The sequence below is a fragment of the Pan paniscus genome, chromosome 4 (genome assembly GCF_029289425.2).
Source record: "Pan paniscus chromosome 4, NHGRI_mPanPan1-v2.0_pri, whole genome shotgun sequence".
In the NCBI taxonomy this organism is placed as follows: Eukaryota; Metazoa; Chordata; class Mammalia; order Primates; family Hominidae; genus Pan; species Pan paniscus.
The window spans coordinates 120,798,891-120,943,069 of NC_073253.2; the positions used below are offsets into that span (position 1 = coordinate 120,798,891).

Here is a 144,179-nt window from a genome sequence, read left to right on the forward strand (position 1 = left end):
CAAGGCCACTAAGATTTTTTCTTATGCTTTCCCCCTCAAAATGTTACAGTTTTAAGTCTGTGATCCTTCCAGTTAATTTTCATTCATGATGTGATATATGGGTTGAGGTTTTATTTGCATACAGCTGTCCAATTATTCCAATAACACCTACTGAAAATACTAATTTATTTATTGAATTGCCTGGAACCTTTGTTGCAAGTCCATTGACCATATATGTGTGGGTCTATTTCTGGACTGTTTGTTTAGTCTGTTCCATTGATCTTTTTCTTTGTCTTTTCACTTTGTCTCACTGTCTTAATTGCTGTAGAGTTTCAGTAGGTTGGGTACTATTAGTTCACCCACTTTGATTTTTTCCATTTTTTGGTGGGGAGTGTTATTCTTTCTTTGCTTTTTCCATTCAAGCTTTATAATTAGCTTTTTGATTGATTTTCTCATGAAAAAGTGCGTTGGCATTTTAACTGGGATTACATCAAATCTATAGAACATTTTTGGAGAGAATTAGCTACTTAACAATATTGATTTTTCTAATCTATGAAAATTGTTCTGTAGTTCATAACAGCCAAATCTTACATATATTTTGTTAGATTTCTCACAAAGTATTTCATATTTTGATGCTACTGTAAAAGGCACTGTTTTATTTAATTTGTTTCTAATTTTTCATTGCTAGTATATTGAAAATAATTGATTTTTATATATTGACTTTGTCCCCAGTGATCTTTTGAAACTTGCCCACCAGTTCTAGGAGCTGTTTTATACATTCCTTAGGATTTTTAATGCAGACTGTCATGTTATTTGTGAATGGAGGCTGTTGTTGTATTTCTTCCTTTCCAATCCAGATACCTTTTATTTCTTTTTCTTACTTATTGCAGTAGCTAGTACCTGCATTGAACAGAAGTGAAAACATTGGCCTTTTTTGCCCTAGTACTAATCTTAAGGGGAAAGCATTCAGTATTTTGCCCTTAAGTATAATGTTAGCTGCATGTTTTTAAAATCAATGTATTTTTAGTTGAAGAAGTTTTCTTCAATTCATATTTGACTGAGAAAATATTTTTTAAATATCATTAACATATTTAATTTTGTCAAATGCTTTTTATGCCTCTGTTGAGATTATATAGTTTTTTTTTAGCCTGTTGATATAGTAAAATATATTGATTATTTTAAAACATTGAACCTACTTGGCAATGTATGGGATACATTCCACTCGGTCCTGATATATTATTTTTTCCTATGTTTCCAGGTTTGATTTGCCGGTTGTTTTGTTGAGAAATCAATTAAAAATAATTGTTCATATACAATGTCTGGTATTTAATAAAAATAACTATACTCATAGAAATAATTCAGCTTGAATGAAAACTAAGAAGAATTACAGACAATGAAAATGCACTCAAAAGGACTCTTAAAGCATTAACAGATACATAATTTTAAAATCTACACATAATATCTTCAAAATAAATGAAAGACAGGATTTGAAATTTTGGCAGAGAGCTGAAGGGTTGTGAATCTGTACCAGTTCTCTTAGCTCTTTACCCAATAGCTTGTTTGTGCTAGCCTGCTAACATTCCTCTAACACAGGCGAGGTGAGCCTGATTTATATGAAGATGAGGCTAGCCAAGACTATTCCAAGGCAATGCGGGAAAGAGACAACAGCAGAGCTTAAAACTTTGCCTCTCTGACAAATCCCCTCCTATCTCCTGACTTCTACTCCCACGTACTCTATAACATCCTGCCACTATACACATAATCAACACAAATAGATGTTAGTGTCCCTAAAAGACTCTGAAGATTTTAAGATTTGGTGTTATCTTTCAGTTTCTGTTTTATTTCCCTTCAGAATTGGTCTTGGCAGAGGCAAAACAAGATGAGAAGTGTACATTTTGTAGTTCCTGCATTTTCTGCACATATGGGCAGGAATACTTTTTGTGCTTTCACTAAAAGACAATGTGAGATATGGATGTTTTATTATCACAATGATTCCTCCTCTTTTCTCTTTATTATTATCTTTCATACTTGCAAATTGTTTGCTGAGAACTTTTTTTTTTTATTTTATGAAATTCAGGTTGAATATGCCTGATTGTAAAAACTCTGCTATTTGAATGTTTGTTCAAATTTTATTTTTACATCCTTAAAAATGGGGAAAAAAATCTAACATTTACTGATGAAGAAGTGTGCTGTGTTTATAAAATTCCAGGAAACTGAGATTGAGTACAGCACAGTAAACTAAAAACAGAAAAAATAGAATTGAAGAAGAAACAGTAAGAAAAAGAGCATGCATAATGATCAAATAATTCACTAAGTAATCTAGATAATCAATAATCTAATAACCAGATAATTAGTTGTGGTGTTAATAGCAGTTTTAATATCATGTATACTATCAGATATAGCATTTGTAATATACCATGTGTAATACACTACTTATGTATAGATGTTCCACTGCTACTATCAGACAAAAGGGAATTTAGGCTCTGTGACAGTCAGGAAGTTATGCCTTCCAGATTTTCCTTCAAAAGAACTTGCTGCCAGGGGAGGAGGTGAGATAATTGACTGCCAGCCTACAGCTGTTGCATCTTCAGATCCCTCATGGGATTCATGCCAAGGCCATTCATTCTGAACTGCACCCAGCTAATGCCTGAGCATGGTGAAGGTATTAGGGCAAGACTGTTTCTGCCCAGTATGAAACTCCTCTAATGGATGCCCTGGAGAACATCACATGAAGCCATTTCATCGATAACGTCATGCTGATCAGGTAGGATGAGCACAAAGTGGCTGGTGCGCTGGAGGCCAACTGCAGAAAATGATATTCTAGTTCTACTGCTGTGGCTCTGAATTTCTCAGATCTCTTTATAATTCTATTTCTACTTCATACTTTGAAATTCTATGGGTTTATTACTGATTATTTTCTAAGTAGATCATTTCTATCTGAGTAGCTTACAACCTTGAGCACCACAGTCCACCCCTTGGGCCATGCAGACCTACTTCTCCATGAGAGTTTGAAGAGCAGTAACTCTGTATTTACCTTGAGCCCCTTTTTCCTGAGAAGGAAACAAACTGCATATTGAAAGCCAAAGGATTTATAGAAAATTGTTAACAAACTAATAGGTCATTCTTACTTTAAATCCATTATTTCAGTGACTAAAATAAAAGGAATACAAACACTACCAGTATTAATAAGCATTAGATTCCGCTGTATATTTGCCTAAAAACCTTAAAGACACAGCAGCTTAAACAAGATAGAAGTTCATTACGTACAAATACACATACACTTTTCATGGCTGGCATGCCAGGCCAACTTTACAGTGTCTTCAGACAGCCAGGTTCTAATCTTTTTCCACCACCATCTTCAGTATATGGGCTTCCATTTTCAAGATCATATTATGGCTCAATATGGCTGGCGGAGCTCTAACAATCATATCCAATGTGCCACACACAGAAGGAAAAGAGAAGACTTAAAGTCCACACCTTCTCTTTTAAGAGACCTTCCTAGAGATCTCTTGTAGCCCTTCTGTTTATATCTCTTTGACTAGACCCAAAGCCATCATATCACGCTTCAATATTGTCCATGCATAACGTCATGAGAAGCATTTCACATAAGAGCACAACAGCCCTCCCGGAGCTAATGGCATGGTCACACCTAGGTAAGAGTGAGCAGAAAATATGCTGGAATATCATCAGAGATCTCCTATCAAGAAAGAAAGAAAAAATACAGATTGAGAGAGATATTATGAAGTAAGTAGATGTCTCTGCTGTACTAATCAAATTATTTTCTGAAACTAGTAAAACTTTGACACAAAGTTGATATTACTTAGTTGTTAACAAAATCAAAACTGAACAGGACATACAAGAAAAGAAAATGTAGATACATTATACTAATGAAAATGCATGCAACTAAAATATGAGGAAAACAAATCTATCTCATAGTAAATAACAATAAATAATATGGCTTTACCAGTGAAGGTTTGTCCTAAGAATTCAAGCACCAATAATAAAACTCACCTCATTAAGTGATTAAATGATATGAACCATGAGATAATTTTAATATATACAGAATTTTGGGGTTAAAATAAAAGTGATTAATCTTTAAAAATATTTGCAAACTGTGATTAGGAAGTGTTAAAGGATCTCTATTAAAAACCTATAACAGACATTATACTTAATGGTTAAACTTGAAAGCACCCCCATTAAAAGACAGACAAAATTAAATATACCAGTTGACACAATTCAACATTTTTACAAAAGCTCTAGCAAAGGTACAAATATGAAAAAGAGGATAAGAATTTAAAAGAGAAAATGTTTAATAATTTCTGTTTGATATGATTATATACATATGAAATAGAATCCTAAGTGAAGAAACTCAGAAATGGAAAACCAAACGCTGCATGTTCTCATTTATAAATGAGGACTAAGCTATGGGTATGCAAAGGCATGCAGAGTGGTGTAACAGACTTTAGAGACTCAGAAGGGGAAGGGGTGACAGATGAAAAATTAGTTATTGGGTACGACGTATACTATTTACACTAAAAGCCCAGACTTCTCCTCTATACCATTCATCTATGTAACCAAAAACCACTGTACCCCTAAAGCTATTGAAATGAAATAAGGAAAGGAAAGGAAAGGAAGAAAGAAAGAGAAAGAAAGAAGCTCTAAAGATGAGTTGTGAGAACTAAAGTGAAAATTTAGTAACTGTGCTGGGATCTAGGACCAACATTCAAAAATCAAGAGTACCTCCTTAGGAACCCATTAACACCCAATATAATAATTTATCAAAGAAAGCATACCATTGATAATAGCAACATATATTTTAAGATAAATATACATAAATATAACTAAAAATGCATAATACATGAATAAATTATAATATTTTATTTTAAAATCATAACTTTTTAAAAGCCTGAATTAATAAAATATAAGATGCTCATGATGGGAAGACTTAATGTTTAAGGACTACTTTTTCCCCAAACTATAAAATTAATGTACTTCAAGGAAATGCCCATGTATTTCTCCTTATCATTAACATGACAAGCTAATTTGAAAATTCAGATGGAGGAGTAAGGGCCAAGGCAATCTTGAAGAACAATAAGGAGAGATAATTTCCCCAGGAGACATTAAGACATATCAAAAAGTTATAGCAGTTATGACATTCCAGATGACAGTATAGACACATAGACAAATGGGTCAAAATAGAGGACTCAGAAATAGAATCATACTTAATTAGGAAATTATTATTTGAGAAAGATAGAAAAATTATTATATATTCACTAATTGATGATGGGACCATTGTCTATTCATGTTGAAAAATTAAATAAATTCCTACCTTGCACAAGAACAAAAATAAAGTTAGGTAAAGACCTAAATTTGAAAGGGAAAATTTTGAATTTTTTAGAAAGAAATAGAAGAGAATGTCTTTATGACCTTGGGATAGAGAACGCTTCCTTAGGTATGGTTCAAACACCCCTTACACAAAGAAAATTACTGATAAATTTTACTACATTGAACTATTCTTCAGTACGACACCAGAAGCAAAGTTAAAGGTAAGTTACATGCTGGAAGAAGGTATCTGAAAAATGTAGAAGCAACAAAAAGACAGTATCTAGAATACAAAGAATAAACATAAGATTAAAAATGGGTAAATGTTATAAAAAAGTAGTTCACAGAGCAGACAACTAGAATGATTCCTATATATATACTCATATGCATAGATAGATCTAACCTCATTTGGAATCAAATAAAACTGAAGCAATGATGTCATATCCATGATGTTAGCATATATTTTAAAAGTGTGAGAACACACCAATTGTTTGCAAGGATGGAGGAAATTTGAGTTTCCAGATGCTGCTTTTGGGAATTTAAATTGGTACAATTATTTGAAGAGTATTTTGATAGTATCTAACAAAGTTGAACAACAGATGAATGCTTCCAACCCAAGAATTCTACTTGTTGGTTTACATCCTAAAGGAGTTTCCTATTGACACTCCAGGGTGCAGGACCATGCCTTTGTTCAGTGCAGGATGTTCAGGTTTCTTGGCCCTTGGCCCCTGCCCCTCTATCCAGTAGCAACCTGTGTTGTGGGGTCCATTGTGTCCCTATCCCCTAATTCATATGGTGAAGTTGTAACCCCCAGTACCTCAGAATATGACTGTATTTGGAGAATAGGGTCTTAAAGAGGTATTAAGTTAAACTAAGATTATTAGGGTAAGGTCTGATCCAACATGACTGGTGTCCTTATAAGAGGAGGAGACAGGCACAGACATATTACAGAGGGAAGACCACGTGAAGACACAGAGAAGACAGCCTCTACAGCCACAGAGAGAGGCCTCGAAAGAAACCAATCCTGTAGACACCTTGATCTCGAACTTCTAGCCTCTAGAATTGGGAGAAAATAAATTTCTATTCTTTAATCTACCCCAGTTGTAGCACTTTGCTATGGCAGCCCTAGAAAACTAATACTTTGTCATCGAAAGAATGCTCCTTGCCTTTCCAAATGCTCCTGGGGTGGCACTGCCATGCTTGAGAAACTCTGCTATAAATGATTCCTATCACAGCACATGTACACTAAAAAAACATGATTTTTATTACAGCTGTTAAAATGAACAAACTCAATTGTATATGTTTCATAACTGAGAAATCATCCAAACATAAGATTGGATAAAAAAAAATAAGATGCAGTAGTATAATATATATAGCATGTTATCATTTATGTAAGGTGTAAGCATGAAGAAAAACTGTACGTGTTGTAAATCTATAAACATCTGGCAAAATATAAACACCTAGGTGGGGAGTACTTGTACCGACTCTGGATTTCTGGTTACCTCTGGGATGAGGGAGAAGAGAATGGGGTGAAGAGCAGGCTTAGGAGGACTCCAAAGGGGCCTAACTGCTTCTGCAGAATTTTATTGCTTTTAGAAAAATGTAAAGCAAATATGGCAACATTTTGACATTTGTTAAATCTTGATAGTAGGTAAGTGAGTCTGTGTTAAGTTACTCTCTTTAGTTTTCTGAATGTCTTAAATCTTTCAAAAAAAAACCAAGAAAGAGGTAATTCTATATTTTGTTATTATAAAACAATCCAGATTTAGAAACACAGCTTCCTTCCCATGGAGGAATTTACTTTTAAATTATAGGTAATAGCTGGGAAATTTTGGAAGTTATTTGGGGGATACGGTTTGTTGCATCTCCCCTCATTTACTCCTTCCCCTTTGTTTGAACTCCAGCTAATCCAGCAATTCATGTGCTTGCATTCTCTGCAGCTGTGCACTAATTCTAGACTAAACCCCTCAAATTAGCAATGGATAATAATACACTAATTAAAACTGGAACACAAAGCAGTTTTTCCAGAAGCTATGTGAAAAAACTCACTGATTATTATCTGTGTATACTATAACAATTTTAGAGGCTCATTACTGAAGCTTAGAAGGAAATACACTGAGATAAACATGTTCAGAGTTGCTTCTTGAGTAATATTGATTTTACTTCTCAGCTTTGGAATGTGCACAAATGTCACTATTTCTGTATCTCCTGCCTCTTCCTACCAAAAAAAAAAAAAAAAGCTCCAGAACAAATACCTCAAAACAACATAATAACCACAACAAAGTAAAATAGATAATACATTTAGAAAAAACTTAGTATTTGGAGTACAAAATGATCTCCTCAAGGCTATTTACTTATGGATTGTAAACCAATTTGACATTTGCCTGGTCCCAAGTAGATGAAATAATATGAGTTTCCTTCTTAAAATTAAGTAATTCTAAGTTGCATTAGTTCTTTAAATTATTGAGCAATAAAGATAACTGAAAGTATGTATTTCTCTGTCTTAAGACAGATGAATAACTCTGAAAGCCCTTAAATATTTAGAATTATGGAGTGCTTATATCCTTGCTAAACCAAAATAAAATGACATATGACTTAGCCATATAATATTATACTTAGCTATCTGATCATTATATTAGAACGGACTTAAAAATACTTAGAATTAACAAAGTTTATGCTTGTTATTATGTTATATAGAAGAGTTTCCAGGTTCACTGAACTGCACCTCAAGAAACATATTGATGCATTCTCTAACTACATTTAAATCACTGTGTGTACAAAACACTTCTTATTCTCTGAGCTTTAATAGCTATCTGTAAGATAAAAATGTTAATATGCCTTTTCCACTATTATTTTTTCTGTTCAAAACAGTTTAGGAGACTGGCTTCATTGATTATAAAATGATCTACAGGAGCCTCTGTTCTTGAAAGGAAGGGGAGAAGAGAGGAGAGAGAAGGAAGGGGAGAGAAGAGAGGAAGGGAGGAACTGGACAAGAGCTATTTGAAGGAGTCCAGGTAAAAGAAGACTGTAGCTGGTACCACATTGTTAGTAGTGGAGGTAAGAAAAGCGAACAGACTGAGGGATAGGATGGAGAAAGAACCAACAGGTCTGTGTGTTGCTGATATGTTTGTGTGGGTGTTGGGAAGTCATGAAGAAAGAAAATAGAGAAGCCTAGGATTCTTCTGAGACTTGCTTTGAACAAGTGGGTGGATATAAGTTATTTACCAATTTAGGAATGGTGAGTAAAGAGAAGTTTTGGTAATGTGTAAATAAAGAGCTGTGTTTTGACTTATTTGACACTCATTCGAGAGGTATTTTAAGCATTCATGTAGCAAAATCAACTAAGCAGTTGGATATTTGGATTTGGAGTTATAGGAACAGGTACGGCTAGAACTCTAGATTTGGGAGTCATCAGTACAAGATGATATTTAAAACCTGTGCTACTCATTAGGTCACCCACAGAAAACCTGTAGATAGTGAAAAGAAAGCTCAATATGTCAAAGAACTATAATGTGACCATGCAGTGCCTAGATGAGAGTGGCTAAATTGGAAAGGAGTAAGATTGAATGGATCATATAGTGTGGCTTGCCCATTTAGCCACAGAGTCAGTGTCTAAACATCCTGACTTATTGAAGAATTTAGAAAAGCATGACTTTTCCCTAAAATGATATTTATGGTCTCTCAATACAGAGGGGAACTTTTTCCTTGTGGACTTTCAATTTCCCTGAATTACATAACACCAGAGATCAGTGGTCCTAATTTTGAATCAATTTTGGCAATAATTTAGATGGATCTTGTACTATCCCTTTTCTGGCTTGCAGGAGACTTTGTGCCTTTTGAAGTAATATGGCTATTATTTCTCTCTTGTCAAGTGTGCAATAGGTATTGCCACACATTAGTGAACCACTGAACCTAACCCATTGTATCTTTCTGTCATGTCAGCATTAATGGCAAGTGTGAGCAAGACCCCTGGGGAGGACAGGCTTTGAGGACAATTTGGATTAATATGCTAAATTATCTAAAATAAATAGGGACTCCATGTGTAATTTTCATTTCCTAAGCCCTGCAACAATTATAGTTATTCCACTGAAATGTCTGTAGCAATGAGATCAGTGACAAAAATAGCGCTTGAAAAACAAGAGCAGAAATGGCAAACATGTTATTTATTTGCTTAAATCTATTATAATGGGACTGGCAGTGTTAGTCTCATTAACAGAGAGACCTTTCTTTCCACACGCCAGCTGGAATAATAAAGGCAGCGATGTGACATTTAAAATGCAATTGCTCTGCTATCTGTAGATGATTCTGTTTCTGATACTTACTGATCACAGAGGAAAGAGATCTGGGTAGAATGTAAACCGTTTTGTTCATCATCTGCATTCCCAACAAATATAGCATTAGGGTTAAATGCTATAATATGGCAACAAGGATATGCTGAAAAAGTATTTATGTCAGAATGCTTGAACATCTATTTGAAGCAATTCATGCAATTGTTCTTTTGCCATGTGACCATCCAAGAGTTGGTAGAAATACATCTGTTGTGTTTTTCTTGAATAGGCAAAAATAAATTATAATTAGGGGGATACTGCTTTGTGCACATAAATATACTGCATCTTTTGAAATTAGTTGTTCCAAACAAGTGAAAAGGATGCAGATTTCCCTCTTTGAATACTTAGTGAATGCAGGCTCATTTTGATGCCTTTGTTTTAATGATGAAGTGATGATCTTGAATTGAAACATACCTGTAGAGGTTAGGCATCATATGACAAAGTAAGTTTTGGGATAAATTTAAGAATCTGATTTATTCAAAATTCTTTGCATTAAGGATTTGTTTTAAACCTCAAATAGGCAAATACTACTCAGTGATTTTCAATCCCTTCTTAAGTGTTCCAACATGGATTCCAAAATGAGGGGTTTTAGGGGGGATTTTTGAGGCTTCCATTTTCTCGGTCAGATGAAAAAATTAGGAAACTCAGAGGCAAATAATGGCCTATATAATATATCACTTGGGTGGCCAAGCTTCTCCAGACCTCCAAGGTTGAGGCTAGAATTTTAATGGGTTCCCATCTTACGTGACCCAATTCATCTGTTTCCACTGGGTATCTTTATCCTTTACACACTAAAACCATGGAATGAACTGTAAATCATCAGATTATAAATTTTTATTCTGATGTTTTTAGGAACTACATTTATTCCACTTATCTGTGTATGTAATGAGGTCTTGCTAGTTTTTTACTTTAGAGGCAAACAGCTATGCAATTTTGACTCATATGCATAGTAACAAAGCAGGAATATAAGTCCAGTTTTCTATGTAAAAAGCTATACTCCAATATTATTAGGATTATGAGGAGTATATAGTTTTTTAATCCCTCTCTCTCCCCTCTTATATATATACATACACACACAAATACACACCACTTACACTCAGTATTGCTGAAATTAAAAGTTAGATAGAATGCCTCAAAAGTAAGATAAAAAAGAAAAGCAAATAGCATTATTAAGAAATGAGCAGAAAGAGACTACCTAAAAGAAGAGAGTGTCTCTCATTCTCCAAAGCCTTTCTCTCTCATCCTATCTCCATACTAACATTAAGAGATCATTAGGGGTCCATTTCATCCCCTTTGATGGATCAATTTCATTGGTCCAACAAACCACATACAGCTGACTCTGGATTGAAAAGCATCTGCTGGAGCCAAATTCCTGAGGCTTATTTTCCCAGAAACCGGTTGGAGAGGATGCTTCCTACCATAGAAAATCACAATAAACTATGCTCCCCTTGTGAATATTCACAACACATAGCTACTAAAAGCTCTAAAAAGCTCTGCTGTAAACCCTTTTAACTATTTCTAACATAGAGTTTCTTAAATATATCTCACCAGAGAGTCTTTAAAAAATCACTCCTTATGAACATCTACCAAGCTAAATGTTGGACTGGAATCATGATTCTCAAACTTTAAATTAGGATAAGAATCAACTGGGTACATGTTGGGTACTTGTTTGAATCTTAAAGTCCCGGGGTCTACTTTCGCAAAGTCAAAAAGCCTCATTTCCAGCAAGCATTCAGGTGGATTCTGATGAAAGATGTCCATAGACCACAATTTAAGACACACCATCCTGAAAACTAAACTGAGGTACTCTTAGTAAAAGTCAATGCTGAGGTAGGCTCTGACCATGTAACCACACTGGTCTTTACTGGGCAATATGGGAGCCATTCTTATTCTACTCAGAATTACACTCTGTGTTACAAAAGGAATTATCATTCCTGATGGCAAGAATGTACCTTCAAGGAATGGTGGCCTCCCTTAGGCTGGTTGGTCCCGGCCCCCCAGTTATGCTTTCAACAAACATTTGTCATTTACCTTCTACGTGTTTTACAGTTTACATATTCAATCAAATTGTACTCGAATGGCATTGTACATGATCAGTAATATGCAGGAGATGCACAATGCCAGAGAAAAGCAGAAATGGCATGCCACTTCTGGATATGGTGTGATAAAGGAAGTCTTTACAAAGGAGGTAAAATAGAAACCGTCTTGATTTTAGCAGACTGAGCTAAGAGGAAATGTCTTCAGGCCTAGGGACTATGTGAGCGTATAGTGTGTACTAGGGAAAATACGGGTCAGGGCTCATTTAGAGTAACAGTAGATGTGAGAGAAGCCTGGAAAAGCAGTTTGATGGCAGATTGTAGAGAGGCAATAATTTTCTCTGGAATATTTGCTAGACAGTGAGAATTTGGTAGAAGACGGGATTTTAGGTCTCTATTGAGATTAATGTGATTATTGAATTTAAATACAGAGATATATGAGAATTGTGCAGAGCATTCCTAAGATAAAGGGGATAGTTACTCTGTATGTTACCAAATGATACTGTTCTCAGTGATTTAAAAGAACAGGAGAAGGAAAAGTTAGACCACTAGTATTTTTCTACTCAGGTTTAAATTGAAAAACTATGGATTAGGTAACTCCTTGAGAACCTTTCCTGTCTCTTTGGCATATGAATAGCTATCTTTATGATGTGGTTCTTCTTGAGGATGTGAAATGTCTCTGATATAGCAGATTAAATGTCCTCCGAATATTTATTTATTAAAAACCTTGTGTGTATAAAGAGTGGGACTCAATACAGAACTAGCATTGCAACAAATGATCTATTAAAATTAAAGATTTTTAATTTTAGGCACAATGAAGTGTTATATTCTGTCTACTGTGTTTTAATTTCAGGAATTTTTTTTAATGCAGTGAATTATTCTACTGTTTGAGGATCTAAATATAAAATTCAGTGATATTCATGAAAATCTAATTCTAAGGCAGTGAATATAGTGGAAATGCAAAGTACAATAAAACTTGATAGAAAACTGAAACACAGCCATTCTTTTGAGAGAAGATATGGAATAACAGTGGACCATATTGAAAGTATAATCACTAACACCGCTTGGTGTACTAAAATCGACAGTTGATTAGAATGAATAATTAGGAAATACACTGACTTTTATTTTGCAAATAAGACTTGGAAATTATTAAATCATGGATTCATATTTTAGATACTAGAACATATATATTTTATGATAGATACAAAAAAGCACAGTTTACATCCTGGGAAATGAGCTAGTGATGTGTAATTAAAATAATACCTATCAATATAGCTCTAGCTAAGTGGCTGATAGTTTTTAGCTATTATGCAGTCTACTGCTGAGAAATTGATTAGGTAATTGCAGAATGGACCTAATTCAATTGCTGATTGAAATAATAAAATGAACTGTTTCCTGAGCTGGTCATACTGATGATCTTTTAACCAAATTAATTGGGTTATGCATTAATTACCAATTGTTTTACACTCCAACCCTCTACCTCCATCACATACACACAATAGATCTACTTGGTTTTCTAGATTCAATCTTGGTTCTTAGAAAATATACTTCATCTTGAAAGAAGATACGGCACATTTGGAAATATAGGTGGGCCTTGGAGCCCTGCATAGTAAACATGGATATGATTATAAAGCACTGAGCTTACCACCTGTTACAGATTAAGAACAATCATTATTAGCTATTGCTATTAATATTTTCCTTAAAGAAAAAGTTATGTGACAAAACAAAGCAATTTGGTTAAATATAAAAAATTGGATTTTAAGAGCCACCTATTCTAGGAAACCTGTTCGGCTTGTTCACATCTACTTTCCTTCCAATTCCTTTATACAACACAAATAAGAAAAACCAACATAGGTCAAGATCAAAGAATCCCGCTAACACACCCAATCAGTGCAAGTATATACTCAGCAAACATTTCCTCTCCCTGTGTATGCGATGGTTTGGCTGCTCACTCACAGTAAGACAGTAGAGGGTAATGGTATAAATATGGGCTCCGGAATCAGACTGTCTGAATTTGAACCCTGGCTTCTCCGTTTATCAGAAAATTACCTAATTCTTCTGGGCTTCAATTTCCGTTTTTGAAAAACAGAGATAAAATAGTACCTTACATGATGATTGTGAGGACTAAATTAAAATTAGCCTTGGACCTAATAATTACTCATAAAATGTTAACTTATTATGTTTATTATTATTATAATGCTTTTTCTTCAGAAAATGTATGTTTGGAATATGATGTTATGAATCCATAGTATTCATGAATTTTCTCTTCGACCAGATATAAACATTCCTTACTCTTCAAGTTAGATTTTTATCAAGGAAAAGTGAAGCTGAGGAATAAGCAAATTCTGAATGATTTTTGTTCCCGTAATTATTTAACATTGCTAATTCAAAGCCAAATTTTGAAACTGGAGCCTGAAATAAAGGTATTTTGAGAGGTCTTTATATGAAGTATGTATGAAAATCTCAGGAAAGGTAGAAACAAACAAAAGGTGTGAAATCAACATCAAATACCCACAACTTAGAAAAATTAAACTTTCCATGACTAAATTTTTAAAAACTGGCTTTTATTCATAGTTTAAATATTATTAAAAGAAATGCGTACTTTACAATAGATTTTTCTAATTTTCCTTTGACCAATGTGACATTTTGAGCAGTTACTTTGATATGTAGATATCTCTGCATATAAGGATGATGGGAATGTGTCACCTATAATAGGATTTGATTATTTCAAATAAAATTTCAACATGTATGCATTTATCCTTTAGATTACTTCAATGAAAATATGAGAAAGAAGTACGTAATTTTGTCCTAAAGAACCAGTAAAAAATCCACCTCAGCTTGCTTTAAAATCTCTCTTCAAGTTATTTTCTTATTTGACAACTAAATCAAACAACCAGTCGTCTTACTTTCTTTGATCTAAACAATTTTACAGAGGCTACCTTGCAAATGTCCCAAGAGATGAGCCTGCTCACAGTGAAAAATGTACTCAGCAGGAAATTCACTTAATGATAATGATTATTCTTCTATGTAATGGACATTTCATTGTCAGTAAAGTGTAATATTATTCTGTTGAAAGCTTTACATATGCAGCCAGCTCCAAAGACACACTAGTTTAACCTGCGTATCTCATTTTCCAGTTCTATCATTTGTCTTTTTGCATATTCAGTGAAAACCTTTCATGCTTGATACACAGATTGCTTTATGCTAACGTTGTTGCTTTTATGAAAAAATCTCCATAGTTTGTATGGATATATGGATTCATGAATACATTTCACATGATATCTGGTTGTAGAAGGTGGCATCTATTGTTTTGCCATGTGTGAGTGTATGGCTAGAGATTACTACTTTTAATTAAGCAGTGAATTACCACATTCTACTTTTTACAATTGCAAAGTTTTAACATGGGCAAGTTTTCCAGTCAGTAGTGGTTCGAGACACCACTACAGTATTTGGATGGCTGACTAAAAGGTCTCTCTTAGACACACACACAAAATCTCTATAGGTTTTACAGGATCTGCAATGCCACAAAACGTCTTTGTTTGTGTGTTTAGCATTAATGGCCTGCTTTCTCTTCAAAATATAAATACTCTGGAACACAAAATTGTGTCACCTCCACTTTCAGAAGTTGTTCCCCCAAAGCAAGCAAGCCCCAAGCTACATGACTGTCCGCTTCATCAGTCAGAGGCACTGAAATAAGGCGAAAGGCTAAAGGAGAATTAATACGTGAGAATCCCTGAGCCCCGAAAGCAAACCTAGAATTCTTCCCAATTAAAACGTTAAGCAGAGGACCCGATTAAGAAATGGATAATGTATTCCTATGTACAGTAGCCCCCCCTCCCCAGTCCATTTACTCCTGGTTTCATTTTCTGTGGTTTCAACTTCTGCAGTCAACCATAGTCCAAAATTCTTAAATGGAAAATTTCAGAAATAAATAATTCATAAGTTTTAAATTGTGCACCATTCTGGGTGGAGCTAAAATTTCACGCCATGCCGTGCCCCATCCCGCCCAGAACGTGAATCTTCCCTTGACCAGTGTATCTACATTTAGATGATCCCCACCCATTAGTCAGTTATCAGATTTAAAAAATATAATATGTATAGGGTTTGGTACCATATGCAGTTTCAGGAATCCACTGGGAGTCTTGGAATGTATGCCCTGCAGACAAGAGAGGGACTGTTGTATAAAGATAGACAAGGGAAATATAGGCAATTTATTAGTGTGTAAATATGCTACTCAAATCAGTATTTCTATTTCAGTAACATATAACCTCATGGGCATACACTTACGTACAAAGCACAAATATGAGAAATGTTCTTACTAAAGCACAGATTTCATTATAACTTAGATACACCTATATCCCATATTTATGTAATTGTATTTTAAGTCTCTTTAGTGTTTAGTGCACATATATAATGGGGTCATATATGTATATATGTGCATGAACATGTATTTTATATACACTACTGTTCAACACACTATTGATTCATTTTTTCATTTTTTTTATTTTACTTTAAGTTCTGGGATACATGTGCTGAACATGAAGGTTTGTTACATAGGTATACATGTGCCATGGTGGTTTGCTGCACCTATCAACCTGTCATCTAGGTTTTAAGCACCTCATGCATTAGGTATGCGTCCTAATACTCTCCCTCCCCTTTCCCTCCACCCCCAGACAGGCCCTGGTGTGTGATGTTCCCCTCCCTGTGTCCATAGTTCTCATTGTTCAACTCCCACTTATGAGTGAGAACATGTGGTGTTTGGTTTTCTGTTCCCGTGTTAGTTTACTGAGAATGATGGTTTCCAGCTTCATCCATGTCCCTCCAAAGGACACGAACTCATGCTTTTTTATGGCTGCATAGTATTCCATGGTGTAAAACACACACTGTTGATTCTGTGATCTCATTTTCAAGGGACTGATTTTTAGTTAATGCTTATAACTTCTTATAGATATCTTAGCATTATTCCCATTTTTCAAAGTAAAAAAATCATTGTAAAATAATTTAAAAACAAAGTAGTCACATTCAAGTTTTTTAAAAAAAATTTTCACATGTTAAAAAATGATAGCAAGCTGTATTAGTTTGTTTTCATGCTGCTAATAAGGGCATGCCCGAGACTGGGCAATTTACAAAATAAAGAGGTTTAATGGACTTACAGTTCCATGTGGCCGGGGAGGCCTCACAATCATGGAGGAAGGTGAAAGGCACATCTCACATGGCAGCAGACAAGAGAAGAGAGCTTGTGAAGGGAAACTCCCTTTTTAAAACCATCAGATCTCATGAGACATATTCACTATTATGAGAACAGCATGGTAAAGACCTGTATCCATGATTCAGTTACCTCCCACTGGGCTCCTCCCACAACACGTGGGAATTAAAGATGAGATTTGGGTTGGGACACAGCCAAACCATATCACAAGCTATCTTAGAAAATAGTCTCTATTAAAACCTTTTATGACAAGATCCAAATCTATAAAGCTCTTAAATGGAGGAATTGGTGGAAGATGAAAGAAATAAATGAATAAAATGCTATGGTTAATAACAAAGTTTGACCAAATAGAGTAACTGAAGGGAAACAGAAAACATAATTTTGAAAAGCCATTAAAGAAACTTAAACCTGCGCAATGGATAATATTTCCCACTAAAGATACTGAATAAGTCATTTGGCTGCAAGTAGGATTTGAGTGAGATAATGGAAATTGTGTGCGTGTGTGTGTGTGTGTGAGAGAGAGAGAGAGAGAGAGATACAAAGAGAGAGAGAGAGAGATTGGAAGAGAATACCTTAATAAACGTGATAACCTTTGGAAGAACTTTTAATATCTGTTATATCGCAGGATCTAAGAGGGTAGATTTCAAGTGTGGCTACTCCCAATTTTTATAGGCTACTATTTGGAAAATTGAGTAACACTGAAAGGTTTTACACGAGTGATATTGTATATTTCAGGACATGGGCTCTATTTTCTAAAATAGAGCTACCCAAATGCATTTCACCATGGAATCTCTTTAAAAACACAATACATTGATGAAATACTAAAGGAGATGATGAGATATGATCTACTTTTGGATTAAAGTTGCAAGTACAATAATGGTATCAGAGATAAATTTATTCTGTGAGTAATGCTCAAAAGCATTTCTATTTTGATAACATCAGATAATGTTACCAATATATGCTGAAATAAAATAATTCATATAACAGTGACCAGATCTTACCAAAAAGATTAGAAAGTAAATGCTTCCTAACTCACTAATGCCTAGATTGAATATCATGTATCGTATGCTCCCTTGTCTGATTGTCTGGCATTTGAGGGTTAAGTACAAAATTTTTAAAGGTATATTTTAGCACAATATATATAAATATCATTAGCAATTTTTTACATTTGTTCCAAAAGAGTATTGTTTTTTATGAAAAGATATATTAGGAAGAATTCAAATAATGCAGCAAAATATATACGGTTAAAAAAATAAGTCCTCAAACTATGCTATCCAGAAATGACTATTAACCCTGCATATACTTTATTCAGACATCTCTCCCAGCACATAAACCTGAAATATTAGATAGGAATATGTACATGATTATATAAAAATGGGATTATGCTATTTTTATAATTCTTACTAAGGTATAATTTATATACAATAAAATTCACCAACTTTGTACATTTTTATGTGCTTTGACAAATATTTAGGGTCATGGATCTCCTACTATAGTCATGATATTGATCACTTTTGTCACCCTAAAAAAGTTCCCTCGTGTCCCTTTGCTGTCAGTTCTATCCACTGTCCACTCTGTTCTGTTTTCTGCCACTATCGTTTTGCCTTTTATGGATATTCACAAAAAGCAAATCATAGAGCATGCTGGCTTTGTGTCTGGGTATTCTACTTAGTCGAATGCATTTAGTAATCATCCATCTTGTTGCACGAATTCCTAGTTCATTCCTTTTCACTGCTGAGCATTGTTTTGTTGTATGGATATCTCACACATCCGTACATTAATACAGCAGTTACGGAAAGTTTGCAGGTTTTTCAGTTGTTGCAGTTGTTTTCAGTTTTGGCTTTTTATAAGTAAAGCTGCATTTGAGAGGATTTTGAATGGATATATATACATATATACATACGAATAATTCTTTTAGGTAAATACAAAAAAAGTGGTATTTCTGGGATATAAGTTATAGATCTATTTAACTTATAGAACACTATCACATTGTTTTTCCAAGAGGTTGTAAAATCTGGCATTCTAACCAGCAATATATGGGAATTCTATTAGCACCACATCTTTAATAACATACTTAAATTTTCATTATTCTGGTGAACATATGGTAGTTTCTCACTATGGTTTTAATTTACATTTCTATAATGACTACTAATTTTGAGCCTCTTTCTATGTGCTTATTTGGCGTTTGTATAATTCTTCGGATGTGGCCATTTTGTTGTTGGGTTATATATTAGTTTTCTAGGGCTACCCTAAAAGTATCACACGTGGCTGGGCGCGGTGGCTCACGCCTGTAATCCCAGCACCTTGGGAGACCAGCCTGGGCAACAAAGTCAGAATCGGTCACTAAAAACAAAGTTATTAACTAGATGTAGGTTTTACAAATATTTTCATCTCGTTTGTGGCCTGCACGTTGATCTGCCTTAACATTATATTTTGAAGAGCATATGATTTTAATTTTGATGAAGTTTTATCAATTATCATTTCTGAATTTTGAGTCCTACCTAAGAAATATTAATATTTGCTAAAACAAGAACACAGAGGGTTTTTTTACATGGTCTTCCAGAGGTTTTATATTTTCAACTCTCACATTAATAAATGTGTAATACATTTGGATATGTATAGTGACTTTTCTGAACTAATTCTGTGAATTGGTTCAAAATTGTGTGCGTCATCATGGAAAATCCTCCAGGAGAGAGACCCTGTCCCCACAGGGCACATACATGTTGAGGGGTGTTTTGGGGAAATGCAGTGCGGAGGACATCTACATAACAATAAGAGTGGAGTTTCCTGTGTAAGTAACGTGGCCTCGTTAGGAGGGCACACATCCCTAGTTCAATGTTTGTTAGGTTATCATTCTTTTCTCTTAACTTAACTCAAACTGCTAAGAGACCCCTTTGCTTAGCTACTGAAAGAATATGGCAATTTACAGCAATTAACAGAACTGACCTAGTCTCTACTCTTTTTTGGTAATGTTCCACACATACAGTTCATTATTTCATTTTCACAGTAAAAGGAATAGAGTAAGCAAGGCCAAAATCTCGTGGAGTTAATTAGACTTCTGCTGTTTATTATTTGACAAATTTCCTCTTTTATCCTCACTTCCTTAATTTTGCCTCTTAGTTTCTTTTCACATGAAACATTTGTTTCAAATGAAATCATCTCAGTTAGAGAAGTGATAAGCAAGTGGGAAATGGAAGTCTATTTCAGTGGCTCCAGAGGCCAGCTCTCTGAGTTTGCAGTCACTTTGAGAGCACAACTTCATACAGGCAAATAGAACATTTCTGTTTAGGAGATCCCAACAAAGCAAGCAAAGTGTTGCAAGAAAGAATTTTCTAGCTCTGCATTCCCTGAAAGCTTCCAGTAAGTGGAAAAATTGTTTCTCAACAGATGGCATTCAAAAATTTTTCCTATGAAATCTGTGTGATCAAGGATTAGGGAAATGTTGCAAGGTTCTGTTTCTCTATATTTGGATCCTAAATACTGAATAATGGTTTTGTTTGTTTGTTGTGGCTCTACTTGTTTTAATTAGTCCATATTTTTGACTGAAGTATTTTAAAGCAAATTTCATTCATCATGTCATTTCTACCCTTTGTTCTTTAGCATGCATCTCTAAATTTAGGGACATTTTCTCATGTAACTGCAGTTTATGTTACATCTTTCAAGACAAATTAAGAAATGTTTCATATTAAAATTTCACTAATTGTCTTAAAATGTCTTCAACTGGTTTGTTCTAATTGAGATTCAAACAAGGTTCTTATGACTCTTGGATCTCCATAATCTATAATGGGATTTTCTCTTAATGTTTTTATATTAGGTTTTGAAGAAATCAGGTCAATACTTTTGTAGCTTTCTATTCTAGGCATTTAATATGCACTGGATATTAGTACTAAAGGCTTGATTGAATTCAGGTTTCACGTTGGACAAGAATATCATATTTCATTGGCAGTTCTCTGTTCTTCATAACATATAGTATTAGGAGGACAATATGTCTGGTTATCATATTCATAGGACATACTGACGATACAGCTATACAGACTATTTGTATACTTGTATTCTCCCCACTTTCTGCCTCTTGTTCTTATCACTTAATGATATATTCTGGAGAGCAATTACATAGAAACCATCCATATTTCCTTGTATGATTACATAGTATCCCACTGTAAGAACATAGCATGATTTACTTAAACAGTATCCTCTTAAAAGATGTTGAGGTTATTTCCTGTATTTTGCTACTGCAAATAATACTGCAATTAACAACCTAGTTCCTTAGCAGTTTTTCTGCTGTATTTTTGAGATATGGTCACATAAGTGAGTTTTGTATTAAAGAATAAACCCATATGCAAATTTGCTAGATTTTGCCAGATTTACAGAGGGGTGGTAATGTTTTGCATTTTGACCAGAAATTCATGAGAGTGTGTGTCACTCTGTAGTCTCACTAGCCAAGTATATTGTCAAATTCTTGGATATCTGCTAATCTAATATGTGAGAAATGGTATTCCAATAAAGTTTGAATTTATTTTTGCTTATTATATGTCAGGTTGAAAACATTGTCATATGTTTAATAGCCATTTTTATTTTGTCTCCTGTGAATTGCCTGATCAAAATGTTTGCACAATTTTTTACTGGTTTCTTGGCTTTCCTCTTCACAATCTCTAGGAGCTCATGGTGTATTAGAGACATTAACCCTTTGTGACATCTGTTGCAAATATTTTTATCTGCTTGGTATTTGCTTTTTACTTCACTGGTTTCCTTTGCCATAGAAAAACTATTTTTTAAAATAGATGTAGAATGTATTAATCTTTCCTTTTGCCTCTAAATTTTATATATTCTAGTGAGAAATATATTCACTCCAGATTATAAATATATGCACTCAAATGTTGCTGTAGTTTTTATGGTTTAACCTTTATTTTTTATATCTTGGTCCATTCGTAATTTAAGATGTAAGACATGAGGCACTCAGGCAGTTTCATCTCTTTCCAAACAGCTATGCAGTGTTCCACCATCACTCATTTAAAAGCCCATCTTCTTCCTGCTGACTGGAGATATAACTTTTTGTCATATGTGAAACTTTTATAAATAAGTCCTTCCTTCCTTCTCTCTCTCTCTCTTTCCCTTTCTCTCTTGCCTTTCTTCTTCCTTCCCTTCCTTCGTTTTTCTTTCTCTTTTTTCTTTTGCTTCTTTCTTTCTTTCTCCTTCCTTCCTTTCTTCCTCCTCTTCATCTTTTCTTTTCCTCCTCTCTTTCTTTTCTTTCTTTCTTTCTTCTCTCTCTGCTTCCTTCCTTCCAAAACTGAGTACCTCTTTTGATATTTAGGATGTTTTTATTGTTCTAGCATTTCCTTTATGCTATCACACTTATATAGTACCTTAGTTTGCTCTATTATTTCTAACTAAAGCTGACAAGTGTAAAGATTACCAAAGCATCAGCCATAGAGCATTTTTTTAAAGCTGTGACAATTTTTAAGCAATCAAAAGATTTTCCGAACAGAAGCCCGTATTGGAAATGTTTATTAATAGTTTTAGAAGGTAATCACTAAGGAGTTATAATTTTTACCTTTTGCTTTTATAATGAATTTTATGTTTATAAGTTGTAATTAATCACATTAAAATTATATTATTCACTTTTTTATATTTAACTACATAAAAAGCTTTCTTAGAAAAAGGATAACAATCTGATTTCACATATCCCTTCACAGGTCAAAAACATTTCTGTCTCTGCACGTGATTGTGTGTAGCGCATATAATCAGATTTATTCCTTCATACAGAATGTCATACCTTCCTAACAGATTTTTATACAACAAATTTTTGTATGTGGAAAAGCATTGCTTTCTATTGACTGTCTGGAACCTTCACTGTAAAACAAAATTCTGTCATCTTAATGTAATCAAATTATAATTGAGGGCACAATAATTCTAATTTCAAAATCCTTTTATGATGAATCTAATTAATAGCATTTAAAGGTCCTTAGGCTTGTATTATGTTTTTATTATCACAATACTCCCACAGAGCAATAGTAAGCCCCAAAGCCTTTGAAATATGATGGAGATTTTCACTGACCTCAAACTGCCTTAACACTTGTAATTTCATATCCCAGGTAATTGCTTTAATGCTCTCTGCTAGTGCTTTTGATACCATTTACACACTGTGGCCTCTTCCACATATGTTTGTCCAATGACACTCACTAAAGCATACAGTCACAGTGCCTTGAGAAAAAGAGAAGACAGTAAAGCTGAGGATTAAAATGAAAGCCAACTTAAGACTGATGAGAGAAGGCACAGCTTTGTGTCCTGGGCACCAAGATCTTGACTGAAGAGCTACTTGGTGGTAGTGGCAGAGGTCTGGAGAAGAAAGCCTGGGTACCACAAAGTCAGAAGGTTTCAAAAGCTACATTTATTTTCTCCTCTGCCATACCATACAATGGTAGGCCTCATGAGAACAGCTCTGGAAGACCAGGCCTATTTTGCCTGTTAGTTGCAGTCCTGACCAGACATCAGAAGAGATCCAAGAGTAGCTGCATTTAAAATTAAAAGTAGTTTATTTGCAGCAACATGGATGGAACTAGAGGTCTTTTTAAATAATTAAGTCAAGCAAAGGACGACAAACATTGCACGTTCTCACTCATATGTGGGAACTAAGAATGTTGATCTCATGAAAGTAGAGAGTAGAATGATAGTTACTTGAGACTGAGAATTTACCACCACTGTGAAGTTGTGGGGAGAGAATGAAGAGAGGCTGGCTAATGGGTACAGATATACAGTTAGATAGAAGAAGTAAGTTCTAGTGTTTGATAGCATAATAAGGTGACTATAGTTAACAATAATTCATTGTATATTTCAAGATAGATAGCTAGAAAAGAAAATTTGAAACATTCCCAACCAAACATGATAAACTTTTGAGGTGATGGATATTCTAAATATCTTGATTTGATCATTACACATTGTATGCATGTATCAAAATATCACATGTACCTCATAAATATGTATAATTATTGGCCAGGTGCAGTGGCTCTCACCTATAATCCCAGCACTTTGGGAGGCCAAGGCAGATGGATCACCTGAGGTCAGGAGTTTGGGGTCAGTTGGGACAACATGGTGAAACCCCATCTCTACTAAAAATACAAAATTAGCCAGGCATGGTGGCACATTCCTGTAATCCCATCTACTTGGGAGGCTGAGGCAGGATAATCACTTGAACCACTTCACTGATCATTAGAGAAATGCAAATCAAAACCACAGTGAGATACCATCTCACAACAGTCAGAATGACTATTAAAAAGTCAAAAAAATAACAGATGTTGGTAAGGTTGCAGAGAAAAGGGAACACTTATACACTGTCGGGGCGAGTGTAAATTAGTTCAGTCATTGTGGAAAGCAGTATGGTGATTCCTCCAAGAGCTAAAAACAGAACTACCATTCATCTCAGCAATCCCATTACTGGGTATATACCCAGAGGAATATAAATCATTCTATCATAAAGTCACATGCATGCAAATGTTCATTGCAGCACTAGTCACAATAGCAAAGATATGGAATCAACCTAAATGCCCATCAATGACAGATTGGATAAAGTAAATGTGGTACATATACACCATGGAAGACTATACAGCCATAAAAACGAATGAGATAATGTATTTTGAGGGAACATGGATGGAGCTGGAGGCTATTATCCTTAGCAGAATAATGCAGGAACAGAAATCCAAATACCATATGTTCTCACATATAAGTGGGAGCAAAGTAATGAGAACTCATGAACACAAAGAAGGAAACAACTGACACTGAGGTCTACTTCAGGGTATAGGGTGAGAGGAGGGAGAGGAGCAGAAATGATAACTATTGGATACCGAACTAAATACCTGGGTGATGAAATAATCTGTTCAGTGAACCCAAGTGACATGAGTTTACCTATGTAACAAAGCTTCACATGTCCCCGAGCCTAAAAGTTAAAAAGAACAATAAAAAGTTTTCAGTGACCAAGTATATATGAGAAACATAACATGTCCTGTACCCATTGTAGAGTAACAATGTACATTTCATTATGAAGACCTATGCTAAAGAAATCAGGGTAGCCAATTAAACCTATGGACTAATTTTAAATATAAAATTTTAAAGAGATGTCTTTTCTCTCCTTTATTATACTTTTTATCCTCCTGTGGAGCTAATATTACGCAGAGCTGGTTGGAAGATTTTCCAGATTTATACTGTACTAAAGTTTGTAGCTGCATCACATCCCTTTGGAGGTGTAGGTGGGTGTAAATCAAATCTATAAAACTTTGCAGTTAGTCTTTTGAGTGCCTCAAAAAGTGTTTCTGCAAATATCAACTTAATAAACAAACAGCAGCATCTGAGTTTTCATTACGATCAAGTCCATAAAGTAAGTCTGTAGCCACTAACTAAGCTGCACATATGGTTAATTAGAAGTATCATAAAGCTTTATTGAAAAGCATAATATTTACATCAAAGTGAACATTTGAGTTATGCTGGATTTGGGCTACTGTGAAGGCTAAGATTTAACGGTGAGAATTAGCATGTAGTGGAGATTATTACAAGATTTTCACTCAAATTATTAATATCCAGAAAATGCTTGCAACAACCAGAAAAGGGAATAAGATGATGGTATTACTCTAACTTTTAAAAATTGATATGCTATTTCTTGACACTGAGAACCCTATGCATTACTTACATTTGTGTGTGCATACGCATGTTTATATGTGTGTATGAGTGGGTGTGAAGTCACTCAGTACTTCAAGTCCCAATGTTTTCACTGGGCATGCTCCTAACTTGTCATAATGTTGTGGATAATAAACACTGGTTGGAAGATATAACTACCAAGTACTTTTGAGGTTATTTTCTAAAATGTAAAGTTGAAATCATGTTGGCTATTGTTATTTGCTCCTTGGGAAGTACATATAGTCTCATTTAAATATGGTATTTCCTTTTGCTGCCTTTTTGGACACCACTGACAATTGTTAAAGATACTTAAGTCAGCTTTTGTCTTTCAAAAAATCTGTTACTATCTTGGGAATAAGGTTTGTCTTTTTTCTTTTTTTTTTTGAAAGACAAAACTTAAGTCGGTTTTGTCTTCCAATAAAATTTGTTAACATCTTTGGAATAAAGTTTGTCTTTTGTTTTGTTTTGCTTTGTTTTAAATTTTCTCCCCAGTGCAGCATCGATTACAAAGAAGGAATTCCATAAGTTCTATGATTTCTTGAAGGTCCCAGGGCTAATGGGTCTCTCCTAAACATAATAGAATTTGCAGAAATATACAGGCAACAGCTAGAAGATTGAACATTTTACTTTTCATTCATTTGATAGATACTCTAAGATTTTTATTGAAATGTAACATAGATAAGTACATGAATACAACAATAAAACTTCGCTAGTTTTCACAAAGTGAACATACTAGGTGACCAAGACCCAAAACTTGAATATTATCAGCACGAATCCCTCCATGTCACTATCAGTCACTATCTCCACCAAGTAAACCATTATCATGACTTCTAACAGCGTATCATTGCGTCACAGAATTATATAGTATATTCTCTTCTGGGAGGATTTGGCTTCTTCAACTAAATACTGATTTTTTTTGAGATTTATCCACAGTATGTGTACCAATGGCTTATTTTCAATGCTGTGTAACACCATTCCATTGTAATTTGTTTATCCATTCTTCTATACATGAACATTTGGATTGTTTACACTTTTTGGCTTTTACAAACAGTCCTGCTGTAAACATTCTTGTGCATTTTGGGGGGCATTCACTTTGAAGTAGAACTACTGGGTCTCAGGGTATGAAAAAGACTGGGTAAAGTAGATACTGTGAAATTCTTTTCTGGAGTGATTTTATCAATTTACTCACCAGCTTTGTAGGAGAATTCAAACCGCCCCACATGGTCACCAACACTTGATAATGTCACTTGAACAGTTTTTAGCCAGTATGTTTTGTCAGTTCAATTATTGTAATTTTTGAAATGTAATTCTCAATCAATTTTAATGAAGTACAATTTAGACACAATAAAATGCATGCATTTAAAGTGATGTTGATAACAAATTTATACATCTGTATGATCATCATATCAATACAAACAGGGAACATATCTATCACTCTCGAAAATTCCTTTGTGCCCCTTTTTAGTCAATGCCCTCAACACTCACTGCAGGAAGCCATGACTTGATTTATGTCAATGTAGAATAGTGTTGCTTAATGTTAGACTTTACATAAATTTAATCATACAGTATGTACTCTTTCGTATCTACTTCTTTTATTAGAAATAAAGTTTTTAGTTAATCTATGTTTTTATGCATATCAGTAATTTATTTCTTCATATAGCTGAGTAGTTTTCCATTATATAGATACATACTGCAAGTTGTTTATCATCCACTCACCTATTGATGAACTTTAAAGTTGTTTCAAATTTTTTTGTGTTAACAATAATGCTGTTATGAACATTCACATGCAAGTCTTTGTGTGGTTATCTTCATTAAGTGTATCATATGACAAGGGTATATTTAATTTTACAAGAAAATTCTAGCCTCTTTTCCAAAGTGATTATACAAAGTGATTATAACATTTTAGACTCTCAACAGCAATATATGAGTCATAAGTACTCCACACTCCTGCCAACATTTGATATTGACAATTTTTTAATGTTAGCCATTCCAATTGTGCAAATTTGTGTTTTGTTATGGTTTTAATTTGCATTTCTTCATGAGTAATTATGCTGAACATTTTCAAAGTGACTTTAAACATTCTACTGGTGATTTGTTAATCTTCTCTTGTGAGATGTTCTTTTCAACCTTTGGCCCTCTTTTTATTGGGTTGTTTGCCTTTATATTATTGACTTGTAAGAACTCTTCATATCGTCTGCATAGAAGTCCTTGTTGGATACATGCACATGTAAATATATCTTCCCAGGTTATAAATGGCCTTTGGGTTTTCTTTAGCAGGCTTTTGAAGAAACAGAGGATTTTAATTTTGAGGAAGTTCAATTTAAATTTTCTTTTTTGCTTAGTGCTTTTTCTTACCCCCCCCCCCACCAAAAAAAAATCTTTGCATACTCCAATCTATGAAGATTTTCCCCTGCATTTTCCTCTAGAATGTTACAGTTTTACCTTTTATTTTTAGGTAATAGAAATAAATAATCTATTCACCAATGACCTATTTCAAATTAATATTTATGTAGAGTATGAGATAGGGGTACATGTTTTATTTTTTTTTTCATATGGCTATACAGACATTCCAGCATCATTTATGGAAAAGACTCATTTTATCTCATTAACTTATTGCTGCTTGGTTAAAATTTAATGAACCACACATATATGGCTTTACTTTTGGATTCTATTCTGCTCCACTGACACTCTATGTCTTTGTACCAATAATATTTATCAAGATTACTTTAACTTTAGCTTTATAGAGATCTTCAAATTAGAAAATGTGATTGTTTTAACTTTATTCACTTTCAAAACATTGTTGGCTCTTCTATGTCCTATGCTTTTACAAATTCTACAAATACGTCTGCTTACATTTTGATTGGGACTGTGTTAAATCTACATAGACTTTTTGTGGGAGAATGAATTAGTTAACAATGTTGAATCTTCTAATAAACTCTTGAACAAAGTGAATCTCAGCATTTATTTATTTCTCATGTAAGTTCTCTGAGAAATGTTTCCAGTTTTCAGTATAAAAATTCTGCATATTTTTGTTAAATTTGTTCCAAAATATTTTGGACTTTAGTGCTACTAGACATGATATTTCTTTTTGAGTTTCAATTTTATTTCATAACTTCATCCCCATTATTTCTTGCTAGTAAATGTAAATACTACTGATCATTGTATATTAGTGTTTGTTCTGTGATTTTTACTAAATTTACTTATTTTTTCTACTAGGGTTTTTTGGTCATTTTAAAGGATTTTCTCTGCACATTTTCATATCATTTCTGAATAGAGACTGCTTTATTTCTTCTTTTCTAAGTTTCTAACTGTTATCATTTTTTTTTCTTTTTTTTTTAACTATACTTTCTAGGACCTCCAGTACAATTTTCAAGAGAAGTGGCAAGAATGGACATCCACCTCCCACCATGTGATGACATGGTAAGAAGGCCCTTGCCAGATGCTGGCACATTGATACCAAACTTCCCAACCTCCAGAACTGTGAGCCAATATATTTCTAGTCATTATAAATTACCTAGTCTGCAGTTTTGTTATAGCAGCACAGAACGAAGAAATACAGATCCTCCCTGACTTAATGCTGAGGTTATGTTCTAATAAACTCATTGTAACTTGAAAATATTTTAAGTTCAAAATGCATTTAATAGATCTAAACTACAGAACATCATAGCTTAGCCTATCTTAAACATGCTCAGAACACTTACATTAGCCTACAGTTGGGCAAAATCATCTAACATCAAGCCTATTTTCTAATAAATCTTAAATAATTTTTAAATATTTCATGTAATTTATTGAATACTGTACTGAAAGTGAAAAACAGAATGGTTGTGTAGGTTCTCACCATTAATTTAGAGTTGAAAGTCCACTGGACTTGAAGCTTGAGACATTAAACTAAAATCTATTGCTGGGTGATAAGGATGCTACAACAACTGGGTTATCAATTTCTTTCTCTTCTGATGAAACTTCAGAATAGTTGGTAGAAGGCACTGAGACACTGACATATTGATTTAGCAGGCATAGTGTTCTTCAGAAAGACATCGAGTATTGGTTATTTATCCTCATGTTACATATTTTACATCATTTGTTACTTCTCCCATATTTCTGATTATTTTAAAAATTTTTGTCAAAAAGAAATGATCATCAGATTTGAGAAGATCTATCTGCCCTTAAGTTCACTAACATTTACCATCTATACTTTGTTAAGATCATACTGTAAACATTTTTATTCATTTATTATACTTTTCAGTTCTAGCATTTTCACTTTTGTTTTTTCACAGTTAACATTTCTCTTTTGAAATTTCCTCTCTGTTGACTCACGAAAACCATTTTTTTCCATATTTGGCCTGGTTTGGTTTTTTTGTTGCTCTGACATTGTGGAGAAATTGTTCCCAGGAAGATAATGTCATCTCTGAATAACGATATATAGTCAATTTTCATGCTGTTGATAAAGACACACCTGAAACTGGGTAATCTATCAAGAAAAAGAGGTTTAATGGACTCACAGTTCCACATGGCTGGGGCTGCCTCACAGTCATGGCAGAAGGCAATAGGCAAGTCCTACGTGGCGGCAGACAAGAGAAAATGAGACCCAAGCGAAAGGGGAAACCCCTAATAAAACCATCAGATCTCGTGAGACTTAATTACTACCATGAGAACAGTATGGGAGAAACCACCCCCATAATTCGATTATCTCCCACCAGGTCTCTCCTACAACATGTGGGAATTTTGCTGCTTGGCTAAAACTTACACTAAAATGTAAAGAGAAATGATAATGCCAGGCATTCTTGTCTTGTTTCTGGTCTTAGGGGAAGGTTTTAATAGTGCACAGTGAAGTATAATGTTTGCTGTAAGTTTTTTTTTTACATCAGATTAAAGATGTTTCTTTTTGTTTCAAGTTTGCTAAGAGTTTCTATCTTGAATGGATAGTCAGTTTCCTCAAATCATATTTTCTGCATCTTTTCTCTCATTTCATTATGTGGCAAATTACACTAATGGTATTGTGATGTTAAATCAATCTTGTATTATTAGAATGACTACCTTTGACATGAGATATTTTGTTTAGATTTTTTTGCAGCCATGAAATGCCCTATAATTTTGAGTAACATGAAGTAAGTAACTCAAAGTAATATCTCATCAGATTTTAGTGTTGAGGTTATGCTGGTGGTAAAGATCATCTCTGTGTATTTTTCTATTATTTTTTCCATTTTCGCTTTTGACCTTGTTTTTGTTTTTTGCATACCTGGTAAATTCTGATTGAATATGAGATATTGTACATGAAAAATTATTGAGGATCTTGATGATTAGATAGATAAAGTGAGGTCAGTTTACCTCAATCAAACCAGGGGCTATGTTGGCACCAGGCTAGATTATATTTTTTGTAAAAACTGTGTCTATCATTGGTTCACATTATCCCCTTGTGTATTACATAGTACTCTGGATTTCAACTGAGATCCTGGGTGGTTTACTAGGGTCCCTTCTACTTGGAAGATTCTAATCAATATATTTTTTTTTTCAGCACGGTGAGACTACAGAAATCTCATTCAGCTTTTCAAAAGCTTTCTGCTTACCTTCTCAGCAATTTTCCCCGTGAGATTTATATATTTGGAAAATGTATTTTGAGGAAGACCACAAGTATGAAGCTCAGTTCTCCACATCTTCCTTCCCTCTGGCCCTTAGTCCCTTAAGTCCTAACTATATTGGCAGTCCTAGAGTTTAGACTCTAATTTTTGTCTCCCTAGCCCTGTGAAGTTGCCAGAGGTATGGCTGGCTGCTCAGATTCTTATCTGTGGGCCCATTCGCATGTCTTTAGCCTTTCCATCTTTGCCAAGTATCAACAGGTACCACTACGAGAAAAGTGGCCAGCACAATGTGAGATTCCCAGTCTTCGATTCCTTTAAACCTATAATTGTGGCTCTCTAATGCTTGGTTGCCTTAGCATTTCTATGATGCCTTCAAACAGAAGATTTAGACTTTTTTTTTAATCCAAGAAGGGAAAAATCTTCTGCCAAATGGTAATTCACTATATTTAAAATTGAAAGTTGTTCAATCCAGGAGTTTAATATTTTGTCGATAAGTCCAAAGAATTGATGGCTATAGATTTATTGCTATGAATGAGATTCAAAAGTGCCTTTTAGGGAACTGCCTCATATGATACATTCTGTCTTACAGTGGGGAAAAGAAAGTTTTGGGACCCCAAAGAGCATAATTTTGCATTAATAGAATTACAGTATTTATCAGAACTTGGAAGTATTTACATGCATTTTTGTTCTCAATTGTGCAAATACTTTTTCCCTCTCAGTTATGGACAGTTAAATAGCAACACGACTATTTCAATATTTCTTCCTATGTTGGGGATGAGATAGTTTATTAATAGTACTTTAATTATTACCATCAAATGAATACATTATCTTCTCTTTCATTCCCTCTCTCATGTTTCCTCTGTAGGCATTGATTCTTAGACAGAAAACATCATCTCTGCATATTCATAATGATACATAAGTGAGTTACATAGGAGAATGGAATGTAAATGAAGATAATGAAATCTTTATGACCTAGAAATAGCATAGTGTTTATGTAGTAGTTCTTGACAAATAAGCAAAGTAGGGTGTTCATTTAAGCAATATATCCCAGGAATCACACATCATATCAACAAGAGGTTAACTTATTTTTGTATTAACTCAACACATAAAAGAGTATAAAACTTTTTGAAATGTAGGGAAATATTTAAAATCCTAGCTTTAAATTATGGAAACAGTTCCTAGGTATATTAAGAAATTGTTGATTATGGTAGCTAATAATGGAGTATAAGTTATAATGCTTTCCATACCAGAAGAAAAACTACATTAAAGAAGTGTCATTGTAAGAGTACATCAAGAATCACTTTAAAATTGTATCCATAGGAATGCAGAATTTTTTTTAATATCTTTGTAGTATGCATTATTTTTTATTTCATTATAATGATTTACCACTACAAGGGTAGGGAAAAAATAATTTATTTCAACATTCTTACTCATTGAAGTGTTGGGAATAAAAGAATCCAATAAACATTGGCTTTTTAAAAATAGTCATAAGAGGTTTTTTTGTGTTGTATCATCTATGAATAATTTCTCCTTTATATACACAAATTCTATTTAACTGAAAATTAGAATAATTAACAGCTGACCAAAAGTTTTGATTTTTTTCATATTTAAAATGTAAACATTTTCTTTTCTTAGAAAATGGTATTTATTAGACATTAAAGGCTCCTAAACAATGTTAAAACAATTTTTAAAAATTTCCAAGCATGGCTCACATCCTTTTGTAAATATTTTGATTCTTCCTTGTACTCAAGAATACATAAATCTCTAAAGGTGGAATTTTCCTAACTTTCGAGTATGCTGCTACTATAACTTGGATATATACAGCTTTGTATACTGTGATTGAGGTTGAAGCAGTTTTCCTAAAGGAGCACTCTATTTTATGGTTTTCAAATTGTTGTCCTACATATAGTTGACATTCCCAAGCATTTTATTCCTTTTGTCTTGGATGACTACCCCTAAAACATTCCATCAACAAAATTATTTTTTTCAAATAAGAAGAAAAAATCCTGATACCCTTGTCTAACTGAGAATTCATAATAAATTTTATTCAGAAATTGTTCACATGAAAATTTCACACCAGCAATTTCTAAGGGGTATTTGGGAGGGCACATCCAATCTTCCCAAAAAATAATGCAACCTGCAAAAATAGAATAAGTTAACTTGGCATGAAAGAATAAATGAAAGCAACTTCTTGGTAGCTGATTTTGAGGAATTGAGAGAAGTATTTTATAATTATGATTCTGGTTTATTTAAAAGTCAACTTTTTTTGTGGAAGAAATAATGGATGTTGTATTTACGAAGGACTTTGCTGTTCACTTTTATTAGCATAAGTCTTGTATTCAAATTGAAAGGATACTCCTAAGAATATCAGATCATTAAGTTTAAATAAATTTTAGTGATTTTTTTTCTGCACAGCTGAAAACATTAGTAGTTTAATGTCAGAACAGAAATTAAATTCAGGAGCAGAGAGCAAGATCAATTATACATGATTCTAAAAATACTTAAGGGTATAAAAACAAACTGGAATTTCTAGTTTAAAAAGGCAGAAGAACATTTTTCCTCCCTCTGCTTCTTCAACTTTCACCACAACAAAAAACAACTAAATAAAGAAGAAGATATTCTATCACAAGGGAAAGAAGCAAATTTTTAAGAAAAACAATTAAGATCACTTGCCAAATATTGTTAAATGATAATCAAAATGAGGGATCACAGACAGTGTATAGACTTCCTCAAAGTTAGATGACACAAAAAATCATCAGGATTAACTAGATTAATTATTAGATGAGATCTAGGGTTGTCTCTAAAAATGAAAAATCATCCCAGTGGAGATCCATTTTGATATCTCAGAATAGTGAGGAAGCTAGAAATAAAAGATCAAAAAAAAAGTGTACCAAAAAATCCCAACATCAAAATAGAGGCTGCAGACTTCTTCAGATTTGCAAATTCTTCCTGATCCCTAGCCCACTCCATGCCTACTTTGACCCCACGTATCTTTCCATTAGCAGCTATTAACATTCAAAGATAAGTAATGTCATGCAAGAAGGTCATAGGCACACATCAAGTGCCACACAGTCCTAATATAACATAGCATTTATTAAGGAAAATTTTACAGCTGGAGAAATAGCAGGGTGATTGCAGCCCCCAAAGTCCCATTTTTCTCTACCATAGGATGGGCATAGATATTCTGTATACATTAAAACCAAGGTTCTAGGAGAGAGGGTGTGACCTGATCAGCACACTGGACATGCAACTGAGCACTCCGAGGCTGAATACCTAACACTATGGTATGTGTTTATGGATGTGCCTAAGATGGAGACTACAGAACACCTTGTTTCTCTAAGTCAGGAAAGGACACGTTTTAAGGTCAAGGGTCAGATAGCATATATTTTATATGGAGAGAGCCTTCACTGGCCATATGGCCTCTGCTCTGTTGCAACTACTCAACTCTGCTGTGGTAGCACAAAAGCAGTCATAGACAGTACATAAAAAGTCGGGCATGGCTGTGTTTCAAATAAACTTTACATATGGATACTAAAATTTGAATTCCATATAACTTTCATATTTCAAGAATTATCATTCTTCTTTGCATTTTTTAAAACCATATAAAAATATAAAAACCATTCTTAGCTCAGGTACCATGTAAAAATAGGCAGCAGACTGGGTGTGGTTCATGGGTTGTGGTTATAGTGTTTCCTGATCCCTTTACTAAACCATAAGAAATATATCAAATTATCTCTAGGTCCGGAAACTCACTAGGGAATATGCATAGTAAAGTCCAAGTCATGCAAACCAAAAGCCCTGGAAACAGTCTTTCATGTCAGGAATGCTGACATGAGCCAAAGGCCTTGGCTCTCTGAAGGCCAGTTCAGTCTACTGAACTAACTCTCAGCTAAGACATCAAAAGTTAGAAGGAAACGAGCCTCTAGAGCCGTCCAGACATGTCTCTCATCAGGTAATAAACACAAAAGCTCTAGCATAAAAACCACTCATTAAAACATGTTTGTTATAGAGGATAAAAAGGAAAATTATGAAGCACTTAAAAAGAAAAATGAAGGAGCAATATCATTAAAAGAATTAAAGAAACACAGGTAAAGTCAGAAAAACAGAAATAAGCTATAGATGAGATAATACTTTAAACAGTGGGAAAAGAGTTATACGTGTCAAAGAAAGGGATATAATAGACAGAAATGGTTGAAAAATGAGCCTATAGATCTTAGGAAAGAAACGCAAGTGAATAAAAAATATAATGGTTCTAAAAGTCACTTTAAAAATAATGCATAAAAATAAGTATCACTGAAAACAAAATCAAAAGTGTAGTAGACGGAGTGTAACAAATTACATAAATAAAACAGTAAAAAACAAAACATGAACATGACTATGGAGAAAATTATGGATACAGCAAAGGATATTGAACTATATATAACTTGTGTTTCTAAGAACAGAAAAAACATTACAAAATTCAAGTATGCAGTTAGGGTAAACTTCTCTGAAATATGTCAGGCTTAACTCTGCAGATTGAGTCTCATGATGTTGCAGGAAAAATGGATACAGAGGGATTGATATAAGTGCATGCATTTTGGTAAATTCCCTGGTCTTTAAGGATAAAGGAAGAATCGTATGGACATTCATTAATGAATGAACAAGCAAGTCATATACAAAGAGGAATATCAAGTGGTCTTTAGAGGTCTCCAAAGAAATATTCAGTTGCAGAAATAGTGTAGAGATGTCTACACGTTTCTTTAAAAAGTTAACTATTACCACAAATTTATATCTGAGGAAGTTGTCCTTCATATTTAAGGTAAAAGGTATAACTTCTCACTCTTATATAGTAAAAAATGCCAAACAGGAAATGACAGAAAATTTTTAAAATGTAGAAAAATAGAAACTGTTGAAAACAAGGCTCAGGGAGAGTTGAATCCACTTATGCTAACATTGAAGATGAGAGAACTAAAGTATTCACAGTTATGCAATCAAAGGTGCATGTTACACTTTTGGAAATGTTCAGATGACAATATAATTAAAAGTGGAGATTAAAAGAGCAATGTGGGAGGAAGTATGAGTGATATTTTCCTCATAGTTCTAGCAGAGAGTCAAATATTTTTCAAATTTGAAATATATAGTTAAAAATAACTCTTTTTAGACATACAAGTGCTCAAAATTTTACCTCTCATGTACACTTTCTCAGTAACTATTATTGGATATGCTCCACAAAAAGGAAGAAGTAAAACATGAAAAAGGGAATTATCAGATCAGGAAACAAGAGACATGGAATGGATAACTGTCATATATGACAGCCCAATCCTTCACATTCCAATGATAGCATAAGTTCCCACATTCTGAATCCTGTCTTCCTGGAGGTGGAATGCAGAAGCCTTGCTTTTCTAGCCACCTGGCAGCTAGAGTGTAGGCACATGGCCCAGGACTTACTAAACAGAAGCTTTCCTGTGAGTCTTCTATTCCAAAGCAAGGAATGTAACACACCCAGCTGTATTTAGCTGTGTTGCTATTGTCACTGTTATTGTTGGGTTGGTTTGTTTTGTCTTAGAATGATGGCCAGAGATATGTCCAGCTTTTACTTACAAGGTTATCAAATAGTATTTCTGACATTTCAGATGTGAATGACAGCAGTGCTGGTACTCACTTCTTAATCACATTGGAACTTGATATGGTTCTGTGTATTTTTCATTGGCTATTAGCCATAAACCTGGTCCTCCGGCTTTCTCAATTATTCTGTATTATCTTTTAGTATACAGAGAAAGCTTGTTAAAATAAAAACAACCCAAATGTTATTATTCCCAATAAAAAGCTGGCTTTAAAAGCTACATCTTGCATACATATATGTGTATGCAGCACGCACGTGCACGTGCACACGCACACACAAGCTTCAGTAATTCTTAGGTCTCAGCTCAGTTTCCTTTTCATCAAAGTCAAGTAAAATTAAGCTTAAGTTCACAATACTTTACATGATACTATTTCATTGTCTAACCTATTTTTTAGGCTGTTTGTTGAGTGACGGTTGATGAGATTTACAGTAAATTTTTGTCATCTTTTCTGTAACTTTCCATTTTACTTTTTCTTTTTCCGGCTTTTTAAACATATGAGTGGATATTTTTTATAAAGGGCACAAAATACTTATACTACATTTTATGTAAATGAACAGTTTCATTCAAAATATTTATTGCACATTTAAGAAATATCTTCTCCTGTGCGAGCAATTCATCATATGTAGGTGCAGGCTTGCGTGTGAGTGTGAGTGTGTTCGTGTTTGTATGAGTGTGCTTTTGTGTGTATGTGTTAATTAAAGATCATCGGAAACTAGTCCACTATTAGACTAGTTTTTTTTCTATTCTTCATTATGTATTCATATCTCATTTATGTACCTGAACAGAATTTGAGAAATGTAGAGGTCATAATTTTATATGCCTATTTCTCATCACAACAAAAATTTAAACCTGTATATACACATGTATTTTTATACGGCACATATGGCATTTCAGAAAGAAGACAATTTTATATTCATTATTCTAATATGCCAAAGTTTTTCTCTTTATAAAGAAACCAGAAAAAAAGAGAGAAAAACACACACATTTATTTTCTTTTCAGCTCCAAAAAGTCATGAATATCTACAGAGGCTTATCTCCCATAGTGATAAGCAATGCTGAGTACTCCATACCCAAGAACAACCTGAAAGAGAGATTGCACTCTACATAATTATGCAAATCGATCTTTTTTTAAAAGTAAAAAGCAGAAATGACAATATGCTAATATGGCAGCAGCATTGAATACGATGAGGATTATTAAAAACAAAGTGTTTGTTCATTCCCAGAGTCTTTTCTTACTTAATATTTTTTTATAGCACACAAACCTCCAAAGGAAATATTCAAAAAAGAAAAGCTCCCAAATCATAATTACTGTAATTATACTTTTTCATCTTAAAATCCTTTACACACCCCTGGAATAAATATTATATGTTGTATATAGTATAATTAACGTAAATGTTCGAAGAAATGATGCTTTGATTGCTATTTGCTACATATTTTAGCTAATGAGCCAGAACTACACAGTGTATATGTGTGGTATGTGTCTATTTATTATTATTAGCATAGTGGCTTTGACTAGCCTTAATTAAAAATCTGCATAAAATGACTCTATCCCATTGTATAAAATACACCACAGGAATGCCTAACAAAAATTAATATTGGAAGCAGTGAATAATTTAGACTACTTACCAAAGAAATGTTTTTTTAAAAAAAGCTTTCAAAGGAGAGAAGCCTTGTAAAAGTACATCTGAGATGAGCAATAGCTGCAAGCTCTTTGCTCAGCCATGTGAATGTGTTGTTTAATTATGGATCAAGTTCAGTTTTTAGCTCCTTGACCACTGCGGATTACTCTTTCCATTCTTCTATGAGATCATGCTGAGCTGGGGTGATACATAGATAAAAGTTCGCTGTCATTCACTTGCCTATATTCTCTGGAGAACCTCAAAAATGAGAATGAGGCAAGGAGGAGGATACCTTTGGAACACTTTGAATTTGAGGAAAAAGATAAGTTCAATTTATATCATTCCAGAATAAAATACATTTCACTCTGAGCAAAAGATTTGAGAATCAGAGATAATATTGTTTTGTGAGTTTAGGTCCATGAAAAACAGAGTGACCAAAATACAAAAATGAATTTGTACTTTTGCTGCTAACATGCATAGTTCAAAGAATAGCTGAAGACATTATTTGTATAATGGTGGCTGACGGGCAAATCAACTGCCGTTTCTCTGAAAAATAAAGTGGTAATGGAAAAGGGAATTTGGAAATGTTAAGATAATACTATTTAATTCCTGGCTTCTTCTTAAGCGGAAAATATTTTATTTCAAATAGAAATTCTGGTTTTTAACTAATAATAAATAAAAGTAATTTACTATTTTTTCTGAAAAGGAGGCAAACTTGTATGAATGAAGGATTTTTAAATGGTGAGTAAATGTGTCAGTTTCCTTTTTCCCACTAACTGGCCATTGTTTTCTAGTCAATATCTTAGGGTTTTTTATTACATACCTACAAAACGAAGTGACTAAAACACTTTGGAGACCAAAAATATTATGATTCTAAGACTGTCTGAATTTGTTTGTAATTCTTCTTCCATCCTCTCTCTCCAGTCAGGTTTTTGCTTTTCCTACTTTGAATCTGCTCTTGCTAAGATACATGATAATTTCCACTTGGCTAAATCCAATGATCTATTCTCAGTTTTCTTATTACTTAATGTAACTCTACTTTCTTTCCACCCTTATAACTGCAAATTCTACACTCATTACAGCATTCAAGATGATCTTTCTCCTCCACCTCCCTCCCTCTTTCTTTTCTTTCTCTCCCTCCTCCTATTTTTCTCTTCTTCAACGTGTCCAGTTCTATCAAGTTTTCTAAATTTTTTATTATGGCAAAGTAAGTAGAATAATGCAAACATATGCAAAATAAGTAGAATAATATAATGAATTACAAGTGAATACCCATGTTCTCATCACCCAGTTTCTGCAATAATCATCATGCTGCCATTCTTATATCATTTTTAGTTTTATACACTTTAAAACCTGACTCTCAGTTATTTTATAATACTTTCTGAAGTGAAATTTATTTACTTTGAAATACACAAATGTTAGCTGCACAATATTAAAAAATAGATATACCTTAGTAGCCTCATTCCTCTATCATCATATAGAACATTGTGTCTCCCTACAAAGACCCCAAGTGTTCTCTGGTCAATCCTCACCTCCCAAGACAATCACTTGTCTGATTTTTTTAAACAATGGAATTATTTTGCCTCTTCTAGAGTTTCATATAAAAAGAGTTAAAGAATATGTACTCTGTTGTATCAGGCTTCTTTCACCCATCAAAAATGTCTGTGAGATTCATCCATGTTGTGTGTATCAGTAGTTCATTCTGTTTATTGCTGAGGAGCAGTCCATTGTGTTAATTTATCACATTTTCCTATTATGGATATTTGAGTTTTTATATTCTCAGCATTTCTCTTGAATATATAGCCAAGAGCATAAGTGATTGGTTAAAGGATAAATGTATGTTCAGCTTGAAGATAAACTGTCAAAACTTTTCTTCAAAGGGTTATAACATTTTACATTCCCAACAGCAATAAATGAGAGTTCTATATCTCCAACATTTGATGTTGTCAGTTGGGTCTTGTCTATTGAATGTAATTTACATACAATAAACTTCAATCTGTGAGTTTGACAAATGCAAAGAATTATGTAACCACTACCATAATTAAGATATGGGATATCTCAATCACTCAATAAAGTGTCTTAAGATCCTCTGTAGTAAACCTTTCCTTAGACTCTGGAGACTACTGAGAAGTCTTCAGTCCTCATATTTTTGTCTTTTGCAGAATGTTATGTAAATGGAATCACATCGTATGTATCCTTTCGTGTCTGACTTCTTTCATTTAGAAAAATGCAGTTGCAATTCACCCATATCAGCACATATATCAGTAATTTGTCCTTTATTTTTGCTGAGCAGTTTTCCATGTAATAGTTATCCATTCACCTGTTGAAGGACATTTGCATTGTGTTCAGTTTTTGCCAATTATGAATAAAGCCACTATAAACATGTGCATACAGGACTTTATGTGAACATAAGTTTTTATTCCTCTTGGATAAATGCCTAGGACTTGATTATAGGTTGTGTGGTAAGCATATGTTTAACTATACGAGAAACTGCCAAACTGTTTTCCAAAGTGACTAAAGCATTTTGCATTCCCACCAACAATGTTTAAGGATCCCAGTTGCTCTGCAACTACATCACCACTTGGTACAGTCAGTTTAATTATTTTTTAAAATTTTAAGTTATTTCAATAGGTATATAGAGTTATTTCATTATAGTTTTAATATCATTTTTCTAATTGACTAATGTTGAACATCTTTTTATGCTTTAATTGCTATCTACGTATCCTCTTTGGTGAAATATCTGTTCAAATTGGTTGCTCAGTTTGTATTGCATTTTTGTTTCCTTTATATTTTCTAGATACAAAACATTAAAACATTTTAACCCCATCTATGTTTTAAATTTTCAGTATCTTAATAGTGTTTTTCCTAAAGCAGACATTTTAAATTCTGTTAAAAAGTCTGATTATCAGTTAAAGTCCAACTATCAATGTTTCCTTTTACAGACTATGGTTTTTGTTTGTTTGTTTCTTTGTTCTTATCACATCTGAGAAATTTTCACTTAAGTAAAGGGCATTGAGATTTTTTCTTGTATTTTCTCCTAAGAATTTTATGGTTTTAAGTTTTAGATTTATGTTTTTATCCATTTTTAGTTTTCTGTGCCATGAGACATGAGGCACAGGCCAATGTTCTATTTGTTGCATGTAGTTATGTTGAATCACTCCATTTGCTGAAAACAGAGCCTTTCTCCATGAGTTGCCTTTGTACATTTGTAAAAATTCAATTGACCATATATGTGGGCATTTACTTCCACACTATTCTGTTTCTTTTATCTATGTATGTCTATTCTTCCACTGATAACACATTGTCTTGGTTATTGCAGCTTTTTAGTAAGTTTTGAGATTAGAGAATGTGAATCATCTTTAACTTTTTCAGCATTGATTTGGCTATGCTATTTCCTTGGCATTTTCATATACAGTACATTTTAGAATAAGCTTATCAATTGTTTAGAGTTATGTCACATCTTATACCAATTTGGAAATAAGTGACATCTTAAAAATATTGAGTATTTCATAAAATACTGGCAAACAGAGTGACCAAAATACAGCAGCACGTCAAAACGCTTATCCACCACGATCAAGTCGGTTTCATCCCTGGGAGGCAAGGCTGATTCAACATATGCAAATCAATAAACATAATCCATCACAAAAACAGAACCAATGGCAAAAACCACATGATTATCTCATAGATGCAGAAAAGGCCTTCGGTAAAATTCAACACCCCTTCATGCTAAAAACTCTCAATAAACTAGGTATTGATTGAACATATCTCAAAATAATAAGAACTATTTATGACAAACCCATAGCCGATATCATACTGAATGTGCAAAAGCTGGAAGCATTCCCTTTGAAAATCAGTATAAGACAAGGATGCCCTCTTTCACCACTTCTATTCAAAATAGTATTCAAAGTTCTGGCCACAGAAAGAAATAGGCAATCAGGCAACAGAAAGAAATAAAGGGCATTCAAATAGGAAGACAGGAAGTCAAATTGTTTTTGTTTGCAGATGACATTGTTATATATTTAGAAAACCCCATTGTCTCAGCTCAAAAACTCCTTAAGCTGATAAGCAACTTAAGCAAAGTCTCAGGGTACAAAATCAATGTGCAAAAATCACAAGGATTCCTATACACCAATAATAGACCAGCAGACAGCCAAATCATGAGTGAACTCCCATTCACAATTGCTACAAAGAGAATAAAATATTTAAGAATACAACTTAACAAGGGACGAGAAGGACGTCCTCAAGGAGAACTACAAACCACTGCTCCAGGAAGTAAGAGATGACACAAACAAATGGAAAAACATTTCATGCTGATGGATAGGAAGAATCAGTATCATGAATATGGCCATACTGCCCAAAGTAATTTATAGATTCAATGCTATTCCCATCAAACTACCATTGACTTTCTTCATAAAACTAGAAAAAACTACTTTAAATTTCATATGGAAGCAAAAAAGAGCCCATATACCCAAGACAATCCTAATCAAAAAGAACAAAGCTGGAGGTATCACAATACCTGACTTCAGACTATACTACAAGACTACAGTAGCCAAAACAGCATGGTACTGGTACCAAAGCAGATATATAGACCAATGGAACAGAACAGAGACCAGAGAAACAATACCACACATCTACAACCATCTGATCTTTGACAAACCTGACAAAAACAAGCAATGAGGAAAGGATTCCCTTTTTTATAAATGGTGCTGGGAAAACTAGCTAGCCTTATGCAGAAAACAGAAACTGGACTGCTTCCTTATATCTTTTACAAAAATTAACTCAAGATGAATTAAAGACTTAAATGTCTTTAATAAAACCATAAAAACCCTAGAAGAAAACCTAGCCAATACCATTCAGCACACAGGCATGGGCAAAGACTTCATGATTAAAACACCAAAAGCAATTGCAACAAAAGCCAAAATTGACAAATGGGATCTAATTAAACTAAACAGCTTCTGCACAGCATAAGAAACTGTCATCAGAGTGAACAGGCAACCTACAGAATGGGAGAAAATGTTTGCAATCTATCCATCTGACAAAGGTCTAATATCCAGAATCTACAAGGAACTTAAACAAATTTACAAGAAAAAACAAACAATCCCATCAAAAAGTGGGTGAAGGAAATGAACAGACACATCTCAAAAGATGACGTTTATGTGGCCAATAAACATATGAAGAAAAGCTCATCATTACTGATCATTAGAGAAATGAAAATCAAAACCACAGTGAGATACCATTTCAAGCCAGTTAGAATGGCGATTATTAAAAAGGAAACAACAGATGCTGGTGAGGATATGGAAAAATCGGAATGCGTTTACACTGTTGGTGGGAATTTAAATTAGTTCAACCATTGTGAAAGACAGTGTGGCGATTCCTCCAGGATGTAGAACCAGAAATACCATCTGACCCAGCAAACCCATTACTGGGTATATACACAAAGGATTATATATCATTCTGCTATAAAGACGCACGCACATGTATGTTTATTGCAGCACTACGTACAATAACAAAGACTTGGAACCAACCCAAATGCCCATCAATGATAGACTGGATAAAGAAATGTGGCACATATAACCATGGAATACTATGCAGCCATAAAAAAGAATGAGTTCATGTCCTTTGCAGGGACATGGATTAACCTGGAAGCCATCATTCTCAGCAAACTAACACAGAACAGAAAACCAAACACCACATGTTCTCACTCATAAGTGGGAGTTGAACAATGAGAACACATGAACACAGAGAGGGAACATCACATACCAGGGCCTGTCAGGGCACGGAGGAGCAAGGCGAGGGAGACCATTAGGACAAATACCTAATGCATGTGGGTTCAAACTTAGATGACAGGTTGATAGGTGCAGCAAACCACCATGGCACGTGTATACCTATGTAACAAACCTGCATGTTCTGGACATGAATCCTAGAACTTAAAGTAAAATTCAAAATAAATAAAATAAAATAGAAAAAAAATTAAAAATTTAAGTATTTCAATCCCTGAACACTTTTCATCTCTCCAGTTGTTTAGGTCTTATTTGATTTCTGTCATCACTGTTTTGAAATTTTAAGCATACACATTTTGCACATATTTTTAAATATATGTTAAGTATTCTTATTTGTGATATTTTAAATGGTGTTTTAAAATTTTTAATTTTCAGTTGTTGTTAGTGTATATAATAATTTATTTTTGAATATTAAACTTGTATCCTTGGTCTTGCTAACCTCATCTATTAGTTCTAGGAGTCTTTTGTAGATTCTCTGGATTACTTATATATACAATTATGTTGTTGGCAAAGAGAGATCATTTTCTTTTTTCCTTTCCCATTTGCCTATCTTTCACTTTTTTGTGTGTTTTGTTTTGTTTTATATTTTGCCTATTACACTGGCCAAACTCTCCAGTGTTGTGCTAAATAAGAGTGGTGAGAATGGACTTTCTTGCCTTGTTCCAAAATTTTGGCAGAAAGCATTCAGTCATTCAGCAGAAAGTATCAAGTTAGATGTAAGTTCTTTGTCAATGTTCTATATTAAAGTGAGGATGTTACCTTTAATTCAAGTTTGCTGAGAGGTTTTCTTTTTAAATTATAAGTGGATATTAAATTTTTTTAGTCCAGGTGCACTGGCTCATGCCTATAATTCCAGTTCTTTGGGAGGCTGAGGTGGGTGGATCACCTGAGGTCAGGAGTTCGAGACCAGACTGGCCAACATGTTGATACCCCATCTTTACTAAAAATACAAAAATTAGCCAGGCATGGTGGTGGGTGCCTGTAATCCCAGCTACTTGGGAGGCTGAGGCAGAAGAATTGCTTGAACCTGAGAGGCAGAGGTTGCAGTGAGCCGAGGTCATGCCACTTTACTCCATCCTGGGCAACCAAGTGAGATGAGACTCCATCTCAAAAAAAACAAAAAAAAAATTTTCAGATGCTTCTTCTGCATTTATTTTGAAGATTATTTGGTTTTACTTCTTTAGTACGCTGACATGGTGAATTACTTTAATTTTCAAATGTCAAACAAAACTTTCCATTTTTCAAATAGACCCCCTTGGTTCATTCATTCATTTAATTGTATACATTTAAGATGTCAACATGTTTTATTATATGAAGTGAAATGATTACTACAGTCAGGCAAATTAATATATTAATAACCTCACATAGTTGCTTTTTTGTGTCAAGAACATCTAAAGTCTATTTTCTTTGCAAATTTTCTGTGTACCATATAATACTAACTATAGTCCTCATGCTCTACATTAGATCTCCAGACTTATTCACCTTATATAACTGCAAGTTTATACTCTTTGACCTATATCCCTCCATTTCCTCCTCTGCCCTTACACTGATAACCACTGTTCTACTTTCTGTTTCAATGTATTTGACTTATTTTAGATACCACATACAAGTGAGATCCTACAATATTTTTATCTCTGTCTGAAAGGTCTTTACATAATGACTAAAGGGTCAATTCAACAAAAAGATATAACCGTAAGTATATGTGCACCGAATGGCAGACTGACTAGCTATATAAAGCAAATATGGACTGATCTGAAAGGAGAAATTGACAGAAATACAATAGCAGTAGGAGACTTCGATGCTCTACTCTCGGTAATGATAGAACAGTGAAACAGAAAATCAATAAAGAGTTGACATGAACAACACTGTAGATTAAATGGATTTAATAGACATATACAAAACTTTTCACCCAACAGCAGAAGAATGTGTATTCTTCTTCAGTGCACACAGAACATTCTCCAGGATAGATCATATGTTAGGTCACAAAACAAGTCTTAACACATTTAATAGGTTTGAAATCATACCAAGTATCTTTTCCAACCACAATGGAATGAAACCAGAAATCAACAGCAGGAGAATAGGAAAACTCCCAAATATGTGGAAACTAAATGACACATTCCTGAAAAACCACGGGTCAAAAAGAAAATCAAAAGAGAATTTTAAAAACCTCAAGATAAAAACAAAAAAACAGCTTACCAATACTTACGGGGTGCAGCAACAACAGTACTAAGAAGAAAGTTTGTGATAAAAAAATCTACACTAAAAAGAGAACAAAGATCTTAATTAAGCAACATATATAAAAGAACTAGAAAAAACTAAATTCAAAGTTAGCAGGAGGAAAGAAATAATAAAAACCGAAGCAAAAGCAAATCAAATAGAGAATTGAAAAACTATTTAAAAATCAACAAAACTGAGTTGACTTTTTGAATAAACAAAATTGAGAAACCCTTAGCAGGACTAAGAAAAAGAGAGAAGACTCTAATAAGTAGCCAGAAATTAGTGATATTGCAATGGAAGCCTCAGAAATAAACATAATCATAAAAGACTATTATAAACAATTACATGCCAACAAATGGCATGTAACACAGAAGAAATGAATAATTTCTTAAAACATAAAACCTACAAAGTAGAAAAACAAATGAACTCAAACCATTTTTTTCCTCTGCTCTTACAATACAACAATAAGCAATACAGAAGCTTTCTGTGACCAAAGGTTTGGGGATTTCTTCCCATACACCAAGCAAGAAGGCAGGTCTGCAATGGGCACCAGCTCAATGTCCTCCAGTTCAGTTCTGATACTGTCTATCTGGAGACAGTATCAGATCCCACAGGAAGAGGGCTTGGTCCCTCAAGAACCACCACCCTCCCAACCCCGCACTTTCCCATCATTTTCAAGTCTGGGCCTCTGGGACTTCTGATGACTGATTTCAAGTTGGGGTTCCCACAATCTCTTCTCTCAATTCAATTAATTTGCTAGAGCAGCTAGCAGAAATTAAACATGTACTTATGTTTACCAGTTTATTATAAAGGATATTACAAATAAACAGCCAGATGATGAGATACATAGGGTAAGGTCTGGAAGGGTCCTGAGCACAGAAACTTCTGTCCCTGTGGAGTTGTGGTGCACCATCCTTCTGGCATGTGGATGAGTTTTTGTTCACATTCCTGAAAGCCTCTGTGTGTGCAGCTATCCGGAAGCCCTCTATCCTTTTGGGTTTTTATGAAGGCTTCATTTTGTAGGCATGATTGACTAAATCATTGACCACTGATGATCAACTTAATTTTCAGGCCCTCTGCCCTTGCTGGAGGCTGGGAGGTATAGTTGAAAGTCCAAATCCTCTAATCATGCCTTGGTCTTTCTGGTGACCAGCCCCATCCTGAAGCTACCTGGAGGCTGCCAGCCATTAGTTAATCATAAGTGTACAAAAAGACATCTCTTTGGAGATTCTAAGGATTTTAGGAAAAGAGTAGATTGTATGCCAGGAAATGAGATTGAAGACCAAAAATATACTTCACAACATCACATCTACCAAGACTGAATCAAGAAGAAATAGGAAGCCTGAGCAGATAAATAACAAATGGAGACTGAAGTAGTTATCCAAAACCTCCCAACAAAGAAAACCTAGAACCAGATCAGATGACTTCATGACTGAATTCTACCAAACACTCGAAGAATCAATACCAAGCTTTCCAATCCTCTTCTCTTCCTGAAAAATAGAAGTAGAGGGAATATTTTCAAATTCATTTTATGAAGCCTGCATCAGCCTGACATCAAAGCCAGACAAAGATGCCACAGGGAAAGAAAACTACAGGCCAATATCTCTGATGAACATAGATGCAAAAATCCTCAATAAAATACTAGCAAACCAAATTCAACAATGCCCAATGACCAAGTGAGATTTATTCCTGGAATGCAAGGTTGGTTTAACATATGCAAATCAAATGAGGTGATATACCACATGAACAGAATTAAAGATAAAAACCACATGATCATCTCAATAGATGGAGAGAAAATATTTGATGAAGTTTAACTTCTTTTGTGATTAAAAACTCTCCACAAAGTAAGTATAGAGAAAATTTCCTCACTATAATAAAGGTCTTTTTATATATTACTGTATTGGATTTACTGTGTTGAAGATTTGTGTCTATTTTCATAAATAAGGTTTGTCTGTAAGTTTTTTTTTTGGAATGTCCAGATTTATTGTCAAGATAATTTTGATTTTAAAAAATATGAGTCCTAAAGTGATTTCTCCTATTTTATGTCCTTAAAGAATTTTTGGCCAGGTGCAGTCGTTCAAACCTATAATCCTAAGACTTTGGGAGGCTGAGGCGGGAAGACTGCTTGAGCCCAGAAGTTTGAAAACAGCCTGGGAAACATGGTGAGACCCCAATCTCTACAAAAAATTAACAAAATTAGTCAGGCATGGTGGCACACACCTGTGGTCCGCTGCTTGGGAGGCTGAGGCAGGAGGATCCCTTAAGTGAACAAACATTCAAACTTTATCACATTTATATGATTTTTCTTTTTGTTTTCTGCTTTGAATTTTGTTTCCTCTGTAATATTTATTATTACATTTCATTTTCTTTGAGTTTACCTTTTTTTTTTTTTTAGTTTCTTAATGTGAAAATGTAGGTCATTGATTTGAGATCATTCTTCTCATAAACTTTCATAAAACATAAGCCATATATTAACTGTCTTTCACAAATTGTTATTGTTTTTGTCTTATTCATTTTTTAATTCTTTTTTTTCTAATTTTCATTGTTACATTTTGTCTATAATTATTTAGAAGTCTGTGTGTTATCTCCAAATATTTGATAATTTTTAATACATTTTTTCTTACTGATTGTCAATTTAATTTTACTGTGGCCAGAGGGCATATTTTGTGGAATTTCCATTTTTAAAACATTTGATAACCTTATCTGTGGCCCAGAATATGGTCAATTTTGGTGGATGTTCCATGTGCATTTGAAAGGAATGTATATTCTGCTGTTAGGTGAAATGTTTCATAAATATCAATTAATTGAAGTTGGATGATGTATTGTTCAGGTCTTTTTAAAATCCTTACTGCTTGTCTGTGGACTTGGTCTAATGATTACTAAGAAAGGAGTGTTATCGCCAGTGAAGTCTGTCAATATGTTTGTTTTTCTTTTTAGTTCTATCAGTTTTGTTTCATGTATTTGCAGCTTTATTGCTTTGTGCACGCATGTCTAGGATTTAACCACTTAATCTTTATGTACTGTCTCTCTTTATCCCTAATATTGTTTTAAAGTCTATTTTATCTGATATTAATATAGCCACTCCAGCTTTTATTAGTGGTTGTGCCATACATATGCTTATTTTCTCGTATCTGACTTTAAAGTCAATCTTTGTGGATAGCATATAATTGGATCTTACTTTGTAAATCTAATCAGAGTTTCCATCTTAATTGGTGTTTAGACTCCCTACATTTCATGTAATTATTGATATCAGTGGACTAAAATCTTCTGTCTTGTTAGTAGCTTCTATGTATTTAATTACATCTTTGTTTTTTCTATGTGCTTTTTGTTTGACTATTTTAAATTTTTAACCTCCTTGTATCTTTATAATTAATGTGTTTCTCTTCAGACAACATATAATTATCATATTTTATTCAGTCTGAAAATCTCTGACACTTATTAGGAATGTTTAGTCCAAACTTAAAGTTTTTTTGATATGATCAATTTAAGCCATTTTGTTATTTGTTTCTATCCCCAACATCTAGGCATCCTCAGGACAGTTTTTTTTAACTTTTTTTTTTTTTTTTGCATACGGGATGTAATCTTTTGTTTCTTTTCTTGTCAAAAATTGGACATTTTAAGTACTATAATGTGACAATTCTGGAAATCAAATTCTCTCCACCTTTTCAAGGTTTGTTGTGGTGGTTTCTGTGTTTTATTGTTGTTGCTCTTTGTCTAGTGACTTTTCTGGACTAATTTTGTGAAGTCTAATTTTCAAATTTGTGTGTGGTCACCAAACTGTCTGCTTGGTTAGCTTAATGGTCAGCTAATGATTGGGCAGGTATTTCCTTAAATGCTTTGAATCAATGCCTCCCCTTCGTTAAAGGGCACTGTCAATTTACAATGCTGGCTTCACCTTCGCTTTGTGCTTATGCTGAACCTCAAGGTGAGCCAGACGTAAGAAATTTCTGCCTTCTCATGTCTTTCCCTGAGTATCTGTGTTCTGGATCACCTTCCATTCATCCATTTGGTGAGGAAGGGGTCACCCTCAATAAATAGCACAAGATGGCTGAAAACATGACAGCTGACACTGGCCAGATGAGATTGACAGCAATTTATTAGTGCCACGTATGCCATGTGCAGGAGAGGACACCTCTCACCATGCAGGGCCACACAGGCTTGCACTTGGACAGAGTGAACAAGCAGGGACTTTGGGAGCTGAGCTTTGCAAAAACAAGTGGTTGGGGTGACCTCTGGTTCCCACAGGAGGCTGTGATTGGCTTGTTTGAATGATTTAGCAGGCTGGTAAGGAAGTGAAATTGGTTAGGTTGAGAACTGAGTGAGGTGCGGCTGGTCCAGATGATAGGGCAAGTCGGTGGGTGGGGAGTCTTTCCTGCTGTTTGGTGGGGAGCATACCTGGTGAGAGGAGGGGAACTCATAGCTAGGCCTGTCAAGGCAGCATGTGATATTGCATCTTAAATTCAGGTCTTACCCTACAATTTGCAGATTCCTACACAAGCATGTGGCTTTTTAGATCCCCCCAAATATGCATAAGCTTTTCAAAGTCCCAGTGGACAGATTTTCCTTTTCTATTATTTTACTAGTCCCTTGTTTGTAAAACTGTTAATGCCCCCCAGGCCACTGAGTTGTTGAAAACTTCAAAGTTAAACAAATGTTGCTTATTGTTTTTAACAAACACCCTATGGATAGGGCTTTTCCCATTGGGTGAATTCTGGTCAGGTCAAACAAATACAAGCCCTGCAAACCGGGTTTTTACAGAGAGCTATCATGTAATTTTTTAGTGACAAGTATTTAAGGGGACCTTCAAACAAGTTTTGTCCTGACAGTGGCTGCTACTGGTTTTCATAGCTGTCATAGTTCTAAGGCTGATAATTTTCAAGGCTTCCACTAAGCTGGAAAGACAAGGATGGATATAAGGCGAGTTTATCTACTATTATCTTACTATTCATACCAAGATTCAGCCATATTTCTTGAATAAATGCTCTCACATTGTTGTAAGACTGATTAAAGAGTTCAGAAAATGTTTATTTTGACTATTTACCACTGTTCTTGGTGTTTTTATGGAGAAAAATGTTTTCAGAGGTTTTTATTCTGCCAGTTGGAGGTACTTCTCTGTAACTGACTTCTGTAGTTAAGTGAAGGACTTATTCCCAAAAACCTGATTTTAGCTCAGGTTTTATAAATTGCTCAAGTGGTGCAGAAAAAAATAACAAAAAGAACCACACCTTGATGCATCATATTTAAACAGCTGAAAACCAAAATCAAAGAGAAAGAGACAGTTATTAAGGCATTTGGAGAGAAAAAAAAACTTTACAAAGGAACAATGTTTCTCATCAAAAAGGGTACATATCAGAAGACAATAGAGTGACATCTTTAAAGTGAGGGACAAAACAAAAAGTCAACCCAGCATTCTATTTTCAGCGAAAATATCTTTCAAAAACAAAGAAGAAAAAAAAATTGTAAAAGATAAAAGCTGAAAGAATTCATTACCAGGAGAATGCTGAATATTGATTCTATCTATGAAAGTTATTTTTTTGTTCTGTTTCTCACAATGTCTTTTTTAAAAATTAAACTCTGTATTTCCAGATAAATTCACATGTAGTTTTAAGAAATAATACAGAGACATTCTGTATACTTCATAGCAAATTTTCCCCAAACATAAGATCATGTAAAACTATACTACAATATTACAACCAGAATATTGACATTGGTACAGTCAAGATAAAAAGTAGTTTCATCACCAAAAAGACACCTCATAATTCCTTTTAATAGCAATACCCACCTCCTTCCACCATTCCTAACCCTTCATAATAATTAATCTATTTCCCATTTCTACAATTTGCCATCACAAATTTGTTATATAAATGGAATCAACATAACTTTCACAATGGGCTCTTTACACAGAACATAATTCTCTCAAGATCATTGTTGGATGTATTAATAGTTAACTGATTTATTACTAATATTCCATATATTCCATGCTACAGATGTACCACAATTAATTTACCGATTCACTTGTTCTGAGACATCTGGGTTGCTTCAAGTTTGGGGCTATTTTCAATAAAGGTGTTATGAACATTTGTTTACAGGTTTTCATGTGAGAATGATTTTATTTCCCTGTGATAAATGTCCCAGAGATCAGTTGCTTTGCTGTGCTGTGTGATACTTGCACATATGGTATGATAGAAAACTTCAAACTGTTTTCCAGAGTGGATGTAACATTTTACATCTTTATTAACAATGTAAGATTGGCGCAGTTTCTATATATATCACCAACATTCTGTGTCATTGCTATATTTTATTTTAGCCATTTTTAGAGGCGTGCAAAGATACCTCATTGTGGCTTTCATTTGCATTTCCAAAGTATCCTTTCGTCTGCTTATTTGGTAATCTGTATATCCTGTTTGATGGACTTCTCTTCTATCTTTATTTTCTAACTGGACGTTTGGTATTTTTATTTTTGAGTTTTGAGAGTCTTTATATATTCTAGATATGATTCCTTGGTCAGTTATTTGGTTTGCAAATATTTTCTCCCATTATGTAGCTTGTCTTTTCATCTTCTTGATGAGATCTTATTCAAGCAAACTGTTTTAACTTTGATAACATTCAACTTATAAATGTTAACTTTATGGGTAGTGCTTTTGTGTAAAGTCTAAGAATTATTTGCCTACTCCTAGGTCTTGAAGATTTTTCTCCTGCTGTTCCTTTTTTTCCCCAAAAGTTTTAGTTTGAATTTTACCTTTTACATTTAAGTATGTGGCCCATTATGAGTTAATTTATGTATAAGATGTGAGGTTTATTTTTAGGTCTTTGTTTATTTTTTACCTATTGATGTTCCAGTTGTTCTAGCAGAAGTCTATTTCTCTTCTACTGAATTACCATGTTCTTTAAAAATTAGTGGGTCATATTTGTGAAAGTCTATTTTTGGGTTCTCTATTCTACTAAATTGATTTATTTGTCTATGCTTCTGCCAATACCACACTGTGTTGAGTACTGTAGCTATATGTAGGTCTCAATTTGGAGGACTCCTCTCATTTTGTTCTTCTTTTTCAAGATGTTTTAGCTATTTTATGGCCCATGTCTTTTCATAGAGGTTTTAAAATTAGCATATCAGTATCTATAAAAAGCCTTGCTGGGATTTTACAGGAATTGCATGAAAACTGTAGCTCAATTTAGGAAGAATTGAGATCTTTACTATACTAAGTCTTCCAGTCCATGAACATTGGTAGTCTCTCCATTTATTTTGGTCTTCTTCATCATTTTGTAACCTTGCATTTTGTAATTTTCCAGATATTGATGGTGTGCCTTTTTTATTAGATGTATAATTATTTGGGGGGAGATATTGTAAATGGTGTTGTTTTAAATTTGTTTCCTTGTGTTCATTAACATATAAAAGCATAATTAATTTTTATGTGTTGCTATTATGTATTGTGACTTGACACTTTGCTGGACTCACTTATTAGTTCTAAGAGGTTTGGGGTTTTTTTGTAGATTTCTTGGGGTTTTCTACATAGATAATTCTGTCATCTTCAAGTAGGAATAGTTTTATTCCTGCCATTCTAATCTGTATGCCTTATATTTATTTTTCTTGCCATGTCTATGTCTTAGGAAAAAGCATTTAGTCTTTCACCATTAGACATGATGTTAGTTAGGCTCTTTGTAGAAGTCTTTTATCAAGTTGAGGTAGTTTCACTGTGTTACTAACTTGTAGTTTTTGTCACGGATGACTGTTGGTTGTTCTAAATGTTTTATCTATGTCAGTTGATATTATCACATTTTTCTTTTTTAGCTTATTGCTGTAGATTATAGTGATTGATTTTTGGATTTTGGACCTGCCTTATATACTTGGAATAAATTCCACTTGGCCAGGTTGTGAATCTTTTTTTAATATTATACATTTTTGAATTTGTAGGAGAGAAGTAATATTTTTTCCTCTCTCATAACAAGGTTATGTTATGGTTCATGGCTGAGACACCCATAATAAAAGGCAGATTAGCAAGAGAAAAGCATACAAATTTATCTCATACAAATTTCATGTGACATAGGAGTCTTTAGAAGTAAAGACCCTAAGAAATAAGGAAATCTGCGTATTTTTATGTATAGTTGTGTAGAAGTATGATTGGAGGATAAAAGGGTATGATCTAATGGTAATAAACTGGGGGAACTTAGCAAGACCCATGTGTTCAGGTTTTCTTGGCATTCCTTTGTGACATTGCTTTTCACTGGGTACAGGCCAGGAAACCTGTCACATGAGGGTCTTCAGAAGAGAAAAGGTCATAGTGACGTTCCTATGTTTTATGGCCTGCATCAGGAAAGAAAGGCAAGGGGAAGATGAGAGGAGTCTTAGTGCTTCTGCTGTTTTCTCGAATGCTGTGGTGCAATAATTTGGGGTAATATGTTCTAAACCTCATTAGATTCAATTTGCTATTTCAGATATCCCTACACTTATGATGAAGTTATATCCTGATAAACCCTTTGTAAGTTAAAAGCATTTTAATTCAACTTACAATATTTCAAAAAAAAAACCAAGTTATGATGGGTGTATCAAGATGTAAATCTATTGTTAAGTGGAGAAGTATACTAAATGGGTATCACTTTTGCGCCATCCTAAAGTTAAAAAAATCTCAAGTCAAGGCACCATAAGTTAGGGACTGTCTGCATTTGCTGAGAATATTTGTGTCTAAGTTTATGAGATTCTACTCTTCTTTTACTGTACTATCTTTGCCTGGTTTGGGTATCAGGGTAATACTGGCCTCATAAAATAAATTGGGATGTGTCCCCTCCTCTCCTATTTTCTGAGGAGAGTGTAAAAAGTTTTTGTTAGTTCTTTGGATGTTTGGTAGAATTATACAGTGACATTATATGGGCCTGGAAATTTCTATAGTATTCTATGAGCTTTTAATTATGAATTAAATGTATTCAATGGTTAGAGGACTACTCAGATTCTTCATTTTATCCTGGTTGAGTTTTGGTAGTTTTAGGTGTTTGAAAAATTATCTCATTTCTTCTAAGTCATTGAATTTATGAGCATAAACTTGTTCATAATATTTTCTTCTATCCTTTTAATGGCTTTAGGATCTCTAATAATATCCTTTCTTTTATTTCTGATGTTGGTGATTTGTGGTACCTCTTATTTTTTCAGTCTTGCTAGAAGCTTATTTTTGTTGTTTTTTTTTTTTTTTGAGGAATCAGCTTTCTATTTCATTGATTTTTCTATTATTTTTCTATTTTCAATTTTATAGATTTCTGCTTTTTAACTTTACATTTATTTTTTCTTCTTGTTTAGAATTTATTTTGCCCTTCTTTTTCTAGTTTCTTGAATTAGGAATTTAGGTTATTGATTTGAGACGGTTTTACTTTTCTTCTGTAAGCATGTAGTACTATAAATTTATCTCAGCATTGCTTTAGCTGCATCCCACATATTTTGATATGTTGTATTTTCATGTTTTTTAGTTTTGTAGAGGGAACTAAAAGGAAGTAAGCTTTCCACAATTCACTCAATGTTAAAAAGTTGGTTATAGAAGATTGATGATATAGCATGCAAAGAAATCATGACGAAAGTTATACAAAGCAACACATTCAATAATACTATAAACAAATAAAGGTAAAATCCTAAAACAATTCATGTAACCCATAACAAGACAAGAAAATCAAGAAAATGTTTTTTTCCTTTGAGACTTTTTGACGCATGTGTTATAAGTGTTTTGTTTAGTTACCAAGTGTTTGGTTACTTTATTTAATATAGTCACTCTTTTTAAAAAAATAATGTTTCCATGTTTCCATTCTTTTACTTTCCACCTCTTTATATTATTGAAAATAAAACATGTTTTATACAAATAGTATATAGTTGTGTTGTGTTTTTCTTAATACATTTTGCAAATCTCTACCTTTCAATTGATTAACTGAGACCATTTACATGTAAGATTATTATTGGCATGTTAGGGCTTAACTCTGTGATTTTATTCTTTGATTTTTGTTTGTTTCCTATTTCTTGTTCTTATTTTTGATTTTCTTTTCTTGTTATCGATTACATTAACTGTTTTAGGATTTTAACTTTATTTGTTATAGTATTATTGAATGTGTTGCTTTGTATAATTTTCTTTGTGGTTTCTTTGTGTACTACATCATCATTCTTCTATAACCAACCTTTTAACATTGAGTGAATTGTAGAAAGCTTACTTCCTTTTAGTTCCCTCTACAATCCCTACTTTTAAATATTACTATGCTATGTATCATGTGGTGATATAATTTTGGTTTTAATCTTCACACATGACTTAGAAAATTCATGAAAAGAACAGATTCTTCTATTTACCCACATTTCTGCTTTTATAAATTGTTCTTTCTTTCTTACTGATGTTTCAAAATAGATTTTTAATACTTTTTTCTTTTCTGTTTAAAAAACTCCCTTAAGCCATTCTGTTAAAAACAACTTTTAATTTTTCTTCATCTGAGATTGCCTTTATTTATCCTTCTTTTATAAAATATAGTTCTACTGGATGTAGAATTCATAGTTGACAGTTGTTATTTATTTTTTTTGTTAGCCCTTGAAAAATATACCACTCCCTTCTGGTCTCCATGGTTTCAGATGAGAAATCCACCAGCATTAAAGGTAATGTTCCTCCATAGGTAATGTGTCTTTTCTCTATAGTTGCTTTTAATAACTTTTCTTTGCAGTTCTCAGAAGTTTAATTATATTAGGTCTTGGCATGGTTTTATTTGACTTTATCTTATTTGGAGATCACTTTTCTTCTTAGATCTATGGGTTTACCTCTTCTACCAACTTTGGGAAAATTTTAGCTATTATTTCTTTAAATATTCTTTTAGCCTCACTCTCTTTCTCCACTTATTCTGGATGCAGACATTACAAATGTCAGATCTATCATTGTCCTTCCTTCTGGTCCCTGAGGGCTCTATTCACTCTTTATAAATATACACATATATATGTATATATATACACACACACGTATATATATTATTTATATAAATATATGTATTTATATGTGTGTATTTTTCTGTTTTCTTGTGGATTTTTCCTCCATTTCATTGATTATATCTTTTGTCATCTCCACTTTACTATTTTTATTTCTATTATTGTATTTTTCAGTTCTATAATATCCATTTGGCTTTTTTTAATAACATTTTTCCTGAGATTTTCTGATTTTTCGTTTATTTCAAAAGAATTTCTGATTGCTGTATTCTTTGGCTTGTAACTCCTTTCTCCATATCAAAGCCATAAGTAGCATATCATCTTCAAATTCTCTTTGCTTCCATCATGACATAGCCTTCCCTTTTTAACTCTGATCCTCCTACCTCCCTCTTATAAGGACCCTTGTGGATTATATTGAGCCTCCCAAATAATTCATCATACTCTGCATCTCAAGATTCTTAATCACATCTGCAAAGTTTCTTTTGGCATGTAAGATAACACATCCCAGAGATTAGGATGTGGATATCTCTAGGGGCACATTATACAGCCTGTCGTATCACCTTTCAGAATTCTCCTCTGGTTGTCTCTTGTGTTGTCTCCAAGGATTATAGTTGCACTTAGGAGTGAGGAGCAGGAATAGATGAGTATACACCATTTTGCTTTGACTGGCAGCATGATATTTTTGTCTCTAGCTTTATTATATATTCAAACTTTATAACTATTTCCTTATTGTGTTTTTTAATTCAAGTCATTGGTCAAAATATTGAACAATACAAGGCCAATCACAGAGTCTTACAGAACAGTTTGGAACTGTTTCACTCTATTTTGGTCCTCTTGGGGTATGTCTGGAAATTTATGAACCCATTTGTTTATACCATCACCAAGTTAATCTTTTTCCATATTTTCTCTAAAATAAAATTATAATAAAGGAGAAATTTTGCAGGATGCGCTGCTGAAATCACGAGTATGGTATTTTCTTGATAAATAGACTAGTCAACCCTATGAAAAATAAATTCTATTAATTAGTTTTTTATTACACTTTTCTTTTTCAGTAGGCTGTAAACATCATTGTTTATCTAAATCACTCCAAGTTCTCTGCTTCATAAGACATTATAGAATTATGACAGAAATAATCAGATCACTGTTCTGAAATTTCCCAAATCCATCTATTTTCCCCTTTTGAAATTTTGGATCAGTACTCTGATTGCACCTTTGAAACTTCTACACTTTGATCCTGAACATTATTAATGACAGTTCTAACATCAGATCTGCAGATTCTTGCTTCCTTTTGGCATGTCATCCTTCTTAGACTGAAGTGAGATGTTAATTTTAAAAAACCAATTCTCTTTATTAATTTTACTTCCTGTCTTGGTATTGAAATTTCCTCTTTAAAAGCTATGTTTATCCTGCCACTCTTCAATTTTCAAAATCATTCTTACTACCTGAACTTTTCATCTATTTATTTACTCAACTTGTGTGACACACTTGATAGGTGATAGGCACTGTGCTAGCCCTAGGGAATATAAAGATTAATCAATTGATAATCTGGTAAGCTTTCCTGTCATCTGTTCATTGTGCCATTTTCCCTGGGCAATGATCTTGGCCCTCCTTTGTTCATAGTCTGTCTCTGAACACGGCTTGCAAAGCCCGTTCCTTTCTTTAGCTGTTTCTGCAAGCCTCAGCCCTCTGTCCTCTAACCTTTCTGACACTGTTCTTCTAAGTCCAGGCTGTGCTTCTGTTTTCATTCCTGGCTCTGTGCCCCTCCTTCTACCTCTTCTACATGTCTTTTTATATTCCAAGCTTTTGAGAAAGCTTCCTGCACAGTTAAATCCGTTCCTTTAGAAGTCCTTTCTTTTCCATTTGAACAGAGATTGTATAAACTGAAGTTCATTTTTTCTACCACACCCCTTGAGCAATGTTCCCTTTTAAGGCTCATACAAAGGACAAAACTGCTGTATTTTTCCTTTAAGTACTTTTGAAATCTACTTTAAAAAAAAATCTTAGTTCCATGTCTGGCTTAAGCAAGTATTTATTTTCTTCAAAATGACAATCTCCACAGTACTTACCTATTTCTCATCATCAATACTTTTCCTTTTTAATCAGAATGAAGTTTACAGAAGCAGCATCTTTATTTCTTCATTTGTTTTTTAAAAGAAAAAAAAAGTCTTAGGTCCTATTTCTTCAGCACAATGAGATTCCCAGATGGCTGAAACTGATTATTTTTATCCTAATAACTTTTCATTTTTTTCTGCTGTTTATAGTAAAAATCATGTTTAATGACAATCTCGATCATTTTCTCTAAATGCCTTTTCTAAACAAAGACACAAAATCTATTCTTCTACCATTTCCCTTCCCTAAATATTATAAAATTGCTGCAAATACAAAGAGTCATGTCTTTTCTTCTGGCTCTACTTACTGCAACCCAGCTGTCTGCAGAGCTACCCACGGGGTTTATTATTTTTGGCTTAAATGCAAACCTCTAATTATTAGTATAAGCATAAGTTCTCCTTGCTGACAGTTTAAGATAAAGTAAATTGGAAGTGACATAAAAGGGTGTGTGTGTGTGTGTGTGTGTGTGTGTGTTAATGTGTGTCACCAAGATTCTTTCTTGCATCCTGAAAAGTCCCCTCTGGATGACCAACACCAGCAACCATTGCGAGTAACTCCATGCTGTTAAAAAGTGGGCATTCCCATTGATTTGTAAAAGTGACAGATACAGCATGTGATTGTAAATTAGCAATGTGAAGCTAGTCCCAAGGGATCTCCAAGCAGGTTCCCCCTACCTCCCACTCCCCAGTAATTATCTGGCTGCTTCTCGAGTATTTAAACATTTCCTCTGACTTGCTGCAGTGATTCCTCTGGGCTTTGTTTTATCTCTTTATTCTCTCATTCTCCTTAATTTACAGTAATTCAAACAAAAAATATATTAAACATAGGAAATTATCTTTGCCTAATTGTTCTTATCTTCACCTTTATTAGCTCTGAATAATTATTTTCTTTTTGGACTCTGTTCATATCATAGTGGTCATCTGACTTTAGTGTGCATAAAAATCACCTGGGGTGGGCCGGGCACGGTGGCTCACGCCTGTAATCCCAGCACTTTGGGAGGCTGAGGCAGGAGGATCACGAGGTCAGGAGATCGAGACCATCCTGGCTAACATGGTGAAACCCCGTCTCTACTTCAAAAAAAATTAGCCGGGTGTGGTGGCGGGCACCTGTAGTCCCAGCTACTCAGGAGGCTGAGGCAGGAGAACGGCGTGAACCCGGGAGCGGAGGTTGCAGTGAGTCAAGACCGCGCCACTGCACTCCAGCCTGGGGGACAGAGCAAGACTCGTCTCAAAAATAAATAAATAAAAATAAAAATAAAAATCACCTGGGGTGCTTATTAAAAATGCAGTTTTCTAAGCCTCCACCCAGTGATTCTGATTCAGCACGTCTGGCAAGCAAAGCAGCTGGTGTTTCTGTGTATTTCATGTGATCCCCAGGTGACCATTATGCAGGTGATCTGTGAACTCATTTGAGAAGCATTAGATTCAAATCTTAATCTCTTTTCAAGCTTAAATGATGTGTTTCTATTTTTATCTAGTTTACATTTTTCTTTGAAAACATTTGTAATAGTGATGATTGTCATCTTTAGCTTTGTAACTGTGGTTCAAACCATATTGAAGCTAGCTCTGCTGAGGCCTGAAACATTCCACAGTGTCATAAGGAGGACACAGCATGTGAGAGACCCAGAGCAACACTAATCCTAGGCTCTGCGGTTCATCTTCTCCCATTTTATGTCTGTGGTGGGGTCTGTTTGGAATGCATCTCAGCCCACCCTTGATAACAGCAACATTTCACTCTTGAGAGGTTCCTCATTTAAATATTTTAGATTAAATTAGATATTACCTTTACATAGTCATATTTTTGAAAAATAGCTTTTCAATATAAAATATTTAAATACTATTAACTTTATAAGGCAACTAATGCTATAGCACCTTAATCAAAAGCAAAATGCCATTTGATGAAATGGCATGACTTCGAAATGAGTAGAGACAAACTTTGGCCCAGACTAAATGTCAGCAGTAAAATACTTGGTAACGAAATGAGCAAGACCAAAGGTCGGGCTTCCATAAAAATCCTATTCTAGCTCCAACTTCATTTTAAATCACTTCAGATTATGTATAGTAAGTTGACTATACTTTCAAGTGAGATATCCTTCCTGTCAATTTCAAGCTGGGTATTGCTTGTGAGACACAAATGTTTCTGGACTGGGAAGCTACACTTAGTGTCATTTTCCTCTTTCTCTTCTTTTCAGTTTATAAAAGTCTCCCTTGGTGACTACATCTCTTTTTAGAAGAAAGTTCTACAAAATAGCCTGAGATATTTTATAGAATAAATGAGTGACATGTGGTCTCATATGTGCTGGTTTGCCCAGGGAAATTCCAATTTATACCATGCTGTAGATAAACTATAACTGTTAAATATTTTTAGCCCCCATTTTATTCTCCAGCATGCCCAAATTTGGAATATAAATCACATGGCCACTCTACTTATGATCAATACATAGAAGTCTTTTACAGTTTCAAGTACTTCTAGCCTGGCAATGAAATGCTTGTTAATTCCAATGGAAAAAGCTAATGATGATATTGTTCAGTCATAGGGCCTGAATAAGGTCAGAATTGTCTCTACCATGTTATAAAAATAATCATATAAAATTTTCAGTGCAGATCATTCTGACAAATGATCAAGTTAGATCATGACATTCTTTTGCTTGGAATCATCTAGGTCAGTACTTCTCCTAATTGAACATGCATGAGAATCACTTGGAGTACTTATTAAAACACAGATGACTGGGTTCTACTTCCAGAAATGTTGGTCTAGGATAGGGCCTGCAAATTTCATATTTCTAATAATTTCTCAGCTGTTACTAACTAACGATGCTGGTCCAGAGACCACACTTTGTGACCCAATGATCTGATGGCTTCCTGCTTCACTCAGAGGAAATGCCAAAATCGTTTAATGGCCTAAAAACTCTAATGATCTGGCTGACAGCTACATATCTGACCTAAAACCTCTACCCTGCTTACTCCTTTGAAGCCACGCTAGCCTTCTTGCTGCCTCAAAAGTAAGCAGGCCCTCTTCTAGCTGCTCCTTCTGCCCAGAGGGATAGCCCTCAAATATATGAATGGTGTACTTCCTCACCACCTTCAAGTCTTTACTCATACTGTCAACAAGGCTTCCTTTCACCACCCCCCTCCAAATTGAAACCTAAATCCCCAGATCTTTTATCCTGCTCAAATCTTCTTCCCCCTACCCCCACAGAAAATATTGGTTTATAATATTCTGACATCATTTACTGTCTGCAATCCCCCACCCCAATATAAGCTCTACAAAGGGATCTTTTCTGCTTTGTTTACTAATGTATTCCGAACACACTGATGAGAGCCTGGTATACAACAGGCATATTATACATGTTCATTAAATGAACAAATGCATCACTACTTTCAGTTCTACCTTTGTACATGAATAAGGCATGTGATCACTAAAAGACTACTATGGAATCATAAGACATTGTGTAAAGGTATGTAAATACATGTATATATTTTTAGGATTAGAATTGAATGTTCAGACTTTTGACTTGCAACTTTGTCATGTACAAACATTTACTCATCAAATTTGTAAAACCTATCATAATGTTGCATCTATGAAATGTTTGTGTTTCTCATTCAGCACTTAAATATTACATCCTTTATTTTAACGCATTCACTAGTCATTCACTTGCTCCTTGCTCTCCATGTACTTGGTCTTCTGCCCCCTACCATTACGTTTTCAAAAGTCTAACTTTAACTGTTTCTATGGAAACTGTTAGAGATGTACTTCTGTAATGCACACAAAAAAGAGGGAATAGGAAAAAATTGATTCATAAGTGTCCTTTGCATTATGCACTGTTTCACAGCTCAGTTAGAACTAGTTCTGTGAATACCACTCTTCTGAAGGTTAGAGTTAGCTAGAAGGTTAGAAAGATCATTCTTTCATCAGGGGAAATGATTCACAAGTTTGTAAATAAATATCACTCAATTCTTTTGTAAAATTATTTGTAATCAATCACTGGTTTTCAAAAACCCATTTGTCTTTTGATTTGATTTAAAAAGCATTTTCTTTTTATTCCAAAGTCTCTGTCACTGCAAACACCCTCCTAATCCCATCCTCACTCCCAATGACCCTCAGCAAAAAAATTCATTATCAATTTATGTTTCTCTCCTGTTTGTACCTACAGGCACAGCAAAATTTTGGGCATGATTTTTTTTGAAGTCGATTCAGTTAATTTGGCAATCTATTTAAAGCATATTATTTTTCTATCATCACTTCCATCAAAAATATGTCACGGGAGTTCCCTCTTAATGTCTCAGGGGAAAGAAAATATTCTTGGGAGAACCTGTATCCAATCAGAGAGAAAATAAGCTCAGCAATTATAGGCATATAGACTTCCTAGAAAAAAAGAGAGATTTTTCTTTTATAGTTTAGCTGCTGTCATCGATTATTTAAAGCCCAATGTAGATGTTGTTGTTCTTTCTTTAAACTCTGCTAGTTAACTGATTTGGGATTAATGTGTTAGCACTGGCCATAAGCTACCTCACCCTGCATTCACTGTAAACTGCTCCCTGCTCTGTAGAATAGAGTTCCCCTGGCTCTCAATTAACTACTCTGACCATCCTGCAGGAGAAGCACACTGATGAGTAGCGCCAAGTGGAGCAGTAAACACATTGATGGCTCTTTTTTATTTGACACAAGGTTTGGGGATCTCAGTGGGTATTTCTTATTTCAAATTCACTTTGTAGCAGCTAGAACATTTTCTAAATGACTATTTCTCTTAGAGGAATATTAATACAAATATGACAATGCTGTCAATATTTTTGACTCCTAATCATTCAATGAGAAGAGCATACATTAAAAATAAGATAAACTATAATTGCGGAAACCCAAGAAATGTAGTGACCCATGGTATCCGTACGATTTTGTGGGATTTCATAATTTCATACCTGAAAAGACCTTTTCAAAATCTTTGAGCTGTTCTGGCTGCCTGTCTCCAAAACTTTTCTAACTGTTTATTGTCCTCAGCTTGGAAACTCTGTTATTTTATCTTAGCCTTTCCATACAGGTGCCTTGCTACAATCTCAAATAGTACACAAATTGAACTTTTGTGATATATGCTAGATTTTCCATTCGTTATTAAAAGGAATTATTCTAAGACTTTCCATTGCTCAGCACAGTGCCTGACACTATATACTGCACAAATAGGTTGTCAGTGAATGAATAAAAATTTTATTATATCTTTTCTTTCTCTGAAATTTCTCATGACAATAGAACAAATTGAGTATGACTTTTGGGAATAAACCAGAGTAAATAATAAGGTTACTTCAATATCAGTTATAGTATAATTCTGTGCAAATACTGACTTGTTGAAATAAGTAAAATTACTTATTTCAGTAATCTTTCCAATAAAAAGATTCTTCCAAAGAAATCATAAAGCAAATACATTATAGAAAATTAAATGAAGTCCCTTCTGTCTAGATGTTTTCTGTAACATCCAGAGAAATCATTCCATATTTTCTAGAATGACTTGGGATTCACTGGCTCTTCGTTGAAAGGTCTGTGCCTATCTGGGTGTTCAGTTCCTCAGAACTTTGCTTCTATGTCCGGTTTAATTGCCATCATTCTTCCATGAGCCTTTCATAGCCTAATTCTAGTCCTTGACTGTTTTGTTTAGAGATGGTGGTAGTGAGGAGATATTTACTACTACCAAATACATGGGTAATTTGTTAGCAATTAAATAGTATTTGCAGCAACCTGGATGGAGTTTGAGACCATTATCCTAAGTGAAGTAACTCAGGAATGGCAAACTAAACGGACCCTTGGGAGTCGGAGGGATGGTTGGGAGGGGGTTTAGGGATAAAAGACTACACAATGGATACAGTGTACACTGCTTACGTGATGGCTTCACCAAAATCTCAGGAATCATCACTTATGTATGTAACTAAACACCACCTTTTCCCCAAAAACTATTGAAATAATTTAAAAATTAAAAATAAATAAAAATAAAGCGTCTTTGAAATTTTTAGGAAAAAAAGAGTGATGCTTCTCGTTCTTTTTTCTTCTCTCACCAATCAGGATGATATACCGTCCTCCAAACAAAAGATGGCTTTATGCCCATTTGATTACTTTTTGTTTTATGTCTCCGTTTTTTAGACTAATAAAGCAATTATAAAGTGGTTTTGTTCAGATGATTGGTTGTCTTTCATTCTTCCGTCTTCAACTCAGGATTCTGAACATTTTCTTCTAAACATGCCTAGGATATATTTTAGGTTTTTTTTGTTTGTTTTTGTTTTTTACCACCCAGTTTTCTGAAGTCCATGACATAGGACATTTAACATTTTAAGAAACCATGCATTTTCTAACAATAAGCCCCCCAAAGAGGCACTCGTAGGTAACTGAACTCTTTTGCTTTTATTGCCTTTAATACTTTTTCTCTCTTCCTCATTAAATCAATAAATGGCATAAATATCAAAGGTTATTTAAGTGATATTGTATAAAAGACAAAAGATTTTGAGAAAATGAATTTAAAACCAGTATATATGGGTATTAATAAACTTTATAAAATCTCAGGATGGATATCTTATTTCAGTTTATATTTTAGAGCTCAGAATCCAAACCACCCCTATATAATAAACTGAAGAACTGAGCAGAAGTAGGTAGTAATCTCAGCACAACATGAGCAGAGAATCAGTGAACAGGAAACTGAGAGATACACTGAACTAGCACCTATATCATTCATACGAATAGATGGAGACCAAGAAAGACTAGCTTTAAATTCCTGTCACTAATTATTATCTGAGACAAAATTCCCCTAAACTATGCACTGATTAACTCTTGCTATTTTTTCTTTTTTCTGATGTGGCTAACATTGGTTTTGTAACAGGCACTATTCTCAGCTATTTAAATGAACTTATTAATTGAGTCTTCACAGCATTTGATGTGATATAGGTGTGCCCATTTTAAAGAAAAGAAAACTGAGTCACAGGAACATAAAGAACTTGCTCCCAGTCACACAATTAATAAACGGCTGAGCCAAGACACAAACCTAGCCAGGCCCACTCTAGAGTATGCGATCTTAACCTCTACACTTCTCTTCATCTTCATTAGTAAACTTATTAGTCTCCTATTGCTACTGTAACAGATTAGGTAGCTTAAACAACACCAATGTATCATCTTACAGCCTTAGAAATCACAAGTCCAAAATGGCTTTCACTGGCTAAAATCAAGGTGTTGGCAAGCCAGCATTCCTTCTGCAGACTCTAAGGCAAAACCTGTTTCCTTTCCTTTTCCAGCATCTGAAATCCAACCACATTCTTTGGTTTGTGGCTCCTTACTCCATCTTCAAAGCCAGCAGGGTAGTACTTTTAAAAGTCCGTTTCTGGCCAAGCGCGGTGGCTCACGCCTGTAATCCCAGCACTTTGGAAGGCCAAGGCAAGTGGATCACTTGAGGTCAGGAGTTCGTGACCAGTCTGGCCAACATGGTAAAACCCCATCTCTACTAAAAATACAAAAATTAGCTAGGCGTGGTGGTGTGCACCTGTAATCCTAGCTACTCGAGAGGCTGAAGCAGGAGAATCACTTGAACTCGGGAGGTGGAGGTTGCAGCAAGTGGAGATCGCACCACTGCACTCCAACCTGGGCAACAGAGTGAGATTCGATCTCAAAAAAAAAAAAAAAAAAAAGTCAATTTTTGTCTGCTTCCATAGTCACATTGCCTTCTGTTTTTAAATTCTGATCTTCCTTCCTCCTTTATAAGAGGAAGGACCCTTATAACCACATTGGGTCAGATAATCCAAGATCATCTCCTCTTCTAAAAATCTTTAGCTTAGTCCCACCTGTGAAATCCCTTGTACCATGTAAGGTAACATATTCACAGGTGTGGAGGGATTAGGACAGGGACTTTTTTTAGAGGACATTATTCACCCTACCACAGTGAGTTGCAATTAATTTGAAACAAGAGTACCCAAATTACATATGGCAATTAGAAGTGACTATTGTGACTGTCAATCTCACTCTCTCTGAATTATGAATCACTTCTTAAATAAAACTCAATCAACACTATCTCTCTTTTCTATAAGGAAACATTGTGATATTCTTAGATAACATGTAATTCACTTCATGGTTATGGCTATTTTTAAGAAGACTATTCTTGCTTGCTTCTAGACACACAGAGACCCTAAGCCAAAAGCTACACAGCCAAAAGGCCTGGCTGTACATGGAGAGTCTCCAATATAACAATAATCTATTGCCAGATCTGACTTCATTGATGTGAATTCCAGTGCTAAACCTGCACACATCTCAAGATTATAGATGGCAGATGGATGGCACTAAAGATAGCTCTAGATACAGAGAAATTCTGTCTTTATCTCCTTATCGTTTTCTTATGTCAGATGTAGAACATTTGAAAGATCAATTTGAGAGGTGGGGTAGTACACCAAAAACTCCCCTGGGGGGGAGAAAACACAAAATTTAAATCTAAGTCCAGCAATGAGCTATTATTAGAAATTTCCTCATATGCAAATTAAATACAATAATTATTTTTCTTCTTATTTCTCTCTGTGGAGAATGGAATCATAACAGTTATGTATGTTGGAGAAAGCAGGAAGTGGGAAAGAGTCATATTACGAGGACTTGTTGGGAATAGCTCCTGCCTGTGGCTTCTGTACAGGCTCCTGCAAGTATTCGAAACAGGGGGAACAAGGACACTCCAATATTACCAGTACTCTTTTTGACAGACATTTAAAATGTGCACTGCATAAAGAGTGTCTTTACATTTGTTTACACATCCACACACACACACATATGCAAGCACACACATATGCACTGATCTCTTTGTTGTGCTCTAGAAGAATATATCTGTTTCTTCACATAGTATTTTCAAAAGACTTTAAAAAATTTTGGGGGGAAACCAGTCAATCAGTTTAAATAATGGCCTATTTGAAATTTCCCTGATAGAGTATTCTAACATGCCCATTCAGAAAACTGTACACAACTGCAGTCAGAGCAAACAAAGACAATTTGCTCTTACAATGAAGTAGCTTAATGCTTTCCTTAAAGGTGTAACTTGATTAATTTGTTTTATGAGGCTAAGCAGGATGATCCAAGAAGAAAGGTGCCATGTAACTGCAGCACATTATTATTCATTATAATAAAGGCCATGGTAATAACAACTCAATGAAAGAATATTAATAGACTTTATAGCAATGGCACAATGGAATTTCCAGAAGGCAGCAAGCAACTTTAAAGAAAATCGGATAGGGACCTCTCATGGCAAGAAACGAATCTTGTATATCCCAGGAAAAATGAAACGAAGATTGGCTATCTTTCATTGTCTTCCAGCTTTACATTTACATTGGCAGCAGAAGCTCACATCTGTGGAAGAACACCCATGCCCTTTCCCAATGGATTCAGGAAGAAGTTACTCCTATCAGCTTGTGTTTAATGTTATGAATCAGACTTACTTGTCAGCATCATGATTCATGACGGTGAACAGAGTGTGGAGCCTGCATTTCTGTGGGTTGGGAATAGATTAGAGTATTTAGACAGCTTTCATATCCAGTCTCAGCCAGTCTTGCTGGATAAAAAAGAAACTTCAGAATATTCTCCAGATCTACTACAGACTCAGAGTGAGATCCAGGGAGATGAATCATTACTTGCTGAAGGCAAGTGTCAGGAATATATCATTGAAGACTCCATGAGCAACCTTGATGAAAAATTCAGTTCTTGTGTGTGAATTAAAAATGCACAAAATTCTAAACAAAAATTAGAGATCTCTGTTGGAGAGATATTCTATATGTCTGTCCTAATGGGCTAGTGAAAAACTATCTTAGGGAGAGAACATTTATGCACATGTATATAATCCTTGTCGTTGACTGAGGTGACAATTTTTCTTTATTCAGCAACAAATGTCTTTACCCATGGTTTGAATTCCACTCTTAGTAACCACACCTGATGACATGGCCCTAAATTTACTCTCTTTGGCTACTCGACAATTATTAGGCACCTATGATGTGCAAGGTATTATGAGCTAGGTTGTAGAGATACAAATTCTAAAGATAGCATAAGCACAAAAAATCCCTTAGATTAAAAAGTATATACTTCCCCCCCAAAAAATGTTATAGTAAACATAGTGTGCAAAAAGCTTGAGAAACCAAGGAGGGCATTTCCGAGGAGGTCTGTTGGTAAGAGAGGTTGCTTCTGAGGACTATCATTTGAATTTGGTTTTGTGGAACGATTAAGAACTTGACATTTGGACAAAAGGGGAAAGGAAGAAGAGGCATTTTTGGTTAGAAGAATCGTGCATACAAAATCATGGCGCAAAATAGAATGGGTTATGTTAGACGAATAGCTAGTGCATCAGAGTGCTGGAATATAGGACTTATTGCTGAAATGGAGGAGGAAGGGTGGATGAAACTAAAAGAGGTGGTTGGTGAAACTTGCTAAGACATGAAAATTTTAAACTGTGATGTATTTTTTTTATTTTTTATTATACTTAAGTTGAATCATGTGTTGGAAATACAATGCCAATGGAAAGCGGTTAGGAAGCAGATGACAAAAGAATTGAGAAGAATTGACTAAGTTCTCCAGAATGAATGAGGCCAATGAGAATGAGAGGCAAGGGAAGGAATGAAATTGGAAAATATGTTAGAAATGAAATTGAAAGTATTGAATCATGTAGATAACAGACAAAGGAGTCTGGATTTTTCTCAAGTTACTCTGTAAACAAGACTGCTTTTAGGGAGGAAGGTAGTGGAGTGGCAGAGATATGGTAAAGAGATTGGCCTGAAGCACATTGAGAGAGTGCGTCCAGGTGGAGCTGGGATCAGCTTGAGGTTGGGGGTAAGTTCTGGACTGACTGAGGATTTGGGAGTCAGCAACACAGTGGTAACCACTCATGCCAAGGCTATAATAGACTACCCAGGAGCACATATTGGCAGAGAAGGGAGTAGAATACAAAAAGCAAGTCCATGCTAATGAGAAATGTGCTCTGCTCCTCCACTGAGTCTGAAAAGCAGAACTTTGCTCTGCTCCTCCACTGAGTCTGAAAAGAGGAAGGGCATGGATTTGACTCATCGACAATGCTGACTCCTCCAACTCTCTTGGGTTCCTTCATGTGTCTTCTACACTTATTATTTACACACACATATGAGTATATCAGACTTTACTGAGGCATTCAAGGATACAACAAGTTCACAACATATGAAGAAAAGATTTTGAATCCATCATTGTTCAAGGGAAAAGCAGTCTAGAAGCTAAACTTTTCATGAAGTGTATTCTCAAGATGACACCCCCATTCCTAACTTTGCTCAACATTCTTTCCAAGAGAGTGTCCCCTAAATATGCTACATGGATTATAGCTGTCTTTTAAAATATAGAACTTACTTCCCAAAAGGTTTGGTCTTCTCTTAGGAATTCTTCCTCCTCTTCCAGCAAAACATTTCTGCACATCTGAGTTATTTAGTCTAAAATAATACACCCTGTGGGACTTAGATGAAGTAATTCAGGGTGAAAATAAGCATTCCAAGTCTAGTCTTCTTCAATTCTCTTTATGAGTTTGGTGTGTACATATAGCTCTTTCATTTCTTGAGTGTCCAGTGATTAATTGTTGCTACCTTCCTATCTCTTAAGTTACATATGTCAGAAAGTGCTATTTATTCTTCTAGTTTAACTAATATTTAAGAATTATGCCAGTTAAACAGATTGAAGGGAAATAGTCAAATGAAAAAAACAAGAAATGCAAGCTTCAACAGGCATGTATTCAAGAGCGGAAAGTGCAGGAAGAAGAATGAATAAATTGAAGTTGAAAATAAGTTGCAGAATAAATCTTGTAGCCAGTCTAAGGGCTTGTTATCATAAATCCCAGAGGCATTTGGGTATATAATATAATATTATTATACTTAAGTTGAATCTGTTTCCCACCTCTGACTTCAGAAATGTGTTTGGCCCATGTTGTAATAACTTGAGAAACTGAAGATAAAGAATGAAATTTTTGTTAATGCCTGAGTGTTCCCAGTATACCTTTTTCTCTAATATTCATATTGTACTTGTGAAAAACTGATGTTGATTAAATATACCTGGTCCACATGAGGTGCTTAAGATAGGTCAAGCTACACCGTGCTGGACCTAGAGGTGCAGTTAAGCTTCCTTCCAACAATTCTAACATGACCCTCCCTTGTTCTCAGAGATTATCATCAGTAACTATTCCTCTCATGGTACGGATATAATGACTTGCACCTGTGCCTATCCTGGTACATGTTTCTGATCTTGCCACATAACCCAGTGGTACTGACTTCCTTCTGTTTCTTTAGAACAGATTTTCCCAAGTGGAGTCCACACCAGGGCTTTTCCTCCATCCAAGCCTTTTGCTGGCATTTGTTAACCCAGTGAAAGCCAAATTATACAAGGGTGAGGAGCAATTGATACAGACTGATGTGAAGATAGAAGTTGATGGCAATGGGAAAGGGAAGGATACATTCAGGGGAAGAAATTTTAGGATGAGAAAGATTTGAGAACGTTTGTAGTCTGAGATGAAATCATCAATGAAAGAAGAAAGTTACAAAGATACTAAAGAGTCAGGTTATAATTGATGGTTCAGGAACACAGGAGGCAGTAGGGTTTGGAATGTAGGACTTAAGAGGAACTATCCCAAATTGTTAGTTCCTCTGCCCTGAGAATGAAAGAAATAAAGTACAATAACATTTTTAGGTCTGTCTATTACATGTCTCAGACTGAAAGAACAGCCATTTAAGGATAGAGGCCTGCCTTACCCACCCGCACCATCAGGGTCTGTTGGTCTCTTCCCTTGCTATACAAAAGTGAAAACCTGGGATCTTTAAAAACAGAACAAAGGAGAAGAGCTTTCCAACAAGAAGCCAATGCTTCAGTTGCTAAGACAGAACAGAGCAACAACTATAATACATTAATATACTGTATGGGTTGTTGATTTAGTAGTTTTGCAATTATTTTAAAAATATGGCCATTTTGCTTTTATACTGGCATGAAAAAGAGCTGAATCCAGAAGTCACTCAGAAATATAACTTCTTTATATAAGAAAGAAAAGGCTTGATAAAAAGAGAAAGGACCTAACCTACAATTGTGGTTGAATGAAAAGCCTAATTTTGTAGGATTATAGAACTAAAAGTATCCTGCTCTTATTTGGATCACTGCATAGCAGCTTCATGAATTTGAAAGTTGTAGAAATCAGGGAGAAAAAGAAGTGCTAGAATGATTTTGTACCAAATTAACCACCTTCAGAAATGCTTAATTGAAATTGATACCAGAATTGCCCAGGCTGGAGTGCAATGGCACAATCTCAGCTTACTGCAACCTCCGCCTCCCAGGTTCAAGCAATTCTCCTGCCTCATCCTCCCAAGTAGCTGGGAATACAGGTCCTCACCACCACGCCCCGCTAATTTTTTGTATTTTTAGTAGAGACAGGGTCTCACCATGTTGGCCAGGCTGGTCTCGAACTCCTGACCTGGTGATCTGCCTGTCTTGGCCTCCCAAATTGCTGGGATTAGAGGCGTGAGCCACCGCGCCTGGCCAATAGTGCCTTTATACTAAAACATTACAACCACTAATCGGTAAAATACGGATAGGGATCTGAGGATAGGAAGGGAGGAAAGAACTTTGGCTCTGACATTGAAACTTAATAAAGGTACTCATCATCCATGCCACCACAGCCCCACCTTAGAGCCTTGTTCAGACCCATGACTGATCCTGCTTTCATTCAATTTTTTATCAATATTTATTGAAGCCATGCTGTGCGCACATGTTGTGAGCAGAGCAGAAAACATCGTCTTTACGTGTGCTTGCTCTGAAGGTAGAATACATGGGTTCAAATCCTGTGACTTTGGACAGTTTATTATATGCTTAGTGCATCGATCCTCTCATCTGTACAATGGAAACAATAATATCAAATATATTTCTGAGGAGTTTGTGAGAATTAGGTGAGTTCATGTATGTAAAAGTGCTTAGCACGGTGCCTTGTTCATAACAAAAACTGAGAACATATTATTTATGGACCATGGCATTTACAAAGTAGTTTAATCTACACCTCTGCAACCAGGAACTTACAATCAACATAGGGGAGGTGGGATGGCTAAGAAGTCCCAATAATAACTAGAATTTTAGGAGTTGTAGTTCCAATGAATGGAATATTTGTGCTAGAAAGGGAAAGGGGAAGACAAAGAAAAAAATCATTTCTAGCTTGGATGATAAAGACCTCCAGGAAAGATACATTTTTAATTTAGTCTTTAAACTAAGGTATGTAAGCTTTTCCCTTCCCTTCATTCATGTAGCTTTCTTAGAATCTTTCTTGGCCATAAATCCCTTCAGTGGAATATGATGCCCTTTACTCAGTTAACTTAAATGTCACCCTAAATAGTTTGTAAATGGACAGGCAATATGAACCAATGGAGCTATCCATGAAGATTGGTGTAGAGCACTAAGGCAGGGCTATGTCCTCTGCTCTGATTGGTTCCACAGGCTCCTGGATGCAGCCTTTGCATCCTTCCAGATAAGGCTCAGTTAATTCTTTTTCCAGTCACATCCTTGTAGACTAGGCTAATTTATTTGATGGTAGAAATGAGATGCTTTGGTGTGAGTCATACCAAGGTATGGGAGAAGGAAGAGCTGAACTGCCATATATAAACTTTCCAAATAAGCTCAAATGCTAGGTGACCAGGAGCTGGGCAGGAGCTGAGTCTGTCTATGGGAGAATGCATGTCATAGGGAGGGGCCATGCTGCTCCAGCTCACAAAACAGCCTGGGAGGGCTGAATCCACAGTGCTGCCTTCATCTAACATGATGCTCTGGCTCAGGGTGTATGTGACAGGAGCCCTGCTCCAATGCTGTTTTCAGAAAATGAAATCTGTTTTGTGCTTGAGGATCACGCTCCAATGTTATCAGTCTGTCATTTCAACACATGGCTTTCAACCAAGGGGCACACCAGATTAGGGCCTGCTCCCAGGCCCATTACAGACTTCGTTTTCTGTTCAGTAATTCCTCTATATGGCTAAAAATACAGATATAGATAAATATATAGATATAAATTTAATATAAATTTCCAAACCTACACATCAGATAAGGTTAGGGTATAATGACCATCCATGTACCCATTACCCATAACTTCAATTATAATCAATAAAGCAGTTTTTTTAAAGTCAATCAAAATACATTATCTTGTTAGGGAGTTTAAACCATAATCCCAAAAGATACAATCCTGAGCATCCTAATCCTGAATGCTGAAATTCTGAAAGATCAAAATCCTAATGTCTAAAATCCAGAACATCACAATCACAGAATAGTTGCATCATGTTAGGCAGAAATATTACCTTGTTATTATTTGTATGCAAAGAAAATGGATTTCAATTGCATTCCAAATCATAATAACAGATTTGAAATTAGGTGTGATCACGGCTTCTAAAAGTTAATTACAAGGTGTTACCAATAAAGTCTATTCTTTTTTTTTTTTTTTTGATTCAGCACAATGCATCTGGAGGAAAATTCAGATGAGTAGATTGGCCATGCAATCCAACAATGAAAAAAGCTTCAGTTTAAAAACAGGTCATTTGTCTGCATTGACATTTTTTCTACCTGATGACATTACAGGAGGTTTCAATGAACTAAAGTTGCATTTACCTGAAGCAGCTAGAGAAGTTACTGAGTGGTTCAAAAATAATGTGCACCGTAAAGTAGAAAGACACTTGCCCAACGATGTTGCTGTTTAACCACTTGTATTGTTTCTGTCAAATCTGTGATCTGCATATGAGTTCATGTGGAATGGATTTCCATGTACCCAAAACAACATAGAAACAAGGCACAAGAGACGAAAAAACTTAACAGGGGACATTCATGTTCTTGTATATCTAATCACAGAAGACTATCAAAAAGAGAAGAGACACATAGGAAAGGAATGTAAACTCTTCTCTGAGGACAGCGATGTCCTAAAAGAAAAAAAGTAGCTATTCATCATGATGTAAGACTTCAAATTATAGTTAATGATCATGAAGGTCGACCAGCTCTTATGGACTATCTCCGTGCAATTGCCCATAATCTACCTCTTTAATACACTTTTTCATATGTCAGGTTTTCTTTTTAGTTTTTCTTGTTTTGGTTTTTTGTTTGTTTTAGTTTTTTGTTCTTTTTCTTTTTGAAAGTTTTTTCCCATATTTTAAATTGTCACCATTATTATTATTATTTTTTTTTTTTACAATTTTTTCTTCTATGTGATCTTAGAATTATTTCCAATACTGGAGGTATAAGTTGTACACAGCTTTTCACAGAGTTCTAACTCATTTTATGCACTTTTTGACTCTACAAAAGTGCATCATCAGGCTGGGCACGGTGGCTCACACCTGTAATCCCAGCACTTTGGGAGGCTGAGGAGGGCGGATCACGAGGTCAGGAGATCATCCTGGCTAACATGGTGAAACCCCATCTCTACTAAAAATACAAAAAATTAGCCGGGCGTGGTGGCGGGCGCCTGTAGTCCCAGCTACTCCAGAGGCTGAGGCAGGAGAATGGCGTGAATCCGGGAGGCGGAGCTTGCAGTGAGCCGAGATCGCGCCACTGCACTCCAACCTGGGCAACAGAGCAAGACTCCGTCTCAAAAAAAAGAGTGCATCATCACAATGTTGATTTTGTGTGCAAGCACTGTGTGTGTATATAAAACCACTGAAATTTCTTCAATAAATGAAGAGATATCCTTTTGTGTATCTGTGTTTGTGAAAGATAAAATTCCTCAAGATCTCAGTTCTTTGGATGACTTGTGCAGTGGTGATGTGGTAGTGACCCATCTTGATTTTTTAAATTGATCTCATCAAAAGACTTAGGTGGTCCATCAAAGCATTTCAGAGGACTGCACTTACAAAGCTGAGTGCACGCAGTTAATGACCTTAATGGTATGTGTTTATACACTTTACTGTTTGACTTATGTTTTTTCTTTTTTTCTTTTTTTGAGATGAAGTCTCACTCTGTCACCTAGGCTGGAGTGCAGTGGCGCAATCTCGGCTCACTGCAACCTCCGCCTCCCAGGTTCAAGTGATTCTCCTGCCTCAGCCTCCCTAACAGCTGGGATTACAGGCACCCACCACCATGCCCAGCTAATTTTTGTATTTTTAATAGAGACGGGGTTTCGCCATGTTGGCCAAGCTGGTCTCAAACTGCTGACCTCAAGTGATCCACCTTCCTCAGCCTCCCAAAGTGTTGGGATTATAGACGTGAGCCACCACGCTTGGCCTGACCTATTGCTTCGTGAATATAGTTTGTCTGCTTATAACTCCTATACTCACATGACTTGTTAGTATACCTGAGTTTTTATGCTTACAAAAATGTGTATGTTACTATTACCTATTTTATTTTGTAAAGTAGCCTCTGAAGTATTCTATCATGTTTCTATGTTTCCCCAAAAAATACCCTTTTAAAAATGTAAATAAGCATTTTAAAAATAATCTTTTAAATTATTTTTTCTAGAATTATATTTTGGGGATTTTGATCTTTCAGCATTTCTTTGTTCAGGATTATGGTGTTTGGGACTGTGTCTTTCTGGATTACGATTGGCTCTTGCCAAATATCTACTTTTAGCTATCAGAACTCTGTCACTGCTATCTTCCTCCCTAGAGAGAGAACAGCTTGAAGGTCAGAGTGTGTTTCAGTCTCCTTTGGATCCTACCATGGCGTGGTATCTAGCTCCATGATCAGCCAGTTGAAAGTTCTTAAAAATTACTGTTTATTGAATATGTAATTGATTTTTAAGTGCTATGTGTTAAAGCATCTATAGAAGAAATTTTATTCCTGTGATTATAAGTTATGAAAAACCATGCAAAACAGCAAGATACAATTTCAAATATGATCCTTTGGGATAAAATTTGAAAGAGCTATGAAACACAATCTCGGAAGTTTAGTGGACATACGAGTGCTGCAGCTGCAGCTCTTTCAGGCCACATCTTCTATCTCTATAGATGCACCTGCTTGGTCACCAGGCACTATGTTGGGTATAGAATACTAGCATTCAGGCAGTTCCAAGTGGCCAAATAGGAACAGCTCCAGTATACAGCTCCCAGCGTGAGCGACGCAGAAGACAGATGATTTCTGCATTTCCAACTGAGGTACCCAGTTCATCTCACTGGGGACTGTTGGACAGTGGGTGCAGGACAGTGGGTGCAGTGCACTGAGCATGAGCCGAAGCAGGGCAAGGCATCGCCTCACCCAGGAAGCACAAGTGGTCAGGGAATTCCCTTTTCTAGCCAAGGAAAGGGGTGACAGGTAGCACCTGGAAAATCGGGTCATTCCCACCCTAATACTGCACTTTTCCAATGGTCTTAGCAAACGGCACACCAGGAGATGATATCCTGTGCCTGGTTCAGAGGGTCCTGAGCCCACGGAGCCTTGCTCATTGCTAGCACAGCAGTCTGAGATCAAACTGCAAGGCGGCAGCCAGGGTAGGGGAGGGGCGCCCGCCATTGCTGAGGCTTGAGTAGGTAAACAAAGCCATCTCACGTGCAGTGACACACATAGGCTCAAAATAAAGGGATGGAGGAAGATCTATTAAGCAAATGGAAAACAAAAAAAGGCAGGGGTTGCAATCCTAGTCTCTGATAAAACAGACTTTAAACCAACAAAGACCAAAAGAGACAAAGAAGGCCATTACATAATGGTAAAGGGATCAATCAACAAGAAGAGCTAACTATCCTAAATATATATGCACCCAATACAGGAACACCCAGATTCATAAACCAAGTCCTTAGAGACCTACAAAGAGACTTAGACTCCCACACAATAATAATAGGAGACTTTAACACCCCAATGTCAACATTAGACAGATCCACAAGACAGAAAGTTAACAAGGATATCCAGGAAGTGAACTCAGCTCTGCACCAAGCAGACCTAATAGACATCTACGGAACTCTCCACCCCAAATCAACAGAATATACATTCTTCTCAGCACCACAACACACTTATTCCAAAATTGACCACAGAGTTGGAAGTAAAGCACTCCTCTGCAAATGTAAAAGAAGAGAAGTTATAACAAACTGTCTCTCAGATCACAGTGCAATCAAACTAGAACTCAGGATTAAGAAACTCACTCAAAACCGCTAAAATACATGGAAACTGAACAACCTGCTCCTGAATGACTACTGGGTACATAACTAAATGAAGGCAGAAATAAAGATGTTCTTTGAAACCAATGAGAACAAAGACACAACATACCAGAATCTCTGGGACACATTCAAAGCAGTGTGCAGAGGGAAATGTATAGCACTAAATGCCCACAAGAGAAAGCAGGAAAGATCCAAAATTGACACCCTAACATCACAATTAAAAGAACTAGAGAAGCAAGAGCAAAAACATTCAAAAGCTAGCAGAGGGCAAGAAATAACTAAGATCACAGCAGAACTGAAGGAAATAGAGACACAAAAAACCCTTCAAAAAAATCAGTGAATCCAGGAGCTGGTTTTTTGAAAAGATCAACAAAATTGATAGACTGCTAGCAAGACTAATAAAGAAGAAAAGAGAAGAATCAAATAGACGTAATAATAAATGATAAAGGGGATCTCACCACTGATCCCACAGAAATACAAACTACCATCAGAGAATACTATAAACACACCTATGCAAATAAACTAGAAAATCTAGAAGAAATGGATAAATTCCTGGACACATATACCCTCCCAAGACTTAACCAGGAATAAGTTGAACCTCTAAATAGACCAATAACAGGCTCTGAAATTGAGACAATAATTAATAGCTTACCAACCAAAAAAAGTCCAGAACCAGATGGATTCACAGCCGAATTCTACCAGAGGTACAAGGAGGAGCTGGTACCATTCCTTCTGAAACTATTCCAATCAATAGAAAAAGAGGGAATCCTCCCTAACTCATTTTATGAGGCCAGCATCATCCCGATACCAAAGCCTGGCAGAGACACAACAAAAAAAGAGAATTTTAGACCAATATCCCTGATGAACATCGATGCAAAAATCCTCAATAAAATACTGGCAAACCAAATCCAGCAACACATCAAAAAGCTTATCCACCAAGATCAAGAGGGCTTCATCCCTGGGATGCAAGGCTGGTTCAACATACCCAAATCTATAAACGTAATCCAGCATATAAACAGAACCAATGACAAAAACCACATGATTATCTCAATAGATGCAGAAAAGGCCTTTGACAAAATTCAACAGCCCTTTATGCTAAAATACTCTCAATAAATTAGGTATTGATAGGACATATCTCAAAATAATAAGAGCTATTTATGACAAACCCACAGCTACTATCATACTGAATGGGCAAAAACTGGAAGCATTCCCTTTGAAAACTGGCACAAGAAAGGGATGCCCTCTTTCATCACTCCTATTCAACATAGTATTGGAAGTTCTGGCCAGGGCAATCAGGCAGGAGAAGGAAATAAAGGGTATTCAATTAGGAAAAGAGGAAGTCAAATTGTCCCTGTTTGCAGATGACATGATTGTATATCTAGAAAATCCCATCGTCTCAGCCCAAAATCTCCTTAAACTGATAAGCAACTTCAGCAAAGCCTCAGGATACAAAATCAATGTACAAAAATCACAAGCATTCTTATACACCAATAACAGACAAACAGAGAGCCAAATTTTGAGTGCTCCCATTCACAATTGCTTCAAAGAGAATAAAATACCTAGGAATCCAACTTACAAGGGATATGAAGGACCTCTTCAAGGAGAACTACAAACCACTGCTCAATGAAATAAAAGAGGATACAAACAAATGGAAGAACATTCCATGCTCATGGATAGGAAGAATCAATATCGTGAAAATGGCCATACTGCCCAAGGTAATTTATAGATTCAATGCCATCCCCATCAAGCTACCAAGGACTTTCTTCACAGAATTGGAAAAAACTACTTTAAAGTTCATATGGAACCAAAAAAGAGCCCACATCTCCAAGCCAATCCTAAGCCAAAAGAACAAAGCTGGAGGCATCATGCTACCTGACTTCAAACTATATTACAAGGCTACAGTAACCAAAACAGCATGGTGCTGGTACCAAAACAGAGATATAGACCAATGGAACAGAACAGAACCCTCAGAAATAATACCACACATCTACAACCACCTGATCTTTGACAAACTTGACAAAAACAAGAAATGGGGAAAGGATTCCCTATTTAATAAATGGTTCTGGGAAAACTGGCTAACCATATGTGGAAAGCTGAAACTGGACCCCTTCCTTACACTTTATACAAAAATTAATTCAAGATGGATTAAAGACTTAAATGTTAGACCTAAAACCATAAAAACCCTAGAAGAAAACCTACGCAATGCCATTCAGCACATAGGCATGGGGAAGGACTTCGTGTCTAAAACACAAAAAGCAATGGCAACAAAAGCCAAAATTGACAAATGGGATCTAATTAAACTAAAGAGCTTTTGCACAGCAAAAGAAACTACCATCAGAGTGAACAGGCAACCTACAGAATGGGAGAAAATTTTTGCAATCTACTCATCTGACAAAGGGCTAATATCCAGAATCTACAATGAACTCAAACAAATTTACAAGAAAAAAACAACCCCATCAAAAAGTGGGCGAAGGATATGAATAGACACTTCTCAAAAGAAGGCATTTATGCAGCCAAAAGACACATGAAAAAATGCTCATCATCACTGGCCATCAGAGAAATGCAAATCAAAACCACAATGAGATACCATCTCACACCAGTTAGAATGGTGATCATTAAAAAGTCAGGAAACAACAGGTGCTGGAGAGGATGTGGAGAAATAGGAACACTTTTACACTGTTGGTGGGACAGTAAACTAGTTCAACCATTGTGGAAGTCAGTGTGGCGATTCCTCAGGGATCTATAACTAGAAATACCATTTGACCCAGCCATGCCATTACTGGGTATATACCCAAAGGATTATAAATCATGCTGCTATAAAGATACACGCACGCATATGTTTATTGCGGCACTATTCACAATAGCAAAGACCTGGAACCAACCGAAATGCCAACAATGATAGAATGGATTAAGCAAATGTGGCACATATACACCATGGAATATTATGCAGCCATAAAAAATGATGAGGTCATGTCCTTTGTAGGGACATGGATGAAGCTGGAAACCATCATTCTCAGCAAACTATTGCAAAGACAAAAAACCAAACACCGCATGTTCTCACTCATAGGTGGGAATTGAACAATGAGAACACTTGGAAACAGGAAGGGGAACATCACACCCCAGGGCCTGTTGTGGTGTGGGGGTAGGGGGGAGGGATAGCATTAGGAGATATACCTAATGTAAATGATGAGTTAATGCGTGCAGCACACAAACATGGCACATGTACACATATGTAACAAACCTGCACATTGTGCACATGTACCCTAAAACTTAAAGTATAATAAAAATAAAAGAATGCTAGCATTCATATCAATAAATGAAGAGATATCCTTTTGTTTATCTGCATTTGGGAAAGATAAAGTTTCTCTAGTATTCTATAGAATACTAAAATTCTATACCCAAGATAGTGCCTGGGGACCTAGAGGGTGCTCAGTAGATATTACTGAATAAGGATTAAAACAAGGAGAAGCCCTGGGTTTTGGAGGCAGTCAATCTGGCATGTGAATCCTAGCCTGATATATGTTATCCATGTGACCTTAAATATTCTGTTTCTTGGTAGGCTATTTTCCCAGGACAATGATGCCTTCTTGCTCTATATTTACATAAATAAGTGACCTAGTGACCTTTCACTGGACAAGGAACATTTGTCTTATGGTGATTTTCTTTCTTTGCCATCACCTAGAATCAGGCAGCAATCTGGCTGGCTAAAAAGGGAAAGCACACATAGAGAGACACACGTATAAAAATTTTATCTCTGGCAGGCTCCACTGTGTTTGGCACCCAGTCATGCTTCCATTCTTGTTTGGCCATATAGGCTATGTAGCTGTTTCTATTTGTGGGTGTATGTTACACTGAAAACCCCTAACCATTCCGATCACGCTGCTCTCCTCATCTCTGTACCCAAGCAGCAGAATCCTAGAAGTGAGGAACTGCTTTTCCACATCCAAACCCCAGGGTTCTCTGAGTAACTGTCAAATCTGTTTCTCCCAGCACTCAACTGCCCTCTGCTCTCGCCCCTGCCCCTCTGTCACTTATCTTCTGTGTTAGTTAAGTCCACAGCTCTCACCCCCACAAGATTGAATGTAAGGGTCACTACCTATTCATCGACAAATCACCTAGAATAAAATACATAGATGTAGCAGCACATCTGTGTCCTAAAAGCCCAGTTCAATGATTCACAATCCCTGCCCCACACTCCTACAGCAAGAGAATAATCTTTCTAGACATGCCACTCTTGCATTTGCACACAAATGCATAATTGCTTCCTGTTGCCTCGCCTATCGAATTTATATTCTTCAACCTGATTATCCAGATATTCTGCCAAGACCCTTGACTCTCTTTTCTCATAGCTGAACTCACTGGTATTTCTCACTTCTCTCACAGATAATCTATAAGCAACAAAATCTAAGCCCATTCCCAGTTCTTCATCCAGAACATGCCTCTTTCTCTGGGCCCTAGACATTTTATTCCCTCTCTCCTTTTCTCTACCAGCGTACTCTGCAGATCCTTTCAAACGCTCCTGCATAAAGGAGAAACCACTCACCTAGCTGCTCATTCTTTACTCACAAAGGCCTCAGGCCTCAAGCTCATCCTTTAACTTTTATTTCTCTTTTCAGCAAAGAGTGTGTTGGTACATTCACCTTCCCTCCCTAGGTTGACCAGTTTTTCTAACTGGACCCCAGACCTTTGAAGGTTGTTGCTTTTTCAGCTTGCCAGCTGCACCTAGTACAGAGTTATTCATCAGGAATATGCCCAGGAAGTGTTATTGACTGATAAGCAGCAATGAATTTTTTTTTTTATGATAGAAACTTCCCCCAAAAGGGGAATGACTTCCTTAGCTGCAAGTTGTGGTTGTGGTTGTTGTTGTTAACCACGCAGCACAATAATATATTCCTAAGTTTGTTTTCTTCAATGTTTTACACTACTAAGATTAATAAAAGAAATGCTTTTAGGCTGTTGTTTCAATTACAATATACTAGAAAGTGCTAGAGGAAAACAAACAAAAATCTATGGCTATGGGGCACTTCTTGAAATAAAAAATGTCTTGCCCTCTCTTTATTCTGGAAAAATAGGAAAAGAAAAATACTCTGTGCTGGCAAGGGGCAAGTTCAGGCATCGAATGGATCTTTTTGTCAGCTGTCATTTGTTTCTACCAAGTGCTACATACCCTTTACCGTAGATGAATACTCCTTATGTCTACAGAAAGACCCAGGGTGGCTCGGGGTGCGTTGTAGGCATTTCAAAGTCATTCTTCCTCTACATCTCTGCCTGTGTTCAAGTGCCTATTTTCAATTTGCAGTTGTGCTGGGAAAACGTTTTGATTCTTGATTTAGAATGTGCACTCCCAGAAGGTTCCAAGAGAGTTTCAGGCAGAGAGATAAAGCTTGTCTCTTTATGCTGCTTTCTAGCGTGTGCTCTGTGGCAATAATACACACCCCACACTTTGCTTATATCCCTGGTTTTATGAAAGTCAGTCCAATGCCTATTTGGTGAATCTTTTGACATGCAAGTACTGTTCCCTGAGGAAGAAAGCCAGTTGCAGCACTTTCTCTCTCATCCTCTCTTTGTTTTCCATGTTATACATAATTCTTAGGAAAACCGTAGTGTGAAATGCACCGGAGAAACTAAAATCGCAATGAAAAAGTCAGCTGTGAACAGTTTATCTGACATTGCTCACTACAGTAAAAAGACCCCATTGTATGAAGATAATAAGGCTCAGGTTCTATGCTTTGAGCTAGGGTGAAACAAACACATAGGCATCAACCAGCTGAGTCCCAAATTACCTAGGCCAACTGAGGACCCACAGACTTTTTTCCCAGGTGATATGATGGCAAATAAATCAAGTTCAAGAAAGCTGAGTGAAAGTTCAAATACATTATATGCTAAGGCTGTTAAGCCAAGAACATACAATCAGACTCTGTCTGTAGCCAGGGAGTTTGAGCTCACCTCAAAAACAGCCTTTCATCTAATAAAATGTTAAAAAGACTTCCAAAAATTTTACCACTGTTGCCAAAATCTATCTTTCATCACTTGAGCAAATTGCTGTAAACTTGTTGGAGAGGAGTTTCTGTATTTATGCAGAATGTTGTCATCTACATGTTGGTATTTGCTAGATTTTATTTCATAACATTTTTTTCCCCAATCAAACTAGCTGGATTGAATTTCAAAATTGAGCTCTCTTTTTAGTGGTGGTGGAGAGGGGGGAGGTTGCAGAGCATCAAATCAAAATCTAATGAAGTTTCTAATGATCAAATAAATAATCACTTGACATTTATTGCCATGTTTGGCAATCTGCAGAAATGGAATAGAGTAGATATGCCTACAGCCCCATTTCCCATAGATTTACATTATGCTACCACACAGAATTAAGCTGACATAAGCTCTTTAAGACTCACTAAAGCAGCAGATTTTACACAACTTGTTTAGACTTTTTTTTTTCCTTCTCCATGATCCCATATTCCCTGAATAACTCTTTCTATCCATTTTCCATTCTTTGTTCTTTTGAGAGGCCTGCTAGAGCTTCCCCTTGATGTCATTTCAGGCTATAACCCTGCAGTTTGAGTTTATCTTAGCTGTAAAATGCAACAGTAATTTATATGCTCCCTTACTCCTGCCTCCTCTGAGGCACTGGCTGCCAGCTGTCTACCCAGCAGTTTAAAGAAAGAGCTGTAATGAGCGAGAGTGCAGCAGGAGAGGGGCGGCGCCACATCACATCAGAGGCTTTTATTTCTGCTTCCTCAGTGAGCACTGGATCCACATAAATGGCATTTTCTGGCGCTGACTGGCTGCAGCATAAAGTCCTTCCTCCCCTGCACCTCCACCTTCCCACTCTCGCCTCACACCAGCCTTATGGGGACAGGCTTCATCATCTCTTCCTTTTATTTCTGACTTAAGGAGAACAGAGCAAAAAGATGAGACAAAGCCTGGGGCAGCTGTGATGCTGCAGTGTAGGGTATGAGATCCTAGTGCAAACCTTGCCCCTGAGCACCAAGAACACTTTTGGAGCTGTGAGACAAAGCTTCCCAAGAGCTTGATGCACTCAACACCCTTAGATTTTTAGCTGGGCTATTGAGATGATTTTTTTTTAAATGTAATTCAGTTGAGGTTTAGTCTCTTTAAAAATAATCCAATAGTAGGGTTATTTGCCTTGAGTTTTGTAAAAAATAAAAATAAAAAAAATAGGACAAAGCCATTTTAGTTTAGTTCTGCCTCCAGAATCTGTTCCCCTGGCACTCTCTTCCTCTCCCATATTCTGTTTTTGGGGGTACATAAAATATGCCCCTCTTCATGCACAGGAACCCACACAAGTTCAGGGAGTAAAATTCAGCATAAAGCAGCCACAAAGGAGTTTCCTTTATGCTACTAAAATTAGACAGCTCTCTTTTGCCAGTCCATTGAAAAAAATCCCAATTTAACAAAAGGAAAGGAAAAGATTTTAAAGCTTGTCTATATGTTTAATATTAAGACTGGCACTAGGTAGAAGATAGAGCTACACACTGAAAAGGATCGGCTCCTTTTCTGTGATATTCCTGAATGTGTTGACTATTAACATCTCCAAGGAAGACCTTGTTACTTTAGGATTCTTATCTCTCACATTCCCTTTAGCTTTGTGTAATCTTGATTTTTGTCCAAAGCTGGTATATCTTGGCAGAGACTGGCAAAGCAAAAGCAAGGAGCTGTGTTGAAGGAGGCTGAGCTTCAGATCAGTGAATCAATCTGAAGGAAGGGTGTGAGCAACAGTTAGCTCTTGCAAGTACTGGTCCTTCCTTAATTCAGTCGCAGCAGAGAGGTTTTAATATTTTTCTTTCTTTGGTCAAGTTCATGGCCACAGTTATATTTTCTACTGAGAAATGATTTACTAGTCTGACAAAGACTTCAAATATCTTTTTTGTGACTCTTATTCTTCTATAGCTGAAAAAATATCAGAAAGGTTCTTATGTTTAGAAGATGTAAATTTCCCTGAGGTTTCACAGCAAGGATGGAAATAATAGCTTCTTTCTAACATAATAGCATTGTGATGTTTCATTATAACTGTAATTTGGGGTAAATTTACAAAAAAAAAAAAACCACGAGAAAGCTAAATGGAATATACTGTCTTTCTCTATTAATCCTTCCATACTTTCTGCAAAAGATATTTTGAAGTCTCTCCAGTCTTTCTCTTCATTTCTCTTCAAATGGCATTAGATTTATGTAGAAGGAAAATAGATCAGAAAGACTCATGTATTTTTGGTGTTTTCTAAATGCACAACACACCGTGATTTTACTATTGAAGAACTGAAATGCAAATGTACTTACTGGTTCTAAGGCTTTTGATGCATAAAGATCCTGGAAGCTACTTCTACTACAAGAGATTATCTAAGAAATAATAAAAATACGATGGAAAGCCAAAAAGGGTGTCCTCTACCCTACTTACATATTAATCTGGAAATAGAGCAGCTTTCCAGACCCAAAGCAACATGAAATACAATGGCTGGGAAAAATGCAAGAGAGGGAGAAGACAACTTTCCTGCCACCTTTAGGAAATATTTTGAGCATAAATCATCATACAAAACAATCATATCTCCTACTTTTTTGGTGTTAGTGGGGGTAGAGCCAAGTAAGAGGATAACAGTGATGGGGAACCATTGCTAATTTAAACTAAGGAAGCAGCTGAATCATTGAAATGTATGTATATGATGACATATTGCAAACAGCATTATAAGAACTTTGTGTTTTAAACTTGGAAGTGATGTTTGATCCTTCTAAGCCAGCATTTGTCTTTTAATAATATTTAAGCATTGATGATATATGTGAAATAGATCATCTTTATACAGAATTAGGCTTTTCAGCATGTAAAAACTTTAATCCACTTTTTTATATACTAGACTTCGATATACTCTATATTAAAGTATCCCAATTAAACAAAACCAAAACAAACAAAATCTTCAACTCCTTGTAAAGGTGTCAATCAGCACAATTACTGCTTTCTAGCAGGAGGACTTTGTGATAAGAGCAGAAAGAAAGATGCTACAGGATAAAAGAATAGAAATGATCTAAAAAAGATGTCAGGAGTAGACTCCACTAGAAGGTAACTAGAAAAATGGATGAATTAACCATTTCAGAAACATGCCCTTTCTCTTGGTTTTGAGCAGGATTCCTAGAGAAAATGACTAGATAAATCAAAGTAAATGGCACCAACCCTAGAAAATAATACACAAAGAATAATGGCATAGAGGTTGGGCAACAATCAAGATGACACATTTATTTTTTCTGAATTTAACGTAATTTTACTAATAGTGGTTTGAGGCTACCCTAAAAAGAAACTCTTCAGCAATGTATGACGTGGTACGAGTCAAGGCTTTGCCCACTCCCAATTGGAAATTTGCCCTGTAGATTAACAAGTCACTTTTAGCACATTCTCACCATATGTAGCAGTGAATTATCCATTGCGATTGCTGGCATAGTAAATGCTCTCATACAGACCCAAGTTTCATATCACTGGGGCTATTATCACACCCCTCTCCCCATATCACTAAGTACTAATTTGTCCTGACAATGTGACATTCATCACAAGCTTTTTCTAAAAATTCTGTAATTTTGGTTCACATTTTTCTAACCTATGTATGCTTGGAATATTTACACACACACACACACATATATACACACAGCCTAACTTTGAATGTGTTCTTCTGTAGAATGGAAATTTCACTTTGCACCTGAGTTAACTGAACAGCAATATGAACCAAATGATTTTCCTTCCGACAGAAATGTAACAGGTAATAAAGCTGTCTTTGTAGTAAACTGAAAACTCACTATGTAAAAAGCACTAATTTGGTGACTATGTTAAACACACATTTATATAAAATAGTTCCGGCCCTGGAGGAGCTTGTAACTAGTGTGGAGGCAAAAAAGCTTATAAAACTTGGGAAATAGCCAGCCAAAGTCAGTAATAAGTACAAAGTAAGTAGAGTAGAGAATAAGGGCTCTCAAACTTCAGAGGAGGAAATCGTTTTGGATTGTCGTGGCCTGGGAAGCTTTTGTGCAGCTGGTAAATTATGAATGTAAAGTAGGAGAATGGAAAGGCCTAGGTAAATAAGAATTATGGGAAAGGCACGCCAGGCAGGAGGCAATGGGATCAGTAAAGAGTAGAGAATGCTACAGATGAAAGCAGAGACACGAGCATGAGAAAACAGTCTGTTTGTTGAAGTGAATGAATGGGCAAATATTTATTAAAATCCTACAGATATAAAGCACTGTCCTGTTTGCTGAAGATACAAAGGCAATGAGGTCTTTGACATTCCAGGATCCCTAACAACAGAAGCCAGCTCTATTGGGCAGCATGATGTCATAGAACAGGGAGAGCATGGCCATCAGACAGCCCCAGGTTCCATTCTGGCTCTGTTATCATAGCTATTATTACAGTTTCCTGTGTTTCATAAAACAATAAATACAGAACCACATACATCATAGCAGGGGTCCCCAATCCCCAGGAACCAGGTTCCATCCTGGCTCTGTTATTTATTATGGGACATTGTATAAGTATTTGGAATCTCAGATTCTTCATGTAAAATACTGGCATAATGATGTCTTATTTATTTATTTATTTATTTATTTATTTATTTATTTATTTATTTATTGAGTCAGGGTCTGGGTCTGTCACCCAGGCTGGAGTAGAGTGTAGCAATCTCAGCTCACTGCAACCCCTGCCTCCTGTGCTCAAGCCACCCTCCCACCTCAGCCTCTCGAGTAGCTGGGACTGCAGGTACACACCAACATACCTGGCTCTTTTTTGTATTTTTTATACAGACAGGATTTTGCCAAGTTGCTCAGGCAGAACTCCTGACCTCAAGTGATCCGCCCACCTTGGCCTCCCAAAGTGCTGAGATTACAGGCATGAGCCATTCTGTCTGGCCAACAATGCCTCTTCTATAGCTGTGTTATTACAGGAAATAAATGAGAAAATATGTGTAAATGGAAAGACTCAGTAACTGGCATATGGTGACCATCATATAAATCATATCTGTTATTACAGCTCACTGTGTTTCACAAAACAATAAATACAGAACCACATACATCATAGCAGGGGTCCCCAATCCCCAGGAACCAGGATACACAGCAGGAGGTCAGTGGTGGGCAAGCGAGTGAAGCTTCATCTGTATTTACAGGCACTTCCCATCGCTCGCATTACCGCCTGGGCTCCACCTCCTGTCAGAGCACTGGTGGCATTAGATTCTCATAGGAGCTCAAACACTACTGTAAACTGTGCATGAGAGGGATCTAGTTTGCAGGTTACTTATGAGAATCTAATGCCTGATGATCTGTCACTATCTCCCATCAACCCCAGATGGGACTATCTAGTTGCACGAAAACAAGCTCAGGGTTTCTACTGATTCTACATTATGGTGAGTTGTATAATTATTTCATTATATATGACAATGTAATAATAAAAGAAATAGGGTACATAATAAATATAATGTGCTTGAATCGTCCCAAAACCATCCCTCCACCCCATCCGTGGAAATATTGACTTCCATAAAACAGGTTACTGGTGCCAAAAAGGTTGAGGATCGCTGCATCATAGGGACCAAACCAATTTAACACAAATTCATTGAGGACCTATGATGTCCCAGGCATCATGCTAGTTCAATTACAGGCTGAGAACATGGAGTACATCTTGAAGGCACAGAACAAGGAGGCAGTCTAGAAGAGTAGTTACGAGCATGGGTTTTGAAAACTTTTGACCTGGACTCAAGCTCTTCAAATTTCTAGATTGCAACCACAGACAATTTAACCTTTCTCAACCTCATTTTCCTCATCTTTAAAACAAGAATAATAATAACTACTTCTTTGAGATTTTGAGAGAAGTCTATGATAAAATATATAAAGAGCACATAGAAAGTGCTCAAAAAATGTTATCTGCAATTGAGAATGTCCCGTGAACTCATGTTCACTCTCTGCTATATATACCCTCCTTCTCACCTCTCTTTTATGGGTTTGGAAGACTAATTTCCAGCTAGCTTTCCTCATTGGAAGGAATGAGGTCTGGGGAGATAGAAAGAATCATGTTAATAGTAATAAAATACAATAAGAACAGCTAATGTTATTGAGAGCATATTGTGTGCCAGAAACTGTTGAGTGCCTGCCATGTATAAATTCATAGTAATAGGTAAAGTATTTCAGTAAAACATTTATTTGTACAGATTGTCATTCTAATGCATTTTATGTCATTGAAAAAAAGTTTTAACCCAAAATAATACTGGCACAGAAAAAATTTTGGCTGTCTGCCAAAAGGGCAGGGCAAGGAAAGAAGAAGCAGAATTCATCTGTTTTATTGGGCTATTTTGTTTCTACTGAATCCAGTTGTACTGTGGTGAAAGCAAGATAGCCACACTTGTGAGAGAAAGAGGAACTGTGTGACAATGTCAGCCAGCAGTTTATAGTAACAAACCAAATGAATACATAAACTGATGGAGATACCCAGTGTTCCAGTTTTCACACCTGGTCAGTCTCTGCACTGTAATTAACGAAATGAGAAAGGGCATGTTTAAGCAACTAGACTGTGGCACCCTTGAATATTAGAAGTTAGATGTGGTGTTCAATGTTAACCTGTTTCATAAAGTTGTCAGAAATAAAAAAGCTTCATTCAGTAAGCTGCATGACTGCTGCTCAAAACTGCATGCATTTTTAATTGAGTTTTTTGTTTTTTCTTTTTGCAAAATGAAAATAAGAAACATACTAGAGATAATATTTTATTGCATCAGTAAGTGTTTGTTTTTTTAAGAGTTTTCTAGATTACCATAACAATTTTGCTTAGAAATACTGCATAATAGAGCTCTGGACATTTGAAACTTTTTTTCAAAACCTTATACATTTGGACTTACAATCCACACTGATCCTATAACTAATGTCCAAACTGCAGGACGTAATTTTCTTTCTCTTAAAGTAAGACTTATAAACCATCTGAAATAGCTCTGGACCTCAAATAATATTTAACAGGCAATCATATAAGAATTAAAAGAAAATGAATAGGAAATATATCATTAGTAGTTCTTTTACAAGTATAGAGAGCTTTCAAAGTGAATGGCCAATTTGTTTGGCAAAATGACAAGGTTGGGTGCTGGCCCAATCCTATTTCACAAAAGCCTATTTTGCAATAATTGCGGGATTCTGACAGTAATCCTAATTCAACACTTACCTCATTCTAGAGTCTCTTTTGGAAAATATATTGAGTGAATGATCTAAGTCTTAGAAGCCCCAACACATTCTGTGTTTAATCAGTCACTCTCAGCCACAAAGAAATGTGGCCTCTGTCTTCAGCAGGGAATATTTTCTTGGCCAGAACTAGACCTCAGGGTCTAACTTAGAGATAAATCCATAAAAATATCTATATAGAATTTCCCTGTTAGAGGAAAAAAGTGGAGAAAAGTGAGGTTTAAGACTGTATTTATTTTCCTTATAATTTGCTTCTGTATTTTCCAGGTCCTGCCTTGCTTTTCTCCTTTTTCTGTTTTCCCAAATTTTCATGTTCAACATGACCAGTCTTTTCATTTTCATTAGTTTCTGCTTCATCATATGCTCCTTACAGTGTTGTTTTCTCCTTTCTGTTTCTAGATTCTCAGATCTATTTTGGGACCTAATATATGTGTGTATGTGTATATGCATCTATGTGCATATCTACAGATTTGAAATTAAGGTAACTTCAAAAGGTAGAAGTTGGAGAAGGTAACCACAGACAGGGAGGTCATGGTCATGATGTCTAAGAGCCATTGTCTGTTGACGAGGAACCAGAGACTAACAGGGCAATCTCAGCCTTCAGTCATCTGTGGGCTAGGTGCAGAGCCAGAACCTGATCCTGGCTCTCTTGACTCCAAGAACTTGTCCGCTATGCAATGCTGTAGTCTTTTGAAAAATGTCAGAAGAAGCATTAATAGAAATACCAAGATTAATTTCTTATGCTGTACTTCTTCCAACACCAATTCACTCATAGCATGAATGTGTAAGAATAAACGAGTAAGTGAAGGTTGAAGCTTAAAAGATAAACAAAGGAAAGGAAGCAAACACTTTAGAAGAGTCAAATTATGTTACCTGAGCCTCTTAGGCTTAAGGTTCAAGAAGTGAAGTCAGGCAACACAGAGTTACCACTCGGTTTAGAATTCCTCTGAATTCCTTTAATCCCTTAGGCCAGTTAAAAGGAAATGATCTGACTGTTCTGCATCTGCTAGTGATTGAAGGCAAATGGGAAGCAGTGTGCAAGTTCCCGTTCAAGAAATATATAGTGCACACGGCTATTGTGAAGGTAAACACTGCAAATCGCAGCCAACCCAATCTGACTAATAAACGCATAGACACCTCCAACATATGGGGAACTGATGCTTGAGCAGACACAGAAGGAGTTACCAAAATCGTGCCAAAGAGACAAAATGAAAATAATTTATTACATAATGTGTGTGTCAGTTCCTATGTTATCCTCAATATTCAGTCTATTATAAAGAAGAGAGGGTTATATTTACAATGAAGCTCTCCTGAGAGCTTCCCTACCCTTTCCTCTGCATTGGTTCTCTAAACATTCTTCCAAGGACATCGATGTAATGACGTAATAGAAGTCTGATCATCTAGGGAAACTTCATAGGCATTTAAACCAACATTACTGGCATGTAGCATTGGTAAGATTCCCATACGGCTTGTAATGGGCTCTAAGTAAAAATAAAATTTGTGTTTACCAAGGGGTGCTATCCATAACAAAAGGAGGTAGTTAGGCCAAACTATTTGCACTTACCCTACTGGATCAATCCATAAATTACCACAAGATGGGTATTTATTCCTTCTCTGCATGCTCATGTTAATAACACTTTGTCCTGCCCACTGTGAACTAGAAAGTCAGGCCCCTAAAGAGGAGCACGATCATGTGGTTTAGGCTGAAGTGGTGTTAGTTTTGTTCGAGCTGTCATTTTTGGATCCAAGGGTTGAATGGGAATCTTCATTCTAAGCCAAATGTGTCCTAAGCCAGAAATTTCTTGGCTCCACTCAAACTTAACTTCAAACTTTGGTTTGCCAGAGGAGAGAGAAAGAGCCAGGCATGGAGAGGAACAAATAGAGGGAGAGAGAGAGAGACCTTTGAGAAAAACCATTTTAATCTAAAGAAAATAAAGACACAGATTGCATCTTTTGCAATCCCCACATGCTAGGTGAAAACCAGAGATTAACTTAACATTCATTTTTGTACCTTCTCATTCACATTTCTCTTTTCAAACCAGCCAGTATTTTGCCCTCCTAGTGTTCAAAAGCAGAGCAACTCAAATTTTTACTCTGACAATCTATTGGTATTGTTGGTAATTTTTCCTCTATAATTAACTTTGAAAAAGTTTTCTGTTTGGGAAAAAATTTAGTTCACCTTCAACTTTGATTCTAGCAACCTCCAAAATTGGCTCACTTTATACAATATCATGGCTAGATTATATTTTAGATTTCTAAATAAATATACCAAAATCAATTTTTTTTGGAAAAATGACTATATTCTAATGTAAAGCCTGACACAGTATTTGAATATTAACCATTCCAAAATAGAATAAATGAATAAAGTAGATCATCTTCAAAATGAATAAAGTAGATCAACCTTAAGGAGAACACGGAATTCTTAAAGCATTCTGAAATATTATACATTTTTTCTAAACAATTTGAATAATTGTGTCAAGTAAGTGAAGAAAGAGTAATAATAAAGGAGTTGTTACATTCATGTTCATGTCACATTCAAGAGCCTGTGAAATTGTTTTGCACGGGACTTTAAAATCCCAGACTATTTCTTGCTGTAACTCAAAAGCAAACACCTACATATTCACACTCTGTGGTCTTTTCCAAATACAATCAGAGCAGCTTTGAAAACTCTCTGGAAAGCAAAATATCTTTGGAAGAAAAAAATCCTCAATATAATTCTCACTATAGGACTTTGATCACTTTGGAGATGTCTGGGTCTAACAATAATAGTATATTGTTACTTAAGAAATAGAAGTTCCACTTAGAAAAATCTGACATAGAAGTTTGTCTTGATTTTAAGAGAAAGCGTAACAGAACAATCCTCTTCCTTATAGTTCAGGATCTCCAATGTGTAAGCAGTGAAAAGAATCTATGCATCCAAGAAGTATCCAGTTGCTGTGACCAAGTCTTCCTTTCCTGTGAGTTTTAGGTTTCTCTTGGGGCTTCTCACCTTGCTCACCCCTAGGAAGTTTGCTCTTCTTTTAAGGCTTTAATAAAAGCTAACCCTTTCTTTCACTTCCCTTAGCATGATAGATATTTCTTTCACTTCCCTTAGCCTGATAGATTATTTCCAGTGTAATATATCAAATATGAAGTGTTAAAAACATTAACTTAATAGGTAGGAATAATGAATTCATAGTAAGAAGCATAAGAACCATCTTCACTGAAAGGATTTGGTCACAAGGGCCAAAGAAGCCAGGAAAGGTGGTTCTTGGGCTTCATACTTGGGGAGGTGCTACTGATATGGACAGGAGGCAAGGAAATACTGGGTAGAAGAGGGCAGTTCCCTGGCAAAGGCCCCATGCTCAAACCCTGGATACCTGCAGCCCTAAATGAGAACAAGCATTCCTGTTTTTGCACCCCAAAAGTTGCCTTTTGGCCCACCATGCCCTCTATCCTGCACACATATAAACCCCAAACCCCAAGCTCCAGAAGCAGACCAGCAGGTGAGGAGATGAGGAAAGCAAGCAGACAGACAGTGGAACAACGTGGCAGAGAAAGAGGGAAGAGGAGGGACATTCAGATGCCGAGAGGAGTTCGGCTGGGGCCAGAGAGGAGTCCGGCCGCTGGGCAGCCCGGCTCCAGAAGAAGATCATCTTCCCTTCCAGCTCCCCATCCATCTCGCTGAAAGCCATTTCCACCACTCAATAAAACCTTGCATACATCCTTCAAGTCCGTGTGTGACCCGATTTTTCCTGGATGCTGAAAGAGAGCTCGGGATACAGAAAGCTGTCCCCTGGTCCTTTACCCTTGTGAAAAAGCAGAAGGTCCATTGAGCTGGTTAACACTCCAGCCGTCTGCGGGTGGCCAAGCTGAAAGAGCTTTGTAGCTTCGTAACACTGGGGTTGCCAGCACCCATCTCTAGACAGACACTAACGCAGGGCCAGAACCCAAAGCCCTAACCCCGGCCTCTACATCTGCCCATCTGCATGCTCCCCTTCTCGTAAGGGGTTTGAGCAGTGGGGCAACCAAACAGGCAAGCCACATCCCTGTTGCACGTCCTGCGAGAGGAATCAGGGAACTCTTCTGTTTCAGCACTTACAGGGAAAGTACTTCACCTAAAATAGGAAATTTAGTTAAATGGGCTATGTGACAAATGTCAACTATAGTCCATGCTGTGGTTCTGAAAACATTAAAATATTCCATTTTTGAGTCTAAAATGCTGTGGTCTGAATAAACATCCACTTTGGGGAAGTGGCCTCCCCAAATTTCTACATTGAAATCCTAACCCCCAACATGATGATATTGAGATGTAGGGCCTTTGAGAGTTGATTAGGCCATGAGGGCATAGCCTTCATAAACAGGATTAATGCCCTTATAAAAGAGACTCTACAGAGATGCCCCATGTAGGGACATAGCAAGCAGACACTCTCTTTGAGGAATGAGCCCTCACCAGAACCCAACCATACTGGCATGCTGATCTTGGACTTCCCATACTCTAGAATGATGAGAAATAAACTTCTGTTGTCTATAATCTACCCCATTTATGGTGCTTTATTACAGCAGCCCAAAGAGACAAAGACATTAAATACCCTGTATTAGTCCATTTTCAAACTTCTATAAAAAACTGGCCAAGATTGGGTAATTTATAAAGGAAAGAGGTTTAATTGACTCACAGTTCAGCATGGCTGGGGAAGCCTGAGGAAACTTACAATCCTGGTGGAAGGCAAAGGGGAAGCAAGGCACCATCTTCACAAGGCAGCCGGAAGGAGAAGTACCAAGCAAAGGGAGAAGAGCCCCTGATAAAACCATCAGATCTGGAGAGAACTCACTCACTATCAGGAGAACAGCATGTGGGAAACCATGCCCATGATTCAATTACCTCCACCTGGTCTCTCCCTTGTCACGTGCGGTTTATAGGGATTATGGGAATTACAATTCAGGATGAGATTTGGGTGAGGACACAAAGCCTAACCATATCACACTCCAACAAAAACAAAGTGCTACTGCTTAACACAAATGTGCTTGTCCTCCACTCCAGAGGAATAATCAAAATTCTCATCATTTAATGTATTTAGCATTCTTTCCAATAGACTCTAACCTGGGAGCTAAATTTTCATATAAATCATCTCCAAGATATCCTAAATAAGACACTGAGAGCAACAACAAAAAAAGAAAGGGTTGAAACATCACAGCAGTAAAGAAAATACTGACTGATTCTACAGTTTTTGTTTCTGTAATTGTTATGAGGTTATAGATGGTAATAAAAACTTCCTTCTTCCACTATCCCTTCTACACTACGTTTGCTTTCCTTCAGAATGATCTCAGCAGATTCAGGTTCTTTGCCTGGTGAGGTTGCTCAATACTTCATTAATAAGGAATCTGTCTCTGTGAATATTCTATAGGCTTCTATAGAGTAAGCAATTCCTGCACCAATACGATACTCCTCTCTGCTACCATTACATAACAGCAATTCTATTTCTTTTGATAACTAAGAAATAATCCCAGTAAGCAGAGAGAAACTCTTTTTGCCGATTTATTCAGTGACATGAAGTAACTATAATGACCTTAGCTTCTAATTCAACAGGACTATTGTTATATCCTCTGGTGGAAACATTCAGACATTGGGTCCTAACACCTCTAAACCAGTAGAGTCTAGGGAAAAGGAAATGTGGTGCAAAAATTTGGGAAGCAAATCATTAACTGCAAGAATGAAGAAGCCACTCTCACTTCTGTCCCATTGTTGCCCGGATTTATATTTTCTGGTCATGGGAGAAAAGTCACAAAATATTGGCCATTGGCTTGTTCTAGAACAAATTCTGTAAAGTGGATGCCAATCTCATGAGGTCTTCTAGTAGTTGCAAAAATTAAGGCATCGGTAGACATTTTACCTTTCCATGAGTCCAAATATTGTATAGATTGTGATAAGTAAAACATTTAATAATAAATTAATTTTAAAAATCCCAGAGGTGAGGTTATTGGCAGAAACATGGCAGACAAGGAAAGGGAATCTAAATACAGATATTTGTCTATTCCAGAAGAAGAATAATTAAGTATACTAAAATGATCACCATATGGTTTCCTGACTCATGTAAAGTATGGGACCATATCAGGTCTCTGGATTGGCCACAGTGCTAACAAACTGGTCCCCTGTGACTGACAGTTGATTAGCCTTGGCACAGTAAGTGGACATTGGCAAGCCAATGAAAAATTTTACTCCTTTATACTGTGACCATGTTGTTCATTATCCCTTTGAAAAAGCATTAAGGCGGCTTCCTTGCCAGAGAAGGCGGCACACTGACATCCATGTAGTAGATCATGTTGTCTACCTGAGAAAAGAAAATCTCCTTTACAGTGGAGGCTTGCCATGTTCATTCATACATGGAAAACACACATTTTTAACTTCTGAGAAGTTCAACAAGATAACTCTTACTCAATCCTCTTCGCTTCTAAACAAAACCCAAACTCCCACTCTGCTGGAAATCTTACTCTCCGCAATTACACAATTAACCGCTGTTGCTTCTGGTCTGAAGCAGACATTCTTTTGCCAAACAAAGTGAAAAATGAGATGCACCATTTTGAATTATGACCACCTGGAGGATTAATCTTTCCAGTGTTCTTCAGCCCTCAACAGCTACAAAGGTCACAACAGTGCACTTCTGGCTGATGTCAGCATGTAGCATAACATTCTGTAAAATCCGGGTTTAAATGGTGTATTAGTCCATTTTCATATGGCTATGAAGAAATACTTGAGACTGGGTAATTTATAAAGAAAAAGAGGTTTAGTGGACTCATAGTTCCACATGGTGGGGGAGGCCTTATAATATTGGCAGAAGGTGAAGTTGGAGCAAAGGGACATCTTATGTGGTGGCAGGCAAGACAGGATGTGCAGGGGAACTGCCCTTTATAAAACCATCAAATCTCATGAGACCATCACAAGAACAGCATGAGAAAAAGCCATCCCCATGATTCAATTACCTCCACCTCCACCAGGTTCCTCCCATGACACATGGGGATTGTGGGAGCTACAATTCAAGATGAGATTTGGGTGGGGACACAGCCAAACCACATCAAGTGGCATACCCTTCAGGCCAGTGGAAACTATCCATGAAGCCATGGGTGTTGACTGGAGCAGGGATGGCTTTATGACAGAGGTGTGCCCAGTGGAAGGCTCACACTGTTTATTCATGCTTCCAAACCATGTTTTATATATATATATATAGATATAGATATAGATAGATAGATAGATATACATACACACACATTATAGGTGATATACCACCTATAATGAATGATAAGATGTTGCCAGTCTTCTAACTTAGAGTTTCCTGGCAGGTTTAAAATGAACATCTCAGGTTACATGGTCAAATGTTGTTTCATGATCAGGCATTCAGTTGATGTGTGTCCAGGGCAAAACTAGGAGCTGTTTCTCAAAAGGAAAAGAGTTTTTAGGTAAAGGATCATGGCTTTGCTCTAAAATCCTAGGGTCTTCCTTGTAATTCTCTGACTGTGTCTTACCACCAGTTTTGACAGCTTCCTAATCCACTAGAGAAACACTCCCAGCAATTGAGTCCAGTGGTTCATAAATGACAGTGCTCTCATTTTGTTTGCCTTGCAGGCAGGACCAGCAGGAGGCCTTTCTTAAACTCTATTCTCCTATCAAGTATAAGCTGTTCCCAAACATCAAAGAGGTCTACCAAGCATTCTTTGGTTTGTTTGCTTGAAAGGTAGGGGGTATAAGATACAGCAATGTAGTTTTCACTTTAAAGAATCTATTTTGACATACCATAGATTAATAGAGTCCAGAAATATCACCGAGTTATCAGAACCCTGTATTTTAAAGTAATTTCTTTTCTACTCTCTGGCATTCATGTTATCTTTTGAGGCTTCTAGCATACTCACTACTCTCTCTCTGTTCTGTAAACATATCAGTATAGCTGTTGCAGCCTTGATGCAAGTTGATGAAGGTAAATCGTCTGTCAGGTAAAAGCAAACAGCTTCTAGTGCTCTTTGTTTATTGGCATAAAGAGGGGAAAAACATTTCTCAGCTCAGCAGCAGCATAACAGTTACTAGGGCCTGTACTAATTTGCCCACACATGTAATAACAGCTTCAATGAAGATATCACATAATGAAGCCCATGATAATCTCTGTCATTGTCCCAGACCCATGTGTCTTCTGCATAGATCAACCAAGAGAGCTAAGTGGGCTTGCGGTGGAAATCTTCACCCATTTATCTCTCAAGCAAATCACTTCCAACTCTCTATCCAGGACACTGATGCCACAGTCTCTCTACTTTTCAAAAACTTCAAACTAATAAAAGTCATGTTCCTTTTTTCCTCATCTGACCTCCTAAGCATTACTTGTCATACCCTTTTTTAAAAATTCCTCATCGGACCTCCTAAGCATTACTTGTCATACACATTTTTTAAATTTGCTGATATTCAGAAGAGAAATCTTACAAGCATTTTGATGTGCAAGCTGTCTCCTCCCAAGTTTGTAATTGGCCTCCTAGAGCATTCTGTGTGGTCTGACTTTTGATATAGGTCTGGAGGCCACAAAGACTAGTGGAGGTGGGGCTTCCTCCTCAAAAGGTAATGACCCCAGGTAAAGTCAAATGAGGGGCTTCAAGCATAAAAGGCACAGTCTGAGCAAGGATGGGAGGGGTTGGAGGTATGGAGTAGTTGCTGCTCCTGACAAGGGGTCATCAGTGCAGTTTAGGGACTTCTGACATTTTGAGTTACTCTCTTCACATGCTTTCATTCCATTTTTTCAGTTATGCCATATTCCCATTATTCAATCACAAGTAGCATTTTAGAAAGAAGAAGGGAAGAGCCAATTTATCACATTTTTTATTTCTATTATTAATGCAAGGGGTAACAAAAGCACAGTAAATATTGTCGGTGATGGAAAACTCAATGCTACTGAGTGGAAAATAACTACTCATTAGATAAGTTTTCCAAAAACATATATGTGGTGAAGAAAGCTTTTCTTTATTATTCTATTGTATTTACACAGCAAGTTTATAATTATATGTTACATTCACCAAATGGAGGTCAAATGGTCCTGCTGTCTATTCTCCCCTTGAATAATAACTTAATATGAAAACCCATACTGTAAGAACTATTTTATAATGGTGGAAGAATAGAGAGTATAGATTCACTGGAAAATCAGGTTTAAAGATAAAATTTCAAATTAAATAACCATATTAAAATGACAGTAAGCGACTCCAGGGCATGCTTTGCTGGGCTATTAATATATGCCTCGAGCAGCTGAAGACACCCAAGGCGTTCATTAATAGACACTAAAACACACCCTGTCATGCTTTAATGCTAAATTAATTAAGCAATAACGTGCCCCGTATGAAGGTCTTTCCTGGTCCAGCAATTACTGAATGGAAGAAATAAAGGTATTGTCAGACACTGCTTGACCAAACAACTATTAGTTTGCATAAATGAACATAAATATGTTTTTATAAAGTACTATTGGTTTTTGTTTTGTTTTCATTTTGTTTTTTCTTGACCCAAAGGTAAGATAAAGTTAGGACAAAGAAGATTAATTTTTAATACTTTTAGGCCATACTTGTTTAAGGCATTCCATTTCAAGCTTATAAATATAAATGTATGCCTGATGAATTTGGTTTCACATATTTTTTATTTGAATATTAGTCTGATCACTGAGCCATAAAAGTAGGCACTCAACAAAAGCAGATTCAAAATACACATGTACTTTTTAAAGGAAGCAAGTGACTTTAATGTCACTTAGTGATGGTCAACTGACTTTCTCCATTGTACTTACAAATTCTCTCCATTAATTCTTGTTTTTATCAAATTTCTTTACTGCTGAATTTTTCTAAACTTAACTTCAGATGAGAAAAAGCTCTTAAAATATTTTAAATAATAATTGCCTTATAAATATCGATCCTGCCACTCTTCACAGGAAAAGAAGATAAGAAAATTACATTTTAGAAAATATATTCAGCATATGATATAGAATATATAATTCAGCTTTCTCCCCAATTTCAAACCAGGACTTTACATACTCACTTTAATAACAAAGTATTAACAAAGTTTACTTTGTTAAAGTAAATATTTTTAAACAAGATATATAAGTCGGAAACCTACAGAATAGATTATTTTATATTAGATGTTAAAATTTAAAAAACTTCATGACAAAAAACACTATGAACAAAGTTTAAAGACAAATCACACACTAGAAAATGTTATGTGCAATTCAACTGACATAGAGCTAGTATTCATAATACACAAACAATTTCTATAAATCAATATAAAGAATCCAATAGAAAAATGGAAATTATATGGAGAGGTAATTTATAGAAGAAGAAACCTGGATATGCCAATAACCATACAAAGAGTTGCTCACACTCACTGGTTCTCACTACAAATTTAAATAAGGAAATACCATTTCATATTTACCCCACTGGCAAAACTGAAAGTGTCTGACTGCTGATGGGAATGTACAGCTGCAGCAGAGAGAAATTTGACAATTCCTATTGAATTAAATAAACATGTATAAACCACAGTACTCAGCAATTCCACTTCTAGATATATTCAATGTGGAAAATCCAACACAAGTCCACAATGAATCTTGTGTAAGGAGGATAATTTTAGTACATATTCGAAGTGGAAAATTGGAATGAACACAATTATTTATTAACGAAGGAAAGAATGAATAAACTACCAATGATTAATCAAGAGGAATATATTAAAGTAATTAAAATGTGTCAATATGAAAACGTCCAAACTATAATACTAAATGAGTATTTCATCAAAGATTATGTACCAGATGACAGTACATATAAAAATGGTAACTATAAATACTATATATTTTTATGGCTACCTATGTAGTGAAAGTATAGAATCCTTTTAAGATATTTTTTAAAAACTCTAAATTTAGGACAATAGTTGCTACTGGGGAGAAAAGAGCTTGAAATGGGAATGTAGAAATATACCAGAGACTTTACCATTTTATGATGCAAAAATGTCAAAATGATAACATGTCTTAAATTTGCAGGAGAGTACATAAGAATTTGCTAAATAGTTTGGGGTTAAGTAATTCAGAAATGAAAATTAAAAATTAATAGAGGTACTTAGAGTTTAAAGTAATAAATGCTGTATCAGATATCTTCAAAAGCATTTATAAGAAAACATTTTATGATGTATTTTACATTATAGATATTTTAAATTTAATGAGGGAAAGTGCTGTTCTCTTGGATGACTAAGTAAGCAGGAATTTTGTGCAGTTATGATTAGAACCATTGGACCCAGCAAGAAAAGTATGCTTGATCAACAGATAATTGGGAGAAAGGCTCTGAATCCCATTTATCAATTCATTTAGCAATTACAAATTGAGCGTCTGCCATGTTCTTAGCAACAATCCAGGTGCTAAATATCTAAACAGACAAAAGTCCTTGCCATCATGAAACTCACATATGCATAGGTAGAGAAAGAAAACTGGCATAATAGATAAGCAAAATTTGAAGACAATGTGTGCATACAGAAGGAGGGCGAGTAGAACATGGCTCCAAGGGTAGCAATATGAGGGAGCGCGGGTGGAAGCATGCTGTGGTATTAAAGAGAGGGTGGCCAGGATAGTCTCATTGAGAAGCTGACTTCTTGGCAAAGACTTAACAAAGAGTTGAGGGGACAATCTATATAGGTATATGGAGGACCAATTAGGCAAAAAAATCAAGGCAAAGGCCCTGAGGCAGGAATATATATGATTTATTCAACGAAAAGCAGGAAGACAAATGTGGCTGAAGCAAAGAGAAATAGAGGAAGTAGATGGTATCAGAGAGGAAACTGGCCCAGAAAACACCACAGAGAAAGAGAAGAAATGTTGAAAGATATTTGTTTCCTTTGACATTTTCATCTGGGAAGGTGTATGCCCTTCTACCCATCTCAACACTCTAGGGTCTCTCAGTTCACACTTTGTTCTTTCTTTGATGGAGGTAGCAAAATGGGAGTGATGAAGAGGATGCTGTCAGACTCTAGAGAAGGAAAAGACACGACAAAGATGACTATTGCCTTGGCTTGTACTTTTCTCTGCTTGCCTCTTCACTTTTAACTTCACAACCCTAGAAAACTGTTTCTCTAACTTCACAGTTATAAATGTTTGGTAAAATTGGGCTGGATACATACAATTTCTGTTTACAGGTGTCTTTTCAAGCACATGTCACTTCAAGTGTTCATAAAAAGGAAACATTGGAATTTGAGTATTGGGAAAAATATTTGCTGCATCCTTTGATGAAACTAATTGGTTAGGGAACCTTCAGAGAAGCTTTTTTTTTTTTTTTTGGAAAATAAACAGCAATAAAATTTTATCCTAGCTGATTCTCATTCTTTTCTACATAGATGTTAAGTACCTTTTAGTTTCTGAAAAGGAAGATTGTAGTCCTGTCTGATGTGACTATTACAAGCTTTAACCTTCCAATTTAAACTTTAGTTATAACTACTTTCTACAGCATAGAAATGTCGAGTGCTGGGTTTTTGTTCACTATTGTAGAATGCTCATTGAAGAGGCACTTGGGTACATTTTGTTCAAAGTCAATGGGACTTCCATCAGTGCAAGATTTCGGCAGTGTCTACAAAATGAACATTTGGTCTGATGTAGCGTGCTGTGACCCACAGCTGCAACAACCAGCTGCGTCTGCTCAAACTTCAGCCATCAGCCAGCTCAGTCGTGTAACGGAATCTTAGTCACAGAATGCCTCCATAACAATGGCTTTCACAAGGTCATTTTAGAAAAAGAAACTATGCTTAGTATGAACAGTTGCAAAAATACAAGACTTCAAGGCACTTTGAGTATAACAAAAATGAGATACAACTGATGTTTTACATGGACTAAATGCAGACAAAGCATGAAAAAAAATAACCTTACTTTGCAGTTTAATCCAATACTATTTTTAATGCATAAATTGTAGACTAGCAAATGGAATCACTACTGACTCAAGGAATAAAGATTAGGAATATACAAAATACAGATATCCATACAAACTTGAATGGTTGAGATCTCAAAATTTCACAAGGTGGATTAGATTTGCCACCTAAGGAAACTTCTAAGGATATCAGAAACTAACACAAGATTTGGAAATATGTTGGAAGAGAAGGTTTAATTCACACGAGAAAATATGATTATAGTGTCACTAAACATTAAACATATATTATCATCTTTGTTCTAATAGCATAAAGTATAGAATAACTGTGTTAAAAATTTGGAAAATGTCCCTGTGACTAATGGGTAATTCTAAAAAAGAACTGGATAGTGCAAATCATTCAACATCCAAGTGAAAAAGTACTTTGATTCTAAATTACTGGACTTTGTTTTTATAAAAAATATTACAGAAGTAGAGATATAATTTCTCACTGCAGTATCACACCAGACCACTCTGGATATAAATAGTGTGTTGGGAACTGACCAAAGCCACTTCGTTCATTTCCTTTTATCATGTTCTTTATGGCAGATAGCATATCCTTTCACAGAAAGAGATAGGTAAGTGCTGTAGGCCTTCCCCGCAGTTATTTTGATGTGAGGTATAGAGGTACAAGGAAAACAAAAGTCAGACCAAATCTGGTATTCATAAAAACACATGGTTGGGTGCAATGGCTCACACGTATAGTCATAAGACCTTGGGAGGCCAAGGCTGGCCAATTGCTTGAGCCCAGTAGTTCAAGACCAGCCTGGGCAACAAGTCCCGCCCTTCCAGTTCAAACCGATGTAAATCTTACGTGTATTGGTTGATGTATTATGTCTCCCTAAAATGTATAAAAGTAAGCTGTACTGCAATCACCTTGGGCACATGTTCTCAAGAACTCCCGAGGCTATGTCACAGGCACTTCCTTAACCTTGGCGAAATAAACTTTCTAAATTGATTGAGACTTGTCTCCGATACTCTTTGGTTTACACCCATCTCACCAATATGTTATAATAATTGCATTTTAACAATTATTTCCTGTTATTCCAGGTTTGTATTATATATTTGATAGCTTGGTTAGTTGACAAATATTCTGTAAAGTTTTCTTATATTTCATGGTGAGGTGTGAATTTTAATAGCATTGTTTGGCAATCTTTGTGGCTATTTAATATTTGTATTTAATTTCACTTTATGTGAAATTAGTATTACTGGTTGTATAGTTTTCTCTGTAAGAGAATTTTGAACAATACTACTTAAAAATAGTGTCTTTTTGTTAAGTATATTGCAGTTAATATTAAAGTCTTTTTTCTTAACTCAATCTGAAATTCTTACTTATAAGCAGGGTCTATTAGCTGATATATTTAGTCTTAATGCTTCATCAAGGACTCAGCATGGCATCTTCTTTAAGGGCACAGGCTTTTACTTGAGATAGATCTGGTTTCAAGTCCAAGCTGTACTGCATGCTAGCTCTGTGTAAATATTGAGCAAATTTGTTAATCTCTCTGAGCCTCAGCTTCTCACCCCCTTCCAATAACGCCCACATTTAAATTAGAAAATAAAGTTTTTTTACACTTTAAATTTCTGGTGGTTCTCTCCCTCTTTGTGTCCCGCCCTTCCTTTCTTTCTTTACTTCCTTCTTTCCTTTTTTATTCATTCTTTCTATATGTACTATGCTTGCTTTGCCTGTTTTATAAAAAGATTTAAAAATCACATTTGTGGGAAGTCTAACTTTTTTTTAAAGGAAAGATAAGCTAGAAAATTTCCATTTGTTTATGGAAAAATCAGAAAACAGAAACATCAACATTCTCAATATTTAGTTTTAGAAATGTTTATCTATGAGTCATTTCAGGCAGGGAAAAAAGGACTGAATTCACCACAGCCTGGACCTCACTTACAGCTGGTAACATTTGGTGTCAGCTGTTATAAGGATGACCAAGTTACTTCCAGGAATATTCTCCCTCTAGAATGCAAAGAGGCTCACCAAATAATGTGCTTCCTTCTTTGTGGTAGGAGATGAATAATGTAATAATTTGTCTCTTACTTTGGAGAGGACATCTCAACATGCCCCTGACCAATGGAACTCCCACATTTTTTACTGATGTAGTAGGCCCATGAGTCTTTATAACATTTCATTCACATTCTCTCAGCTCTCAAGCTAAAAAGGCTAAGTTCTTCAGTATGTTAGCCAATTACAATTTAGCTGGCCAGGTTATCCTAATATCATTGATGTAGTTAACCAATGTATTTTGCAGGACATCCAGACGGTCCTGATCACTTTGGATTATATTATGGCAGAAGGCAGGGGAGTTTTCATAGCTCTGGAGTAAATGCATAATTGTACATTGTTGCCCCTTTTATGTGAATACACATTGTAATCTCACTTTCTGATTAAAATAGATAAAAGTATTCACCAAAGTAATATTTTAAACCATAGACCTGAGGTTATGTTAAGTGGCGCTGGAAAAATAACACATCTGGAAAAGCAATTGCAATTAAGGCTGCTACTTAACTGGGTTTGTGTTGGCCTCCTGCATCCTTCAGTATCCAACATGTTTCTTTAGTGGCCAAACCATTAACTTAAATGGAAACAAAATGGGGGCCACCACTCCGAATCTTTAGATCTATGCTATCCAATAAGATAACCACTCAGTACACCCAGTAGCTATTTTGATTTACATTTAAATAAATAACATTTAAAAATTATTCAGTCATACTAGCCATATTTTTAGTGTTCAATAACTATATTCATTATTTTAGAATGTTCTGTTGGACTTTAGATCCTTAATGATAGCACACTATTGTCAGCCATTCCCTTACTCTGGAATGCAATATTGTTTATTTTTTATGTTTTAACTTTTTAAGAGATGGGATCTTGCTCTGTCACCTAGGCTGGAGTATACTGAAGCAATCATAATTTGCTGCAGCCTCAAACTCCTGACCTGAAGTCATCCTCTTGCCTTGGCCTCCCAAAGTGTTGGAATTATAGGTGTGAGCCACTGCGCTCAGCCCCATAATATTGTTTTAGATTTATTATTTTGATTAGGGGAAGACAATGAAGTCTTAGAGGCTTCTATTTGCACTTTCCCAGTATGAAAGTTCATGTACTGAAGGCCAAGGATCCAATATGGGGGATGAACCAGTTATGAAGTATGTCAATCTCAACTGAATATTCAAAAATTAGGAATATGACCAATGGATGGGCCAGCCAACCCAGTGGATCCACTATCATCCAGATGTTGGTCAAGACTTTTTTTTATTGCTTGGCTCCCATATGTCTCCATTCTACTGGAGAGCCATGATGACACTTTGCTTCATAAGGTTTCAGTGTTAACTTGGCTTCTATGCCCAACACTTGTAGAAACTTTTGGCTATGTCCCTTCTCAGTGTACAGTTACCTGAGTAAATGAATGCAGGTCTCACGACGAAAAGACTGAAGGGATCACTACAGTGTACACTGTAGTGTACACTGTATCGTGGGGTCCTTTCTCAGATGCTATGTCTGAAAATCAGCTTGATTCAGAAACCTGACAATGGATTATTATTATGACAAGAGTTCCTAACCTCTGGGTCATCCACTCTTGCTGTTTCCAGATGGCTTAAAATGAGTAGTATTCAAGTTGGCTACCCGTATATTTGGCCTTTAGGAATGCATCTCCATAATTGCATCTCCATGGTTCTCCAGAAGTCAGGTCCCCTTGATTGTCATTCCAAACCTGCAACTCATTTGTATTGAGTTGTATTGGCTTCCTGCATACAAGCATTGCCATTTGGTCCTTATTGTTTGTATCCTATATGTTCTGTAATGGCCTTTCCTACTGTCATCCCTGGCTAACAGGAGAGAGACATCACTGAGTTTTTATTGATATTTGTGCTCCCCTGACCAGTGCATTTGCTATGACCTCTCCATGAAACATAATCACTTGATGAGACTTTCAGCTTTACATAATACAGTTGACCCTTGAACAACTCAGGGATTAGAGGCACCAACCACTGTGCAGTGAAAATTCTTGCATAATTTTGACTACCCATAATTTAACTACTAGAGCCTGCTGTGGACTGCAAGCCTTACCAATAACAGTCAGTTAACACATATTTTATGTATGTATTATGTACTGTATTCTTACAAGAAAGTAAGCCACAGAAAAGAAAATATTATTCAGAAAATCAAAAGGAATGGAAAAATATATTTACTATTCATTAAGTGAAAGTGGATCATCGTAAAGTTCTATATCCTCATGGTCTTCACATTGAGTAGGCTAAGGAAGAGGAGGAAGAAGAGAGGTTGGTCTTGCTCTCCCAGCAGTGGCAGAGGCAGAGGCAGAGGCAGAAAAAAAAACTGCGTGTAAGTGGACCCACACAGTTCAAATCCATGTTGTTCAAGAACCTATTCTAGTATAATCACTTCCTTGAGTCTTTGAACTCCTTACTCCACTCCCTGCCAAGACAATTCTGGCATTTCAATGATGCAAAGTCATCAATTTCCAATGCTTTTAGGAGCCATCTTGTTACTTAACTATCTCCTGGGGTCTTTCTAAGGATATTGTATCTTGTGTATCTCAGGATAGTGCTACTGTACAAACTCTCCCTATGCAATTCTATAATCTGACCTCCTTAATCAAGGACCCTCAGAATTGAGTTGTTTCCTATACATGCTGGCCAGTTCCTGCAGCTCCTTTAGAATATCATCTCTTTTTTTTTCCCCTTGACTCACACGATCCTAGCTGGGTGATACAGTGACTTTACCCAAGTTATAAGCCCTAATGGCCAGTGGGTAGGGGTGCGACAGATCTGGAGGTTGGTATTGTCCTCAAGTAATGGGGAAAGTGCTAGGAAGTACTCTTCCCCAAGGAGAACTCCCTTGCCCAAGGAAATGACCTTCTTCTGCATTCAATGAAAAGTGAGAGATATGTCTCTAAAGGGTCATCTCTGTGCCTGAGTTCCCTGTGGATCTTCTTAAGTCTCAGTTTCAGTTGTCTTGCAATTCAACTTCTCCCTCTGCCCAATCCTGGTTCCTTTATGTTCTCATAAATGCTGCCTCCCAGGGAACTCTTCTGTAACCTCTCTGCATGCACATTTCTGTCTTAGGGTCTGTTTCCCAAGGAAGCTGAGCTAAGAAGATGTGTAACCTTTATTTGTAATCATTTCTGATTGTATACCCCTTTGATATAAACCCCACCTAATTGCAGGCAAAATGCTGAAATTCATTTGCCAGTAGTAACACCATAATGTCAGGGGCCAAATAAAAAAGATAAATCAATGATTGTGTGAAATGCTGCAAGTGAGAAGAGTTATGTAATGTATCCAAGAAGAATAATACTAGCAGAGTGTGTTTGTTTGCAGAAGATGGATGAGGGAGTTGTAGGGGGATATTAAAGAAAGGAATATGGGAAGAGAATTGGCATCAAAAAGGTTTTATGTGAAAGAACAATAGTTAAACTGATGAGAATGCAATGGGAAGCCTGATTAGAGGAGTAGCGCCCGATTAGAAGTCACTCAGGTGGCAACATGTGAAAAGACTGTCAGTCAAGAAAGCTTATAGATGTTGCACTGCAGTCTATTCAGCCTAGATGAGAATTGATAGAACACCTGGTGCTTTATACTCTTGGCTGAGCCACATCACACCTTATTAATGGTGTATCTATTCCCTTTCTTCCCTCAGCAAAACATTAAAAACTTGAGATGAAAGCATGCCGTTCTAAAACATATTTGGCTCAAAGAAAAAGATGCTTCCCAGGACTACAAAAGATCTTTCTTTAATGAAACTTTAATTAAACTTTGCTTTAATTTGGATCACAACGAAGAAAATAAGGACTTTTCATCTTGCCCCATGTGGAAAGTATCAGTGTCTCCTATGAATAAAATTTTGGAATTTAAATGTCTTGCAATCTTTCAGGACCTTTAGTCCCATTGATAATTGACTATGACAACAAAATCAATTGTTTGCAACTAAATTTACAAACATATATTTTTAGGATGGATACATGTACCAGAAATACATTATTGTGTGCCCTCTAAGGTGTTATTAGTAACAATGGTAATTAGAGGGAACAAAGGCTGGGAAAATAAAATTTGGAGGAGGCTATAAGCCAGTTCTTTAGGGTTAATGAAACAATAGTTGATATCATGTGTTCCCTCCCCAAAGAAGCCACCAAATGGCATCACATAATTAGTATGAAATAACACTATTCAGAACAATTCTTAGGTGCTAAATACTTTAAGTTATCTACAAAGAACACATATTTGAAAAATGTCAACTTCAGAAAAGACTCAAATAGAGTGTTTGAATATGTGTCATGTTTAGAATCTGGTCTGTTTCATAGAGAATATTTTTGCTGTCAATACCACTGTGTGTTACCTCTTCACTGGGAAGGAGTCCATATGTCTCAGATTTGCCCTTGACCACAGACACTTGCCAAGAAGAGACAAGAAATGTGTCCTCATTTGTACAGATGTATGGAGAAGAAAGCTCATCATTTTCAAAAAAGAACTAAAATGCTTTCTCTGTACTGAACACTATGTGTGTGGATTACAGAGTGGAATAAGAGGGATGCAACCCGGCCTTAATAAGTGAGAGGTGTTCATGGCACATGTATACCTTTGTAACAAACCTGCACATTCTGCACATGCATCTCAGAACTTAAAGTAAAATAAAAAATAAAAATAAAGAAGTGAGAGGTGTTGTTCATGAGTACATTTTCCCCAAACACACTGGGCAGGACAAAAACTGGGATTTTGTTTTCAAACCTAGGAAAGGAGCCTGCAAACAATGATTCTTGGGCCAAATCCAGCTCTCTGTTCTTGTAAATAAAGTTTTATGGGAGCATAGTCATGCTCATTTATTTACATATTGTCTATGACTGATTTCGTGCTACAAAGGCCAGATCGAGTAGTTGTCAGAGAGGCATTATGGCTCACAAAGCCTAAAATTAGTTATTGTTTGGCCTTTTACAAAACAAGTTTGAAAACCCCTGGTCTAGGTGAAGAAAAGCACATTTAGAAACAGATCCTACCTATCTGTCCTGTACCCAACATAGCAAAGCAATATAATAGCCAGAGGAGTCACTCAAAGGCCTAGGCACATGTAGCTTGTAATTTAGCTTAAATTTATGAAAGCTTCTGCTCAGAATAATTCCTTTAAATGCATGTCCCATTCATTTTGGTTTGTCACACACACACACACACGCACACACACACATTGGATGTATAATTACAACTTGCATTACTATTAGTGCACAATCACAAAACTGTTACCATGCTATTAATTTTCCACACGTTCTATTAACTTCCTAATGGTAGCTGTGTTACTCATCTCTTATGCTGTAAGTACATTCATGTGTTGCTTAATGATGGTAGTACGTTCTGAAAATTTGTTAGGCCATTTCATTATTGTGTAAATATCATAAAGTGTACTTGCACAAACCTAGATGGTGCAGCCTACTACACACATAGGCTGTACTCTAGGGTCTCCAACCCCCAGGCTTCAGAGCAGTACTGGTCCTTGGCCTGTTAGGAATGAGGCTGCACAGAGGGACGTGAGCCGTGGACAAGCGAGCATTACTGCCTGAGCTCTGCCTCCTGTCAGATCAGTGGCAGCATTAGATTCTCACAGGAGGGCAAACCCTATTGTGAACTGTGCATGCAAGGGATCCAGGTTGCACACTTTTTATGGGAATCTAATGCCTGATGATATGAGGTGGAACAGTTTTATCCCAAAACCATCCCCACCCTACCGCATGGGAAAACTATCTTCCATAAAACTTGTCCCTGGTGCCAGAAAGGTTGGGGACCGCTGACTACACAGCATGTTCCTGTACTGAATACTGTAGGCAATTATAACACGATGGTATCTGTATATCTAAACATAGAAAAGGTACAGTAAAAATATGGTATAAAAGATAAAAAATGGTACATCTCCATAGGCCCTTAACATGAATGAAGCTTGAAGGACTAGAAGTTGCTCTCAGTGAGTCACTGAGTGGGTGGTGAGTGAATGTGAAGGTCTGGGACTTCACTGTGCACTATCATAGACTTTATAAATACTGTATAGTACAATCTGGTTACACTAATTTTTAAAATTATTTCTTCAAAAACAAAGTAACCTTAGCTCACTATAACTTTCTTACTTTATAAACTCTTTAAATGTTTTAAAACTTTTTCTTACTTTAAAAACTTTTTAATTTTTTAAAACTTTTTGACTTTTGACTCTGGTAATAACATTTAGCTTAAAATATATTGTACAGGTGTACAAAAATATTTTATTTCTTTAGAACTAAGCTTCTTTCTATCCTTATTTTTCTATCCTTCTATCTATAAGCTTCTTTCTACCCTTATTTTTTTCAGTTTTTAAACTTTTTTATTAAAAACTAAGACACCAACACACACATTAGTCTAGGCCTATAGAATCATCAACATCACTATCTTCCACCTCCACATCTTGTCCCACTAAAAAAAAGGTCTTCAGGGGCAATAACACACATGAGCTGTCCTCACATATGATGACAGTGCCTTCTTCTGCAATACCTTCTGAAGGACCTTCCTGAGGCTGTTTTACAGTTAACTTTACTTTTTGTAAGTAGAATGAATTTACTCTAAATAAAAAGTAAATATATAAACCACTAACATAGTCGTTTGTCATTATCATGCATTATGTGCTGTACATAATTGTATGTGCTATACTTCTATACAACTGGCAGTACAGTAAGCTTGTTTACACCAGCATCACCACTAACATGTGAGTAATGTGTTGCATTACGACATCCGACAGCTATGACATCACTAGGTGATAGGAATTTTTAAGCTTCATTATGGTCTTATAGGACCACTATAGTATATGTGGTCCATTGTTGACCAAAATGTTATGTGGTGCATGATTTGCTGCAGTTTGCTGAGCTTCAATATGGTGAGCATCTGGATGCCTTAGAGACAAAAGAAATTTCTAACATAAGAACACACGGTGAGGCAAGGTTAGAGGGCTTTCACTCAGAGTGCAGAAGCTACTCTGTATACACTAGACTGTGCTCCCAGAACATCCTAACCACAGTCTTCACTCGGAATGCTTCCCACCATTTCCCTGGTTGAAAGTAGGATCAATGTATTTCCAATCTACAGATCTGCAGCTGCTGGGTTTGGAAAAGAGAGGGCACTGAAATATCATACAGGCAGTCAAGAATGAGTGTTTCAGTGCTCATGGGGATACATTGCTAAATGGCCTAGAGTTGACAATGGAGTGAGAAGGAATCCCATAAAATGAAGGGTGAAGTCACAATGGCAAATTAATTTATTTGATCTATACTGCTTTTAATAGAATATTATTTTGAGCTATCAATCAGTAAAATGCAGAATGTGTGAACCTCAGAATTGAGTAGTGGGAATTACAGCAGGAAAATAAGAAACAAAAGAAGTGAGCTACATCTTAACAGATGTCCAAGGATTCCAAGGGTGATTAGGAGCAGCCCCTCCACTAAGTCTAAGCCCCTTCCACTCTCCTTTCTGAACTTAGAGCTCACCACAGACAGAAGGAAAAAAAAGGGGAAAAAGTATGAAGTTGCTAATAGAAACTCTGCAAAATATTCTAAAAATGAAGAATTGACTGAGTTTAAATGCATGTTTAAATAAGTTTGAATAAGCTTAAGCTTACCCTGAATTGACAAAATTATGTTTTCTATCATCCGCTAAAATGGCCTCAGGAACTAAATTAAGTTAGAGACATTTTAAAAGGCGCATTTTTGCACATATATCTCTGTAACTTAGAAATGCATGCCAGCCCAGAGATAATATTCCGGCATTTTCTTCTGACTTTTCCCACTCTTGTCATTCTATGCAAATAGCTCCAACACATGTTGGACTTGAAGGAGGCTAAATTTGAGAGCAGAACTTTGAATGCTGCTTTGGAGAAGTGGAGGAAGGCTTATAAATCATGGTCACAGCTGCATTCCTCCTCAGCTGGGTAGGGTCCTGGGTTGCTGTAGTGTAAGTGACTCTTTACTGCATATAGACAGTAAATATCTTCAAAGATGCCTCAGCCTTATATTTTTCAAGCTGTTAAGACTCCAAAGCCTAGGACTAGAAAGGGAATCCAAAGTAACTTGTTAACTGTGTGCAATGTAATTTGCTGTTTTAGACAAAGAAAAGGTAGATATCTTTCCTCCCATACAATAGTTTTGTGCTTACTATCTGTGATGGCTAATATTAGGAGTCAGCTTGATAGGAGTGAGGGATACTTAAAATGTCTGGTAAAGCATCGTTTCTGGGTGTGTCTGTGAGGATATTGCCAGGAGAGTCTGACGTGCTGAGGTAGGAGGCAGAACTTGACTCCATAACCGGGGCTCAGACACCAGACCAAAGTGAGGACTAGCTAAGACAGGAATGGGGCAGAAGCAGCTTTCCAAAAGACACGCCCACCAGTGTGCCATGTCAGTTTACCATTGCCCAGGCAACCCCTGGGAGTTACCACCTTTTTCCATGTCAATGACCCGATGTCCTAGAAGTTATTACCTGTTTCCTAAAAGTTCTGCATAAACTGCCCCTTAATCTGCATACAATTAAAAGTAGGTATAAATATGACTGCAGAACTGCCCTGAGCTGCTGCTGTCAGCACACTGTCTATGGGATAGCCCTGCTCTGCAGGTGCAGTCCTGGAGCTGTAACACTGCCTGAGCTATAACACTGCCACTTCAATGAAACTGTTTGCTTCTACCATTGCAACCTTGAATTCTTTCCTGGGTGAAGCAAAGAACCCTCTCACACTAAGCCCCAACTTGGGGCTTGCCTGCCCTGCATGAATGTGAGTCAGTGGACTGGGAGAGGAAGATCTGCTCTCAATGTGGCCAGGCACCATCCATTCAGCTGGAGGCTTGGCTTGAACAAAGCAGACAGGAGGGGGACATGTAGCTTGCTTGGCTTTCTTTCTTCCACTCTCTCTCCCTTCTAAAACAAGACACCTTCTTCTCCTCCTGTCCTTGAATGTCACAGTCCGTGTTCTCTGGCCTTTGGTCACTACTGTAGAAGCACTCATTATATCTTATTTTAACTGTTTATCTTCTCCTATCCCTCAACACCCTCAATAGAATATGAACTCCTTGAAGATGGTAGAAATAGGTTCTTATATTGCTGTAGTCCCAGTATTAATTCTGAACAAAGATAAACACATGACCCTTCGTGAATCCCCCAAAGTAAAGTCAATTTAGCCTATTTCTATCCCCCACCTCTGCCTGTGTAATTTTTCCAGGGGAATGGATATTCCAAAGATGGAATCTACTACTTCTTTAATCAATCTAGTGGCAGGAAAATATTGTTTTCTAATGGGGGAAAAATTGAATTTTCTTCTTTGTGCGAGGAAGATAAGATGAGTTTGCTAAAAAGGGACATAGTTTAGAGAAAGAAGAAGTGATTTTTCTTCATGGGATAGGACTTAGCATATCAAGTAATAGGAGGCAAACCTCAGAACATGCTATAGCTTCTGAACCTGCTAATATTTAGCAGAAACGTAACTTAAGAATTCTCTCAGCCCCTGGCTGGCTAGGCTGGGATGAGGCATCTGGAGGACCTTAAATTGGTCTCCTTGGACTGAGAGTGGCCTTTTCTGTTCAGCGTGTTTGAAATATTATCAAATTCTATGTGAGTCACTACATGAAAAAGGAGAGGAGGTACTGAGAGATGAGGAAGTTCCCACGACTTTTAAGGCTGTTGCATGGGTTTGCATAGGCATCTGAGGCATTTGAGAAAATGAGCTCTGGGCTGGTGGTAAGAGTCAGGATTATGGACTCCAGCCTGGGCAGAGGCTATGGCCCCATGGAGCACACTTTTTCTCTGTACAGAAAGGAACTTCCTCTGTTAGTATGTGGCTCCCTTAGAGAGAGATCTTGCTGCAGTGTCTCCTGATGCCATCACAGCATGTTGGTGAACTTGCTTATAAAGTGTCCCATCACTCTTAGTATAACTTCATAGGCCCTTATAAACCAAGATCCCTGATCCACAATTGCAAGGGCCCTCTGCAGAAAAGAGCTAACCTAGCAGGCTTGGGTTGCTCAAATGCTCCACATTTCCAAGAAAGGCCTGGCCAGATGATCTCCTGGGAGATGATCTCCAAGCCCTTGGAATATTCTACCTTATAACCATGCTTTTGTATGCTTGAGGCTTTGGACCGAGAAGTATCAGTTTGATGAGATGGTTTATGTGACTTATGGTGAATACCTAGTTTTGCTCTGAAGGGCCACAGCCTGAGTAGCTGTGTGTCTATGTGACTAACCCCAAAGCTCAGGTGGGCTTCCCTGGTTGGCAACACTTTGTTTTGCTACATTTAAAGCTAACTTGACATAGCTGGAATTTTCTCCCAGGATCTTATTTCTTTCAGCTTTGGGGTTACAAATCCAGTTTCCTAGAGTTTCATTTTTATCCCTTACTTCAACGTTTAAAATCTTCCCTCCAAAGCCACCTAATCAGGCTGAGAGGTCTTGTCTTCCTTTGGTTCTGCCCAATCCCTTTTCATCAACCTTCCTTTCCTCAGGCCTTTCACCTGCTCAGGCATCGTGTGTGAGCCTGTAAGTCTCTTCTGATTAACTTGCCTCTGACCTATTAATGTGCTCAGTCATTCCTGCAGCAGTTCCATTGTCAAACCAGTGCTCCAAATGTATTACTTTTTTCTATTTCTACCCCTCAATAGAGTTCACGTATTTTCAACCCAGGGCCTTGTTCTTGTTCTCAAGGTATTTTCTTTTCTGCCATCAAGAGGCAAACAAAAACTAACCACAACATTCTAAAAACCCAAATATATTTAAGAATAAAAATTATTTTTCTCCAAGACCATGGTTACTTTATACTCAAAAGAAAATTCAGTATGTCTTCTTCCAATATTGCAATAATATTTGGGCCAAAACATACCGTTATTTTCATCAAGACACTTTTGTTTTAGAGAGCCCAAAATCCTTCTCAGTAGCTACATTAGTTTTCTTTTGCTGCTGTGACAGATTACCACAAATTTAGCAGTTTAAAGCAATACAGATTTACTTTCTTAAAAATTTTATTTTATTTATTTATTTTAGAGACTGGTCTTGCTCTGTAGCACAGGCTGGAGTGCAGTGGCACAATCCTGGTTCACTATAGCTTCGAACTCCTGGGCTCATGTGATCCTCCTGCCTCAGCCTCCCAAGTAGGTGGGACTATAGGTTGGCACCACCATGTCTGATATATATATATATATATATATTTTTTTTTTTTGAGACAGAGTCTTGCTCTGTCACCCAGGCTGGAGTGCAGTGGTGCAATCTCAGCTCACTGTAACCTCTACCTCCCAGCTTCAAGTGATTCTCATGCCTCAGCCTCCCACGTAGCTGGGACTACATGCACGTGCCATATTTTCAGTAGAGAGGGTTTCACCATGTTGGCCAGGCTGGTCTCAAACTCCTGGCCTCAAGTGATCCTCCTGCCTCAGACTCCCAAAGTCCTGGGATTACAGGTATGAGTCACCATACTCAGCTGCAAAACAGATTTCCTATCTCACATTTCTGTAGGTCAGAAAAAGTTAGGTTGTCTTGACTGGTTTATCTATTGTAGATTTCACAAGGCCAAAATCAAGTGGTCAGCCAACTAGGCTTTGGTTAGGAGAGTCTGGAGAAGAGTCGTATTGGGGCTGAGTCAGGCTGTTGTTGGCAGAACATTCATTGCAGTTGTAGAACTGATGTTCCTGTTTTTTTGCTGGCTGTTATTTAGGGGTTACCCTTTATGTCTAAAGGAGTTGTGTGCATGTCACTGCATCTCAGAAATTGTGTCATAAGTCCTTCTCACATGCTTGTAATCTAACTTGCCCCTTCTGCTGTGTGAATCCTTCTGACTCTAGTCAGAGAAGGTTCTCTGCTTTTAAGGGATCAATCATGTGATTGAGATTAGTTCCACAAATAAAACCCAGGATAATCTCCCTATTTTAAAGTGCTTAATCTTAATTACATTTGCAATGTCCCTTTTGCCATAAAATGTAATATGTTCACAGATCCGGGAACTAAGGTGTGAACATATTTGAGGAGTCATTATTCTGCCTATCACAATAACTGTAGCTCAGCCTATGTAACTGGAAAAAATCTAATGAGTAGACTGAGCTTTAGAGACAGATGAATTTATGAGCTCAAAAATATCCACAGAACTCTGTGACTCCCCATCTTGATACCAGCTTGTTTGATTTGGCTTCATTACTCGGTCCTTCTGTATGGTGGGAAAGGTGATCACCACAAGCTATCAGCTTACACAGGTTCAGTTAAGAGGTATATGTGTTGAGTGTTTGGGAGATGAACATGAAAATCCTGTTTTCAGCTCAATTCCTAGGGGAATGTGATTTCCTATAGAAGGAAGTTGAAAGTATTCATCTCATGACCACAGGGCTAGAAACAACAGATCTGGATCCCTGATATTACAGCTATAATTCTCCAAGAGGACAGGAGCTAGAAGAGTATAGAAAGTAGTACACATGTAGTTGGAAACAAAAAAGAACACAGATGTGTTATTGAAAGTGATCTATCTTGTTTACCTTCCACACAACCTAGGAAGAAAACGCTCATGGCAAGCAAATAGTCTCAGTTCTTACACTGACAGAACTGTGTGATCAAAGTAAACATATATACATATATATATGAATACATATATATGAATATATATATATTTCAAGTTCAAAATTAGGTTTATTTGATGTTAGTCATGACATTCATTATATTTTGAACTCTTTAAGGACAGGTGTGTACAGTAAGATATATTTTGGCTACACGTAACAGAAAATATAGAAAGCAAAGGGTAAGTATGTGTATTACCTCACATAACTAAATACATGGTTGTGGGGTAATTCTAAGGCTAGAAAAGCAAATACATTTTCAAAGACATCAATTCTATGTCTTCTTTAGCTCCCCAGAGTTTTGACTTCTTTTAGGCTTGTTCACTTAAAGGTCCTCAGATGGCTATTTCAGTTCCAGGTACCACATGCAGATAACAATGTCAAGACGAAGAAAAAGAAATAACCCCCTCATTTATCTCTTTTAGAAATGAGGACAATCTTTCCAGACTTTTTCATTGGCCAGAATCATCCCACGTGATCACGACTTGAGCAATGAATTGCTGTGGCAAAGACAGCCACTGATCAGCTAGGACCAATAAAGACTGTCCCCTGTAGCTATTTCTCTAGACTCACATGAACACTCAAAATGGTGAACAAAAGCAGTTATCTGTCTGCAAGTAACATGGAGGAAATGTCTACTGGGTAAATGTCCAGCTGTGTCTTTCACAGAGAGGGAAAATATTTATATGCTTATCACATGGTTCATGAGTAATAAAAAATTCTAAAACATTGGATTAGAGACACAAAGCAGCAGTAAGAATCTATCAATGGTTATCTAGCATTTTTTAATGTTCTGAAAGAATTAATGTCTTTCTTTGCAATTAAATGACAAAGCCTTAGTTCTTTAAACAAATGCAAAAAACAAAACACAGATCAAAGAGGGCCTTGAAACAAGAAGTGAGCATGCCAGGAAAATGTGATGAAATAAAGAGTATGTAACATACAGAGGATCTGTACAGCAAAGATATTATTGCCTTATGTGTTTTACCAAAGAATTAATACCAGGTCCACCAGGAGAATAAACTGCATATTAATGTCAGAATGTAGGTGTGAGGGTCTCTATGAAAGAAATTACAGTAAAATATATGCATTGCTCTCATGGCAGAGAATAGTATGGAGAACAGTGAGTGTGCATATATGTGTGTGTGTGTGTATCTTTTTCCATCATTGGTAAGTATACTTAAGAAAACACCTGACCATAAGTGCAAGAAGCACAGATATGGAATCTTTTTCATTCACCGTCTTAATCTAGAGCTTAGTACAGTACCTGGCCCTTAGTAACTGTGTGTGTGTGTGTGTATATGTGTGTGTGTGTGTATGTGTGTAAGATAGGTAGATAGACAGGGAGGGAGGGAGAAAGGGGGGGGAGAGAGAGAGGGAGGGGAGAGAGAGAGGGAGGGGAGAGAGAGAGGGAGTGGAGAGGGGGAGAAAGAGAGGGAGGTAGGGGGAGAAAGAGAGGGAGGTAGCGGGGGAGAGAGAGAGAGAAAGATTGATTCTCTTGCCCAGAGTGGACAAAAACAGGAAAGCAGGAAGCATATTTCTGATGGGAATGTTGTAACTTGTCCATGTAACAAATCAGTAAGGTAGACATTTTCAAGACTAACATTAATTTTTTCCATAACTGATAAATGAGTTTTCTCATTGTACATAGTTTTGGAATAAAGTTTAAGCATTATCTTCATTACAATGCTATAATTCTTAGATTTGTATTTTTGCATATCTCCCTGACTGGATTTTTCAGAGTAAAAGTTATTTTGATAAAGAACCAAAAAGGCAATACCTTTAGTGTTACACTTGCTTCAGCAATTGTAGAACACCATTAGTTTCCATGTGTTACGCCTGAAAAATATTCAATAAAAGTTAAGGTTACAAAAACCATAAAGCATATCTAAGTTCCAACTAACACAAGAAAATCAATGAAATTCCAAGCATGTCTGTGGCTGCATCCTGAATTCATCTCAGATCCCAAGCGATACAATACAAATGAAACGGAACACTTCACCCCATTCTACAAATTCCCTCTGCAGACTTTATAGCAAGATGAGTTATGGACCAGCTGACTCAAGCTCAGAGCTTCGTACCGCTCTTGTTTTGTTACATGTGACAGGTTGGGTCTTTGAGAGTCCGGACTAAATTACGGTTTTCTCTAGGTTTGAAGCAGCAAGCATTTTACATAGATCAGTCCTTCTTCGGGGAACGGGGGCGGGGCAGACTGTGAATCTTTTCAGGACCAGTAGCATCCTATCCTACCAGACCCACGGCTGAGGCCACATGCCTGTTGACATGCTAGGCATGTTGCCCGCATCCATTCGATAAACGTTCTTTTGGCTCCCTTCCTCACAGGCTGAATGCTGGGAAGTGACAGGTGCAAGTGTAGACCAGGCTGGCGCAGTGTCTGACTGTTTGAACGACTGGGACTTTCTGTCTGACAGGATTTACCCAGTCATGATGGATGGTGGCTAGAGAACAGGAAAGAGGAAGGGAAGCAGGAAAGGAAACTAACTGCATTACACCACGGGGGTCTATAAAATGCCCACCTATGAAACAATATGAGGAGCTCAATATCTGACAAGAGTTGAGGGAATTAAGAGTTATTTGATTACAGGTGCTCAACTGGCATTCATTTTCCTCTTATTATCTGAGAACCCTCCCTTGAGAGAAAGCACTAACCTTCAAAAGGAGCAGATGAATGGCTCTATTAAAAGCACTGTAGTTTGTTCATGGCTCTGTAGCATCTGACCATTTTATGAACCCAGTGGAATTGTAAATAGGAAACAGAAGAGAGGAAATATCTTTCTGAAACAGTGTACAGATGACTGTATCTGTCTTCAGTGATTTGTAAGCCAAAAGAAGAATGTTCACATGGAAAAAATTATGTAAAATAAAATCTGCTCCCACCCCTTAATCCCCCATCTTGAATATTTCTCTTAAAGGACAGATATTTCAATACTATTTGATGTCAAATTGGGATGGTTTCTTATTTTTTTAAAAAAAGATGCCTAAGTTAGATATGGTTAAATAATTGGCTGTTGATATTTTATATATATCTAGCACACATATATATATATATATGGTTCATTTTAATCTTAGTTAAAAATAAATCCATAGATCTTTTCAGTATCTACTTTCAGAAACAATTTCTGCAATAGTAGCTGCTATGAAGGGAAAATACCGCATCTGAGGAAGTCATAAATAAAAAAACTTCACTGAAATCTAATGAAGTCCATATGACATCAACTTTTTCTCCTCTAGTATAAAGCAGGATGAGTAAAATTTATTTAAAACCACGTCTCCAAAATTAGGATTATCAGTACTGGTTATTTATTCTTTATTTAGAAAGAAGAGTAAATGTTTTATTGGTGTTACGGCTTGTTTAATAGCTTATTTCTGGTGTATCACTGAGGAATATATGATATTCATATCTCATCAACAGGAATAAGAACTTGGATATAAATTTGTAACATACAAAAGAGTGCTAAAAGATTCAAGAAATTCAGGAATAATAATTCATGTGAGATAGAAATAATTTCTTAAGATCATTTATTCTTTTTGCTCATTTATTATTTGTATCAACCTGAGTTAAGAGTAAAAATTAATATTTTAAATCCTGCTAATAGAAGTCTGAAAGGAAAGCTTCTCTCTTTTATCAAAATACATTAACTGTATATAAAGTATAAAATGTCATCTTAGTACATTAACTATAAAACTTGTTATACATGTGTACATTTATACACACCAAAATTAATACACTGAAATGTGGCAATTTTTTGTTTCAAAAAAATTCAGCTTAAGACTATTTGATAATTTTACTTCACCAAAAACCACTTTTGAAACATCCTGAGACTTCCTCAGAATATTCAATATTTTATTTAAAAATTCTGAAAACATCTAAAAGTCAAACTTAAATATTTTTGCTCAAAGAATGAGATATATCTGTAAAAATTAAGAGAATTCTTAGGTAGCTTACAAATAGGCTCTGAATACAATTTTGAAGCAGTGGCAATATCACTTCTCTTTTATTAAGTATATAATTTATGCTAATACATGAATTCCAAAAATAATTTCATCATTTAATAAAATCACACATTATGCAATAACTTTTAAATATTATTACTTGTCATACTTGTATGACATACCTGTATGAGTTTTCATGATGACAAACATATATCATCAAAACATATACAGTCAACCCTTTATAATTCAACTAATGTGAGATCAGAAAATAAGTACATAATTATTTAATGCATTATGTCTCATAATCTTAAAACTGTAAATGTCATATTATTTTTCTGAGCTACTTAAAAATTGATGACCTACCCTGGAAATTTATAGTCTATATTATAATAGACTATATTCTTAAAAGCAGTGACCTGTTTCAGGCAAAACTCTTAAATGTCCCCAACATCTAAAGAATCGGTGGCACAATAAGAGCTAGGTGACTTCCCATAAGCAGAGGGCTAAAACTAGGATAGAAATACCGGAATGTTACATAATATTGTTTTGAATGGCAAACAAAGTCTGGATATCCTGAAATGTCTTGCTTGTTGCTTCTTTAAAGAAAAGAAAATTCAACTTTGCTCCCAAATGACTTTTATAAACATCAAATAACTTGCTCTTTTTATCCACTTCCTAAGTGATGGTGCATGGATTCCAGCCCAGTTCTTCAGGATGACCACACACTTTGAATTAACCATATGATAATAGGAAAATGATATTTATTTAGTGTCTATTATGTGCTAAGCATTGCATTACATATTTTATGTACGTTATTGATATCTATTTAAAAAACAAAACCTTAGGAAAGTTATCATAAATCACATTTTACAGAAAAGGAAGTTGAAGCTTAGAAGTTTAGAAAGTTAAGAAATTTTTCAGAGAAATTAAGAAAATTTTCAAGGTCACGCAGCTAAAATAAGGAAGCCATATTATGGAGACATCACATAGGACAAAACAGACTACTATCTAGTTACCTGTAACTTTGGCTTTGCTCAACAACCCTCCAACCTTGGCACAATACTTACAGAATAAAAAACAAAATGAAAATTCATAGAAAATGAAAAGCTAAAATAGCAGTACAATCTCAAAGCAATAAAACATTCAAGAGTATAGAAGTAAAAACCACAAATTAAGAATAATCAAAAGAATTTTTGAGAATGTCTCAATAAGGAAATTCAGGAAAATATAATACAAGCTATCAAACAATTGATAACATTATGATTAATATGTCTCTTCAAACATCTCAGGCAAAACTTTGAAGACTTAAACTTGGAACTTAGTTTTAGCTACACTTAAGACTCTTGCACTGGGAGGAAAGAATGAGCTAGAGAATCAGTCGGGGTCATTACACAAACAGGCACATAGAGCAGATGTGCACAAAAATGTATGTATTCAGTTGTACTTTGCTTAAATATTTACTTGAAACATCTCAATTTAAGGATCAGTGAATAATTTACTTTCAGAATCAATACTATGGAAGAGACATTTACTGTTCACCAAATATCCATGTGCTCTCTAAGATTTCTAGTCATCTAGCAATTACATGACTCATGACCAGATTTAGCCAATAAGCTATGAGCAGAAAGGATGAGCGTCACTCCTAAGTCAAAGCATGGAAGAGTAGGTGTTAGTTTCTAACATATTCTCTCCTTCTCGCATAGCCACTGGTAGAGTTCCAGATGGCAGAATCTCTTCAATCAGTCTGGGTTTCTCAGAGGAACCATATGGAACAGAGAACCTTCCACCAAGCTGCATTAAATATGTAGCGTGAGTGAGAAATAAATTTTTTAGTGTTAGGTGATTGACATTCTCGGGTGAATTTGTTATTGCAGCATAACTTAGTGTATTCTGACTCAGGCAAGAACTTTCACATTTACAGACCTCAGAGAATCAAGAGCCATCACTGCACTAGAAATATCTTCTGAATTATACTGATGCCCAATAAATTCCCAAACTGTCTGGCTAAAATTTTAATGGCTAAAATGTTTAAATGAACTGTATGCCAAAACTGAAGCTTTTCTTTATTGGCAGGTTCTGAATTACCAAAATCATCTAATAGGTACTTACTATTTGGGATCATAAAGACAGATTATATTAATTCTGCTTAAGACATGTTGAGTGAGATATAGGACTTCTCTGAAGAGACTCATTTATGCAACAAATCCTGATTGAATGCCTATGTGGGAAGCACTCATCTCAGTATTATAAATACGATGGTGATCACAAAACCAGACATAGCCTCTATCCTCAGCCTAATGGTTGAGATACATAAAATAAATTACACAAATAAGTCTAAAGTCAAAACTGATAAAGAAGGTGAAGGCTATAGTCAAATTAATATGCATGGCATCATTAGAGTTCTCCTGAAGAACTGAATATTAAGCAGAAATAAGAAAATAGTAAAAGAGGTACTTCACTGGGGTAGAGAAGTTATTTAAGTCAGAGGACACATAACATGTAAAGGATTGAGTTGGGAAGAAGCATGTTTGAGAAACTGGAAGGAAAGGAAGCTGCGGCAGAAAGAACTAGAAGACAACTTATGGAAGACAAAAAGCAGGTAGAGGCCTGATCTTACAAATCCTTGTAAAACACTTAAGAATTTTATTCATTATCTTCAGGGCAATGGAAAAAAACTGAAAAGCTTTAACTTGAAGGAGGACACTATCATCAGAAGTGTTTTTGTATAATAAAAGATTACTGATTATGGATTGAAAGAGACAGGAGTAGATACAAAAAGGAGCAGTTGGGACAGGACTGTTTCTGCGGCTAAGAGGCAACATTCAGGTCGTATTGAATGTTTTCTTTACTGGTTGCTCTGCATTACCTACCTACCAGCAATGTATAATGGTTGCAGTTTCATCATATCCTTGCCAACACTTATTTTTTGTCTAATTAAAGCCATTCTAGTGTGCAAAAAAATATGTCTTCATAGTTTTGATTTGCATTTCCCTACTGATTAATTATGTTGAGTATCTCTTTATGTGCTTACTGGCCTTTTGTATATTTTATTTGGTGAAATGCCTATTTAAATCTCTTTCCCATTTTTATATGAGGTTGTTTCCTTATTAAGATATGAGGAATTTGAATTTATCCTGGGTACAAGTCCTTTATCAGATATATGATTTACAAATATTTTCTCCCAATTTATGGCATGGTCTTTTCATTTTCTTGATAGTCTCTGGAAGTGTAAAGATTTTTAATTTTGATGAAGTCAAATTTATAAATTTTACCATTCATTACATATGCTTTTGGTGTTATATTTAAGAAATCATCCCTTAGCCCAAGTTCATGAAAACTTACCCCTAAATTTTCTTCTAAGTGTTGACAGTTGTAGCTTTTACATTTTTGTCTATGATTCAATTTGAGTTAGGTCTTTTTGTTTGTCTGGTGTGTATGAGTGGTCCAAATTCATCTTTTACATGCAGATATCTAATTGTCCCAGCACTATTTGTTGAATGTTTTAAAAAGCCAAATAAACTCCAAGTCCAACTGATTGACACTATCTCATAGTTGGAGGCCGAGCTGGGTGGATCACGAGGTCAGGAGATCGAAGCCATCCTGGCTAACACGGTGAAACCCCGTCTCTACTAAAAATACAAAAAATTAGCAGGGCGCAGTTGCGGGCACATGTAGTCTCAGCTACTCGGGAGGCTGAGGCAGGAGAATGGCGTGAACCCGGGAGGCAGAGCTTGCAGTGAGCTGAGATCATGCCACTGCACTCCAGCCTGGGTGACAGAGCAAGACTCCGTCTCAAAAAAAAAAAAAAAAAGTCGATTCAGCACCCAAAAAATCTAGTTATCTACTCTTCCCTGGCTGAATGTGCAGCTTAGTGCACAGTAAAGACACAAAAATTCTGAAATAAAGTGAAAGCCAAAACTCAAGGAATCACATTTAAAGAATTAAAGGAAAATACAACAAAGACAAGTTCTCAAATAGAAAATATCAATAAAGAGACAGAAATAAAAAAGACCCAAATGTCAATTCTACAGTTGAAGGTACAATAATTGAAATAAAAAATTTTCTTGAGGGGCTGGCTTAACAGAAGATTTAAGCTGGCAAAAAAATAATCAGAGAATTTTAAGATAGATAAATAGAAATTATCCACTCTGAAGAAGAAAAAGTAAAAAGAATGAAGAGAAATGGACACAACCCGAGACCTGTGAATGCCACTAAGCATACCAATATATGTACGACAGTAGCCTCAAAGAGAAGAAAGAGACAGATTAAATATTCAAAAAATATTTTTATATTTGGTTTAAAACATTAATTTACACATCCAAAGCTTAATGAACCCCAGGGAAGATAAACATAAAACGATGACACCTGGCAAAAACCTAGTCAAACTGTTAAAAGTCACAGATACAGATAATATCTTGAAAGCAACAAGAGAAAAATAAGTCAGCATACAAGGAAACCAAAACAGGATTAAAAACTGTCTTATCATTAGAAGCAATGGAGGCTAGCAGGCAGTAGAAAGACATATACAAAGTGTGTATAAGACCTGTCAACCCATCAATACCTAATTTATTGAGAGTTTTTAGCATGAAGGGCTGTTGAATTTTGTCAGAGGCCTTTTCTGCATCTATTGAGATAATCATGTGGTTTTGGTCTTTGGTTCTGTTTATATGCTGGATTACATTTATTGATTTGTGTATGTTGAACCAGCCTTGCATTCCAGGGATGAAGCCCACTTGATCATGGTGGATAAGCTTTCTGATGTGCTGCTGGATTTGGTTTGCCAGTATTTTGTTGAGGATTTCTGCTTCAATGGTTCATCAAGGATATTGGTCTAAAATTCTCTTTTTTTGTTGTGTCTCTGCCAGGCTTTGGTATCAGGATGATGCTGGCCTCATAAAATGAGTTAGGGAGGATTCCGTCTTTTTCTATTGATTGGAACACTTTCAGAAGAAATGGTACCAGCTCCTCCTTGCACCTCTGGTAGAATTTGCCTGTGAATCTGTATGGTCCTGGACTTTTTTTGGTTGGTAGGCTATTAATTATTGCCTCAATTTCAGAGCCTGTTATTGGTCTATTCAGGGATTCAACTTCTTCCTGGTTTAATCTTGGGAGGGTGTAGAGCTGTTTATGACAAACCCACAGCCAATATCATACTGAATGGGCAAAAACTGGAAGCATTCCCTTTGAAAACTGGCACAAGACAGGGATGCCCTCTCTCAACACTCCTATTCAACATAGTGTTGGAAGTTCTGGCCAGGGCAATCAGGCAGGAGAAGGAAATGAAGGGTATTCAATTAGGAAAAGAGGAAGTCAAATTGTCCCTGTTTGCAGATGACATGATTGTATATCTAGAAAACCCCATTGTCTCAGCCCAAAATCTCCTTAAGCTGATAAGCAACTTCAGCAAAGTCTCGGGGTACAAAATCAATATGCAAAAATCACAAGCATTCTTATACACCAATAACAGACAAATAGAGAGCCAAATCATGAGTGAACTCCCATTCACAATTGCTTCTAAGAGAATAAAATACCTAGGAATCCAACTTACAAGGGATGTGAAGGACCTCTTCAAGGAGAACCACAAACCACTTCTCAATGAAAGAAAAGAGGACACAAACAAGTGGAAGAACATTCCATGCTTGTGGATGGCAAGAATCAATATCATGAAAATGGCCATACTGCCCAAGGTAATTTATAGATTCAATGCCATCCCCATCAAGCTACCAATGACTTTCTTCACAGAATTGGAAAAAACTACTTTAAAGTTCATATGGAACCAAAAAAGAGACCGCATTGCCAAGTCAATCCTAAGCCAAAAGAGCAAAGCTGGAGGCATCCCACTACCTGACTTCAAACTATACTACAAGTCTACAGTAACCAAAACAGCATGGTACTGGTACCAAAACAGAAATATACACCAATGGAACAGAACAGAACCCTCAGAAATAATACCACACATCTACAACCATCTGATCTTTGACAAACCTGACAAAAAACAAGAAATGGGGAAAGGATTTCCTATTTAATAAATGGTGCTGGCAAAACTGGCTAGCCATATGTAGAAAGCTGAAACTGGATCCCTTCCTTACACTGTATACAAAAATTAATTCAAGATGGATTAAAGACTTAAATCTTGGACCTAAAACCATAAAAACTCTAGAAGAAAACCTAGGCAATACCATTCAGGACATAGGCATGAGCAAGGGCTTCATGTCTAAAACACCAAAAGCAATGGCAACAAAAGCCAAAATTGACAAATGGGATCTAATTAAACTAAAGAGCTTTTGCACAGCAAAAGAAACTACCATCACAGTGAACAGGCAACCTACAGAATGGGAGAAAATTTTTGCAATCTACTCATCTGACAAAGGGCTAATATCGAGAATCTACAAAGAACTCAAACAAATTTACAAGAAAAAAATAAACAACCCCATCAAAAAGTGGGCAAAGGATATGAACAGACACTTCTCAAAAGAAGACATTTATGCAGCCAAAAGACACATGAAAAAATGCTCATCATCACTGGCCCTCAGAGAAATGCAAATCAAAACTACAATGAGATACCATCTCATACCAGTTAGAATGGTGATCATTAAGAAGTCAGGAAACAACAGGTGCTGGAGAGGATATGGAGAAATAGGAACACTTTTACACTGTTGGTGGGACTGTAAACTAGTTCAACCATTGTGGAAGACAGTGTGGCGATTCCCCAAAGATCTAGAACTAGAAATACCATTTGACCCAGCCATCCCATTACTGGGTATATACCCAAAGGATTATAAATCATGCTGCTATAAAGACACATGCACACATATGTTTATTGTGGCACTATTCACAATAGCAAAGACTTGGAACCAACCCAAATATCCATCAATGATAGACTGGATTAAGAAAATGTGGCACATATACACCATGGAATACCAAGCAGCCATAAAAAAGGACATGAGTTCATGTCCTTTGTAGGGACATGGATGAAGCTGGAAACCATCATTCTCAGCAAACTGTCACAAGGACAAAAAACCAAACACTGCATGTTCTCGCTCATAGGTGGGAATTGAACAATGAGAACCCTTGGACACGGGGCGTAGAACATCACACACCAGGGTCTGTCATGGGGTAAGGGGAAGGGGGAGGGATAGCATTAGGAGAAATACCTAATGTAAATGACGAGTTAATGGATGCAGTACACCAACATGGCACATGTATACATATGTAACAAACCTCCATGTTGTGCACATGTACCCTAGAACTTAAAGTATAATAAAAAATATATATATTTCTGAAAAAAAAAACAAAAAAACCTGTCAATCAAGATATCTCTATCGGCAAACTACACTTCAAAAATGAAGGTGAAACAGAAATTCCCAAAGAAAGAAAGACTGAGGTAATATGTTGCTTTCAGACCTGCTTTCCAGAAATACTAAAAAATTACTCCAGGCTGAAAGACAATGAGATCAGATGGTTACTTCAATCCACATAAGGAAACAGAGAGCAACTGAATATGTAATTATACAGGAAGGTAATTGTAAAATACTGCATAGATATACCTTTTTTTGTTTTCTTCTCTTATTTAAAAGTCAATAGCATTAAAAATTATAAATCTGTATTTTGGGGCTTATACTGTGTTAAATATAATATGTGTGACAATAATATCACAATGAAAGGAGCAGAAATAGAGCTATATTGGATCAAACTTTCTATGTTTTACTCGATTCAATTAGTTTTCATCGCAAGACATTATAAGAAATAAAGATGCGTATTATAATTCCTAGGCAAATTATTAAGATACACTTTGGATTCAAATACACAAATAAGTTGAACATAAAATGATGAAAACATTTATACTGTGCAAATAGTAAACATAGATAAATGAAATGGCCACATAAATGTCAGAAAAAATAAACTTTAAGGCCAAAATATTACTAGAGACAAAGAGGGTCACTTTAGAGTAATGAAAATATTAATGAGGAAGTTATAACAATTACAAATATATGTACTTAAAATAGTGAACAGAATATACACACAAATACACTCATGAACTGAATGAATTTAAGAGAGAAACAGATAATGCAAAATAATAGTTGAATTCACCAGTCCACGTTGATAATTGAGAGTACTGAAGAAAATCAGCAAGAAAACAGAAGACTTGTATCAATCAATTTCACCTAACCGACATTTACAGAACACTACAAGGAGCAATAGCAGAATATACATTCTTTTTATGTGCACATGATTTAGTCTCAATCAATTTAAAAGGGTTGAAATACAAAATAATTTGTTTAACTTCAATAGAATTTTTTAAAGTATAAACCATATAAAGTATATTCTCAGGCCACAGTCGAATTAAATTAGAAATAAATAACAAAGTTATTTGGAAAATCTCTAATATTTGAAAATTGATCCACACACTTAACCCATGGATCCAAGAGGCAATCTCAATAGAATTTATAAAAATTGTAAACTGAATGAAAATACAACCTATCAAAATTTTTGGAATACTACTAAAACATTGATTAGAGGACAATTTATAGCATTGAATGTTTATGTTTGAAAAGAAAAGTATCTCAAACCAATAATCTAAACTTGCACCATAAGAATCCAAGAAAAGAATAGCAAACTAAACTCAAAGGTAGGAGGATGAAGTATATAGAAGACTACTATTATGTAAGCCTAGAAAAATTAGTTTGGACTTAGATCCTAATAGAAAATGCAAGCTTTGCTTTGAAAACCACAAAATTCCTCCTACTGTTTTTCACCATCTATTTGCTGGGAGTGCCTAGTTGACTATAAAATATTTTTACGTAGGCACTCATTTTCCCCAGCAGTAACCAGTATTAGCTATCAGAATTAACTACTTTAAAAGAGAGACGATTGGACTGACTTAACACTCGGTGAATTAGCGATGCCACAGGAAGAGCAGGGTTATGATTCTGTACTCAGGGAGAAGAAAATATAATCCTAACACTATTTGGCTATGCCATGAGCAGAATTTACATTGATAGAGCAACATAAATACTGTTCTTTTTTAATTTTTACAGTATATAGCCAAAGCACATAAGACATAATTACAGTCACAGATTAAAATGCAAACATTTATCACTTTGATAATGTAGAAGATGGCAGATTATACATGGGACGAGAGGTAGAAGGGGGTAATATACTCATTTTACAGTGTGGAGAATGAAGAAATATCAGAATTTATTGAGCAAGAAGTAGAGTACATTACATGAAATTATAAATGTGATCATTAAAAAACTAAACAGAAAACATAACATCTATCACAATAGGGTGGGCGGAGACTCAGAGTACTTAAAGGAGTAAAATTATCCCATTTTATACTGGAGAGTTATTTTTTAAACTAAGAAATCCATGTTTGCATTTTATTTAAAATTATTGAGGTAACCCAAGGGACACACAAAAAAACAGAAGCAGTTAAGATAGATCATTTATGGGAAATAGACTAGAGATGGGAAGGAGCAGGACAGGAATTGTTATCTTTCACAGCCCTATTGTTTAATTTTACTTTTATCATGTGCAGCCTGTATTATTTAAATAAAATAACAAACAAAACCAACAAGTATAGATTCCACCAATGGTTCTGAAGCTCACCTCCTGGGTAAGGTATGTCTCACAGCTCAATAGGAGAAAAAAATCAAACACTGTGCAGCTGATTCGGGTAGATTAAACTGCATTACATGGGCTACACTTGTGTCATTATTCCTTAAGAGCTGTGAATCTATTTCTCCCTCTCTCTCATGTTATAGTTAAAGAAACTATAGCCCAGATCAAGCAATGCTAATAGTCACTGAGGACTAGAGCATCAGTCTCCTAACCCCCCAAATTGTCCTCATGCTATGTACAAATACACTTAAATCTCACAAATTCTTACTGTACATGTTAAGGAAAGGAACTCTCTTATTGGTGATCGCTTTGGTTTGGGTTTCCCAAAAAGCAGAGCCTGAGAAAAGTAATGTATTTGTGGGTGAGCGCTAAAGCAGGAGTAAGGGAAGGGGAAGAGCGCAGAAAAGTGGAAAAGCCGCCAATAACGTGTAACATTGGGATTGCCTGGTAGGGAATGAGGGCTCAGTTTCAGCAGTTCTTCCCAGGAAGTGAACTGATTTTCTGGGATTGTCAGCCCAGGGAAGAGGAGGCTGGAGCATTTGTACCAGCTGACCTCACCAGTGATTGAGGACTGTCACGAGGGCACTAAATTTCTCAAGCTTCCAGGCTGGGTTTACACACTCCTGCAACTATAGAAAAGTCTCTGGGTCAGAATCCAGAAGGTTAGATGGTGAATGCTTGGTAGAACTTTGTTGGGGCACTTAAAAATCCACTATACCTCTTAGCTGAAATTGGAGGCTCAGAAAGGAATGTCACATGACATGGGGCAACAGAGGCAACTGCTAGGATCTCAGTAAATAAAGGCTCTTACTTTTGGTGTGATTTAGAATGATTTACAGCCAATTCTGCTACATCTCTATTCCAGCATATATTTTACAAAATAAATTGTCAGACATTTAGTCTGTTTTATATATGTAAGTACTTCATTACCATGAAGAAGTCATCAGTCTTCTGTCTACAGGTTATTTGAAATCCTCTTGAGATATTATTTTTCTATATATATATTGTAAACTGAATTTTCCCTTGAATACTCATTACTGACGTATGACTATCCTGAAGACAAGCACAAAAATTTCACAAACCCATATTTCTTTGACACTCTATTCTTCCCACAGGCTATGTTAGTCTAGTAATAAAGCAAATAATGATTTACTAAATGTTATTTATTCTGATTATACAGTTATTCACTAAGTGGCCTTTGACATACAATTCTCATATATTTTATATTCATTGCATAGAATGTCATATACACACACATCACATATTTTATGGGATAGTTTAATATGCTCACTTAAACAGATGTTTGCATGGAAGTTAAGCCTATTTGCAAATAGGCCATATAAAGATATATCATACTTTCAGGTAGTACCACATTTTTTAAATCTTTCAGAAATTTTTCATAATGTTTGGTAGTGAATGTGCTCTTCTTGGTTAAAAGTTAATTCCTATTAAAGAATGCTTGTGATTTTTGTACATTGATTTTGTATCCTGAGACTTTGCTGAAGTTGCTTATCAGCTTAAGGAGATTTTGGGCTGAGACAATGGGGTTTTCTAGATATACAATCATGTCATCTGCAAACAGGGACAATTTGACTTCCTCTTTTCCTAATTGAATACCCTTTATTTCCTTCTCCTGCCTAATTGCCCTGGCCAGAACTTCCAACACTATGTTGAATACGAGTGGTGAGAGAGGGCATCCCTGTCTTGTGCCAGTTTTCAAAGGGAATGCTTCCAGTTTTTGCCCATTCAGTATGATATTGGCTGTGGGTTTGTCATAGGTAGCTCTTATTATTTTGAGATACATCCCATCAATACCTAACTTATTGAGAGTTTTTAGCATGAAGGGTTGTTGAATTTTGTCAAAGGCCTTTTCTGCATCTATTGAGATAATCATGTGGTTTTTGTCTTTGGTTCTGTTTATATACTGGATTACATTTATTGATTTGCGTATATTGAACCAGCCTTGCATCCCAGGGATGAAGCCCACTTGATCATGGTGGATAAGCTTTTTGATGTGCTGCTGGATTCAGTTTGCCAGTATTTTATTGAGGATTTTTGCATCAATGTTCATCAGGGATATTGATCTAAAATTCTCTTTTTTGGTTGTGTCTCTGCCAGGCTTTGGTATCAGGATGATGCTGGCCTCATAAAATGAGTTAGGGAGGATTCCCTCTTTTTCTATTGATTGGGATAGTTTCAGAAGGAATGGTACCAGCTCCTCCTTGTACCTCTGGTGGAATTCGGCTGTGAATCCATCTGGTCCTGGACTCCTTTTGGTTGGTAAGCTATTGATTACTGACATAATTTCAGAGCCTGTTATTGGTCTATTCAGAGATTCAACTTCTTCCTGGTTTAGTCTTGGGAGGGTGTAGGTGTCAAGGAATTTATCCATTTCTTCTAGATTTTCTATTTTATTTGTGTAGAGGTGTTTGTAGTATTCTCTGATGGTAGTTTGTATTTCTGTGGGATCGGTGGTGATATCCCCTTTATCATTTTTTATTGCATCTACTTGATTCTTCTCTCTTTTCTTCTTTGTTAGTCTTGCTAGCAGTCTATCAATTTTGTTGATCCTTTCAAATAACCAGCTCCTGGATTCATTAATTTTTGAAGGGTTTTTTGTGTCTCTATTTCTTTCAGTTCTGCTCTGATTTTAGTTATTTCTTGCCTTCTGCTAGCTTTTGAATGTGTTTGCTCTTGCTTTTCTAGTTCTTTTAATTGTGATGTTAGGGTGTCAATTTTGGATCTTTCCTGCTTTCTCTTGTGGGCATTTAGTGCTATACATTTCCCTCTACATACTGCTTTGAATGTGTCCCAGAGATTCTGGTATGTTGTGTCTTTGTTCTCGTTGGTTTCAAAGAACATTTTTATTTCTGCCTTCATTTCGTTATGTACCCAGTAGTTATTCAGGAGCAGGTTGTTCAGTTTCCATGTAGTTGAGCAGTTTTGAGTGAGTTTCTTAATCCTGAGTTCTAGTTTGATTGCACTGTGGCCTAAGAGACAGTTTGTTATAATGTCTGATCTTTTACATTTGCTGAGGAGAGCATATACACCATGGAATACTATGCAGCCATAAAAAATGATGAGTTCATATCCTTTGTAGGGACATGGATGAAATTGGAGTCATCATTCTCAGTAAACTATTGCAAGAACAAAAAACCAAACACCGCGTTCTCACTCATAGGTGGGAATTGAACAATGAGAACACATGGACACAGGAAGGGGAACATCACACTCTGGGGACTGTTGTGGGGTGGGGGGAGGGGGGAGGGATAGCTTTAGGAGATATACCTAATGCTAAATGACGAGTTAATGGGTGCAGCACACCAGCATGGCACATGTATACATATATAACTAACCTGCACATTGTGCACATGTACCCTAAAACTTAAAGTATAATAATAATAAAATAAAAAAAGAAAAGAAAGAAAAAGAAAAGAAAAAAATTCCTATTAAAATAATATTATTTTGATGAATATTTCTATTTTAAAAGAAGACTGTTGAGCGAGACTCTGCCTAAAAAAAAAAAAAAAAAAAAAAAAAAAGACTGTTTCATGTACTGGGGGCAGGAGGGAGGCTGGTAATTACCGCACTTTAGAAATTTAATTAACAAATAATGAAAGCCTGCTCTCATGTATATATGAAGACGCTGGTGCTGCCAGACCATCAGTCATCACAGGCTTTGTCAGGTTTTTTTTCTACTTCTTCCTCACTAGTGCTGACAGACAGACCCACATTTATCCAAACTCAGCTTTCTTTCCTATGACCAATGGCAAAGCATTGTCAGATGAGTTGAACCCTAAGGTCCTTTCCAGGTCTAACATCCTACCCTTCCATCTTAGATTTATGAGGTGGTTGGCTAGAGTTAGAGGCATAATCTATCCTTACTGAATAGAGAAAAATTTGTAGCCTAGACAGGAACTGCATCCACTGCCTCACTAGTATCATATCCTCAAACACAGAATATTAATACAAGTTCTCAGTGGCTTTCCTAACTAAAATAACCTACCGTGTGCAAAAGAGAAAAAAATGCAAAACTTATTGATAGATGATTTGTTCTGCCACAAAGCCATCAAGACTCTTTATATTCAATATGATTTGGGTAAATATAAGTTTCAAGTAGAGCAATATCTATGCTCATTTATTCTTCTTTATTATTTCCTCTAGTTTTGACTATTGAATTTTATTTGTCTTAGTTCTATGTTTTAAAATTATAATTTATCTTTTTTTAATGAGTGTAGTCTAAGTTGCCAAAGATCATGTGTGGACTGATATAAAAATTTTAAAAAGAAAAAGAAAGAAGGGAAAAAGAAAGGAAGGGAAAGGGAGGGGAGGGGAGGAGAGGGGAAGAAAGAAAAAGAAAAAAATGAGCGGGAAGGAAGGAGAAAGAAAGGACACAATTCTTACTGCAAATTGCCCTAGAGCTTAGAGAAAATTACAATTTCCTATTAATGTCAGGAAAGATAAAGATAGGGGAAGAGATGGATAAAAACCCAGGAAAGATACATGCCAAGGACAGTTTTTAGAACTCTGAAAAGTAACTCCTGCTCTTGTAGATGGAAATTGTATTCTTCATAAGAAAATATGTATAATAAACAAATTGCACTTTAACAAAACATCATTACTCTGTAAAGGCAATCACAGATTGACATGTATTACCAAAATTGACTTCAAAAATGATGACTTCAAAATTTAATTTCAGCTGTTAGAAGGGGAACAAAGAAGATATAAATAATAGACTGGTGGAGACTCTTCTTTTTCTTGGGAAATGGTTCCAAGGACACTACCATCTCCCTGACAACTCAGGAAGGTTTCCTACAACCTGAATTTTGGAAGATTATCTGTCATTTCAGGGAACACACTCCCCACAGTCTGTTCAGAAATCACTTCTCTGGTCACTTGCAACCAGAGCTGCTTGAAGCACAATAAGAGAGCACTGGCCCACCCTCCCCCACTGCATCATGTCTGGGAGTGCATGGCTGCAATTACAGGTGTCCACACAGCTGCATACTGTTTTAAAACTACTTTTCTATCTGCTGCCAGTGACTGTAAATTTAATGAGAGCACCTGCTGCCCTCTTACTTAGTTAATTCATAGTGATCTGCCTGAACTAAAGGAAATTTCAGAAAAGCCTCTGTTCTTCAATAACAAATTACCAGTCTCTACTTTGGCCTGAAGGGTCTTTGATTCATGTCATATTACACTTACACTAAGCACTGATGACAGTGGACACATTTAGTTTTTCTAAGTAGTGTTGGGGCTAGGGAACAGGAAATGACTACTAAGATTAAATAAAATGAGAAGATCAATTGTCTGCCTGAATATTGACAGCTGGGGAACTAGTCATCCTTGACCTCAGACATGAGGTATTTTTTTCACTGAGGGGTAAAAGCACTAGCTAATAATATTTTTGCCATAGTGATTGGCAGAGTGCAATAAAGATGTAGTATCATTTACTTTTTGAAAATAATTTAAAGCGATACAATAGAACAAAGATAGCCTTTCAACAAATGGCTCTGGAACAACTGGACTGTCATATGCAAAAATAAATAAATTAATTAATAAATCTAATGACAAATCTTATACCTCTCAAAAAAAATTAACTTAAAATGGATCATACACTGAATGTAAAACACAAAACCATTAAACTCCTAGAAGATAGCACAGGAGAAAATCTAGATGATCTTGGGTTTGACAATGACTTTTTAGATGTAACACAAAAGGTACAATCCATGAATGAAAGAATCGATAACCTGAACTTTTAAAATTAAAATTTTAAATGTCTTCTCTGTGAAAGACACTCTCAAGAATATGAAAAAAACAAGCCATAGATGGTGAGAAAAGTACTTGCAGAAAATATAGGTGATAAGGGCTTGTTATCCAAAATGTACAAAGAACTCTTAAAATTCAACATAAACAGCCCAATTGAATATCGGGCCAAAGACCTTAACAAACACCTCATCAAAGAAGATATACAAATGGCAAATAAACATATGAAAAAATGTGGCACATTATATCTCATCAGGGAAATACAAATTAAAATGACGATGAGCAACCTCTACAAACCTATTAGAATAGCCAAAATCCAGAACACTGACAACACCAAATGCTAATGAGGACATAGAGCACCAGAAACTCTCATTTATTGCTGGTAGGAATGTAAAATAATACAACCACTTTGGAAGACAATTTGTAATCTTTCTACAAAACTGAACATATTCTTGCCATAAGACCCAGCAATTGTGCTCTTTTGTATTTCCCAAATGAGATGTCCACACAGAAACCTGTACATGGATATTTATAGCAGCTTTATTCATAATTGCCAAAATGTGAAAGCAACTAAGATAGCCTTCAGTAGGTGAATGGATAAACTGTTAGACAATGGAATACTATTCCGCACCAAGAAGAAATGAGCTACCAAGCCATAAGACATGAAAGCTTCAAAGAAATTCAATCTTTGTTACTAAGTGAAAGAAGCCAATCTGAAAAGATTATATATTGTATGATTCCAATTATATGACTATATGACATTCTAGAAAAGGTGAAATCATGGAGACAGTAAAAAGATCAGTGATTGCCAGGGGTTTGAGGAAAGGGAGAAATGAATAGGAAGAACAGTGAAACCATCTGTAGATACTATAGTGCTGAATACATGTAGTTACATATTTGTCCAAACTTATACAACACCAAAGATGAATGCCAATGTAAACTGTGGACTTTGGGTGGTAATAATATGTCAATGTAGATTCATCTATTCTAACAAATACACCACTCTGGTGGGGTATGTTAATAATGGAGGAGGCTATGCATATGCATAAGGTAGGTGGTATATGGAAAATTGCTATACTTGCCTTTTAATTTTGCTATGAACCTAAAACTGCTCCAAAAATAAAGTCTATTTAAAAATTTATAGTTTGTTGCTTCAAATCTCCTTTACTTTCCAAATAACTATGATTATAACTTTTGTTTAGGCTTTATTTTAGGTTAGGACATACATGTGAAGCTTTGTTACATAGGTAAATTCATGTTGCTGGGGTTTGTTGTATGTGTTGTTTCATCACCCAGGTATTAAGGCTAGTACCCAATGGTTATTTTTTCCTCTGCTCTCCTTTCTCCCATCTTTCACCCTCAAGTAGATCCCAATATCTGTTGTTCCCGTCTTTGCATTTGTGAGTTCTCATCATTCAGCTCCCACTTATAAGAACATGAAGTACTTGGCTTTCAGTTCCTGTGTTAGTTTGCTAAGGATAATGGCCTCCACCTCCATCCATGTTCTTGCAAAAGACATTACCTCATTCTTTTTAATGACTGCATAGTAATTCCATGGGGTATATGTACTACAATTTCTTTATCCAATCTGTCATTGGTGGGTATTTAGGTTGATTCCATGTCTTTGCTATTGTGAATAGTGCTGCTGCAATGAACATTCGCATGAATGTGAATTTATGGTAGAATGATTTCTATTCCTCCGGGTATATACCCAGTAATGGGATTTGCTGGGTTGAATGGTAGTTCTGCTTTTAGCTCTTTGAGGAATCACCATACTGCTTGCCACAATGGTTCAACTAATTTACACTCACTCCAATAGTGTATAAGTCTTCCCTTTTGTCCACAACCTTGCCAGCATATGATTATAACTTTCATAAGCTAAATGCTTTTACTTTCACCCATCACACTATCTTATCTCAAGTAGCTTTGGAGACACTAGACAGTAGGACAAGAATAATAAAAACTTACAATAATTACGTCTAGGTTATTTTCTTAATAATACTTGCCACCATTTCATTCCTACCAAAATATTTCCCAAATGATATGTCTTTGGTTCTAAATTTGGATTGTTCTCATATTAAAGGGTCACTCATGAATCCACTCTAGAACAATCATAGCCTTGCACAGGGTCAGTGGATTCTATATGCAGGGTGATTCCCAGAATCCTCCTCCTCTCTTTTAACATTGAATGACTGATTACAAACTTTATGAAAAGTTAAGTACCAAGTAAATGAAAAAATGAGGTCAGATCTATTCACAGATTTTTATCTTTTTAAAATTCAACTTTATTGAGATATAATCTGTATAAAACAAAATGTATCCATTTACATTGTACAATTTGAAGAGACTTGACACTGAAGTAAAATCTACCAAAGCCTAAAAATAGAACATTCCTTCAGCCTCAAAAGTTTTTTTCTCTCATCCCAGCTAATTCCCCTTAATTTCCCAACTCTCAGCACCTGGTTCCAGGCAACCACTAATCATCTTTCTGTCGCTATAGTTTCATTTTCTCTTTTCTAGAATTTTATTGAAATGGAAACACAATATATATCCTTTTGCATCTGGCTTCTTTTCCTCAGCCTGTTTTTGAGATTATCTTATGTTGTTCCTTATATTATTAGTTTATTGTGTTTCTTCTCGATGTAGAGTAATATGCTATTGAATAAATATACATTATATTTATCCAGCCACTTGCTGATGGATATTTGGGTTGTTTCCTGTTTTTTGCTATTATGAGTAAAGCTGATATGAATATTTCTCTTCAGTAAATTCCTAGGAGTGAAAATGTTGCCTTGTGTATGTGTGTATGTATGTACGTGTGTGGATGTATTTTATTTTTACTTATTCATTAATAAACTGGCCTTTTTCCAAAGTTATTTTTACCTCCAGCAGTGTATGACAGCTCTTGTTACTACATAAAGTCTCCAACATTTAGTCTTGTCATTTAAAAAAAAACTTTTAGGCATTCTAGTTAATTTATAGCACTGTTTCATTTTGGTTTTAATTTCTATTTGATTACCAATAAAGTTGAACATATATCTGTGTGTTTCTTAACCATCCTTATATCTACTTTTGTGAATTATCTGCTCAAATCTCTTGCCCATTTTAAAATTTGATTATTTATCTTATGATATATTGTAATAGTTTTTAAGAATCTATTCTAAATTCAAGTACTTTGTTAGATACATATTTTGAGAACATATTCTCCCATTCTATGGCTTATCTATGTATTTCTTTAATAGCATATTATGAAAAACATTTTGAATTTTGTTGAAGTCCCACTTATCTACATTTTTTTATGATTTGTGCATCTTGCATCCTTTCTAACAGATCTTTGCCTTCTCCAATGCCACAAAGATTTTATTCTAGGTATTCTCTAGAATTTGTATAGTATTGGCTTTTGAGATTAGGTCTATTAATCCATTTTGAGTTTCCTCTTTTTCATATAGGAATCAAGTTGCTCAGCATGATTTGTTGAAAAGACCATCCTTTTTTATTTGAATTACCTTGGCAGCTGTATTAAAAATGAATTGACCAGGTGGTGACATCAGCCACATGGTGGAATAGGAAGCTCCTGATGCTCCCTCTACATATGGATGCACCAAATAAACATCTAGTTATGGATCAATTCCCTCTGAGAGAACGTCATAGATCAGTTAAGAGACTAACCACTGGGCTACTGAGAAAACATCCACATCAAACAGGTAGGGAAAGCTGAGGCACACTTGGGCACAGACCCTGCTCTAGGCATTAAATAATAAAATAGGAAAAATAATCCCTAATGCCCGGCTTCTCTCTATGGAGAAGCTTATGTATGTGTGTGTTTGGACCTCACATATAGAGCCCTAATTCTAAAGTTCCCTATGGATTAGTTCTCAAGTTTCTAACTCTGAGAATGGAGGGTAGGAGACACACATGAGTCTCTCTAGACCACAGGGAAAAGGCGGTGGTTTTATGCAGGTACATAAGCACTTCCACAAGCTTTATTCTCTAGGAGCAGTGCAGATAGGAGGCTTAAAAAACATAGTCTCCTATCTCTTCCTGGAGGGGACTTAAGACATACTCTTTCAGTGGCTACTTGGTGGCCTGGCTTCTAATTAACTTACATTGGGGAGTTAAGGGGGCAAACAAGTATTAGCTTACTGGCAGCCTGAGAAGCAGATCAGTACCTCTCAGGCCTTCAACATCCCCTCTGCCCAACCCCAGCCTGGCTCACTTCAGTGATAATTCCAGGCCTGAAAGGAGATTGACCATACTTTAAGTGCCCCAACTTTCACAGCTTTCACCTGAAGAGCTGCATCCTAAACCTCCTAGCTCTGGAAGCAGAGGGGACTGGTATATGAGTATCTCTCTAGAACACAGGAAAAAAAGTGGTGCTTATACATGGGCACAAAGGAACAGCAGAGGAGGGGCTTTAAAACTGCAATTCCCTGTTTCTTCCCAAAAGAGGTATATGATAGACTCTTCCAGTGGCTACTTGGTGGCCAAGCTTCTAACTAACTTGCATCAGGGACTTAAAGGGGCAGACAAGTATTAGCCCACTGACAGCCTGAGAAGCAGATTGGTACTTGCCAGGCCTTCTCCTTGGCTCACCCTAGTGATAATTCCAGGTTTATTAATCCTCCTGAAAGAAATTTGTCCACACATCAACACCCCAACTTTTTACATGTTTACTGGAAGGACTGCCTGCCAAACCTCCTAGCTCTAGGAGTAGAGAAGACTAAGTATATGTGAGACTCTCTAGACCACAAAAAAAGTGACAGTTTCATGTGGGCACGTGAGCACTTGCAGGGAATTTATCTGTCAGGAGCAGCACAGAGAAGGGGCTTTGAAAACACAGCTCTCAGTTTCTCCCTGGAAGGGGATTATACCATGTGTTGAGCACCCCAACTCTTATAGCTACCTACCAAAGGATTCCATACCAAATCTCTTAGCCCCAGAGCAAAATGGACTAGGTATATGTAAGACTCTCAGATCACAAAACAAAGAAGTGGTTTTAAACAGGTATGCAAATACCCCCTTGGAATAGTGCAGAGAGGAGACAGGAACAGGCATTTCCCATTTACTTTCCAGAAGGGTCTTATAGCACACATTTCCAGTGGCCACTTGATAACCTGGCTTCTAACAAACTTGCATCAAGGAGCTAACAGTGTAAACAAACAATAGCTCTCTGGCAGCCTGAGCGAGAGCTTGGCACAAAATAAGCCTTTCTTCTGGCTCAACCCAGTGATAAATCCAAGTCTACTCGTTCTTACTGAAAGAGTTTCGGTCATACACTGAGTGTGTTACAACTTTCACAGCTTACACTCAAGGGACTGTCACCGTAAAGACCTAGCTTTGGAATTGATGGGGCTTTGCATTTCTAATAGGCATAGACCACAGAAAACAAAGAGGCCCACTTTCAGCATCTATCTCCCCAAGATCAGAGGGTGCAGCCTGAATGTGAGTATAGGCATTTACCACAAATTCTTTCTCTGGCTTAGTGCAGAGAGAGTGGGAGATAGCACCTGTGTTCAGCCTCATTGTGAAGATAGGAGAAACTAGAACACACATTCAACATACCAACACACCAGCTATAGCTAGACAGTCTGGCTTCTGCCTTACCGGTTTTGGGATACTGACAGTATGTGGCACATCCTAACCTTCAGGGGGCCACCAAAAACAGCAGTCTAGACAAATGCAAAGATTCAAGACGCACCTTAA

General features: G+C 36.1%; 1 long non-coding RNA gene across 1 annotated transcript; it reads left to right on the plus strand.

Moving 5' to 3' along the window:
• The first annotated feature begins 2,668 nt into the window (after positions 1-2,668).
• Positions 2,669-111,214, plus strand: LOC130541542 (uncharacterized). Its single transcript, XR_008955610.1, has 4 exons — positions 2,669-2,743; positions 8,178-8,358; positions 28,888-28,955; positions 110,202-111,214. It is a non-coding gene; the product is annotated as an uncharacterized LOC130541542 (long non-coding RNA).
• The last annotated feature ends 32,965 nt before the right edge of the window (positions 111,215-144,179 follow it).